General features: G+C 34.2%; 7 protein-coding genes, 1 long non-coding RNA gene and 1 pseudogene across 9 annotated transcripts in view; 7 read left to right on the top strand and 2 right to left on the bottom strand.

Annotated features, from left to right (window-relative positions):
* The window catches only part of LOC145556418 (uncharacterized), a 9,585-nt gene extending 1,401 nt beyond the window's left edge, over positions 1-8,184 (top strand). The window contains exon 4 of the mRNA XM_081618073.1: positions 7,739-8,184. Coding sequence (XP_081474199.1) covers positions 7,739-7,979 — 241 coding nt within the window. The 3' untranslated portion in view covers positions 7,980-8,184. The remainder of the gene's footprint in view (positions 1-7,738) is intronic.
* A 22,359-nt stretch (positions 8,185-30,543) lies between these two features.
* LOC145556417 (dehydration-responsive element-binding protein 3 pseudogene) lies at positions 30,544-31,593 on the top strand (annotated as a pseudogene).
* A 41,934-nt stretch (positions 31,594-73,527) lies between these two features.
* On the bottom strand, positions 73,528-80,075 carry LOC145642127 (indole-3-glycerol phosphate synthase, chloroplastic-like). Its single transcript, XM_081693217.1, has 11 exons — positions 79,941-80,075; positions 78,320-78,475; positions 77,882-78,154; positions 77,586-77,762; positions 75,719-75,793; positions 75,583-75,627; positions 75,318-75,482; positions 74,678-74,756; positions 74,464-74,546; positions 74,247-74,315; positions 73,528-73,816 (listed from the first exon to the last, which is right to left on the bottom strand). Exons 2-11 carry the CDS (start codon positions 78,464-78,466, stop codon positions 73,733-73,735), a joined length of 1,197 nt encoding a protein of 398 aa, XP_081549343.1. The 5' UTR covers positions 78,467-78,475; positions 79,941-80,075; the 3' UTR covers positions 73,528-73,732.
* A 4,733-nt stretch (positions 80,076-84,808) lies between these two features.
* Positions 84,809-89,930, top strand: LOC145555430 (uncharacterized). The gene is made up of 2 exons (XM_081617174.1): positions 84,809-87,453; positions 89,552-89,930. Exons 1-2 carry the CDS (start codon positions 84,809-84,811, stop codon positions 89,928-89,930), a joined length of 3,024 nt encoding a protein of 1,007 aa, XP_081473300.1.
* A 15,190-nt stretch (positions 89,931-105,120) lies between these two features.
* Positions 105,121-116,477, top strand: LOC145555429 (carotenoid cleavage dioxygenase 8 homolog B, chloroplastic-like). Its single transcript, XM_081617173.1, has 9 exons — positions 105,121-105,328; positions 105,441-105,574; positions 111,051-111,392; positions 112,155-112,443; positions 112,905-113,362; positions 114,050-114,243; positions 114,741-114,930; positions 115,519-115,621; positions 116,001-116,477. Exons 1-9 carry the CDS (start codon positions 105,121-105,123, stop codon positions 116,144-116,146), a joined length of 2,064 nt encoding a protein of 687 aa, XP_081473299.1. The 3' UTR covers positions 116,147-116,477.
* Positions 116,478-117,186: 709 nt separating this feature from the next.
* On the bottom strand, positions 117,187-124,595 carry LOC145556416 (putative transcriptional regulatory protein At2g25830). The gene is made up of 7 exons (XM_081618072.1): positions 124,142-124,595; positions 123,876-124,045; positions 123,155-123,216; positions 122,143-122,299; positions 121,756-122,033; positions 121,417-121,537; positions 117,187-117,661 (listed from the first exon to the last, which is right to left on the bottom strand). Exons 1-7 carry the CDS (start codon positions 124,236-124,238, stop codon positions 117,569-117,571), a joined length of 978 nt encoding a protein of 325 aa, XP_081474198.1. The 5' UTR covers positions 124,239-124,595; the 3' UTR covers positions 117,187-117,568.
* A 3,474-nt stretch (positions 124,596-128,069) lies between these two features.
* On the top strand, positions 128,070-129,004 carry LOC145642126 (uncharacterized). The gene is made up of 3 exons (XR_014115643.1): positions 128,070-128,184; positions 128,363-128,514; positions 128,943-129,004. It is a non-coding gene; the product is annotated as an uncharacterized LOC145642126 (long non-coding RNA).
* A 7-nt stretch (positions 129,005-129,011) lies between these two features.
* Positions 129,012-135,617, top strand: LOC145642125 (putative disease resistance protein RGA1). 2 transcript variants are annotated; one of them, XM_081693216.1, is made up of 4 exons: positions 129,012-132,430; positions 133,733-133,862; positions 133,992-134,081; positions 134,618-135,617. In XM_081693216.1, the coding sequence occupies exons 1-2, from the start codon at positions 129,033-129,035 to the stop codon at positions 133,749-133,751; spliced, it is 3,417 nt and encodes a 1,138-aa protein (XP_081549342.1). In that variant the 5' UTR covers positions 129,012-129,032; the 3' UTR covers positions 133,752-133,862; positions 133,992-134,081; positions 134,618-135,617. The 2 variants fall into 2 exon arrangements, with proteins under 2 accessions (XP_081549342.1, XP_081549341.1); XM_081693215.1 differs by having other exon boundaries at positions 133,992-135,617.
* Positions 135,618-136,487: 870 nt separating this feature from the next.
* Positions 136,488-137,771, top strand: LOC145555427 (uncharacterized). The gene has a single exon (XM_081617172.1). The coding sequence runs from the start codon at positions 136,488-136,490 to the stop codon at positions 137,769-137,771; it is 1,284 nt and encodes a 427-aa protein (XP_081473298.1).
* The last annotated feature ends 6,408 nt before the right edge of the window (positions 137,772-144,179 follow it).

Below are 144,179 nucleotides of genomic sequence, written 5' to 3'. Positions count from 1 at the left end.
AAAAATTATCATACAGCTTGCTTCTTTTTTCTTTCTTCCTTCATAAATGACCAACCATGTCTTCTCAGCATCAAAGTACATCAGAGGCCTTAAAATGTTGAGCAAAAGTAAGACTTGTTGAACTACTGTCTGGTTTCCTTAGCATAACAGCTGGTGAAAAATAAAAGATGATCACAGATTCAACTTCTCTCTAGGCAAAGAGGATAACTGTTGATTTGCTATTGTTTAAACTGTCTTTAGATGCAATTCTATTCTGAATTATGAACCATGTAACCTAAATTCTCTTTGGGTTACATATATTTCTCTTCCAAGCTACCTTAGAGCAAAATTCCGTGCACTTCTGTTATTACAACAGGCTATGGATTTTGTTTCACTTGGGCTTTGGGGAAGAGAAATGCTTTACATGATATGGTATATAATGACATAACATGATTAGAAGCTGATTATAGACATGGGTTGAGATGAAGTTATACAATTTCAACCTCAAGATTCTTATGGCTGCATGATCAGGATTTGTCATTGGTATATCAGAGTTTTGATACGAGTAATAATTTACTGCCATATAGCATCAGGTAACTCAGGTCATTGTCATTTATTAGAATGCTGACCTTGGAAGCTAAGTAGATGTTTGGCTCATGTGACACAGTGACACACATACTACATCTAGGGAAATTGGGAATTATTTAAAATCAAAAGTGATGATATACACATTATATAATAAAATATCCAAAATGGAATTAAGGTTGTGGCAAGGGAGGAAAACTAAGATGTAGCTGCACAATTAGATGTACCATTGATTTATCTAATTAAAATCATTAACAGTACAAAATTCTATCATTTTAAGCTCACCTCTTTCACTTATTGATTCATTATTAGAAAATGTGAAGGTTCCAATTGAATTCAGCGGTTTAATCAGAGTTGAAAATGAAGGAGAAAATATTGTGAACAGAATATAATTAATTGAGAGATTGAATTTGAAGGTACAAGGAATAAGGACTAAATGAGGAATGGATGTTGAACATTGAAGTCTTAAAGGTCAAAGGTGAATGGGAAGAAGCGACATTTGTCCCTAAAGGTTTGTGATTTTAAAAATTTGGTATACATATGACTTATGGAGATTGAAAATAGACAGACAGAAAGTCAGTTAGTGCAATTCCTTGGACTTCACCATAAATTAATCTTGAAACAAATCTACTGTGTTATGAGTATGGAGATACATATATGTAAAAGACTTGCCTTAAGGGGAGGGGCACTTTAGTTAAGGAAAATCAATTGAAGGAGGAAGGCTACTAGTGGTATATATATAGGATAGATTAATTAGAGAAAAGGAAGCAGAAATTTTTGAGAGAGTATCATTTAATTTCCAAGCGAAGATCTGAGGTTGTAATCTTAGTGGTGATTTAATTGGACTGCTAAACCAATCAAGAAACAGGGAAGGCTTTTAGCTGGCTGGGGAAACTAACTGTCAAATTTACCCTAATTTTTCTTCTTCCTCATTTCTACAAATCTGATTTTTCATATCTATAACAACTTGGGTGAATAAAATTTGTCCAAAACTTTAAAGGACTTTGTCAATGGCTGATCCTCTCTCCCCCTCTATTGGATTTTATATTTTAGGCTCAGAACTTTAGTTGAAGTTGTGCCTAGTTGCCTACTGTGGTGATTTCACAAATCTTTCAGGGTTTGGAGATTAGATGCCCCCCACCCCCCACCCCAAATTGTGTAGAATACTTTTAGTTTCCATTGGTTGAAGAAAAATACCCAGCTAAAATGACCAAAACTTAGGTGTCAAATGAAGTTTTAGTGGGTGGAGTTTTTATATGATGTTGTCATAGGGATAGGAAAAAATATATTAAAGAGTCCTGAGTTGAAGATCGGAACATGGACATATAAATAGGCAGGCTGGATAGAGGCTTTGGTTTCCAAGCTTTATTTATTTATTTATTTTTATCACAGCAATGGAAACATAAACAAAAGTGCTAAATTGACCACCAAGAAGAAGAAGACCCACAAAGGTTGAAGGAAGAACTACATCCCAAAACCCAAGAAATCAGTTAGGACTCCAAATTTGAAACCTCGCCAACTCTAATTAGTACGTACTGCTGAAGGTTATTCTTGTTAGGTCTGTAGAATAAATTAGAGTATGATTAGAGAAGAGGAGATGAAAGATGATGAATTGCTCATAAAATGAGAGATTGACATTAGTGAAGGTTAAAGAGTTAGGTCTATTAGTCTACATATTACTAAGTACATCCTTCATTTCTTAATTGCAACACTTTGTTTGTTGTTCTATACATATCCCAATTTGTCCACATTTTAGTAAAAAAATTGATTTCCTTGAAATTTCCAACAATTGTCAAAAGGAGATGTTTCCAAAAAAATTACAACACTTCTAAATTTGGTTAGTTTTACTAATAAAAATACTAAAAATGACCTTACTTTGTGGAGTGAATGGGGACGAAAGGGGTTAGATTAGGTTATTTGGGTAATAAGGAGTAGGTGAAGCCTTGCCTCTATTTCTTTCCTTAAAAATGTGTCATTCTCTAAGTAATGTAATTTTATCGAAATAGGGATGTATTATGTAAAAATTTTGGGTTAGCCAATGTATAACTGTAAAATAGTAAGTTTTTGTAGTAGGAGATTTTAGAGGATATTGAGAGATTTCTTATAACCTTGAGTAGATTAATAGAAGGGAGATCTTCTTGTTAGAGAAAATGCAATGGTAGGTTTAAGGAAGAAGCTTGTATTTTGGTAGGTTGGTATCTAAAAGCATTTCTTAAGTGGGATAATAGTTGAGGTGTTGCATGAATTTGGTTCTCTTTGGCATGGAGGAAATGAGTGATTCAAAGTGCGTATGATCTTCTAAGCAATGGTTTGGATGTGTTAACTAGGACTAGTGTTCACTGTACTAGCCTGTGGGAGTTTATCATCACTCGCCTTTTTCTTGGTCAAATACAAGGTAAATAATGAAGATAATATCATTTTGTGGGAACTTCTCTAGTATCCCTTTGTCTTGCCTCTGTTTGTTTTCAATTACCCATCAAACTTAATAAAATTTTTTGGGGAGGAATGGTTTTAACTCTTGTTGGAACTTTTGTTTTGAATAGCCCTTTATGATTGGGAGTTTGGAGAGCTGACTAAATTGTGGGGCATTCTTGATTCTATAGTATAATTTTTTTACATAAACTCTAAGTTCATCATCTTTACCTCTTACTATTATTCTTTGGAAGGCTAAGGCTCTGAGCTGGGTGAAATTGTGTGGGTTTTTAGTTTGAGAAACTCAGTACTGTTGAAAGTCTGCCTGTAGGTGAAACACATTATCATCTCTTCATGTGTGCCTTTTCTTTCCTGTTTTGGGGAGACTTGTGAATACCCTGTTTTTGGGTTGTTAGGTGCACTGACTTACCTATGGAAGAGGCTTTGTAGTTTGGTAGGGAGTTAATGGGTTTTCCTATTAAATGCATTGGATCATTTATGCTCCTGTGAAGTTTGGTAGCCTAAAGTGGCGAACAGCTTTGCGGTGGGTTTGCTAATATATGGGTGCTTGGGTTTGAGAGGAATGTTTTGGATAGTCTTCTTGGCTTTGTTATGCGATCTGGTGTTCTAATTAGCTAAACTACAGTCAAATTCTCATGAGCATTTCTTTGGCATTTCTCCTTTCAGTGTAATGAGTTCTGATTCCCCCCCTTGATTTGCTTCCTTATTTGTAGAATTGTAGCTCTTGATATCCTTCTGAATGGATATTCTTTTCTTCCTAAAAAAACCCTGTTATCCTGTATGCGACATAATATCCAGTGAAGATGTAATTCTCTTGTAAAAACAATTCAGAGAAGAATGGATTGACTTGACCATCCGACCCACTTGTATGGTGTTCCCTGGGCTTAGTAAAAGGACGTTCAGAAAAGATGAGTTATTGTTTGATTACCATGAAAGCAGATCTCTCTAGAGACAATAACTTTATATTAATATTTGACTCCTTTCAGGTAGCACCAAAACCTCATCTCACCAGTCATTCGCTGGAAACCTTCTTATTTACAATAGTATAATTGTGTTTTAGAAAGATACATGTCTGATTATATGTTTAATGAATTGTCTGCTTTCTTTCTCATAAACTTATTCTTTTTTTTTTTTTTTTTTTTTTTTTTTTTTTTCTCATGCAATTATTGTCTTTCATCAAGTCTTGCCATTTTGAGGAAGACATCAATGTATCGTGCAAACTTAAAATGAGTACATTAAACATTTAGTTGTTTTTGTATTCCACTTTGACTTCTTGTATCTAAACCCTGATTAGTGCTTCCTCTGTTTTCTTGAGTTCTTAATCCAAAATTTAGTTTATGAACTAGTATGAAGTGGATATATCCATTTCAGGAGTATATATGTATATTTTTTTCAATGAAAGTAGACCTTTCTTAGAATACCTGGTGCCTGTGTATAGTGGCTGTAGCTATAAGCTCATATGGGATGACTGGAAGTCAGTATGCCTATGCTCTGTTCCACTCATCAAAAAGTGTTGATGAGCCATACCTCCCCGATGCACTTAAATTTGCACAGCCTCCCATACTAGACATATATAGTTGGACTTGAGATCCCTATATGTTTCTTTAGTAGTTCCATTACAAGAGTTATTAACACTTGGTTCACTGTAGTTGCTTAGGCACCATTTGCACCAGCAAACTGTCTTGTAAGCTGGTGAGTGATGATAAGCTTATTTATTGGTGGTCTGGATTATGGAGACGTACCCTGTGGACAAAATTGTAATGCCATATATTGGGTGTAGACTAGTGCATTCAGGAGCATGCTCATGGTGGTTGGTCTTTCTATTGGTATTATGAGTTTATATAGCATGATTCTTTCGGTTCCGTGACGCTGACATTCAAGGGAATGGAACTCTGTAATGGTATTGCTATATATGTTTCTGACAATCCACTCAGCACCAATTATTTCTCAAATGACAATGCTCAGTTGTATAATAATGTCCCATGACGTGCTGAGGCCACATTAGAGAAGCTCCTCAAAATAAGTTTTCATGCCTAATAGCTAATATTTTATAATACCATTATGCAGTGTAATGAGTATTCAGAGTGAATACCTTATGACCTTTTTTGTGTAATGATTGCCTCCTTTGAACAACAACAAAACCTAGTATGAATCTGTCTGTTGTGCTTGGAAGGTTATGATTGGGATAAGCTATTTTGTTTACTGATAGACCTTCAGAGATTAAGCTACTCTACCATCTAGGTATCCAAATTTGTCTAGTTAGATCTCTCTATTACTCTTCACACTCAGGTTAAGAACGACAATTGACTACTCATTGGTGAATCTGGTCCTTTGTTTGTCAGTCAGGACATTTCTAGTTGGGAATTTCTTTGCTAGCTTGTAGAGTTTGTCTTCATTTGATTTGATTCTCTGTGTTTTAGTTAAGTTTGCTTCATTCCAAATTATTTGATTAATACCGTGAAATTTAACCTATCAACTACTACAAGAACTGGCAGAGCCCACTCGATTAATTACCTGACCTCCTTTATTTTATCCGATTAGGAGCAACATCTTAATAGTTATTGAATGTGCTTGCTCAACTGCTTAATTGTTTGCTACTTATTTACTTGTCCAAATCATAATACTCGCAGCCTCAGAGGTTTTGGATAATAATGGAGACAATCATGAAAGCTTTTGCTTGAATAGTTGACAAGGACTCTTTTGATTCAACAGTAGAATATACAACTGTGGCGTGGACCTTCCACTATCATATCCTTTGCTTTATTCATAATCAGCTGAACTTCTTTTGGTGTTGGTTGAGTTGTCGTGATGTTGAAGTTTCTATCTTTTTGCATGTTTAAATTGTGTTAGTCCTCGAAGTCTTTGTTAAAGCAGAGATCTGTATTAAGTATTTGACCTAGTGGGGCGTGTTGCAGCTATTGCTCACACGGTACGTTGTATGTCACATTGTCACCCATGCTAACAAAATGTTATATGGGAAATTCTGAGGTGACTCTGCATTCTTTAAAGTTTCGTATGGTGGAAATTTTAAAAATTTGATTTTCTGAAATGATCCTTGTTATCGTTTAACAAACTTTAGTGACTTTAAAATGCAAATTAATGAAAATATCTGTTAAATTAAAAAAAATAAAAATAAAAACCATTAATTACTCTCAGTCCCACCCCCTTCATGGCAGCTAACAAGCTCCAATGTTACCTCTTCCTTATCCATTCCCCACCAATAAAGCTTCCACCTTTGCCAGTAATTCTTTCAAATTTTGAATTAATATTCACTTCACAGTTGAACTCTATGCTCAAGGCCTCAAGCTATCAAATTCCTTCCATATTATCAGCCCAGCCATTAAAACATCTGGGATACCCTGAAATGAAAATAAGGTGATTGCAGTGAATGAGGGAATTTGAAAGGCCGCGTGCCTTCCACATTGATTGTTTCATGACCGGATTATCAAGCCTTTATTTATTCTCCACCGTATTAAAGTTTACAGAACACAGATTTATGACCATTATCATATGGAATTTCCCAGATGATAACGATGTTGAGGGGGAGTTATTTCTCTTGTTTCAACTTTTAAAAAATTCTATGTGATTTCTCCTATCTTTTCACATACTCTGATATTCATTCCAATGATATGTCCTGATGATGTTTCTGAATGCCTTGTGGATGTGTTTGATTATGATTAGACGTTACCGTTGCAAACACCACATGCACTTCTGCTCTTTTGATACTACCCATAGCACAACTTGTCCTTGAGCTAGTTTTCTTTTGGGAGCTAAAAATCATTTGTTAGATCTCTAGAGAATTACCTAGGCTCCACTGCCGTACTGATAATGTCAAATGACCTGCTTCTACAGATTCATTTTTAATTTTCTAGGCTTTCAACTAGTCTTGTCTGTAGCAAAACTTGGTATAAAAATAATTGAATCATAAAGTTGTTTTCTCTGCATAAATATTCACATAATTAAAATCCACCGTAAATCTCAGGCTGGCTTTCTGCATTAAATTTTGCTGTTTGGATGTTAGCTATGCGTCATAATGGAATAAAGGTTGCATAAATGCCTTCTCTTATGTAATAAACGATATTACACTCGTGCTGAAAATTGGATGGTTTTATCCATGCCTTAGCTTAGATGTCAATTTTAAACGTCAGTCTTCACTTTATATGTAGCTAGATTTATTTGAGAACGGAAAATTTACTTAGTGGGCTTCAGCATTTCCTGATTAGACTAATGTGGACCTGAATTTAGAAGTGGACAAACAACAAATTTCCCCCCTTCTTTGATTATGAAGAATGAAGTATGAGTGAGTCAATATTATTCTCCGACAATTTCTAAGGAATTAGGATTGTTGGTTTTGCATTTCAAAGTTCTATTGTTGTAAGTTGGAGCTTTTTTAGCTAAATGATGATTAGCTTTTGACAATTTGATTTTTTTATTACGGAGTATGTTCTCTTGCGGTATTCAAGTTGATCTACAGCTTGGAATTAGCTGGCCAAATAATGTTATTTCATAGCTTGGGACTCTTTCAGTTAGGGATTTTCTGGAGTTATTTTGCTCAATTTTCTGGGAAAATTTCTTGAATATATTTTGACGTGCTCACTGTTGCAGATATCTGGAGGAAAAAAAAAATGTGTTTTTTGTTTGTTAGTTATGAATTGATTTCCATATAGGAATCAATTATGTGACTTGGACTAAATAATCTGATAATTGTGATATGAAGGCAATAACAAGGGCTGTTTTGCAGGTTGATGGAACATGGTTTATTGTCTCCTGAAAGAGCTAAAAAGGCCTTTGAGAGGAAACAGCGAAAGCAGAAACAACTTAAGATGGGAACTCCTATAAAATCGACGCCTGCACCTAGTAGACCAGAAAGTTCAAATAGACAAAAGCTTGTATCTAAGAACGGTGATATGAAGGCCAAGAAAAGAATTGTTGAAGACAGTGATGACGAAGTCATTGGGAATGCTAAAAGAAGGAGAGCATAAAGTATGGTACCTTCGCACTCCATAGCAAAAAGTATTTGTAGAACATTCCACAAGGTTAGTTTCCTTATCATTCAAATTCTGAACAATACCATAGCAAAAGTCCATTGTAACAATCTTATAGGGTATAAGTTGAAGTCCTTTTTTCACTGATATACATTGTCAGATTCGAGAATAAAGGAATAAAATACAAGTTTTCTTTTATACAGCTCAACTGTGTTATTGATTCCAGTGGTTCTACACTTCTACTTATCTGACTGCTAGTTTCTCTTCAGAATTATCTGACGCATCTTCTTTGTGCTTAATCTCAAAACATCTTTCTTGTTGAGATTTAATATCAAAGTTTCATTTAGCAGCATACTGTATACTTGTATTTTTTAAAAAACTCTTACCTGTAGTTGGTTATTGAATGCTCATGGGCCATCTGAATGCATGGTTATAACGAGCGGTTCCCGGTATATTTTTAACTATATCAGTCTTTAATTCACCCACAGACCCAAAAAATTAAAAATCAGAAGAGGAGAAACCTAGCAATTCCATGTGCATTTGCATTTATAATAAGGTCAGTAAAATGTCTCCGTGATGGTCCCTGTATGGGCCTTTTTAAGGGAAAAACATGACTCCTGTGCCCTACAATGCCTTAATTTAGATGGGTGGTTTCCATTATCAGTTTTTCAGAAAAATTCTTGAAAATCAACTCTTCTCTTTTACTTTTTTTATTAATTGTCCTACCATTGATGTGTACTTATGTCACATGATCATCATGTGGACTGATCAGCGAGGATCGCGAAAACAATGAAAAATATCTGTCTCAGGTGGTGATTATTTATGAGTTGAGATGATTTATTGATGCACTGTTATATTCCATCCATGGCAGCAAAGTTTATGAACAATTTTTTAGTCATGTGGTTTAATTGCAGCCATTCAGGAGGAACAGGAAGTCTTAGATGATTGTGACATTTAAGATTTTGTCCAAGTTAAAAATATATGGATTTTGACTACTGTTACCTTGTTTGTTAAAAGCTGCAATTTGTGCTTTTGACAAAATGATTTTTTTTTTTAGTTTTTTTCACCTAGTTATAACAAAATTATATGTTCAGATGAATAAAGGTTACTCAAGTTCAATTCACAGCTGAATAGGCTCTGATAAGTGTGTGTTCGTTGGAAAAAATAAAGGGTGTATGTTTGTATCAGTCACAATACTTCCTTCGTTATCAACGAATTGTTACTTCCGTGTTATACACCAAAAGCCTCATGGAGTAGCCGAGTAGGTGCTGCTATGCTGGTGGTTCCATTGTTGTGCACTGTTTGTTGCGTTGCATGTGACAATCCCATGGAAAAAATAATTCGTATCAAGTTATGCATTTTCTTTTCTGCATCTTTAAGGTCGTGGAAGCCCAGGTTCATTTATGGCTAAAAGAAGGCGGTATATTGCATGAGTGTATCAAATGCTGACATCTTTCTTTTGTTATTCTTTTTATTTTGTGTACGTATCGAGTCATCAAGAGTTATAAGTTATTGTTTGTTGTAGACGAGATTTGATTCAAATCTTGGTACGAGTACCACTTTTTAAAAACTAAATGCACCTTGGTACTAGAAGAATTTGCTACCTCTTATTGTTGTGTCATCTGACCTGTGTAAGGTTTTTACTCAACTCAACACTTTGGCTGAAAGCCTGAAACACTGTAATTCTAGAATTTTCTATTACTTTGACTTTGGTTTACAAACTTTTTTCACCATAAAGTCCAGTAACTTTGATGTACCTTTTCTCATAAATGTTCATAATGATCCTAAAAAAAAACTTGACAGATTACTCCTATTGGAAGTATTTGTGGTTTTCTGTACTGTTAGTGAATTTGCTGGACACAAAATTCATGTGATGAAATATTTGGTAAGGTGTTCGAAAACAGGATGGTTTGTGAACCACTCCATAACTAGCATGTTCGCGAACAAAATTTGAACAGGCCTAAACAAGCCAAAGGTTTAGAAAGCTAAGCTCGATTAGCTACCGCGAACTCGAACACTAACAATTCTTTATCAAGTTCGCCTTCAAATTAAAGAATACAACCTAGCTCAACTCAGCTCGTTTGCAACTTTGTTGCTTGGTAAAAAACATTAACACATGACTACTAATAAAATGAATGTTGACTTGTTTTAAGAATATGAAAGATCTCAAATAAAAAACTAAGTGTGGCCTATGTATTAATGAGGAGAGTATTTATTCAATTCAATTTTTGTAACTTTTGATTTATAATTCGTATTTTTTTAAGAAAAGCTCTATCAGGAAAACTAGGAAGTGCAAAAAAAATTATGAGATTTTTAATTTTTATTAGACAAAAGCTAATGAACGTTACGGGGGCTTGGATAAGATAACTAAAAGTAGAAATAATAACTTGAAATAAACATTGATTATGCTGATTGACGTGTAATTTTGGCATGCATTCCCAAACTATTACTACCTCTATTTTTATTTAGTTGATACCATTTTATTATCATGTTTGCCAACACATTTTTTTAACGATTAATATCTCTAATTTTCGACATTGTAAAATTATAATAAGTCGATATTAATAAAATATACATTAAGAAGATTTAAACAAGATCTCACCTGGCTTGTTTTATCATAGCTTATAAATCACAAAAGGTGGTCAAAGTGTAATTTAGAAACTATTTTAAAGAGTTATCTAACGGACGTTCGTTAACAAGATCCTTTATTATAACTGGAAATTAATTTGCACACTTCAAACAATAAATTAAGAAAGGAATTTAAGTGACCAAAAACTTTGAAAAATAATGAATTTGTGTATGTGAATTATTGAACCAACATAATCACAGCAAAGTGGGCGATAGACAGTACTAAGATTTAATTGTTGGCTGATCCACTTTTGGTCCCAAGTCATAATCATATATAAATGATGTGATTAGTGAAAGGCTATGAATGCTATTGTTGCCTTTTTACATCTTATTTTTCCAACGTCCAACACATTTTTTTAAATATAAAACTTCATGAAAATGAAATGTCGAGAATTTTTGAGCTCTTTCTCTACGTACCCTTAACTAAGGCAAAGCTACCTACGCGTTGCCCACGCTGAGTATCATCAAATTAAATCAATTCATTTGTACTGTCTTTTTCACTCCAAGTGTCCGAATTTTATTCCTCGACTTAATATACTCTTTCCGTCTTAGTCCTTATATACGTTATTGATGTATGGAAAGAGTTGTCACCTTTTAAAAAATTGTTCGTTACATTTCTGTTTAGTATTCATATCAAGAGATAAATACAAAATAATTGTACTTATGAGAAGTTAGTTTATAAAACATATATCTTGACTGATTTGGATCATAGAACAAGTGTGATGTACTAATTCATGGACTGCCTATTTTCAGGTAGCAATTTATTCAACATCAATGAAGCAATGTGGCAAATTTTGGTATGATTTTGGAATGGTGCCAAGGTTGATTTTAGCATTATTTGTGGAGAAGAATATACTCATACTTTGTAATTGATAAAGCTTGGTTCATGGAGGCGGATGCACGATCCGCATGGTGCATCCGCTTCAAAGTACAAAAAGGCGGAATGAACATGCAGGTATATACTAATGTACATGGTCATATAAAAGAACATAGTGTTCAATTATAATGTACATGGACATATACATAAAAGAACATAGTGTTCATTTATAATGTACATCAGATTTTTGTGCAACAATTTTGTATATTATTTTTGTATAATAATATAATTAATTTTTTTGTATAATGAAATAGATAAATAGTACTATAATTACTTTTTTTTACCATACATTAATTACAAATCATTTCAATATTTTTTTTTACCAAAAGTTCACTTTCTCTCTCCAAACAAAACTTCAAACCCATTTAAATTCCTCAAATCTCAAGCAAAATTTCAAGAAATTCGAAATTTTGAGTCCAAAGTTGTTCAAGATGACAAATAAAAACGAAATGTAAGACCAAATTCAACATTTATACTTGTTTATTTGACATTCATACTTGTTTATTTTGAGTTTGAGTGTTTGTTTTTTATAAATTTGATTGAAAATTGTAATATTTGATTTTATTGGGAATTAATTGAGATTTTGATGTTATTTTGTTGTTGCAATGAGAAATAAAATGAAGTTCTTGAAGAAGATCTTCCGATTAATCCATTTTTGAAGAAAAAAGCAAGCAAATAGACAATTTTAGAAAAAGTTGTAGATTCAAATAATACAATGTACATTAAAATACAGTAAAATGTTTTTTTTCATATACTTACATGATGCAAATAATACAATGCACATTAAATATGTAACCAACATTATAACATATATGTTCATTAGAATATAATACAATGTACATTATAATACAATAAAATGTACTTTTTTATATGCATACATGGTCATTTATACCAAATGTACATTTATTATATGAATAATGTTCTTTAATGTTATCATGTTCTTTACTAATAGGAAAAATTGCGGAAAATAATACAACCTTAGGCCCGTTCTTTTTTAATAATACAACCTTTTGATTAATTCTTAATAATATAACCTTTGGGGGGTGTCAATTTTAAACAAGACAAAAAACTTGTAACCTTTAAAACCGGTTTCCCATGACTCGTGTCATCAAGTAATTGGTCTAAATATTAAATTAAATTTTTTTAATTAAATAATTAATTTTAGATTAAAAAAAAAAGAGGAAAAAAAAAAGGCAACCACCTCTGCCTTGCCGCACCCTCCCCCTTTCTCTCTCCTCCATTGCACTCTACTCTCACTCCTCCATTGAAGCACCTTATGAGCTTTCTACCCTCCATTGAACCAAGCAACATCCATGACAACGACCAACTCCTCCGCCGCCGACCAACCCAATTACCTCCTAACCCCGACCTCCCCTTTCCCCCTTTCGATTTCCCCTTTCCCAACCACCACCAAAACGCGAACGACACAATAGGGGAACTTGAGGGGGGCGGTTTTCGAGCAACGAAACGGAAGGGAGGTGGTTATCGGGATCTGGGAAAGGGAAAGGGTGATTTTTGTGGTGTTTGGGGGGGGGGGGGGTTTGTGGTGGCGGCTGCGTGGATTAGGGTGGTTTTTATGGTGGTTTGGAAGGAAAGGGGGTTAAGGGGGAAGTGGTCTGCGTGCCGACGGTGAGGATGTGGCTGGGTGGTGGTGGTTGGGTGGTTTGGGGTTAAGGGGAAGGTCGGGGTTAAGGGTGAGGGGAGAGGAGGTGGCTGGGTGGTGGTGGTTGGGTGGTTTGGGGTTAAGGGGGAAAGTCGGGGTTAAGGGGGAGGGGAGAGGAGAGGAGGTGGTTGGGTGGTTGGGGTTTTTTTATTTTTTTATTTTTTATTTCTTTAATAATTAAAATTATTTAATTTATTAATTATATTGAAAAACCAATAAAACATTGACACGTGTCACGGTTACCTTCAAAAATAGGTTACCAATGTTGGGGTTTGGTGAGTCCGACTCACCGCGAAAACAACCCCGGCCCAAGGAACCACTCGCAATTAATAAAACCATAAAGCATAAATAAATAATCACAAGAAAGGAAGAACGAATCTTACCCTCGAAGCGAGCTTCGCCCTTACAAAAACGGGCTCTTACTTGAAAGCTTCGAGCACCGCAAGCGTCGTGCCTCCAACGGTATCCACCCACAAAGGACGAACACAACTTTAAGGTCCGCTACCTTGGAGTTAGCAAGGTCCGACCAAAACCCGAGTGTTATTAGAGTTTAAGAGTTTTCCCAAAAATATGGAATGCTCTTTCTAACTCCCACTCAAGCAAAGAATTCTCAAGCCATGCCATGACTATTTATAAGGAAGTATGCCTTGTGAATTTCACTCATCTTTCAATGTGGGACTTTTCACAAAAAGATCCCACATGGAAAGATTGGTGAATTCAACCCTTAGTTAAATAAACAAAGGAACAAGTAACAAGTGTCACATGGTTAGGTGTGGACCACTTTCTCACTTGGTCCCCAAGGCATTTCACATGCAATGTGAACTAACCATGTGTCACCCAACCTTGAGCCCCAAGTTGGGTTCGGTTGGCCCATTTTATTTTGGCCCGTGTCCATGACCCATCAACCCGGGTCCACGGCCATTGCCACATGTGTCGCCACCATGGCGCTGCCACTTAGTGGCTGCCAATGTGGCGGCTACCAACGTGGCTGCTGCCACTTGGCGGCTGCCAACGTGGCGGACACGTGTGCTGCCACATGGCGTTTTTCCATGTGTGCTGCCACGTGGCATGCTCATATTGGGCATGCATTCCTAGCCTTTTGCGTGGCTAGGATTTTACTTGTTACTTGATGCATTTTCCCGTCTCGCCAAATCCTAAATTTTGGCTCGACATTTGAGATTCTCCGACGCTCGGTTTCGACGCTCCAAGCTCGAATTTCCGACGTCTAAATGTTTAACACTCGGGCGACGAATTAATTTCTTCCGAATTAATTCGTCGAGTCAGTTCGTATATTTTGCTTGGGTGTGACCCGAAGGGTTCAGTCAAGATTAAGCTGTAATATTAATTATATTAATATTACTGATCGGAAGCGGCCTCCACCCAGGCATTCCGATCACTTGACCTTGCTGAATATATTAGCTTTCTAATAATTCTGAACCCGCTATCAGAATAATACACTTGTTCGAAGGACACCATTCCTTTCAATCTCCCACTTGTCCTTCCGGACAAGTGTGCATTTAGTGTATAGCCCCTTTCCTATGTCTCTTCATGTCTCTTCATGAACTACAGAGTAAGATTACTCGTCATCTCTGTTATGTCCAAAAGTGTTTCTCGAAATCCGAGTTTGACTGTCGATAAGCAGATGATTTCTAAAATCCATCTGAGCACGGCCATGCATTTTCACAGTCTCGCTCTTTGAGAGGCCTTGTAAACAACAAGACATGTTCCCTATTGTTAGTAGGGGGACATTTCCAGTCTTGTAATGTAGCTTCTCTTACTAAGAGGACTCACCCGCCTGATATCTGTCTTTATAATCCCCAGTTACGGCAGACGTTTGGCGGATACCAAAGCGGACCAGTACTCAAACAAGAGATCTCCCACTACTCATGGTCAAAGGAAAAGAGTTCCGATAGTAATAATGAGAAAATACTTATGACGATTTTTTTAAAATCTCTTAAAGTATCCTCATAGGTCGATCCAGTATGGTTCTAAACCAATACCTGTGCAAATGATTTATATCCTCATAGCACAAGAAACGGTGCTATAAATCATACTACACACTAATCTCTGATGGTCATCAATCGTCCACAAAATATGACCTTGATTAGGGATAATTTTCGATTAAAATATTCAATTTTCACTTAATAGGTGTTTCTTTATCCAAGCCATTGACTTGATACCCTATTTTGAATATTTATTAAAATCGAATGGAATCATTATTTAATTCTAAACCACAATTAAATAGTTTTGTGGAATATTTAGAAATATTTTATTCCACTATGAAACTTCACAATGTTTCATCTTATGATAAATGGTTTTTCCCAAATGTTTTAAGAGTAGTACTCTTCATAAAACATTCATAAAAATCACACTCATATTTGATATGCTTGATTTCTTTCATGCAATTATGAATGTTGTCGTTCACTTATTGCATAGGTTTAGTTATAATTAATTTGCAAACCTTAGCATCTTCATTATCCACCATTTCCATAATAAGATGATAAAATTTTGAGAGTGTTAATGGATTACATGTGATTCAGGATTTATTGTCCAAGCAATGGCTCCCACTCATTTTTATTGTCCAAGCAATGACAACCTACAATCATCAACGTTCAACAACGAACTTTTCCATTTAACATCTTTCCTTATTATTGCCTTTAAGGCAACAATATTCTCAACCTATATTTTAGTAGACTCCCTGATGATGCCTTGCTTGGGTTTCATTCCAAGCGACTCACAACGATTTGGGATACCCTAATCACTTGTGAGCATGGAAATTTTCCTTAAATTCCCGCACATTATACATGGATGCACATCCATGTTACCATTCTCAAGCCACGACACTGCTTGCCTCGTGCTTATAAATGGCTTCCTTGCTAAGGATCTAATCCTTGTTAAGGTTTGTGCTTGCAACATCAAAACTCAAATTATATTTGTTTCCATGCGTCAAGAACTCATCCAACTACTTATCTAAGTTCTTTGGATGTTCTTGACTATAATCTAATGATCTAATACTTAGATTAATGTCGATTGGTATTATATACGTACTTCACATGCTCTAAGCATTTAAGTCATCTGACGATTCCATATCATAGCTTTACATGATGGATTTAATTCTAGAATTATTCTCAATTTTATTCCGTCCATGTAACATTTAGCTCATACAGTTACACTGAGTCTTGCCAAATTGTTCGCTATATGATGTGGTTGAAAGTCTCCTACTAGAGTCTTTCTCGTTTGACTTAGTACTTAGCCTAGCTTATACATAGGTCAAACATTTAATTAGCTTCATACATATGGGTCGAAAGCCTTTCAAAGTCCTTCATGTTTAACATGGTAATTTCTTTTACTCATTTAAACATTTAATTAAGTCTATACCATAGAACTTAATTCCCAACATGTACTAAGTATCGTCTTTAGCTCGGTCCATTGTCGAAAATACTTTCAAATCTAAACATTTAGCATTTGATGGTTGTTTCACAATAGAGTTCGTAAACTTCTTGTTGAACCATTACTTTTGCTCCCACTAAACTTCTTGTTCATCAGAATTTCTATGTTTCTCCATAAGTCAATCCTCTTATTAACTTTATGAGAAAACACGTTCCAATTCCTTCATGCAATGCTTCCTTTAATCCTATGACGGATTCCATGTGCTTGCTTTCAAATCTAGCATTATTTAGATTTTCAAAACCCTTAGACTATTCCATAGTCACTTCCAAAATCCTATTTTGGGTAGGCAGTTTTTGTATCTATTTTGCCATATTTCATATGAGCAATTTTTCTAGATCAATCACGAAAAGACTTGAGCATTCCGATTGGTGAATGGGATTTTATTAAAATCAACTCCTTGATATTAATTATATCCTTTACAACCAATCTAGCTATGTATGCATATACATTTCCACATTTGTTAGTTTTCTCCTTGAAAACTTATTTGCAATCGATGGGTCTTTCACCTTTCATGCAAATTAATCAAGTTTCAAACATGATTTTCAAACATGGAGTCTATTTTGGATTTTCATGGTGTTTAACCATTATTCGGAATTTGGATTTGTCGTAGATATCTTACAAGACATTATTCCTTTACTATCTGATAGTAAATAATATGCTTGTAAGTCTTAGGTTTGTTTCTAACTTAATAGAAAATTTATAGGATTCAATCCAAGCCTTTGGTGAATTCTATACCTATACGGGGCAATTGCATCAAACACTGAGTTTTAAGGCGCTTTCAAAGCCCTTTTATTATGTTGATCTTACTCCAACATTTTTAATGTTTTGTGAGTAATGAATTCTCTTTTAAGGCACTTGTAAAGTCCTTTTGAGTATTCTTGATCAAGCATTCTCATGAAGTCTTTTAAGGTCTTCCGAGATTCTCAGTTCTAGTTTGTTGCTAAGTTCGATGGTCATCGAGTTCATTTGTCTCCCACTTGTCATTTTTGAAACGTGTTACTTTCCAGGATGACACTACTTAGAGCAACAAACAATTTTTGTTCTCAATTAGGATGTGGAGGTAATACCCGTAGTCTCACTTGAATGCTTACAAAGAGACATGTATATTGTCTTTGGGTAAAAGTTCGTTGTGAAACAAACAGTTAGCTCTTACTTGAGCTATCTTAGTCTTTATTGAGCCATTCAGCTCCCACTGAGTCACCTAGCTCCCACTGAGCCACTTTGCTCCCACTGAGCTAGTGAACTCCCACTGAGACTAAGAGCCTTAGACATATATTTGAAAAGACTTTTAGAAGTTATTTCTATCCATAACTGAATATGGCGTCCTTTCTTAGCTTCGACACATTGTTTAGTGTAACATTAGTCATTTGTGCAAATCTTTAAGAACTTTATAGGAAGGGTTGTGAACCATCATTGTTCGAGTCATTTTCAAATGACACCGAGGTCTCCATGAAGACACACTATGTTCTTTGTGGAGTTATTTATGAAAATTTCCATTCATAACTTTGAGATAGTCACGCTTGGCTCAAGCAAACATCGCTCGATCTAATCTAGACGTTTTGATATCTTGCCAAGTCGATTATGTACTTCACTGAACTCTTGAGCTACTCAAGTAAAGTTTGTTCACATTTGATGAATATATCCATATCCTTTCAAATTCTTTGTGAAATGTTGAAGTAATTGAATCCTCTTTAGCCTTTGGAGTCAACTATCTATACCAAGAACAATAGCTCTCTGTTTTGTCGGTTTCAACAAGTAAGACTTGCTTGTCTTAGAACGATTCCAAATCGAGCAACTATCAAGAGTCTATCTAATAGAGCCTTTGAGTACGTTCTTGTCTATGTGACATTGCTAAAGATGTTCGGAATGCAAATCAAGCCCATGACTTGAACTTAGTGAGTTTATCATGTTTAGGGAAATGTTTGTTTATAATCAGGCATTCTTGACTCGATGCTTGGATAACCATGCCATTCAAATAAATCTCGCAACTATTGCTCATTACTTTGAATGTGAGTCTTTCCGTGTGTAAACGGATCAATTGCTGATTATGGGACATAATAACCATTACTTGTTCCAGCCTTTGGCTTAAAAGGTCTTTAAACAAAACATACGACCTTACAACTGATGTAGCTCTTCTTGCTTCATTCTAAGCTTTTAAGTCGATAACTTAGCTTAAGTTCAATAGTTTGAGGTCACTATCATAGTGGAACACTCAAGCTGTATCCGATACTTGTGAAGATAACGAATTGCTAGGTTAACTACAATAACATGAACTCATGAGTTGAAATGAAATCTAATTCCTTTTCTTCGTTCCTTCTTTCCTATATTTCTTATCATACAATATCTCATAATCATACTTTAAGAATCATTTCTTTAAGTACCTTGACTCTTATACTTTGTTAGGCATAATCAAGCACCTAGTGCGCCGTAAAACAAAGTTCCATCTTTTCCATTAATTCTTACTCGAATTATTACATCAATGAGTCCTACTCAATTATGTATGATGCGAAAGGATACATTGGTTGTCAATCTTGAGATTGCAACTCAATTCCTCATGTTTTATCAAAACTACCTAGTATTTTGAATACATGATGTCCAACCGTCCTTTCGGACTTAGTTATAAAAGTCATTTATGAGAATTGTATTTTAGAAATGCTTTTCCTGTCTTTGAGATCTATTCTCAAGGATTTCCTTTACCAATCATGGAAACAATATTATTTGATTTAGAATACTATAAGTATAAGTGCTAAGTATAACCATTTATCAAGAACATAATAAGTTTGAAATTTAATAGCATTCATGCAAACTTCAATCTTATTAAACGTCTTATTTACGCATAATAATTGTCCCTATTTGGCGAAAATAAGGCGATTCCAAGATCCGAAGAAACAAAGAGTGGTTAAGCATGCTTTGGCTTGTCTTAAACACTCAATCTTCTAGGGTAAGCATTGCCTTGCTAATGGCTCTAAGCCACTCTTGGTTAGACAATCGTCGCATCTAATGCATCTTTGACGATGTATCTCTTTTGCCACGGTATGTGAGGACTCCTCACTCATACCGATGAGTTAAACCAAAACCAACGTGCACACCCGGTGTGCCTTATGCCCCTTGGAGAAGTGATGACACCTCGCTTTGGCGTAGCCTACCATCACCATCGTCCGGTTAGTAAGTGTTGTTTTGGAAAGGAAAGTTTGACTCAATATTATTAGGGACCTAAGATTTCTATGTTGGTTGATTTAAGTGAACTTAACTAATCATCGCAACATCAAGAAAACCTAAACATGCATCTAACGAATAATTCACACACACATATATATAAGCATAAAATATAGAGCAAAATTATAGATGCATATTGGCAACTAGCATGACCCCTTGAAATCTTCATATCTTCAAAAGGTCTTCATTTGCAATTCAAGGCTTTGTCTTCCAAGATACGCCGTCTTCAAGACTTAACCAAACTATGCAAAAACTAGTGTCTACAACTAGGAATAATCTAAATATTAAAGTACAAAAATACTTAACGGTGCGTAGACCGTATTTAGATTTACAAAAATACATAACGGCACGTAGTCCGTATTTTCTATCCTAGTCGGGTCCCACTAGTTGCCATTTCATAAAACCTGTGAGAGAGAATATATATATTTCATTCATCCATTCACTATTTGTGAATGGCCCATGCAATTTACAAATTTAAAACAAAGTAAAAATGCATTTAAACAACGCGCGCACTAGTAACTAATCTAGGTGGTTAATCCGATTAACACGCCTAATTAAAACTAGTCAAAGTTGTTTAACCGATTATATAATTTACGTCATTAATAATTGAAGCTCCCACTAAATTCCGCATTTCCTTAATTAATCTAATTAATTAAGTCGGTAGCACCCAAACTTGTCAAAATGAAATTTTGCCAATGCCGCTCAAAACCGAGGCCTAGCCTCCCAAAATTTTAATTAAAATAAACCAAATTAATTAAAATAAATAAAACGGCAAAATAAGCAATATTACGGCTAGTCACCTCACCGCACCAAGCATACGCACACACCCAAAAAACCGCACACACGGCCCACGGCACGCGGCCACATGCTGCTGCCACGGCACGCCCGCGCGTGGCTGCTGCAGCCCGTGTGCTGCTGCCGCGCGTGTGGCCGCACGCAAGGCGGGGCAGCCGCCTTGGCAGCCACATGCGGGCTGCTGTGCAACCCGGCTCGCCAAGGTGGTTATTTGCCTCGTTTTGCGTGCCATGGCCTCGGGATTTGATCCCTTTTCGCGAGACAAAATTAATTAATTCTAAATTAATTTTAGAACTAATTTAATGAGTAAAATAAAAAAAATTTAAACAAGTCTAACTTAATAAAATTTTCAAAGTGCAAATAACCAAAATAATTCCAAGAACCATTCTTAATTAAATTGGTTTAGCTTGGTGCAAAATTAAATTGAGGCAATTTCTCACTTTCAATTTAATCAATTTAAATTAAACTTGAGAATTTGACAAAGTAAGGGGAAGTTGGAAAAATATGAACTTTAATGTTCAAATGAAAATTCCAACATCTAAATTTTTGTGAATCCTTGAAAATTATATCTTCCAACATGATAACCAAATTTCTATCACAAAAATCGAAACTTTATGTTTCCAATCAACTCAAAATGATTAAAACAACAAAGTTTAACACAAAATAACATGGAATTTAGTGGTTTTTAAAGTTTCAATCACTTATCACAAATAAAGATTGAATCTTTAACACTTAGGAAGCCTCAAAAATAAAACTTTCACACTAAAAAGCAATTAGTTTGCAATTATGTGAAAATAAATCAACCTTTAAGCATCAAATACTACCAAGTAAGTGTGCTTTAAGGGGACATAAAAATGCTGAAAATAATGCAAATAATCAACCATATAATCAACAATTTATGCCATTAATTTCAAGGTTAGAAAAGACTTAAAATTTTTCGTCAAAAACGAAAAACCCCTCGAAAAAAGCATTTCTGGTCAGAATTTGGCTAAAATCACAGATCCCTTGGGGGTAAAAACCTTTCCAGAACACATTTTCCACCCAAAATTCACTAGTCTTGGGCGAAAATCTGAGTTCTGGGCCAAACTCGACATTAAAAACGGGATTAAAAAAAATAAAACCGAGCTACTAATCTAATTAGCAACTTAAACCAGAAAATTAAGCCAAAATAAACCTTGAAAAACATGATTATAAAAATAAACGAGCGGGGCTCCGATACCGCTGTTGGGGTTTGGTGAGTCCGACTCACCGCGGAAACAACCCCGACCCAAGGAACCACTCGCAATTAATAAAACCATAAAGCATAAATAATCACAAGAAAGGAAGAACGAATCTTACCCTCGAAGCGAGCTTCGCCCTTACAAAAACGGGCTCTTACTTGAAAGCTTCGAGCACCGCAAGCGCCGTGCCTCCAACGGTATCCACCCACAAAGGACGAACACGACTTTAAGGTCCGCTACCTTGGAGTTAGCAAGGTCCGACCAAAACCCGAGTGTTATTAGAGTTTAAGAGTTTTCCCAAAAATATGGAATGCTCTTTCTAACTCCCACTCAAGCAAAGAATTCTCAAGCCATGCCATGACTATTTATAAGGAAGTATGCCTTGTGAATTTCACTCATCTTTCAATGTGGGACTTTTCACAAAAAGATCCCACATGGAAAGATTGGTGAATTCAACCCTTAGTTAAATAAACAAAGGAACAAGTAACAAGTGTCACATGGTTAGGTGTGGACCACTTTCTCACTTGGTCCCCAAGGCATTTCACATGCAATGTGAACTAACCATGTGTCACCCAACCTTGAGCCCCAAGTTGGGTTCGGTTGGCCCATTTTATTTTGGCCCGTGTCCATGACCCATCAACCCGGGTCCACGGCCATTGCCACATGTGTCGCCACCGTGGCGCGCCGCCACCATGGCGCTGCCACGTGGCATGCTGCTACGTGGCACGCTGCCACTAGGTGGCTGCCAATGTGGCGGCTACTAACGTGGCTGCTGCCACTTGGCGACTGCCAACGTGGCGGCCACGTGTGCTGCCACATGGCGTTTTGCCATGTGTGCTGCCACGTGGCATGCTCCTATTAGGCATGCATTCCTAGCCTTTTGCGTGGCTAGGATTTTACTTGTTACTTGATGCATTTTCCCGTCTCGCAAAATCCTAAATTTTGGCTCGACATTTGAGATTCTCCGACGCTCAGTTTCGACGCTCCAAGCTCGAATTTCCGACGTCTAAATGTTTAACACTCGGGCGACGAATTAATTTCTTCCGAATTAATTCGTCGAGTCAGTTCGTATATTTTGCTTGGGTGTGACCCGAAGGGTTCAGTCAATATTAAGCTGTAATATTAATTATATTAATATTACTGATCGGAAGCGGCCTCCACCCAGGCATTCCGATCACTTGACCTTGCTGAATATATTAGCTTTCTAATAATTCTGAACCCGCTATCAGAATAATACACTTGTTCGAAGGACACAATTCCTTTCAAACAGGTAATGTCTTGTTTAAAATTGACACCCCCTAAAGGTTGTATTATTAAGAATTAATCAAAAGGTTGTATTATTTAAAAAGAACGGGTTAAAGGTTGTATTATTTTCCGCAATTTTTCTTTAGATTTACAAATATATATATATAACTAGATGTTCTTTATAAAATAGCTATATGTTCTTTATAAAACAACTATATGTTCTTTACTGAACAACTAAATATTCATTCCGCCTTTTTTTAAAAGAAAACCGGATGATGGTGCATCCGCCTCCACAGAAAAAATTTCATGTAATTGATGCTACAGTTTGTGAAAATAATGTAGGTTATGGTGCTTTCTAGTTTGTCCGTTAATTAAATTAGTTATTGTAGTTGTCAACTATTCTACTGATTAAAATTTTGAAAGCTAAAAGACGTATAACACTTAACACTACATGCATGTTAGATAAAATTTGTCACGATCAATCTTTGAAATACGATCATAAGAGTAATAAAATATTAAAATTGTTAGTAAATAAATTAATAAGTTTAGCCGTAATGTTGCATTTTTTTGGCAATTAGTTGTCTGATTGATTTTAATTTGTTTGTAAACTAAGTGGAGATTGATTAGTCCTTTTTAATCTTAATTTCTTGGCGTGGACCCTAAGTTCTTAACTAGCTAGCTAGCTTAGCTAAGGTTAACACAATATACACGAATTGACTCATTAAAGTGGTTCACACGCTGTTGGTACGCGCGATTATCCCCCACTCAACTATCAACATGCTAATCTTTACTGCTAAATCCTAATTGGCTACTTCAAAGCTTAATTAATTATACTTAGCCTCCTAATTTAATTAATTTACATCAGATTGTAAAAGATTATTTTTTTGTAAGCCATATAATAATTAAAGTTAATATTTGTAACAAGTTTTTTGTTACATAAGTTTTTAATCATTATATGTGCATAAACATACTACTCAATCAAGCAGGGTTAGGAATTTACCTTGTAATCTTGTCGAATTCTTCCAATTGTGATACTTGAGGTCTTGAGGTGGGGGTGGGAGCAGAGGGTAAGAACGTTATTCTTTCCCCTCACTTCTATGTGGCTGGTCCTATGCTATCCACAAATATTGAACCAAAAAACCCTTGAGGGTTATCAAGGACATCCTATTTACCTCAAAGAAAGTATGACAAGAAGATCATAGGTTTATATTTCGTCTACCCCTCCTTTCTAAAGTGGAATATTTAAAGTTCAGCGTGTATTGTGTGCTGCTAGCCACACCATATGGTCGTTTGTAAATAACCAAATTAACCCTTATAACAATGACCGAGTAACCCCTAAAATATTGACCGAGTAACTCCTATAAAAATGACGAAGTAACCCCTGTAACATTGACAAAGTAATCCCTATAACATTAATTAAGTCACCCCATGATGATTGGCCACACCGAGTGACCAGTCACATATGAAAGTTTGTGTTTAAAATTGAGTTTAAGGAGGTTCAGCTCAATGGCTAGTAAAATTGATGATGGGGTTTCACCCATCAACTTAGGCTTTTGATCAAGGTAGTCCTATGAGTCTATATCACACTCTATTTTTAACTTAATACATGAAATTTTGGAAATAGATGACGCAAACAATTTGGCCGATTAAATTAAGGAAAATTTGTAAATTGCAGCAACTTAAAATTTGTATTTTGCAAATTGCAGCCATTTAAATTTTTTTTTTGCAAATTGCAGCCCAAAAGTTCGTATAAATTGTAAATTGCAGCCCAATTCAACTTTTTCATCGGTTAACATGTCAAAAAATCTTCGTTTAAGGTTTTAGGGGCCATTTTATTCCTTAAGGTTCCGAATTGAGCTCGGAATTAGCAAAAAAATAATGTAAGTGTCTCATTTTTATAGTTTCCCACAAATCGATATATTTTTGTTACACAAAACAAGACACTTATGTGTTTTTTTTGCTAATTTCTAGCTCAATTTGGACTCTTAAGGACTAAAATGGACCCTAAAACCTTAACCGATGATTTTTCGACATGTAAATTGATGTAAAAATTGAATTGGGCTGCAATTTACAATTTATACGAACTTTTGGGATGCAATTTGCAAAAAAAAATTTAAATGGATGCAATTTACAAAATATGAACTTTAAATGACTGCAATTTGCAAATTTTCCTTAAATTAATGTAGGAAAACCCATGAAATAACTCATCAATAAATCATTTTCGGCAAATTAAAATTGATCATAACATGTATAGAAATAATAATAATACTCCCAATCGAATAAAGAATAATTCTCCACACATCATGACAAGGTATATGTATCCATAAGTAGAAAAAACAATCAAACCATCATGAAATTGATCTTTGTAAGTTCCGTAAAGTAACATAATTGAACGTGTTTGCACGAGGGCATCCTTATGGTCCCTATTTAAGTTTAAGGTGCCTTTTGATAAAATCTCTAAATTTGTCTTGGTGTTTTTATAAATGTAAGCATCAATCTTTGGAATCCTTAAGTTTTGAGACATGGTGACATTATTTACCACTGCCTGAATATATATCAACGACTTTTGTTTTTTAGGTTAGGAAAAGGCGTCCTATCGAATTAACCTCTTACAGATTAAATCGCCTGAATTAGCGAGTAAGGTCCATTGTAGGGAAGATGGGTAAAGGAATCCCCATTCTAAATATAACCTCTAGCGGATAGTGATCCCATATCTTCAAGAATGTAATTGGGTACAGTGAATGGTTATGTCTAATACGTAAACTTATACGAAAAAAAAATGAAAAATTACGCGTACCTATCAGATGTATATATCCAATAGCTTCCAAGGGTAATATGATAATATCAAATGTTGAGGGTCCATTTTGAATAAATATGTGTATTTATTCGCATAAAAGTTGTTGCCTTAATCAGCTTAGGGTTTAAAGTTGTAAATCAATGTTGTTCTTATTAGTGCTAAAATTATTAATTAACTTCTACTCCGTGTATGTCTAGCTAGCTTAGGTTGATTTATTAATTAATGGCCAATATGATGCGACAATGGACAAAAACAACAGTGAACAGTGGCTCAAAGAGGGTTACTAATATAATGGAAAAGATATGAAACAATAATACTCACTAAATTAATGATTATTGAATACTTTGTATTTGTAAAAATATGTTTAAACAACATGTCTTGTGTGCGGCTGACCACATTGCGTGGACTTGTAAAAAAACAAAATAATCTCATAAAACACTGATCGAATAACCCCTATGTCTTTAATAGAGTAATTCATGTAAAACAAACGAATTAACCCCTAATACTGACCGGATAACCCCTATAACACACTAACGAAATAACTCCAATGATGGTTGACCACACAGTGTGTGTGACCAGCCTCCCAGCCACATATAAAAATTGTGATGTTTAAATTGTTGGAATTATGTGATACAAATGGATTCAATACTCAAATACGGAGTAGAATTAAAGATCGTGAGACATAATTGATCAATGACGTTAATTTATTAGGTGGTTACACATTTTTGATAGGAATTAATGATAACTTATAGGTTTAACTAAGTTAAAAAGCCTGCTATTATTATACTTGTACAATGTATCTACAAGGTCACGTAAACACCAAGTAAGTAGAATCGATCATTAATTGATTGGCTTCAGCTGCTTTACTAAATTAAAGCCTAATATAAATACCGGAAGCATGTTATAGAATTAATTCCTCTCCAAAATAAGTTAATATTTTTTCGTGTTCTACTCGGTTCACTCGTTATGTTAATTTAGATTTGGGGTTCAATTTTGAGGATTAGGTTCCAACCCCCTTCCAATTATTGTTGTTGGGGATCGAACATGTAGTCCTATTTACCAAGTACAGTCTCAAATCTCCCAATCATCACCGCACCAACAATCAACTGGTCTAAATAAATTAATATGAGGCAGGAAACACTTATATATCCAGCGCGCATACACACACAAAGAGAGCGATAGACAGAGATCGAGGAGCATGTAGACGGTCTATACACCAATAAAAGTGCATGTGACATTTGAAGCAACTATTCTCATACTCTCATTCTAGTACTCGTATTAAAATTCACAATTTAAATGTATGGTTCAATCCTTAAAATAAATACTTATGACACAAAATTAATAATGAATGTACCATTATAGTGTATTTTATTTTGATTGGGCCATATATAGGAAGTCTCAACACCCTCTATAATTTAGAAATTAAGTTTGGTAAAGAATTAAACTATTGATTATATTATCTACTTTCGAAAACACAAGTTAATTTAATACATATATAGAGATGTAAGAATGAGTTGAATTTTTATTTTTTATTAAAATCAAACTATTGGCTTCCTATTCTCATTTTGATCTATAGTAAGGTAGTTTTTTTTTTTTTTTTTTTTTTTTTGGACAATAGTAACTAACAAACCTAAAAACAAACCAAAACAAAGCAAACTAAAAGGACCAAAACAAAACCCTACGCTGCCTAGCATGCCGGGCTAACCATTGAGCCGGGGCAACCCAGAACCGAGGCACCTTAGAAATTCGGCAAACTGAAAGGCTATCGAGAAGGCGTCGAATATCACACAATAACCAAAAGCAAGAGACCTCTGAAGCTCGATCTTGGAGAAGACAGAAAACCATATCAGAGCTATCCTTGTAAATTAAGATACGGGTGAACTCCCTGTGAATAGCTGCCTGAAGGCCCCAAACATAAGCCTGAAGTTCGGCCTGAAAAGCGGACACAGCCCGACAAGTCCTAGAACCACCCCCTAAAACCTGATCAGAATCTGAATTACGAAAAATCCAACCCGCTTGCCGAACAATTCGTGGCGGACCACGCCTCATCCAAAATTAAGCTAACTGGTGCCCGATCAATCTGTATACCTCGTAGACAAGCAGAAGGACGACAAACAGCATAGGCAACATGATCGTGCTGAACAAACGAGAGCTGGAGAGAAAACAAGCCAACCTGATCGCCCCGGGTGATCCAATCATCAGCAATGGCAAAAAAAGTGGACGGGGAATACAGAGCATGCCTGAAGATGAACTGATTCTGCGACACCCAAATGGCCCAAAGGAGACATAAAAAGGACCGTAGATCCCTTCATTGCTTCCGAGAACTAAATCCCGTGATCAGATCCGAGAACCAAACCTCTAAGGGACGATCTGAAAGGCATGGGTCGGACCACAAAGGAAACCTGAAAGTGATAATGTGGCGAGTAAAGGAGCAATCTCGAAAAATATGAGAAGACGATTCAGAAGCTTCCCTACAGAAGATGCAAAGTGGGTTGACCGGAACTCCCCTCAAACTCAGAGAAGCCAACATAGGTAAGGCATTATGAAGCATTTTCCAAAAAAAGATCTTCAACTTGGGAAGAATAGGCATTCCCCACAACTTTTTACACCACACCTCCGGAACAGGCTTACTTACAATATTCTCCATTGAGGCGTAAACTAGCAAGGAATAGACAGACTTAGTGGAGAATCTACCGTCCCTTGTGAACTTCCAATAAACAAAATTAACCATGAGCTGCTGAGGACACTCCGCTGACAAAATACGGGACGCCGTAGGAGAATCAAAGAACCTATGAACCAAAGATGGTTCCCACGCGTAATAACGCGGATTAATGATAGAAGACACATGAATCGAGGCATCCGACCCACCAACAACCGATTTAAATTGAACAGGGCCACCCGGGGCCCAATCATCCTCTGACATACGCACTTTAGTACCCATACCGACATTCTAGGCAACCCCCTTGTGAAACTGTTTGCATACCCGCCCAAAGCCAGACCCTGGCTACCCCAAGATCGACAACCGAGCCTCCCTTGAGGCAAAGACAAGATAGAAGGATATTTTGCAGACAAGAGCTTGGAAATAAGAAGCTGGGGATGATGACGGAGCCGCCAACACAAAGCTGTGCTCGACACTACGAAGGCCCAAACCTCCCATTCCCTTAGGGGGATGCAACAAGGAAGTCGACTGAAAGGCAATTCCCCGTGAGGACACCGAGGAACTCCCCCAAAAAGTCTATATAGTCTTTCAAACCCTTTTCCCCCTTCAATTCCAATCCATTACCCCTAACAATATGCCCTAGTCTAACTTTCAATTGAATATTTCTTCTCCAACATGCATTTAGAAGATTACGAGTAATTATTACACTGTGAGTCAAAAAGTTATTCTAATGGATGACAAATTATCAACAAATCTTTCATGCTTTCTAATTCAGAAGAGCGGATTGGAGTATATGTATGAGAGAGTGATCGATTTTGCTATAAAGTATCACTTTCTAACTCCAAACAATATATGAATACAGTGAGACGAAATAATTGCAAAAATCTTCTATACTGAGTATATGTTTCGTAATAAACAAACAAGTGTTATGTAACAAATTACTTATCTTTATCAATTATCACGCCAGTTAATACAGATATATAGGTATATGATTTTTTTTTTTTTTTTGAGGCAAGATATATAGATATATGAGAGCGAGAGAAAAGATTTTCATTTTAAAATCACCTTTCCGGCTCCGATCCCAATGAGGGAAAAAAAACTTACATTATCCTAAATAGTTTTTCCCTTGGCTTGCATTTCCAACCTCATTAAGGCAGCACACAGTAGTACATCAAATATGGAAGAAAACAGGAGGAAATCAAGACCAAAGAGGTGGAAGGTAGTAGTAGTGGTCATTGTCATAGGGGCATGTGTACCAATTTAATGTCGTCTCAAGCTAAGATTGTAGATTATATACCCACTAGTACATCCTGCTACTATTGTCTACTGTTTCCATTCCCTTTGTTTCTAATTGTTCGCCTTACTAGCTAAGTTTCGATTAATTATACATTAAAGAGAAATTTCGAGAGACAAAAAATAACACGGAGTGTATGTAACACTAAAATTGTAATCTCATGTTTACATACACGTTCAATTCAGTTGAGTTCAATCTACGAGAACAGGACCCTAGACGAAAAAATGAAATATGCATATATGAATAAAAGTTTAAGGAAACTCTACTACTAGCAGTCTAGCAGTAAAGAAGAGCAGCAGAGAAGAGGAGGATAATTCAATAGTACAACCAACGGCAAAATATGCAGCGACAGATTAAAATAAAATTAAAAATCATAGAAAAACATAATATTGAAGTCACTATTCATTTTTTCTGAATGACAGTGTTTATAATTGGAGAGGTTGCGTGGTTCTCTATTTGAGGAAACCTTACCCTACTACTCTGGCCCCACTTTTCTTTTTCCTTGGGTCCCACTCTTTCTCTCTCCTCCCCCTACCCCCTTATAATATAACTCTTCCTCAATTTATTTTAGTCATTGCCAAATTAAATGGTCTTGGTATTCCACTTAAAATCTTTCCTTTCTCATTTTTCTTAGCTTGCTCAAAAAAAAAAAAAAAAAAAAAAAAAAAAAAACCATAAATTTCCTTCATTATTTCCTAATTGGGAAGATCATAAACACCGAAAATAGTACTGAAAGTGGGTTAAAATTGAGTAAAAGGCGAAAAAATGATGGAAATTCAGATACCTATTAATAGTAACATTAACAATAATAGAAGTGATAGTAGTACCAGAGATGATACTACTACCACTTCTATTCCGAATTCGGACCCCGCGAAGACGCCGAAGCGAGCCCGAGACTCCGGCGGGAAACACCCAGTATACCGCGGGGTCCGAATGCGGACATGGGGCAAATGGGTGTCCGAAATTCGGGAACCCAGGAAAAAGTCCCGCATTTGGCTCGGGACTTTTCCTAACCCCGAAATGGCAGCCCGAGCACACGACGTAGCTGCTCTTAGCATCAAGGGTGAATCCGCTATCCTTAACTTCCCGGAACTCGCCGGGCTATTACCCCGGCCCGTGTCACAAAGCCCGCGTGACGTACAAGCTGCTGCAGCTAAAGCAGCAGCTATGGAAAATATCCACTGTATTACTAACAACAACGATAACAATAATAATTCGTCATCATCTTCATCTTCCAGCTCATTGTCTTTTTCGTCATCGTTGTCCTCGTGCTCGTCCCTATCATCCATGGTGTCAGCAATGGAGATAGGGAACTCGGACGAGTTGAGCGAGATCGTGGAATTGCCGAGCCTCGGGCCGGTAGGAAACTCAGGGGAGATGATGGGAAGGGAATTAGTGTATGATTTTGATAGTGGGGATAATAATGGGTGGATATATCATAATCCACCATGGATGATGCAGTGTATGGAGGATTTTGCAGTGGTGCCTGAAAATGTTATTTCAACCACTTTTGAAGGTTTGTTGTGGGATTATATGTGAGTGTTACCTAGTTTTTTTGTATTTTATTTCTTTTGTAAGTGTGAATTTTGTGTGTATAATTCTCTCTCTCTCTTTTTAAAACTCTTGTTTTTCTTTTCTTTTCTTTTCATTTGTTTGTGAATTAGTAAAAAAAATTAGTTCTCCCCTTTTTGTTTGGAGAGTTAATTTAGAACTTTTCTTTTGTTTTCAATTTTTTTTCCTTTTACTCCCCCCCCCCCCCTTTTTTTTATTAATTTGGTTCTCCTCCCAAAATTCTCAATAAATTAGACGTTCGTTCATGGAAGTTTTAATTTAAATTTTTTTTTTTTTTGGAGAATTGAAGATTATACTAGTACATACACAAATTTTAAGTCTGCAAAGTACGGAATTAAATACTCCGTATAATTAAATGTGAAAGATGAAATTAGGTATCAGTTGCGAATAATATTTGGTGAATTAGTCTAATTTTGAGTTTTACATATTATATTTAACGGAACTTTATCCACTCGTAAAAATAATTTGATTGTCATATGAAAGTATATGTATTCAACTTGCCTATTTTGAAGAGTGATCAAAATCAATTTATTTTCAGTTAAAGGTAAGAATTGAAATAATTTAGTACCCCGTTTTTCATGTCTCACTCTCATCAAGATTGTTTGTTTCTAATTTCCAAACCTTGACCCTACTCAGTTGGACCAAATAATAAAAACATGAAATAAATCTTCTTAATACATATTCTTTTAAGACTATACTTAAGCACCAAAAAAATATATATATATTTTTTATTTATATATTACGGAGTACCATCTTTGTTTTCTTAATTTATTTTAAAGTATAGATTACATATTAGTAAATTACATAATTTGTTTTAAAATACAATTTCTTCATCATAATTTTTCATTTCTTTCAAAATAATTACTACAAATATACTACCTTTGTTATGTGTAATTTTTAAATATTATTGTATTTGTTAGATATAAAATATTTTTAAATTTCATATACTACCTCCGTTACAGGTTATGTGTAATAATTTGACATAAAGCAGAGAGGAAAAATGTCTTATCATTGCACATAACCTGTAACGGAGGTAGTAATATAAAACGAGGACACATAGCAATATTTACTTTTTACAGCACTTTTTTCATGGAGAATTTCTGTAGTAACTTTAGACTGTAGTCAATGATAATTTGACAAAATGTCCACTCTTGATAAAAATTCAAACGGCTGCAAACAGACAGAGAGAATAATTGCAGTAAATTTGTTACTATTCCTAAAAGCTTTTAATCAATTACCATGATTACGTTTGATGAGGTACAAAAATTGGTACATGCTACTCGTAATGTCTTAAATAATTGCTACATCCTCGCGAATACTCTTCAAAAAAAAAAAAAAAAAAAAAAAAAAACCTCATGAATAAATCTCGGCAATTACGTCATCATTGCGTATTTGTCATTAGCTAAGTATTATGCTGAAATTGATTTGGCACACTTTGAAGGCTTGAATTGATATGAAAAAAAGCATAGAAAATTATGTTCATACACACTACCTCCGTTACATATTATTTGCAACGATTTGACATAAAGTAGAGAGGAAAAATGTCTAATCGTTGCACATAATATGTAACGGAGGTAGTACAAAAGTGTGTTAAAATCAAATTTGGGTATGTCAAAATCAATTTCAGTACTTCGATTATGCTAGCTAGCATCTCGTATTAGCTAATTTTTAACCTTAGTAATTACGGAGTATTCTTGGTTTTTTTTTTTTTTTTTTTTTTTTTTTTTGTGTGTGTGTAGTAATAATCTTTGTAGTAAGTCTTGTTAATAATGATTTACTAATATGTTTTAAAATACTTATTTATTACAAAGTGATAAATTCAACTTAAATTACGTTAAAATATACTAAGTATATAATAGCGAATTTGTTTTATTGTGTTATTTTAGGTGGTGCTCATGCAATTGCATGCATGCCATCTCTCAATGTATACAAGCTCTTGAGCTAGCAATTATACAAGTTAAATAACCTAAATAATGTGGTAAGGGATGCAACAAAGTAAAGATTATTGAAGATAAAAAAAAATAAAAATAAAAATAAAAATATAGAACACATACACACAAATCGACAAATATACTAATACTCTGTCACTTTTACAAACAATAACTACGACATTGGGCTAGGTTAATAATAGTCTTAAGACCTAGCGAGATCCTTTGTTGCGCTGTTCACAGGAAATAAATTGATTCAATACATATTCTAATACAATAATACAAATAACCATATTCTACTCCATGATATGAGTTTCTAGTTGTGTTTTGCTTTTGTCAAAAAAAAAAAAAAAAAAAAAAAAAAAAAAAAAAAAAAAAAAAAAAAAAAAAAAGAGAGAAGATATGAGTTTCTAGTTAGCGCGTGAGTACAGTTACATATGATGTTGTTATCCAATCACTAAGTGGCCACTCTTATATGCAGTGATTAATCTTAGCAGTATATGAAAAGAGAATCAACAACAAATTCAGGACAAAAATTATATATATAAAAAAAAAAAGCTAATTATTATTTAACTTTAAGATTGTCCTTTTTGTTGTCAAAAGTGATATTATATGTACAATTTACAGTAATAAGCATAAATTACTGCATTAATGTGATTGAGCATTGTATATGCTAAAGTTTATTTTAGTCTACAAAACATGAATCACGACGTACCATTTTTCTTTTAAAAAATTGAAAAAAACAAATCAAACAATTTGATTAACCAAAGAAATTAGAGAGGCTTTACTTTATATTGTGTTGGGGAATCTAATTAGACACATTTTGTTTTTAATATTAATGCAAAGTTATGGATATTTTAGATTGTGTAGGTAATTTGTTGTCTAGCTCAACGTATGCCATTGTAGATTTGTGGTTCCAGAAGTGACAACTTTTCTAACTTTTTTTTTCCTTTTTTTTTTTTTTCATGATGCAAACAAAATTATCTTTTCATATCTGTCCACTAATATGCTCAACTTCAAATCTTCAATCCCATCAATTAATACAAAATAATAATGTTAAAACCTAGAAATTTTATGCAAATTATGTTACATAGTCAACTAATTAATAGTGTTATAAGATTAGTGAACCTATTTAGAATGAAGTTAATTGTGATGGATCATTATGTGAGCTTTTGTATTGTCCAAAATTCTAATCGTTTTAACAAATTGGTACCTCTTATAATTGCGTGGAGTGCTTTAAAAGTCATCGAGTATTGGACTAATTACAAAAATCACGAAAAAAAAAACGTTTAAAGTATGACATACATAAATTAGAAAGGAAGTATCTAGCTTAACTTGCAAATAATTGTAAGTGAAACAAAATCAATTAACCACAACTATCAATGAATAGTGTGATAAAATAATTATGAAAGTTTTACATAGTAATTGATAGTGATTGCCTTGTCTAAATCATGTATCTTATTCCAAATCTTGATTATTCTTGAGCATAATTATGAGTAATCACATATCTTGGTTACTTTATTGGCCTCAGTTCCTACATTTACAATCTCAAACGAACATTTTTTTTATTATTACACACACACACACATAGGGGTTGGGTACAATATTTTGGTGGTGGGAATTGAAAAAGTGAGAGAGGTAAAAATACAAAATTACCCATGTGACATATTGATAGACTAAAAAGTACTGTAATTGTAAACAAACAAGGGTGTATTGGGTATTTGTAGTGTGAACACATATAATTTTTTTCCTAAAGAGGAAACGGTACAATATTTGTAAAACTTCCTAAAAAGGCAAGTAGTGCAATAATAACACAAAGTTTTATATGCGGCCGGCCGCACAGTACAGCAAGTCACATTTTTTTTTTTAATATTTTCTCTCTCCTCTACCTTCCTCCATTTTCTCTTCCTAACTTTCTCTCTCTAACCATCAATGGCCGAGCTAGGTCTTCCGCCGCCGTCAGGTTCATCGTCTCCGTCCAGATCTCCTCGAAGCTCCAAGCCAGATCGTCGCCACCGTCTTCGTTTCGTCGTCGTCGAAGCTCCTCGAACTCCAAACCAACCCAAACATTCGTCGTCGTCTTCATATTTGCCGGCAAAATCAGCCAAAGACCTCCACCTCCGTCGTCGTCCTGTTAGTTGATGCTGGTGGAGTCGAGCAATTGCAAAATCTCAGTTAATTGCTCTTATCTACTGTAAATTGATTCATTCTACTGTATTTTGTTAATTGATTCATTCTATTGTATTTTGTTAATTGATTTTCATTCAAACCAACGATTGCTTCCTTTATCATCTGCAACATTTCTTATATAAATTTATTTTATGCAAAATTGATACTTGAAAGTTTTGTTATTTTGGTTTGATTTGGATGAATTAGGGGTCCCTGTTTTGATGTTATGGATGTTTATTTCAGGGGTTACTAGGTCGGGGTTACTTAAGCAGTTACTAAGGGTTACTAGGTCGGTTAAGGGTTACTAGGTTGGTTAGGGGTTACTAGGTTAGGGGTTTCTTGGGGTTACTAGGTTAGGGGTTACTAGGTCGGTTAGGGGTTACTTGGGGTTACTAGGTTAGGGATTACTAAGTCGGTTAGGGGTTACTTGGGGTTACTAGGTTAGGGGTTACTTGGGGTTACTATGTTAGGGGTTACTAGGTCGGTCAGGGGTTACTAGGTCGGGGGTTACTAGGGGTTACCAGGTCAGCCAGGGGTTACTTGGTCAGGGGTTACTAAGTCAGTCAGGGGTTACTTTGCCTGGGGAGTTACTAGAGGGGTTACTGATATAGCACATTGCCGCACCAGAAACGCGCTGAATAAAGAATAGAGGAAGTATATATATATATATATATATATATATATATATATATATATATATATATATATATATATAGTTGAAAGATAATTTGTCCTATCTATGTAGATTTTCCTCCTGCTATTTTGGATCTTTTACCAAAACGGCTAATTTAACAAAAGTATTTACCAAAACGACTAATTGTAAAATTTTAATTCCCAAACTAGCTAATTTATTAACTTGGAAGGAATTTATCTATTTCTTATTTTCTTTGAACCGGTTTGGTTCACCTTTTATTTTATTTTAACTTTGTTTTTTTGGTTTTATTTTTATTTACTTAAAGATTTTTTTAAGTTGGAAAATTTAAGCAATATACAAAACTACAAACAACTAACGTAAATAGTCGCAGACTCGCAAAACCCTAATTTCGATAAAAAAAATAAAATTAAAAGCACTAATTTTTCATCTATATCAATCACAAAAATTTGGAATTTCAAGTAGTGTTGTTCTCTAAAACTACTGCAAATTTATACGACGATAAGAGATTTTAAGGTATTGTTCATCTTTTTCATGTATATTAATTGTATACTCTTTGTTAATGTCGGCTAGTATGAATATTTTTTTTGTTTAATGTGTATGATAAATGAAACTTACATATATTTATTTCTATCTTTATGTGTTAAAAAAATAGTTGTATTTTTTTTTCTCTTGTTGATTGGAAGTTTTGATTATTTTTTGAGTGGTTGTTTATTTTGTGTAACTTTTTTAAAAACTAAGAATTGCTGCATAGATATTATGTTGATTGTTATTGTTCAAATTAATGGGATATGTTAAACTATGGCCTTAGAAATTAAATAAAACCAAAATTTAAAAAAAAAAACTAATTCTTTTTTAATAAAACAAAAAAAAAAAAACCATAAACAAAATTGAACGGGTTCAAAGGAATATAAAAAATAAGGGTCTATTCATATTTACGGAACTGAGCTGAACTGAACTGAACTGATTGAAGCTGAACTGAACTGATTGGAGCTGAACTGAACTAAACTGAACTGAAAAATTAAAATGCATAAAAATATATGAAAATGTTTATGAAAATTAATGATAATATATGTAGTGGATTGTGAAAAATATAAAAGTGTTTTAAAAATAACTCGGTATTTTAAATTATTATATTTTAAATTATTAAATTTTTGTGTATTATATTTTAAAGGAAAATTTTTAAATTACCACCCAAAAATGTAACCACTTTCGAACTAACCACCCGTTTAATTTTTTATTTTAAATTACCACCCCTTAAATTAAATAAATGCTCAGATTACCACCCGTTTCAAAAATCTGATGGATTTTCAGTCTGTGGGCCCGACCTAACGCTTATTTTGATCCTTTTGACTGATTTTTTCCCCGATTTTTTTCTTTAAAAACGTTCTTCTAACTTCAATTCACATTTTTCTCTTTAAAATTTGATAGAATTTGGTGAAGGAAATGTGAATGAAAGTTTAGAGAGCATTTTTAAACTAGAAAAATCGGGGAAAAAAATCAGTCAAAAGGGACTAAAAAAGTGTTAGGTAGGGCCTACAGACGGAAACTCAACTGGATTTTTGAAATGGGTGATAATCTAAGCATTTATTTAATTTAAGGGGTGGTAATTTAAAATAAAAAATTAAACGGGTGGTTAGTTCAAAAATGATTATATTTTTGGGTAGTAATTTAAAAATTAACCTATTTTAAATATATATATATATATATATATATATATATATATATATATATATATATATATAAAGTATTCTTCAATATTTTACTGTAGTCAATCGTTGCTTGTTGTACTCTACACAATTTTGTTCGTTTACATGAACTAGGGATTCCATTCACGCACCAAGTTGAAGTCATGAGACTAACAGAAGATCATACTATGTACGATGATAACAGAAAAACAGTTATGGATATTGTACGAAACCAAATAACTGATCAGATATGGGAGTCAATTCAGAGGAATGCCGAGGTAATGGAGCAACTTAATGAAGAAGAAGAAGACGAAGAACTAACCAATTATGAAAGCTAGTAACTGTTGTGTAGTACTCTCATTTTGTCAATGAGTTCAACTATAAAAAAAACATGTGACCATTTTGAACGACGAATATAATTTAAAATAATAATAATAATAATAATAATAATAATAATAATAATAATAATTATTATTATTATTATTTTTATTATTTTTTTTTATTATTTTATTATTATTATTATTTTATTATTATTATTATTGTTATTATTATTATTGTTATTATTATTATTGTTATTATTACTATTATTATTATTATTATTATTATTATTATTATTATTATTATTATTATTATTATTATTATTATTATTATTATTATTATTATTATTATTATTATTATTATTATTATTATTATTATTATTATTATTATTATCGTTGTTGTAATATGCTAAAATATCTAAAACAAAAAAATTAACAAATGAGCTGAACTGAACTGAACTGAACAAAACTTATTAGAGTTGAACTGAACTGAACTGAACTGAACTGATTAGAGCTGAACTGAACTGAACTGAACTGATTGGAGCTGAACTGAACTGAAAATAAGTAAATATGAACAGGCCCTAAATAATATCCTTTCAAATCAATAAATTTAGCTATTTTGGGAATTAAATTTTATAATTAGTCGTTTTGGTAAATACTTTTGTCAAATTAGCTATTTTGGTAAAATATCCTGCTATTTTTAAATAATTCAACAAGTTTTGTTTCCAAGTTAATTATTGAGTAACTTATATTATCTCGATCTCAATATATGTTTGTTCTTGTTTCATTTAACTGTAATGGTTGAGATTTGATTAGAGTATTTTTCATTATCATTAAAAAAATCTACCTTTGATTGATAAGATTTAAACCCCAAATCTGTAGGTATTGTTTTATGGAGTAAAATAAAAACCATATTGAGTGAGTCAAAATATTACTTGATAATTTGATATGGCCTACTCCCTAAACTAATTGCAATTTATATCAAGGGAAAAATAAAAACTCAATTTGTTTTAAGAAAATAAATATTCCTTCAATTAGTCATAATTAGAGCTAAGACAAACAACAAAGTACACAAATCCTAACTTAGGATTTTATACCCTGACAAAAACAATCAAAGTGGCCAAATATTAGTGGATGCTAACATTTCCCTTCTCTGAATTTCATAGATAATTAAGAGTGGTACACCACAACTAAATTAAAGTAGCAGACAGAACATTGCTTTTGAGGGGTCCTCCATTGCATGAATTATGAATATGACTTGAATTTTTTTGCCTTTTAACATTATGCCATATTTTTTTTAATAGATGCCAATCATGCCACAAATTCATAATTTCGTCTTTTTATTAAAAAAACAAAAAACGAGTATCTTTAAACAAAATTGACATTAAATTGTTTCAAACTTTTAAGACAGGACAAAAAATCAAGATACGTATCCTCTACTATATACGTACTTCGTATTGACAATGCATACTCTTTCGGTAAATTATACTCCATATACAAGGAAAATCTTACGTATACATGTGACTATGTGAGGTTCAAATTATTTTTTTTATTTTATTTTTTTGACAAAAGATACTATTAATGAAAAACAGAATTACAACCTAAAATAGAACACTAAACAACCTAAAAGAAGCACACTAATAACTAGAGCTGTCAATTCGGGTAAATGGGTCGGGTTTGAGTCGGGTTAGTGTGGGTCGGGTCATCTCGGGTCGGGTCAGTACGGGTTAATGTCGGGACCTATGCGGGTCGGGTTCGGGTTGGGTCATGCTTGAGTCGGGTCACATCGGGTCATACATCTTATCGGGTTTGGGTCGGGTTTAGGTCAGGTCAATAAATGGTCGGGTTACATTCGGGTCGGGTGAAAAACAGGCCGGGTTACATTCGGGTTTTTACGGGTTTAAACGAGTTAGGGTCCTGTTCGGGTTCGAGTCGGGTTCGGTTCAAGTCAATTATTTGCGGATTATAATCAGGTCGGGTCATTATCGGGTTCGGTTCAAGTCAATAATTTGCGGGTTATAATCACGTCGGGTCATTTCCTAGTCGGGTCATTCTCGGGTTCGAGTCGGGTTCGGTTCAAGTCAATAATTTTTTTTTAAAAGCTCCAAATCAAATTGCATAATTTTAAAAAATATTAAAATAAACAAGTGAATACTAAAATTTGAAAAAAAGGATCAATAAAAGGATTATAAGTAGTTATATGGAAGTTTATTTTGAAGATAAATTTAGAAAAAAAATAAAATCATTTGGCTGATTTAATTAGACAAAATCACTATCATCGATTCACCTCACTCACCTCATATAGCCTCAAATACGTTTAAATTCGGTTTAGTAATAGGTCGAGTTTAAATTCGGGTCGGGGCAATAACAAGTCGGGTTGAATTTGGGTCGGATCAATAACAAGTCGGGTTGATTTCAGGTCGGGTTTGTAACAGGTCGGGTTTAAATTCGAGTCGGGTTAGGAACGGGTCGGGTTATTAACAGGTCGGGTTGAATTCGGGTTTTGACGGGTTAAATCGGGTTTGGGTCATTCTCGGGTTCGAGTCGGGTTCGGTTCAGGTCAATAATTTACAGGTCACATTCGGGTCGGGTCCTCTCTAGTTCGGGTTATGGTCGGGTTCGGGTGTTAAATTCTCGGGTCAACTCGGGTCTAGGGTTGGTTTCAGGTCGGGTTCGGGTCACCATTTTTTTCGGGTTCAGACGGGTTAGGGTTAGGGTCGGTATTTCGGGTCGGGTCAGCTTTTGACAGCTCTACTAATAACCATACCCATTACAAGAAGAACGAAGAAAACAACACATTGAAAGAGTCTTGCAGCAAACCAATAGCTGCTGAGCCCGGACAACCAAAAAACCCGAACCACATCCCTACCACTACTAGAAAACGGGTCATTTTTTACGGAACCGTTCCGACGGATTAAAATTCCGTTGGAAGTTTGCGACGGATTTTAACCCCCTTATTAAACGGCGCCCCTACCCTTCCCCTTTCATTTTCACATTCCGCCTCTCTCATCTCCTCTCTTCCTCTTCTCCTCTCTTTCTCTCTCCTCTCCTCCTCCTCCTCCTTCTCTTCTCACGCAATCACACCCTTCTCTTCTCACCTAGTCACGCCCCTTCTCTTCTCTTTGAACTTGGCGTGCTTCCACTAACAAAATGAAAAGAAGCAACAAGCTCTCCTCTCCTCTCTTACTCTCCTCTTCTACCTATTTATGGTGATGCTTTCAGGTCAAATTCGACCATGAAAATCCTAGATCTAGGGTTTTCGTGGTCGAATTTGGCCTTATTAAACCAAGTTTGAGGTGAATTTCGAAGCTTTTTTTATCTTTATGGTACGTTTTAGTGTTTTTATTTTTAGGGAAATTCTCAACGGTAACCCCTAAGTTTTTCTACGCACCAATGGTAACCTCCCCTTTTTTTTATTATACAAAATGACCTTAGTTAAAAAATTCATCTCACTCATAACCTAATTTCATTAAATATTAACTATAGTTAGATTTATATAAAAAAAAAAAAAATTAAAAAAAATAACCCTAACAACCAAAAATCGGCCACCAACTGCCTAGCCACCACCTGCCCATCCACCATCTGCCAACCACCATCTCCCTTCTGGCATACCATCCCAAGTCCTTCGATCTCCGGCGATGCTACCCACCCAGACTCCCCCGATCGCCACTGATGATGCGCCAACTCCACCTCAAACACCGCCACAACCCTTCTTCCCTCTCCTCCTTCTCACCGTCACCACCACTAGATCGCCGATCTCGGAAGCCCGACCACCCCCAGACCGATGAACCCACACACGAATTAGATTTTGTAGATCAAACAAGGAGTGATCGCTTCAATGGAATGAGCGCTTGGAAGGGTCTTGCGGTGGCTCTGCTGTGAACTGAGTGCGACAGTGGCTGTCGTGGTCGAATTGGAGGTGCTGGTGGTTAATTTGGCGGTTAACGGTGGTTGTCTCGTGGGAATCGACTGTTGGTTGGTTGCGGGCTGCTGTGTGAAGGAGTTATTGCGCTGGGGTTGTGCGGTGATGGGTTGAAGGTGGAGGTAGGGAGGTAGTTGGTTGCAGGCTGCTGTGCGAGGGAGTTGTTGCGCTGGGGTTCGGCGGTTTAGGTGTGAGGTCGGTGTTTCAAATGAGGGGGTTGGGTGGGAGGTGGCTCTGATGAGGGTGGAGGTGGTGCTGGCTAGATCTTGTGGGGATGAGGGTGGAGGTGGTGGTTGGGTTGGTGGTTTTTCTTTTTAGTTTTTTTTTTATTAATCAACTTTTATTAATGTCATAAGTGAGATAAGTTTTTTAATTAGGGTCATTTTGTATAATAAAAAAAAAGGGGAGGTTACCATTGGTGCGTAGCAAAAGTTGGGGGTTACCGTTGAGAATTTCCCTTATTTTTATTTTTGATTTTTTTATTTAATATTTGGGTGATTTTCGGTGGTGGTGGATCTAAGTTTGGGTTCGATGGTGGTGGTGGTCTATCGTGTTGAGGGTTTACGGTGGGCGGGTATGAGTGAGGGTTCAGTCAGGGTTGGGTGTTTTGGGTGGGTAGATCTGGGTTTGGTGATGGTGTAGGTATTTGGGGGTGGTTCGGTCAGGGTCTAGGTGTTTGGGGTTGGTTCGGTCAGGGTTAGGTGGGGTTCGGTTATGGTGAAGGTGTTCGGGGTGGTTCAGTTAGGTTATGGGGGTGGTTCAGTCAGGTTATGGGGGTGGTTTGATCAGGTTTGGGATAGGTGGGTCTGGGTTTGGGTTAGGTGGGTCTGGGTTTTGGGTGTTTAGGGTGGGGTTCAGTTAGGGTGTAGGTGTTCGGGGGTGGTTCGGTTAGGGTATGGCGGTGGTTAGGGTTAATTGAGGTTGTTGTGGGCGGCTCGTTGGTGGTTTTAGGGTCTTTTTGGGTGGTTGGAGGTGGTGATACGCCGTGCCGGTGGTGGCACGGCGTATTTTTTTTTTAATATCCCGAAAATATTTTCTAACGGAATTTCCGACGGAATTTGTCGGTGCCGAAATTTGTCTCACGACGGAAAATTCCGTTGGAATAGTGTTGAAAATGTGGTTTTTCCTACCGAGGCGTTTCTGACAACCATTTCTGACGGAAACACCTTTTCCGACAGATTTCAAGGTGTTTTTGACGGAATTTTTTTCGTCGAAAATGGGTTGTTTTCTAGTAGTGTATTATGGATCAAGAGAAACCAAAATAATTGAAACAATCGAGATAGACCAATAGCGCGAATCATAAACATTGAAGAGAACCCGAAATATGCATCCTGTCGTTGAAGAACGAACCTATAACACCATTCCTCTTCTAGAGATTGAAAAGCATATTTGCATCCTAGGAGTCTGGGAACACAACCTATAGAGTCATTTTCTTTAACGACTCTATGAGAAACCATGCATCCAAATGCAGGTTATCTTCTTGCAACTCTACCAATACAGGATGCAAAAAAATGGAGGACTTTGCTTGACCCAAACATCAAAGATGGGTAGCCTCCTTCAAGATATGGATTAACAGCAATGACTGACCTTGTCGTCAGCCAAACTAACAAAGGGATGATAGCAATTTTATGAATGCCCATATCATCCCATAACCAAGCAACAAGACCTGCAATCCAAACTCTTCCCTCAAAACCACACTCCTCCTGCAAACTCCATATGTTGGGAAATCTATCCATCTGCGCTAATAACTTCACTCCCTGGAAATTGTACTAACCACCAAGGCAACATAATCACACCCCGACAAGGCCGGCTACTAGAAGGGACACCAACCCAACCAACAAGGGATTGTGTAAGTTTACAACCCCTAACACCGGCCAACACGGCTCAAAGGACCACGATAACACTTCGTTAACTTCCAGAACTAGAACTACTAAATGAAACTCTAACTCATGACCAAGAAGAGAGAGAGGATTATTTAAACACAAGAACTCAAACAACCAAACAAACAACTTATACAAGAACAACATAATAAAATTAAAGCAAACCAAAACAAATCAACGAAACAAATGCAAGCTAAAAAAAAACCACCGTGAAAAACAAGGGAAGGCTACAAGAGCCTTACAAACCTCACCGGCAACAACCAAAACTAACACCATGAAATCGTTAACGGCCACAGAGCAAAAATCCGTAGTTGAACCTAACCTTGGTCATACGAGGAAACCCTAGCCTTAACTTCACCTCTACCGTCGGGAAATTCATTAACGAAAATCCTTTCGACGGCGGCATTAAGAGTAGCCTTTGGTTCCTAAGTCGTTGAAATTAGCCGGAAAACACTTGACAAAATACCAAAAACCACGAACCACCAAAGAAGACGCTCGATGTTCCCCTGAAATTTACACCTACGGACCCTAAAAGGCAAAAACCACTAGAGAAGGGAGCTGAGGACAAACTAGGCTCGCCGGCGACGGCTAGGCAAAACTCACTACAAAAAAAGAGCTTATTTTCGATGGCTTAAATCCATCGGAAATTGCTCAAAATCCATCGGAAATATGATTTCCGATGGTTTTCCGTCGGAAAATGGTTATCGGAAAGTCCTTTGTTGGAAATTTGCACATTTTCGATGGAAAAGCCATCGGAAAACTGATTTCCAATGGTTTTTAATGGCCATCAGAAATTTCCGATGAAAAATTCCATCGGAAATTTCTGATGGCCAAGCCGTCGGAAATTTCGGATGGTCAGGCCATCGGAAATGACTAAAGAAAAAAATAAAAAATAAAATTGCCGCCGCCTCCTATTCCTCCACCGTAACCACCCAACCACCCATCTCCCTACCCCAAATTTGCAACCTAGAACAAACTAAACCCACTCACCATAAACCACCACACTAACCCTACCACACCAACCACATTTTGAACCGTACCCGGCCACCTCAGCCCACCCTCACGCGAACCCTACTAACCCACCGTAACAGTACAACCACCACAACAACCATGCCCAACAACATTATACCGACATTAATGCAACAACCACCCGAGAATTCACCAACCAGAATAGAAAAAATTCACAAAAAAAAGGAAAAGAAACTCAAAAGCAATTAACATTAGAAGAAAGAAATTTACAAAAATAAACATTTACAAAAATAAACATTTACCTTCTAATTTCACCTCAAATTTGGTTTAATGAGGGCAATTTTAACTTAAAAATAACGCTACACCTTGCAATTGGTTCATGACAATAGCAGCTTGTGGTTGAGGAGAGAAAGGGATGAGGAAAGGAGGAGGGGAAATGAGAAGAAAAAGAGAGAAGATTGAGATGAGAGTGAAGATGAAGCCATGGAGGGGAATAGAGAAGAGGAGAGGAGAGAGAATTGAGAAGATGAGAATTAACAAGGGGAAATGAGAAAAAAATGAAAGGAACGGCGGTAAGTAGTAAGGGTGTATAGGGTTAGCCGGTTAGTTTTTTTTTTTTTTTTAATTATTATTAAATTAGATTCCGATGGTTTATTTCATTAAAGCCATCGGAAATTTTCGATGGCTTTTAAAACCGTCGGAAAGTTTGTATTTTCCGATGGTTTATTCCCATCGAAAATTTTCTATGGCTTTTAAAGCCATCATAAATTTCCTATGGCTTTTAAAGCCATCGAAAATTTCCTATGGCTTTAAAGACCATCGGAAATTATAGGCTTAAGCCATAGGAAAAACCATCGGAAATACGTTTTTCGATGCTTACTACAGCCGTTGGAAATTTCCAACAGCTTCGTTCATCCATCGGAATTTTTTAAAAACCATCGAAAATTTCCGATGGCTTTTAAATCCATCGGAAATTACATATTTTCCGACGGTTTCAGGTGGCCCGGAAGGAACCCATAGAAAATAGCGTGTTTTCTTGTAGTGACTAGCCCAGTCGTCGCCGAGCTGGGAATGAGCAAAAGGGGGGCGGTGGAAGCGGTGGAGATAAGGATGGGGGTTTAGAGAGAGAAAGGGTCGAAAGCAAAATGATCGGTGAAATTATTTATGTACGGTTCAATTTGATTTGCCTAGATGGGCAAGATGTGTATGTAATTTATTCGCATTGTTTTTTTTTTAAAAAAAAATACAAACGAACTACAAAATACTTAATAAAACGTGGCAAAGCCACACCTATAAGTTCGTATATATGGGTATAAGACTAAATATAAGTTCAAATAAGTTTAGATAAAACTAGAGAATAAATTAAAACTTAATAACTACGAAATATAATGCTAATTTTACATTAAACATACAAGGACATTTTGTCAAAAACTACCTTATAAAGCACTTTTTTTTATTTTGCGAGAAACTACCAAATAAAAAAATTGTTGTAAAAAATTACCATATATAAGGGTAAATGTTGTAAGAGACTACTCTTGGTCGAAAAGTCATCGTTTACTTTTATTTTTCAGCGTTGACCATGTCACGTGCCAATCTATAGTAATATATAAAGTGAAAGGGGGTTTTGGGTGATAAATTTCACTTTCCCAAAATACCCCTTTCATCTTTTATAATTTTCAAAAGAAAACTACCATAATTTTAAAAATATAACTACAAAAAAACAAAAAAAAAAAAAAACTACCACCCTTTAATTTATTTATTTTATTAATTTTTTTTTGCGGAAAATCATATTTTGCATGAACATTATAATGTACTCATATCTTACTTTTAACCTCTATGATTTCATCAATTTATAAACCCATTAATATTATTTTTAAGAATATATTTTAGGAAAAAAAAAAAAGAATCGAGTCATGCATAGTAATTTCTTATGTTGCACACGCAATTTGCGTGTGTCTCAGAGCTTGTTAAGATAAAAGGAGAGAAAGGGTGAATTAAAAGTAATGTGATGTGGTCAACTTCGAAAAATAAAAGTCAACGGTGACTTTCCGACCAATGGTAGTTTCTTACAACATTTTTTTATTAGATAATTTATCGCAAAAAAAAAAAAGTGTTTTATAAGGTATTTTTTTTACAAAATGTCCAACATACCAGTAACAAGTGCTATTATTATATTCAACCTTCCAAAAAAAAGAAAAAAATATTATGATGACCAATTGATAGGGGAAACTTTCGCTTTTGATTTAATCCTTTAGCACTCCTAAATTGGCCAAGAAATTGAATTGAATTGAATTGAATTGAATTGAACTGAACTGAATTTAATTTATTAGAGCTGAACAGAGAGGGCCATACTCCATTATCCACAAGACAATATACTAAGAGTACATGCTAAACAAGGTACTATACGTGTGTAGTAGTTACTCTGTATAGGGTATAGTACCTTGTTTTTAAACATCTAACTAAATTTTCTCAAAAGATCATTGATGTTGCTGCCTGTTGGTCCACTTTTAAGTTTTAACCTAACACTTATTTTTAATTTATTCATTTTGATAAAGTATATAAATTGATCTTGGAATTCAAGCATCAGTTTCACTTTTTTAGTTGAGTAATTAATCCTTTAACATAGTATTAGAGTCAGCGTGACAAAATGGTCACATATTCTGATATTCAAATTTCATCTAGTCAATATTGGTATTCTGATATTCAAATTTCATCTAGTCAATATTGGTATTTTATTGAATATCATTGTATTAATACTATACTTGTAAGAATACAAAATTTGAGGGAAAAAAAAAGGCAAGTCGGGTCAGATCAGATCAGCACATTCATGATCAACTCTTGCTTCGTTAATCACTGCATGACATGCTAATCAGTTTTCAACTGTACTGTCTGCTGTCTCTTATTCTGTCTAGCCTAAATAATAAATGCTTAATATTTCTCCATGCATTATGGTCACATTTGTCCACGTAAAATATGCAAATATCCTAATTTATATTTTTTTGGAAACAAATATCCTAATTTAATTAAGCATTTAAGCAGATCTAAATCTAAACAATTATAATAGTCAAATCAATATATGCATAACTAACTAAAGTAGCCCTATTTGTATGTCGATCATACATATTCTTTCTCAACTAGCTTAGTGAAGACAATTCATGAAATGTTTAATGTCAACTTTCAACGCATACAAATATAATTATGTTTGCTAATAATTGATATATAATTAATAAACCGTTATTTATCTACGGAAAATTTGCAAATTGCAGTCATTTAAAATTAGTATTTTGCAAATTATAGCCATATAAAAAAAATTGCAAATTGCAGCTCAAAAGTTGTTATAAATTGTAAATTGCAACATAATTCAATTTTTTCATCGGTTTGTGTGTCGAAAAATGTTCGTTTAAGGTTTTAGGGCCATTTAAATTATTAAGGGACCGAATTGAGCTCGGAATTGGCAAAAAAAAAAAAAACGACGTAAGTGCCTTGTTTTGCGTAACAAAGATGTATCGAATTGTGGGCAACTATTTTTTTTTTTTTTTTTTTTGTAAAAACGAGACATTTACGTTAATTTTTTGCCAATTCCATGATCAATTTGGATCCTTAGAGCTAAAATGGCCGCTAAAACCTTGACCAAACATTATTCGACACAAAAACCGATGAAAAAATTAAGTTGAGTTGCAATTTATGATTTATAACAACTTTTGGTTGCAATTTGCTTTTTTCTAAATGGCTGTAGCAATTTACAAAATACAAGTTTTAAATGGTTCAATTTGCAAATTTTCCTTTATCTACTAATCAACTTACATAATGAGTCATATAGATGAGCACATGTTAGGACTTTAAAGAGAACAATTATGTTGCTAAGATCATCATCTCACTAAATTATTGTCATTTTTTTTTTGACAAAGGGATTATTGTCGTTTGGTGCAGTGCTTAATAAGTTCTGGAAAACTAATCATATATCTTGTGAGGTTTTTCCATATGCTTTTTTGGATAATTGTCTATTGAACAATAAAAATACACTAATTTTATGCCTCAATAAAATCAACTTAATTATAAATTATATTACTACTTGGACTTCCTGTATTTATAATTTTTAGAGGTTTAGTATTCAAATTGTCTGTATCCATAAAAACAAGACCATTGTTTGGTGGCAAACATATAAACAATTGACGAGTTGCTTTCTTAATTATTGCATAATTTGTGGACTATAAAAAAATATTGTACTTATAGAATTTTGGAGATAAAGAACTGCAATCAAATCTAGAAAATTAAAGGCACTTGGGGTTAGGGGCAATACCTAACACCAATAAGAAAATTATTGACCCCCAAAAATCTTCAATTGTTAAACAAATATCCATATAATTTTTAGGGATCACAAAAAAAAAAAGGCCATTTCCACTTTGATCTTAGTGATGTTTCTATTTCTATATGTAGTAATTTTGTTTTTCTTCAAATTATTGTAATTCATAATTATTATTCTTTTTATTAATTAATGCTTTAGAAAGAATATTTGTCTCTTCGGTTGGTAGATCATTGCCATCATTCTAATCTTAATTAACTTATATCCAAATGACGGCTACATTGTTTTATTAGAGATATGCATATAGCTTTATATATGGAAATAAAGATACACATATAGATATTTATAGTAATGGCCTTTTAGATTATTCAATACCTATTTAGAGAAAACTTACTATTTACTATGCAACTATAAGTGCAGATCAAAGATCATATTTTTATTAAAGACAGATCAAAGATCAAAGATTATATTTTAAAATTATAAGGGATTTACATACGAGCCTAGCAAATGAAGATGAAGAGAAATGTGGTTATCGGAATTGTTAATTAAATTTGGGTTAGACTAGCGGAAAGTGAGATGGAGGAAAGAGAACCGTGGGAAAAAAATGGTGATCCTATCTTTGGGTCACTTACAATACCCTTGTGTTGAGTACGTATTCTCGATCTATATATCTTTTATGTACGGAGTATATTTATGAAGAATTTCTTCTTAATTAAGAGATAATAATAAAATTAATTTTCCATACAGACAACATTTGGTATTACGTGTTGAAAAGGATTATATATCTTGGCCTGGGTCAAGATGTTTAGCTCAATCTTGGGTTGAGAACTACGAGTAATAAGCAAACCATAATAACAGGAATTTGGGGTTTTGGTTAACTTAACATATTAAAGAGCATTGTGTATGTATCTATGTATGTCATACATATTATTTGTAAATTGTAACACCTGAATCATACATCCAATTGTTAGTTAGGCGGTAATTATAGATAGATCATCGTGTCCATGAGTTTAATTAGTAAGTTTTTCATCGAATTAGTCTAGCTCATGATTGTCTTTATAATATGTTTATTCTATGTGTGTTTCTTCATATTAATTATTAGTTATTTTATCTTGTAATAATGGAAATTTGTACGTGCTATATGTAACATGGAGGATTGAAACTTGGAGGTAGAGTTATATAGTTACATCCCCACGGAATTGATATGGCTAGGATGTATAAAAAGATACATGTTTCTTATTATGATGTATCAATATCACCATTTATTATTGTCAAACGTCAACCAAACATGTAGAGTGAGATCGACTACAAAGCAATTAGAAGAATATATGTACCTGTTAAATTAAAATTAAAACGGATTCTTTAAATATATTTCACAATAAAATACAAGTATATATTTTGCATATTTAATCATAGTAAAAGAAGAAACAACCCTTTTGGGTTTATAGGAGAATAGTTTCATGATATGTGGTGTATATATTATATTCAATTAAACCTAGGGAAAATCATTATAAGAATGGAGATATTTATGAATGTAAAAGTAACCAAAAATGTCAAAATTATGGAAACAAATCATGCAACTATGCACCTCGTGACGTATATATGACCCCGATAGGCCAATATCCAACTACTACGGAGTAGTATTTTTGATATAATTTGTTTTTTTTCAACATTATATAGGTTTTTACGTGGAAAAATATATACCACTTTTATTTTTAAATAGTATGAATTTTCTATTTAATGAAGCATACAATAATAATTTTGTCTACACCTACGTTACAAAGCAAGTTGATGCTCTAGAAATGTCATATCAAATAACAACAGATAAATCAAATCTCGTGGTCCTATCTTCAATATTATCAACTTTTAGCAATACAAACATAAATAATTGACGACCCAAAATTGATAATTGAAAAGGCTCAAAAGAGAACTTTATAGTGTTGCATAATGCTTCATACATTTTCTATGATTTATGTGTATTTTATCAAAATTTCAACATATAGTTCCAAAATTTTGTTTAAAGTTCCCTATCTCTTCAAACTTATTAGTCATGTCAAAAATCTATCAAAGGATTCAATACCCTATTTCTCTTTCTAACCCAAATCTATTCAATCTTGTCATACTTGTTTTATATTTAAATTGTGGGGTTCATGAGTTCATCTTTAACAAAATTAAGGAACTTTTAATCAGATGCCTTACAAAGATTTTTATTTTTTTATTTTTTTATTTTTATATGTATAATAAATCGTCCTCCACTCTTTAAAGTAGTTAGCTCTTCAATCTATTATGATTTATTTGATTAAAATATCTACTAGTATATTGATTTGAATTTTTTTTGACTAATTTTGTAAGATGATTGTGTGTCTGTTTTTTTTTTTTTTTTTTTTTGGGGTTGTTGGAAACACAGTAGTAAGTAGTTAATCAAATGACTATATATTGATAGTTTAACCTAAAAGAGTCATATGTATGAGTTTCATTTCCAACACGTATTGGTCCATTGTAAAAAAAACTACTACATACCATAGAAAGCATACATGGTATAGAATTTTCATCCTTATCAAGTAGCAATTAAATACCCAGTTTAGAAGAGACCCACAACCTGGGCTCTGATACCATGTTAAATTTTTTAAACAATATGAAATGGGCCTGGGCAACTAACCCGAACAAGGAGGAAGAAAGTTTGCTCTACCAACAAGGCTTTGGAGCTTCCATACTAAAACCAATTGGCAATAGTAGGAGTAACTCCTCTACCTTATAAAGAAGAACCACCTCTCCTCTTTCTCCAATGCGGGACACTCACTAGTGGGTTATAATGGGTTTCAACAATAAGAAAAATCCTATGCATGCACTCTTTTAAAATGATATTAATTAATAATAGTCAAATAATTATACAATGTCAAGTATTTTGTTATACATATAATCATAAAATTTCTACTGAACATTTGTTCTACTATAGGTGTGTTTAGTTCAACTTATTTTCATTTACTTCTGGATAATAAGTTTTGATAAGTTCAATTCAGAAATAAGTTCTGATAAGAGTTATACAAGTTCAAATTACAACTAAAATAAAAGTTATAATTAGGTCCTTTTTTTTTTTTTTTTTTTTTGGAGGGGAATAATTAGGTCCAATTCAATAAGTTTAAATAAGTGAAAATCAGGTGAATAGAACAATCCCTAACAATTGATGTGATAATAGTAATTGAATTGAATAATGAAAGTTGTTTTGTTTTGTTTAAAAAAAAAATAGTTTTATATTATTCAAAATTGAAAAAACTTCAGTTACATAAAAAGGGATGGACCAGGTTGTCATTATTGATAGTTGAATAACGACAAATAAGTTCTTCTTGAGGTGACACTAAAATTATATACTACCTTCAATTTTTTTTGTTGCAACTTTGGAACATTTTATATCTCATAATTAATACCCTAAAATTGCAACAAAAAAAAAAAAATCAAAGGTAGTATATATTTCCTCTGTTTTATTTTAGTTCATGCTTGCCAACACATGTTTTTGTGCTTAATAACTTCAATTATCAACAGTGTAAAATTATAAAAAATGAATATTAATCAAATATACATATATAGATGATTCAAACAAGATCTCACATGTCTATATTTTACTGTTTATATAAATCATAAAAGCGAGTCCAAGTGTAGTCTATGAATAGTGTAAAAGTCAAATGACGTCAATTAAAAAAACGGAGGAAGTAGTACATAATAAAATGATTTAGGTGTTAGTTTCTTAGATTATTCACTCCAATTGTTAAATAATATTTTTTTTAATAACTAATGTTAATGGAGAGAGACCTATAAGTTAATTTTTAATTAAGGCTAACTACATGGAAATAAACAATTTTAGTGATTTTTTATGGTGTAAACCTTTTTATTTTAGTTGCTAATGCATGGTGTGTTAATTATGCTTCACTATGCATAATATAAAAGGATAATTTTCCCAAATTAGTAAACACAAACAATCATCAACCATCTATAGGTGTGACCAGTCAAGCCCAAAAAGGAAGGTGGTGGGAAAAAAAAGGGCTAAAAGAAAAAGTAAACGGCCGTGCAATTATTGTGCTAACAATTGGTCATGAAATTTGATTAATTAAATGATTAAGAAAATCTATTAAAAAAAAGGGGGTTGATTCCAAAGAGGAAACAATGGGCTAGAATCTTAATTATACAATGATAGAAAAGTCACATTCATACATAATTTGCTTATTAAATTTAGAAAAGGTGATAATTTTATACTTGTTTTGAAGGATTTTATGATGTCACAAGATACAATGCATATTGCTAATTGTCTCCTAACAAAAAGAAAGGAAAATGAGACTTGTAAAGTTGAAAATGAAAGTGTTGGTTCCCCCACATTAAAGTTAATTTAAGAGGAAACTTGGTCAATTAATCAACTTATTATTATGATGTGGGTTGGTTCCTTTATTTTAATCCTCCTTTTCTTTTGTAGATAATGTACAATATAATCATACTAAAGTTGGAAAGTGGAAACAATGATGCCTATATTTCTAGGAGTTCTATGGTGATGGTAGACATGGTAAAAATTTGACAGGACCTAATAGTTTACTAAAATATATTGACACAAAAATAATGTTGTAATTAATGGTAAGTAGGTATGATTTAGTGCAATCTTGCTTTGCATTATATTGTATTAGTTGAAATGGGTATAGATATGACTTCAGTGGATAGGAAGTGAGGGAGCCATGCATTAAAGGTCTCAATTATGGACTCGACTCTATTGTCAAGATAAATACGGTCCTGGGCCGCACCCATCACGTAAAAAAGAGTACTTTATAAGTCTAAGAAAATTACATCCTAAAATTATATGACAATATAAGAAGTATTCACTTAATTAGTCTATAAAAGTACTTATACTCTCTTCTTTAATCAATGTGAGATACTTACATGTAATGTGTTGTTTGAAAGGTTATACCTCAAATCCACAATCAACATTGTGAGTACTCAAAATCTAGCGTGGTAGTAGGTTGTAGTTTGAGGGTACAGTATTGAATGTCCACTTGGGTGTAGACTTGGCTTTATACTGGCCTAAGCTACTAGGTAAGTATGGATCGGAAGTCGAATTTGTACAATTAATGGGAAGTGAACCATCAAATTCACTTGAATATCTTCCTGGCCTATTCGGTAAAAATTGTAATGAGTGCTAACTTAAGACCTTATTTAAGAAGATACTTCATGCTCCGTAATAATTTAGTTGGTAATTAATTTTGGGAAATAGGAAATTATTCTTTAGTTCGTAACACTCTATATATACACCAAAAATAATCTGCGTATTGTGTTAGGGATGGTGGGAACAATACATTAGTTGAGTCTTGAGTGTAATAACCTCATGTTTAGGATATTAATTTGGAATGTTAGGGTCTCTTCTGATATACAGAACTGAATATTTTATGAGGGAAGAAAATTAAAACTGAACTGAACTGAAAATAAGCTGAAGAGAACAGACCCTTAATCTACAAAAGTACAAATCATGTTAAGGCTTTATCCGAAGTAGGATATAATTACTAATTACCCCGATTAATTCTAAATACATGTTTTCTTTGTTATGTAGTACGTCTCCGATAGCTTATTGGCTCAAATTACTGTTTCAATATGTATAGTCAATTGAAACAAAAATAACATACTTCGTACGATATAGTTATATATATATGGAATAATAAGTTTAAAACGTGAACTATGCAAAATAAATCAAATCAAATTCATTATCATTTATACAAGTATAATGTTTATATGATGAGCTAAGGAAGAAAAAAAAAACTAATGTAGGCCCTGTTTAGTTCACCTGATTTTAGTTGATCTGGTCTGGTCTGGTCTGATCTGATCTTATCTTATCTTATCTTATATGATCTAATCTGAACTTATATTTTCTGATCTGATATGATCTGAACTTATTTTTTCTGATCTGATCTGAACTGAATTTATTTTTTCTGATCTGATCTGATCTGAACTTATCTTTTCTGATCTGAACTTATTTTTTCTGATTTGAACTTATTTTAATTATTTCAATATTCTACTTTTATTTTAATCAATATTAATGTTTTTTTTAAAACATATTAATGTTTTATTATTATTATTATTATTATTATTATTATTATTATTATTATTATTATTATTATTATTATTATTATTATTATTATTATTATTATTATTATTATTATTATTATTATTATTATTATTATTATTATTACTTCCTCCGTTCTATTAATATTGCAACAATGGACTTTTTGCACTATTCATCACTCTTGTTTGACCATATAATATGAGGTATATGTTAAGCAAAATATAGTCAAATGGGATCTTGTTGGATTTGTCTCATTTAATACTTTCACAATATCAACTTTTTATAATTTTTACTCTTACACAATTATAGATATTTAGCATATAAAATGTGTTTTGGGATGCGTAATTTCCTCCTTGTTGCAATATTAACAAAACGGAGGAAGTATTATTGTTAGGAAAATTATTATTATTATTATAAAATATTTTAGATCCCTTACAAATATTTTAAAAGAAACCTAAAAGTATTAATATTATCAGATAGTACAAGGTAATATACTTGTAATATTTGATAATTTTATTATTTACAATATCCAACATCATAAATGAATTTGTTTATAAGAAATTATTAAAATGGGATCCTAAAAAACCTAAATTGCAGATTAAATTTGTCATAGCTTTATAGGGAATTTTACAAATTTTTTGGTAATGTAAATGGTTGACTAAATTGAATTGAAAATTATCATTTCATATTTCAATATTCCGAACAACTATGGGTAACACCTCTATTTTCCTATTTAAAACAACATCTTAGTGTCATAATTTTCACACTCTAAATCAATCTCCTAAAATATTTTTCTATTCATTTGTTCAATAGGTTGTTTGTCTTTTATCTCCATCATAGGTAAATACTTCAACACTCTATGTCATTAATTTTATCATTTGTCTATTGTTTTTTTATAATGTAGGAAAATATACATTTATTTGATTTCATGAATTTTACATTTGACCTAATGCAAGTAATATCAATGAAAATGTAAAGCACAATTAATATTTAATCTTCAGTTCAATTCATTTATTTCAAAAGAATCCTTTTGATTATAATCCTGGTGCCAATTCAACATTAATGTCTATAATTTATGCATGAAATATTGATTCCAAAGTGCTCTTTATCATAGTGTAATGGCTGGTAGGGTAGCATGGTCTGAAGAATGTACGGAGATATTGTTGGACATATGCTTGGAGATGAAAGAATTTGGATATTAAAGCTTTATTGGGATAGAATAGTGAGTACTTTGATCGTAAAATGTGGAAAGCAATTCAATATCAAACTAGTAACAAATCATTGGAATGATTTGAGATGTTTTGGACAATTCAAATCTCAATGGAAAATACTTACAATGATGCCAAATATAGACACTAAACATCAATTGGCGATTATAGTTGCTGCATTCACACTTCACAATTTTATTCGATTACATGAGTTGGATATACCCATTGATAGTGGTATAGAAATCGAACCAAGAGCAGATTATGATTTGTTTAACGAGAATCGTAAGGCTGTAATGAACGAAGTACAACTTCTTATGATGAAAATTATATTTGTAAACGTTTATAATTTGGAGCTTATAATGAAAATTTAATTATTATCGTTTATTGTTTGAACAACAACAACAACAACAACAACAACAACAACAACAATAATAATAATTATTATAGTAATAATAATAATAATAATAATAATAATAATAATAATAATAATAATAATAATAATAATAATAATAATAATAATAATAATAATAATGTATTTAATTTGAACTTAACTGATCTGATCTGAACTTATTTTTTCTGATCTGATCTGATCTGAACTTATTTTTTCTGATATGATCTGATCTGAACTTATTTTTTCTGATCTGACCTGATCTGAACTTATTTTTCCTGATCTGATCTGATCTGAACTTATTTTTTCTGATCTGATTTGATCTGAACTTATTTTTTCTGAAATAAGTAAAATAAGGTGAACTAAACAAGGCCGTAGTGTTAGGTTTGTATGCATGTTATTTGATATCCAAATATTAATTATAACAAGTTGGTATTTTTATTGAGATAGATAGTTGTATAATAAATTGAAAAAAGACAAATAAATGTATAAATATTAGGGAAATGTATAATTTTTTTTTTTGTATTTTGTACGAGAGGGAAATGTATAATAAATTAGTGATCCATCAAAAAAAAAAAAAAAGCTTTTTTTCTAAATAAGGAAAAGAAAAAAAAAAAAAAAAAACTAATGTAGTGTTAGGTTTGTATGCATGTTATTTGATATCCAAATATTAATTATAACAAGTTGGTATTTTTATTGAGATAGATAGTTGTATAATAAATTGAAAAAAGACAAATAAATGTATAAATATTAGGGAAATGTATAATTTTTTTTTTGTATTTTGTACGAGAGGGAAATGTATAATAAATTAGTGGTCCATAAAAAAAAAAAAATAATAAAAAAAAAACCCTCCCACTTTGTAACATACACAGACCCTCGTTATTCATGAAAATAAATCCTTCTAAAATTGGTCCCCAAATTAGAGTCCCAAGTAATTCTAAAAAAAGTCATTGTATCTTTAGAAAAAGTTTGAGGAAATATGCATAATGGAACATGTAACAAAATAGTTATGAAAATGATAGAACATGAACTGTATTTAAAACAATGGTCTAAAAAGACAAATTTTGGAGGCGTATACTTTTATGAGGACATAATTTTAGCAATATTGAGATAATTAAATTAAAATCTTATAAAAGATGCTTATGATCGCCTCGGAGAAAAGTGTTGAAATCCATTATAACCCACTTATGAGTGTCCCACATTGGAGAAAGAGGAAAGATGATTTCACTTTATAAGGTAGAGGAGTACCTCTTACTATTGTCAATTGGTTTTAGTATGGAAGCTCCAAACCCTTGTTTGTGGACCAAACTCTCATCCTCCTTGATCGGGTTGCCCAGGCCCATTTCACTTTGTTTCAAAATTTTTAATTACTTAATAATAAGTTAAGCTGATCATAAATAGTTCACATGAGGCTTCAATCTATCAATTAAGGAGGTCCAATCTCTATATTGAAATAAATTTTACATTATTATTCTCTCCCTTTACTAATGTTACGGTACCTTTTTTACTTGTTCCATTATTGTTAATTTGTTTTAGTATGTCCCAATTTACTGACCTTGTTCTTTTAATTTAATGAAAGTTTTTCTCAATCCCTACTTTCTTTTAATTTTTTGGTAGGGTCTTAGACTTTCACCCTCTGTGATCACTTGCTTAATTAAACCTTAGCACATTGAGTGAATAAGGGCACGAGAAACTTACATACAAGTCATTACGTTCATAACTCATAAGGGATCCAATAAATTATCTGATCAATGGAAAACCTAGGCCTTTTTTTTATCAATGGAAAACCTAGGCTTATTAAGCTTTAACATTTCTATCACTTTTCTTTGTACATACTTTGATACAAGTCTCAAAAACTAATAGGTGGCACAACTGAAAGTCTGAAAGTTTGTGTCTTTTTTATTCCCTAATCGATGCAAGCAAGTGAAGCAATCACTGGCTTAATTTATTAGTTTTAATTATTAAAGGAAAAATGGAAATAAAAAATCCAACCTTTGCACTTTCTTCTAAAAAAAATCCAACCTCATTCCTAAAAAATTCAACCTTTATACCCCTTCATCTAAAAGTCCATTACCTGTTGATGACCGTTTTTTAAGTTAGAGGTCACGTGTCAGCTATTAAAAGGTTAATTATTTTTTTAATTATTAAAAAAAAATTAAAAAAAAAAAAAAACAAAAAATATCAGAAAACCCAGCCCACCTTTCTTCCCTGACCACCCCATCCCCACCACTCATCGAAAAACCCACCCTCTTCCTCTAAACTATCCAGCATCCCCAAAAATTTTCGGCAGCCACCTCTTCCCCTCCCCCATCTGACTAGCCCCACCCCATTATATCTTACTTAAAATTTCCGGCAATCTCCATGTTTTTTTTTCTCAATTTTCTCCATCCTCCATTAAATCCGGCCACCATTCCTCACCATCTCCTTTTATTTCCGACCATCCTCCCCTTACCCTCCTTTTCCAGCCACCCTGATTTTTTGACCACAATTCAACCCAGCTCGCACCACCGCCCAACTCCGTTTCCACCCTCTATTTCAGCAGCCCTGCAAAACGCAACCACCGACTCCAAATTGCCCAGCCACCAACAATCACAGCCAGCCAACAATAGCAGCTCGGCCAATTAGGCCGCCGCCGCAGGCGCCCAACAATCCACACTAGCCCACACACATCTCTCCCCCTGCAAAACCCACACGCATCACCTCCACCAACTTCCAGCCAACACCGCTGCCTCGGCAATCCGGTGCGCCACTCCATCACACGCACAATAACCACAATTGCAGCGACCGCCAATCATAGGCCCTGCTCAACCCCCAAAATCGCACAATTATCACCACCCCCTCCATAACCACCACCTCATCAACACCACCACATACACCACCACCTAATTAACCTAATTTAACTTGTTTATTAGGTCACAAGTAAAATGGATCCGTTGGAGAAGGTGGGGGTATAAAGGTTGGATTTTTGTGAGATAAAATAAATGTTAGATTTTTAGGAGAAGAAAATGTAAAGGTTGGATTTTTAATTCCATTTTTCCATTTTTAAAAGCACCAATTTCATGATCATTAAATCTGAAAAGATCTTAGCACTATTTATTTTATAGAATTTTTAACTTTGGTTTTATTCTATATACCATGCATGAACATTGCATCCAATTCAACTAGATATTTTTCTCTGTACAACATATAATAATAAGACCCTGTTTTATTCATCTTAATTTTGCTGAACTGAAATTATTTTTACTGAACTGAACTTATTTTTACTGAACTGAACTTAATTCTACTTAACTGAAATTATTTTTACTGGACTTAAATTATTTTTACTGAACTTAAATTATTTTTACTGATTTTCTATTATAATTCTTCTTTAAGAAAACTGAATTTTACTGAACTAAACTTATTTTTACTGAACTGAAATTATTTTTACTGAACTGAAATTAATTTTACTAAACTGAAATTATTTTTACTTAATATTATTTTTGTAAGGCGAAGAGAACAGAGCCTAACACTACCTATTAATCATTCATGCATGTCAATTTTCGGTGAATAACATGACCAAATGATACAGGTTCATTCACTGCTATTGTACATTTGTACTAGAGTAAACTAATCTCCTACAAGGCCACCATTATGGCTCAAATATTGTATGTTATATTAACATTATTAACAACATTTTCAGTGATAAAAAAATTTATGTAAGACCTCAATGAGATCTACTTTTATGTCCAAATAAATCCATCTTTTAAAATTGAAATACAAGTAATAGTACTGCAAAATGTACGTGTATTTCACATTGATAAAATCAGAAAATTGTGTCCACTTTAATTTATAAGTCTAAGGGCCTGTTCCGATTGACTGAACTCAGCTGAACTGAACTGAACTGAACTAAGCTGAACTGAACTGAGCTGAACTGAACTGAACTTATTAATTAGTGATTTTTAACTACGGATTAGTGATCTTTGATTATTTATTGATTATTTATTACTATACATATGTGTATATACAATTGTACATATATTTATTATTAATATTATTATTATTATTATTATTATTATTATTATTATTATTATTATTATTAATTATTGATTATTATTATTATTATTTATTATTTATTGATTATTATTATTATTATTTATTGATGATTATTATTATTATTTATTGATTATTATTATTAGTATTATTATTTCAATTATTATTGTTGTTATTATTATTATTATTATTATTATTATTATTATTATTATTATTATTATTATTATTATTATTATTATTATTGTTATTATTGTTGTTGTTGTTGTTGTTGTTGTTGTTGTTGTTGTTCGTCGTCGTCGTTGTAATAAGAGCTTAAAAGAATGAAATTTGGCTTTATATCATTAGCAATATCATTAGACGTAAATTAAGAGCTGAACTGAACTGAATTGAAATGAACTGAACTGAACTGAGCTGAACTGAGCTGAACTGAACTGAATTTCAACGGAAGAGAACAGGCCTTAAGAGATTACTCAGCTCCTTCCATTGTCATATAATTTTGAAGTGGAACCACTTTTGAATCTATAAAGTATTAAAGTGGATAATCGTGACGGTGTAGCTGATACTCGTTTATCATTTTGGTTATATTATAAGATCCAATTAGTTCTTATTAGTCAGGGAGAATTGAGATTTTTTTTTTTCGTTATTTGCGGCTATTCGTCATGAATATTGCAAACTGAATTGTGTTACGTTGTCGATTTGGTAATAAATGTGGGGGGTCTATTATGGATATTGCTTGTAATAATATTTATATTTTAATCTAAGGCAATAAATTTGATAAATAACTTGTTAGAAAGGTTACCTAACAAGGTGTTAGTCCAATACTTAACATCTAAATATATGATTAAATTTATTTCGTGGGCCTAACTTTCTTAAGTAGACTTTAGAGATACATGTCGACGATCTTCTCTGGCACTTATTCTAATTTATTCTTTCTAATTACTTTACAAAAAAACTAATCATTTTTCATCTTGATTTAGAGTACCAGTTACTTTAAGTACCAAATCTATATATGTCCCCATATTTCTTGAAATCTTGGTTCTTCCATATTATATTCACTCTTTAACTTTAAATTTTTTATTAGAAACAATTATTTGTATAATGAGATATATACCAATTGACTTATTGAGTTTAATTCAAGTTATATTCAAATGATAGAATGTACATTCAAGTTTAGGATCTAATCAAATCTTATTCAAGCCATAATGAATCAGTTTTGACATAATTTGTCGATATAAATAATCATCTCCTTAAAGATTTTAAGTTATTTGAAATTGAATAGTCGAATTTGGGTAAGTTTTGTCAAGTCTAGTAAGTCGAAATATTGTTAATTTGTTACAAGGAGGTCTTAATTAATGTGAATGCGCAGTATTTGTCAATTGTGAGCTAGAAATAATAATGGCTAATAAAGTCAAAACGAAAAAAGAGCAAAATAAGTGGATGGAGCTAATTAAGTTTAGTAAATTCGGAGTAGTGGACTGTGAACCTTTATACTGAAAATGACTGTCGGCGTGTTAACTATGAGCCACGTGTCCACTTGTATCTATGACTCCGTAGAACAAATCTTACAAGTTACAAAACCATAATCTATTGCTCAAATGAAATTTTCTGTATGAAGGCGATGGTACATCCGGATTTTAAATAAAAAGCGGAATGAATATATAATTTTATTTTATTTTTTTGTTTTTTTTTTAAAATAACGTATAACTGTTTTACTAAAAACAAAAAAACAAAAAAAGCGGAATGAAGAAAAAGAATATATAATTTTTTATTTTTTATTTTTTTTAAATAAAGAGCGGAATGAATATATAATTATTTTGTAAAGAACGTTTAACTGTTTTACAAAAAAACATACAGTTTTATGTTATTTTTGTATATCTAATAAGCAACCATAATATTAATATTTTTTTTTGAATAGTCCATAATATTAATATAGAACATGATAAAATTATGTAATAGACATTATTTATATTCACCCACCATAATCTAATTTAAAGACAAAATTTAAACTCAAGAAAATATCGGAGAAAACGGCTTGGCCTTCGTATTGATATTAAACACACATATATACACAGTACAATACCTTAGGAAACCTAATTAGCCTAAAACTCCGAAAAGATAAACTTTCCAAAATATACAATAATAACATAAATAACAAACCAAACTCCAATACATTTCCCTATAAACAATGAATATTATGTCACGAATAAAATACATTACACAATAACACGGAGATAAAGAATATTATTTAATAGTGGGTTCTCTATAAAATAGTGTCATGTACATTGTTATTAATAGCTTTGTGTTCTTTTTTTTTTTTATATCTCTTATGTTCTTTTATCACGTTCATTACATGTTAACAATAAGTTCTTTTCACTTTAAATATATGTTCTTTAAGATTCTATATCATGTTCATTTCACTTTAACTAAGGGTCTGTTATCATACATTTATTTTCAGTTCAGTTCAGCTCAACTTAGTTCAGTTCAGTTCAGCTCAGCTCAGTTTAGTTCAGTTCAGCTCAGCTCAGTTTAGTTCAATTCATTTCAGCTCCTAATTTCCTTCTCTTATAAAATATACATTTTAGTTCAATTCATTTCAGCTGAGTTCAGTCTATGAGAATAGGCCCTAAATGTTTTTTACATTTCTATACAATATTATTTCCGTTTTTTTTTTTTTTTGAACGCATGTACCATCCACATGGTACATCCGCCTCCATGAACCAGTGATTGTTGCTCAAAATTTAGAATCCATAAAAACAATGGGATATAACTATATAGTTAACTCTTAGCGCATATCTGCTATTTGTTTAGCAAATATATAGGATAAAAAATGTACCACTACATGTGTAATAGGTGATCGGTGATAAATATTTTGGGGGAAAATATTCAACATATAGGATGGTAATAAAGAGTACTACTATGTATGCATAATAGTACACAAAAAGTACTATTAAGACAATTTATACTTTAATGGTACATTATACATGCATAATGATACATTATAATGTACCACTGTAGAGTAGGTTTTTTTTTTTCCAAAAGCTTGCCAAATTTACATTTCTACCCTCCTATATTCTTTGTAAATGCATAGCAGCTATGGGCTGTGCACTCTAACTGTATAAGAGGCGTAAGTGAATGTAATTAAGAAATGATGTGATTGATCTAAAGCGTTCAAAAGTTCTTAAACGAACATAAACAGATCGCAAATGTGAAGAACTTTAAAAACGACTGTAGTAAATTACAGTATTATGTCAAGGTTATAGGATTGCGGAAAAAACCAAATCAATAGGAGGTGAATATATGTGGAATTGTTTCATTGATAAAAATATGAATTTGCACTATTAGGAAGTTGTTTTAGTACTTCGTACTACTTAGCTTCTAAGAAAAGAATGCTAATTATTTATTTATTTATTTATTTATTTATTTTTGGAGAAAAAGAAAGCTATTTTAAGTGGAAATGCTGTAGTAATATCTCGCGAAAAAATAAATATAAGGAATATATTTATATTGAAATGTCAAAAAAGAGTGAAAAAAGGGGATAGAGAGATAAATGGAAGTTGGAAAATGAATTTAATTTTTACCCAAAACAAACTCAGTTATAAATTATAGGTTTTTTTAGATTTTAACACCTGCTAAAAACCCGAAAATGGTTTTTAACACCTCCAAAAAAAAAAAAGGCGTATTAACACCATACAAATTTCCAAAAATTTAGTATTACCACCACTTAACGATTTCCGTTAAAAAAATCCGTTAAGTGTGGTCCATAGTGACACGTGTCACTATTTTATTTGTTTAAAAAAAATAAAATTAAAAACCTAAAACTACCCCCAGCCACCCCAGCCCCACCACCGTCGTCCCCAAACCCACCCCCTGCCGGCGTCCGGCGTCCCAGAGAATCGCCCGGCGCCGGCGACCCCACCCCCACCCCCCTTTCCTCCACCTACAAACCCCACCCCTTCCCTTTCCCCATTTTTGTTTCCCGACCCACAACCCCGAAACCACCTTAAACGAGTTTTAGGGTTTCCTTTGGGGTGGTAGGGAATCGATTAAGGGAGGGGGAAAGGAGAGGGAGGGTGTTTTCGGGGGAGGAGGAAGGGGAGGAGGGGCGTTTTCCAGGGGAGGGGGCGTTTAGGGTGGTGGGTCGGGAAACGAAAATGGGGAAAGGGAAGGGTGGGGTGCATAGGTGGAGGAAAGGGGGGTGGGGTCGCCGGCGCCGGGTGATTCTCTAGGACGCCGGCAATGGGTGGGTTGGGGGACGATGCTGGTGGCGCGGTGGTGGGGCTGGGGTAGGTTTAGGTTTTTTTATTTTTTTTATTTTTTAATTTTTTATTATTTTTTTGGCTAATAATAATGCGACACGTGTTTGTATGGCCCTACTTAACGGATTTGTAAACGGAATCAGTTATGTGGTGGTAATACCCAATTTTTTGAAATTTGGGTGGTGTTAAAATCATTTTTTTTTTTAGGAGATGTTAAAAACCATTTTCGGAATTTTAGCAGGTGTTAAAATCTAAAATAACCTAAATTATATTACAGGTAAAATAATCTAACATAACATTTTACAGATAACCAAATTCAAAGGAGGCCAAGAGTCCAAGACCCACTTCAATCCCTGGTTCCACTCTTGCATGGTGTGGGCCGTGGGGGGATGTAGGTATGAGTGTATGACATGACATGTACGTAGCATCAACTTTCAAGCAACTCTCGCATCTAGGCTAGGGCAACCTAGGATGGCTTGAATACTATAATTAACCATATAATTTATACAAGTTTGACAGTTCGGTTCGGTTTGAAACCGGTTCGTTATTAAATCGAATCGGTTTAAGTGTCTCGTGGGTCGATTTCAGTTCGATTTAAATAGTTATCGGTTTGATTCGGTTTCGATTTATTCTTGAGCGGTTTTAATTCGGTTCGGGTCGTAAACAGTCCAGGTAGTAAACGGTTCGGTGCAGACAAGTTGCGGTTTCTTAACGGTTTGGTGTAAACGGTTTTTATCCCGGTTCAAACAGTTTCTGGTTGGAAACGGTTTCGGGTTAGAAACATTTCGGTTTTTTTTTCGGTTCAGTTTATAACTAATTCGCTTTTTTTTTCGGTTCAATTCATAACTGGTTCGGTTCTTTTTCGGTTCATTTTATAACTGGTTCGGTTCTTCTACGGTTTAACGTTATTTGGATCGGTTCCATTTCGAGTTTACTAAATTATGGTTCGAGTCGGAAGATATTTTATACTATGATAATAATTTGCCAGGAAGATATTTTATACTATGATAAATTTTTAATTAATATTAATTTGCCAGGAAGAATTTTTGTACTATGATAAATTTTCAATTCTTAATGGTTCTCTGTATTATCAATAGTAAGATGATTTTGCTTAATCCATATAATTACATTAAAAAAAAGTTGGGAAAAATAATAATGTTCGATCCGTAGTAAACATGTGTGTATAATTATACTCCCTTTGTTTTTAAATACTTGTTCCATTTCTATTTTTGACACTATTTATTTGTCCTACTTTGACTAATGTTTGTGATTTATACATAAGAAAAAATATATATAGTCTTGTGGATACTTGTTGAAATCATCTCAATGAATAGATTATTAATTTTCAATTGTTAGAATTTATACTTATTGACAATTAAAGATATTAGTGATCAAAGATTAGCATCGGCATGCGTGTCCAAGAGAAATGTAGCAAATATTTAAAAACGAAGGGAGTATTTCATTTAAAACACCTTTTAATTCTTGAGTTTAATATTCTCTTTATAGTAAGCAGATTCGTTTATAAGCTGTCCGGTTCATAAACGATTCGGTTTGCAAGCGGTTCGGTTTATATACAATTCGGAGCAAATAGGTTGCGGGTTGTTAGCGGTTCGGTGTAAACGGTTTTATCTCGGTTCAAAGGGTTTCGGGTTGAAAGCGGTTTCGGGAAATAGTTCGGTTTTATTTCAGTTCGGTTTAAAACTGGTTCGGTTCATTAACAGATTCGGTTCTTATATGGTATAATGTTATTCGGTTCGGTTCGGTTTCGGGTTCATTTACATATGGTTCGGGTCGATTTTCGGTTTATAAAAAAACGGTTTTTTAATCGGCTCAGTTCTCATTTGGATCGATTTGTTTCGGGCATTTAAACGGTTTCGGTTTAACTTTTGACAGTACTAAGTGCAAGGTGTCATTCTCAAGACAGATACAAAACCAGCTGGCGCAGGTCCTGAATCTAAATTCTAAAGCGAAAACAATGTTGGATGTCGTTGAATCATTAATTCATAAATGACCCATACTATACTATAGTATTAATTACTACTTAATAATTATGATTAACAATCTTAAGTCACATCAACGTAATATCCGTCACCCGTACCTTTAATTTTGATATTGACCCGAGTCTTACGACCGTACTGTATGGGCCAACCAACAATAACAGCCACACATTTGCGGCGTCAGTAGTCTTCCAAGAGACCACTATCTTGTCGATTTTAGGTGCGAGTATTTGAAGTATGATGATGCGACTCTATATATTGTCCGAAAACTTTAAACAACTAACATGTTTTGATATATATTAAGTGTGTTTAGTGAACCTATTAAGATTGTGTTTGGAATGATTAGGGTACGAAATAAGTGTTATGTACGATTAGATATGAGTGAAAATAATCATGTCTGGATCGATGCGGATAAAACGTGTTAGATATTTAGCGAACTTTATTTATTAATATTGTATTGTCGTATTTAACTTGGATTTTGTTCATATGATCATTTCACATAAAATTTGACCTATTTGGAACTAATCAAAATTTAATAGCCATGAATTGAAATTTATCGACGTTATAATTAAATACACTCAATATTGTACTTCGTATATAGTAATTTCTCAGTTTTTCATGTAGACCTTATTTTAGCTTTAGGGCTACATTACTCGCATAACTTACTTTGACTTATTTTGTGATTTATTTTTATATATTATGAAATATTAAGAGTTAGTATGAGTGTGTGCCCATAAGAAAATCACTATGCATTTCAAAACTTTTTTTAAGGATACAAGAACAAAGAAAGAGTTATGTATCAATGAATGAATAAGGAAAAAGCTATCATATAGCTAAATGTTAGAAACTGTAATAATTTATGGTAAGATATACTTCGTATATATTTGTAATTATACAAAATTTCCTCCTCCAATTCAATGTAATGCTTCCATTTGATTTAAATTTAGTATTGAGTGTAGATTATATCTGTTTAAGTTTATTGCTAAGGTAACAAGAAAAGTACTCATATAAGCTAAGGGCCTATTCTCTTCAGCTTAATTTCGATCAGTTTAATTTAGTTCAGTTCAGCTCAGCTCCAATCAGTTCAGTTCAGTTTAGTTCCTAATTTCCTTCTTTCTTAAAATATTCATTTCAACTTAATTCAATCCACTTCAACTCAGTTCAGTAAATCAGAACAGACCCGTAGTATTGTAAAAGTATATAAACTTTATTATCGTTTCTTGAAATAAATCAATAATGGAAAAAAAAAAAAGACTAAATGATTGATATGACTCCAAAAGGATTGGTAAAGAATTGGTCAGTCATAATCTATCCAAAAGGATATCTCTTTTGCAGAAAATAACTAGGGTGTAGAAAAAATGGGAGAGAAGAGCATATAGACTAGACGGCATGTAATTCATGCACATACATTTTCTAGTTGGACGACAATGACACACGTAACGTTCATTCTTAATGGTATGGTTTTGGACCTTATAATCTTATATCATGTAACTTCGGATTCCCTAAAAGAGAATTGTAATCTACAAAGTCGGTATTAAATAAAATCTGTGATCTTGATATCTATCACAAGTTAAACCTTCTGTCAAATTAATCACAACACAAAAACATACTTACCATCGACAATATAGTACAACGTGAGAAGGACACGTCTACCACGAGTCAATTTTGCATCAAAAAGGTGACATTACTATCGAAAGAAACACTCTTAATTGGATATTTACCTCCAAAGTGAACTAAAAAATTAATGAGTAAATGAATGACATGAAATGGTTCAAAACTGCAAATCAGTGTCAAGTACAAAATACAGAGGGGCTTAAAATAGACCCCTTTAATCTTGCTACCCCTTCTAAAAACACAACGTACGAGCCGGATTAATGGCTATTAGGACAAAGGCAACAAAGCTGATTCGACTACATTATTAACCTAGAATCAAAATTGGATATACACAATTTATGTTAAGAGGATAAACTTATTTTTAATATCATAGAGGTTTGATATGGATTAGTAATCCGATTCTATATATTGATATGTTTTTCAAATCAGTCCGTCTTGTGTGCGGCCGGTCACACCGTATGACCACTTAAAGTAACCCCTATAACATTGATTAAGTAACCCCTATAACACTGAACGAGTAACTCTATAACAATGAGTCAATGACGAAGTAACCCTTTAACACTGACCAATTAACCCCTATTATATTAGCAAAGTAACCTCTATAGTGGTTGACCACATGGTGTGGCCAGAAACATATAAGACTTTGTGTTTTTCAAATACTATCATATTCTGTATTCATATTGTGGTCGACGCATGCAGTATACAAAGAAACTTAGAGATTATTATGTATTTCCTTAATTTATAATCCAATTACGACATTTAAGCTTGATTATCCCGACCCTAACTAGTATAGTCATACTATTTTTTGGAGATTGTTTACACTACATATAATTATTCTAGAACAAGCTAAGCAAAGTCTTAGGGCCTGTTCTCATACGATTATTTTCAGTTTAATTCAGTTCAGTTCAATTCTAATAAGTTCAGTTCAATTCAGTTCAGTTCAACTCTAATAAGTTCAGTTCAATTCAGTTCAATCAACGAGAACAAGCCCTTAGATTAGATGAGCTCACAAAGTCTAGGTCATTTGGACATCAAAACCTTGTAATTACTTATTGGATGACCACCTCATACAGAATTTTAGTAGCACAACTATATTATATCATCAAAATATCCAATTACATTAAACATTGCCAAAGGAATCACAATCATATCACCTTTTGACTTAAGAATAGGAAAATTCTTCTGATTCTAACAATTACTATTAAACTATATGATTTAACAACTTGAACAAAGAATTTTTTTTCCCCTAGCTAGTAAGGTCTTAATCTACTTTTGCAAGTTCCGAGTATGCAATTATATAATTCGTCGGCATTATAATTGTTATCATGACTTTATTATAAATTATGTACATATAAATATGAAATAAATCAATCTAATAATTTTCATTTGATTTTAATGGACCGTGTGGAATAACTGTATATTGATATAAAATTTTGATGGGTGCCAGTTTGCATGAAAAGCCAGTAATAATAATAAGAGAATAAAAACAAAAACAATCTTTGAAATTTGAAACCATGCATTGTGTAGTACGAACTAAGGAAAATAAATAAGGTGAGATCAATAATAGGTGAGATAGCTAGATATATAGGATTCAAAAATTAATATTGGATAGAATTACTGTATATCTTATTATGAATAGTCAATATATATATATATATATATATATATACTAGACACTATTAATTGTAAAGAAGAAAAATCACTTATTTGAGAATTATCAATAAGAGCCAAAGAAAATAATTAAGGAATGAAACATAAAAAAGCCAAGTACATTCTTGTCTACATACATACGACGTATAACTTATAGTTTTGACAAAAATAAAATAAAGAAAAATGTAGTCACAATGGTTTTGTATAATTCAACTATTTTGCGTTTTAAAAATTATTTAAATTAGATATGTTCTTTTCACCTAATTTTATTGTACTGTACGATTAAAGAAAACTTTTTCTCGAACATCTGAACTTTGCACATGTGACTATTAATCTATTAAAGAGTACTTTAAAACATTACTGAAAATAGCATATTGTTTAGGTAAGAAAAATTTCTGAAATAGTACCGAGTACTTCTACTTCGAATTTCTAGCACCTTACAAATATGGAAATATATGTGTTACATTATTATATACTCATCTCTCATTCTCTCCCCATGAAACTTCCTACCAATTTGTACAATTTCCAGAGAATTCAGTTTCTGAATTGCACCAAATTCCCACATGTTTATCAAGATTTCCAGAATCATATACTAGAAATTTTATTTGTCAGTTATAGCTTATAGCTTTGTTACATTTTGCTCAATTTATTTTTACCCAAAAAAAAAAAAAAACAGTATAAAATGGTAAATTTTGTGACAGTTTGATGGTAAGTAAGTGGTGATCTGATCAGAGTTATAAAGGTACAATACAAAAACATTTGTCATACTACGTATGACATTATTTATGGTCAGGTGTTAAGGACAAATGTATACGGATTCACCCTGCTCTTTTCTTTTTTCTATCCATTCTTTTTAAACAATGGACCCAGTAAAAAACACTTGCCAAGTCCCATGATTGAGGGTAATAATAAATTTTTGTGTTTAGAGAGCCGTAAAGACGAATGATGAAAATCGATTTTAGAATTTCTAAGGATGCTCTAATCACCCGAGGGCCTGAATTATCCCTATATACATCAAACAGCTATTTTCACACCTCCCAAAGATCAAACCATTAGCCAGTAGAATACCGGAAGCTAATAACCATAGCTAGTTTTGTGGAATAGAAGTCGTACTCTCAAAATCACAATAATTTCGTACTATCTTCTCAATAATGTTTTTTCCAACATAATGCAGGGCAAATGACCCTTACTACTTCATCCTAGGCCACACTATATAATAAACTCTATAATTCAAAATATTTACTATATGGTCAGATATACAAAATGTGGTTCTTACTTCTTAACCTTCATTCATATTCATATGTAAGACCAAAGACAACCCAATTGAACCATATGACAATGACTCGATATGTGAATATGTCCCTCCAACATAAGGCTTGAATTCGGGTGTACCTATGATTTTTTTGTCTTAGTCTGTTAGTCAGTCGAGCAAAGAGCTGTTTGATAAGGAGAGTTGTTGGTTGTACCTTTTTTTTTTTTAATTTTTTTTGTGTGTGTGTGTGTGTTACATAAGTTATTGGGGATGATTTTTCAAAGTAGGGGACTATAAGCTTGCTATTGATACGGAGTAGCACCGGCGCAACATTGTGGTTATGGTAATAAATTTGCATTTGATTCTATAATATATTGGTCGGTAAAGCAATTATAATTTCAGTTATGCGCTTTTTTATAAAAATCTATTACCAGATTTACCACGCGTTACCAATTTAGATGGTATTGTGAGAACATTTTTTTTCAAAGAAAATTTTGTTGACAATAGATGTTTACATACATGAGACAACCCTTACAAAGTTGCACATAAATTAAAATGAGTTGATAAAATACATAGTTTGTAGGTTTTAACCAAAAAAATTGGACTCTCAAAAGTAGTTCTTTGCTTAGCAACTTTAATTCCTAAGATTCTCAGGGTTGCAAAATCTATATCTATATCTATCTATCTATACTTAGTATTTAAAAACACAAACCACAACTTTTTCAAATAACACGTGGCATCATAAGTCACTCATTACCCCATATGCCACATGTCACATCCCTTAATATTTATATTTAACTCTTTATGCATTCTACAACTTGCAAATTCAATTAAGAAAGTGAGGTGTTTCATTTCCACCATAATAAAATAAAGTTCAATTAATTAGTACACAACTACACATTACATCTATTCAAAAAAAAAAAAAAAAATAAATAAATAAATAAAATAAACTACACATTACATGAATTATAATAAAAATTGTCCTTTCATCTCATAGACTTTAAAATACTACCTCCGGTTACAGGTTATGTGCAACGATTAGACATTTTCCCTCTCTTCTTTATGTCAAATCGTTGCACATAACCTGTAACGGAGGTAGTATAATCTTTATGTATATATATATCTAACTAAATTCCTTCATCTTCTTTCACAGTTCTATCCTCACTCTTTTTTTGTTTTCCTTTTAAGTTACAGAAATAAAGCATACCTACATATGAAAATAATTAACCCAAGTAACAACCAATGCATTGAACGGGCTAAAAAGCTAGTTGAATATAAACCGACTTAATCTAATTACTAACATTATATCATTGCTTAACTAAGCTTTTTTCCCTATATGTTCGAGGGTGTCCATCCTACACCCGATGTTATCGTGTGGAAGGGGAAAATACGAGTGTAAAATATCACACTCGGGTGTACAACTGATTATACATACTCGCTTTACTACATTAGATTCAGCACCCTAATTAATGGGCTTGCCTTTTTACACTCTAGTCTCACAAAGCATCTCCAGACTCCAGTCCTATATATTATGGCAAAGTGTTTGGATTGGCGCCATTTGCCCAAGAGTTATTCTGTCCCATTTTAAACCCACACACTCAAGTACTCAACTATTGCAAACGACGCTTTAATCTAAGATGCCGGTTTGGTAGCACTTTTATCATGCGCGGATGCACCTAGTGAAGCTTCTTATATTGCTCTGCTTATACCCTCAGCTTCAATCTGGTTTTGTTTGCTTTGACACAATCTGAGAAGAAAAGGCATGACAAAAAAATATGATGCAGACCGAAGACAGTTTTGGCAATGCATCAGTCTGTTCCTTTTAAACATGTGAAACTGATATAGAACTGCACACATACAAATTGTTATGTTTGTGATGTCCAAGTTACAACAAGAGTGCCTGGCACCTATTCGCGACAAAAGACAGCACCAGCTTAGTAACAAAAAGTTTGTATTACTATGAATTTACAGAACCTACACCTTTGCTTTATGTCCAAAATTGGTGCTCCATAATTTGTGGCTCATACAGAAATATCTTTACCAAAAAGATTAGCGATCCCCAGTGCAGGATCTGGTTGTTTCACAAGGGATTCGCCAACCAAAACCTGCATATAAATTAATTTCATCAATTTTGAGTATATAAATACACAATCATGCATCACATATGCAAGTAGTTCTAAAAATGTGAGGTGTAGTGACAAGTTTCTACTTAGTAGCCAAGGATTTCCATTTTGTGCTCCAAATTTTACTAGAATCTGCTAATTGTCCAAGTATTATGGTCACCTGGAGCCACTTACAAATTATGATGAATTAGGCATTTAGACACTTCATTTAGTTCAAAATTATGTAAAATTTTCAAAAAATAACAGAGTTGGCCACTAGGACATGTACCCGTGGCGGACATGCATGGGTACCCGATGAGTAACATAACTCATCCATGTATAAGAATTTGCGTTCATGCAAACCAATAACAGCTAACAGAATGATGCTCGCGTTAATAGAACTCCAAAGTTAATGATAATTTGTGAAACTCACAGCTTCAACTCCAGCCTCTTGTACATAAGCAATATCAGCAGGAGTGAAAAGTCCAGACTCACCAACCACCTGATAATCAAGAAAATGCTTAGAATGATGGAAGAAAAAGGCTTTGATTTGATAAAATGATTGCCCTTGTAACAAATGAAAACTTTACATTTCATACCCCAAAGGAAAGGGAATTCAAGTCCATATAATAGATAGAAAATAAACTCACAATAATGCCCTTTTCACGAATAATTTCTGTACGTCTTGCATCGAGAAGATTCCTTGTATTACTAATATCAACAGTAAATGTCTCTGTAGATGAGCAATGTAATGTTAACCTCTTGATAACTCGTGTCAAATCCAAACAAAGAACTGATTAAACAAAAAAGAACTGTTCATGCAGCCATATAGGTCTGTATTCTGAGAGGTCTAAAAAATCTTACCAAGATTCCTATTGTTGATTCCCAGCAATTTAATCCCATCTATTCCCAGCACACGATCCATTTCCCTTTCATTATGCACCTGATACGAAAAACATATTTAATCCCGAGTGATACCTAATAGTCCAAATACTAGCAATTAAGAACATCCTATTCCTATCACAATATAATCAAATAAATAAGTTATTTCCTTTTCCTTCAGATTTAACTCCTACATAGCATAAATCAATCTGCATTGTGCTACTTGAACAGCTGAACCTGACTTGTCATCTAGGGTTCTATTGTAGGCAATTTGTAGCTCAATAACAAAAAAAAAAAAAAAAAACAAAAAAAAAAAATCTCCATACTCCAGAAGAAAATTAGTACCAATGACCTAAGAAAATACTAATCCTGATGAAAACAGTACTTCAATCTGATTGATTCATTCTTGGACTAGTAAACAAATTAAAGAATCTATAGAGGTACCACATGTATGAATCAAGTTGCATAAGTTTTTACGGAGTTGCAAAAATTATCATGATCAGTATTTTAATATTCAGCCAACTATATAGGATAGCTTAAACTATCATTTAACACATGAATAGTGTAATGCGCAATTAATTCAACCACCAAAAAAAAAGGTATAAAAAAAACGTAAATTTACCTCAACTAGTGCTGCTAGTCCCAATATCTTGCATATCTTGATCATGTACTTAATATCTAGATCTGTCAGAACAGCAGCAATCAAGAGAACTGCATCTGCTCCTTTAGTCCTGGCATAGAATAATTGCCAAGCTTCCACTATGAATTCTTTGCACAACAAAGGACACTGCATTACAGAAATTCCATTACACCAATTTATTGCAGACTTTTTAAATAAAAGATAACTTCATATCAAGAAAGAAACAGACAATCCCAAAAGCTAAGACCTTGATTCCAGCATTGCGTATAGCCGCCAGATTCTCATAGCTTCCCTATATTCATGAATTCATGAAAAAAGGTGTTGGCATCATTATGGTGCATAACAAGGTAAATATTGGAAAAATAATTGAGTCGTGATATTACCTGAAAAAACTTCTCATCTGTCAGAACACTCAGACATGCAGCTCCACCTTTCTCATAAGCTTTTGCTATTTCAACCTATATAAAAGAAAGTAACGCTTTGAACCTAACAATCTGTATTTGTATATATAAGCGATTATGTCACTCACAAGCTACTTGGAAAATCATTTAGGGCTTTAGGCAATGCAATGAATTATCATAGCTTGAGCATCATAAATGTCAGAAAGGAAGGTGATGATGGTTTTTGATTAATAAACTGAATTACAGCACTTTTGTATAATAGTTCCACTATCGAGAGGTACATTCTCTCCCAATCTAGAATTCTAAAGCTAACCCAACACATTCAACAATATTCAACATTTATCTCTGTCTAATTAGCTCTTTTTATTGAGCATTTCTCTAACAAACTAACTTCTCCTTCAAGCTACTCCTAAACTCAACATTAGAAGTTGGAATTAATCATTAACCAAAGTATGTGCTTAAACTAATAAAAACATTGATATAAAGACCTCTAAAAAAATAACAGGTACCTATATTAGAGGTAACCATTCTCTAAAAAACAGCACTCAACACTTTAACATGCAACAGAGACAATATTAACCTTTTCATTTTGTATAAAAATTCAATTGTCTCTATTAATCAAAGCCTTAATCCCATAAGTGGGGTCAGCTACATGAACCAAAAGTGATTATTCCGTGCATTTATCGACAAAAATCTTCCTCCTCCATCTCTTACGATCCAATGCCTCATCCTCATGCAAATCCATATACTTCATATCCTTCCTAACTCCTTCCAACCAAGTCATTTTTGGTCTCCCTCTCCCTCATTTAACCCCTCCATGGTCCCACTCTTCCACTCTTTGTACCGGTGTACCCTCGGGTCTCCATCTTACATGCCCAAACCAACGCAAGTGATTTTCTCTTAGTTGTCTCTATGGCACATTATATAAGGTTTCACTACAATGATGATAATATTGCATTATATACATGCTTTTTATATTCATTTAATCCAACTCAATTTAAGATAATATCATGCCTACACAATAAAAACTTTTATGAAATAAATTCCAAGGTAATAATTTGTAGTTGTTATAGTGGTGTATGGCATTATGGCCTCCTTTATTTTCAGATTAAGGCCTTGTTTGGCAAATGACTGTTGGCGGTTGCTGTTGGCTGGTTCACTTGGCTTGTTTGACTAGCTGGAATGTTTGGCTGTTTATAATGGCTTTTGAAATTGGTTGTTTAAGCTGATTGTTTATAAAAGTGTTTGGTAAATTAATTGTTGGTTGTTGGCTGTTTATTAGATAATTTGTGGGCCAACAAGCCAAAAGCCAACAAAAAAGCTACTCAAAGCAGCTTTTTCATTTTGGCTTAAAAGCCAGCTTTTTCGCTGACTAAAAAGCCAATTACCAAACACATTTTTTGGCTGTTTGACCACCTAAAAAAGCCAAAAGCTAACCAAAAAGCCATTAAAAAGCCAATTACTAAACATGGCCTAAGTCTTCTGTTACTATTTAGTAGGGCCCTAGGCATATACCTTAACTTCGTAAGGATTTAAATGACCTTATGCAGGTCCTCCCGATTGACTTTTACAGTCTACTTGCTATCGCCAAAACAAATAAACAAGAAAAGCATAATCCAACCTTCTAAAATCTAAACTAATATTGCACATCACTGCTCACTAGCTGCTCTAGCTGAATCAGAAATCACCCAGCAGATAGGCAGAATAAAAAACATTTATACAAATTGTGAAGACAACAATCATCATGTAAAATAATAATCCTCACAAAAAGACATTACGACAGCAAAAGTGGATGACTAAAAACGAATTCAGGATTCAATACTATATTAGGGAAACTAGGAAAAAGTACCGGATCAAAGTCTTCTCTCAAAACACCTCTACTTGGTGAAGCTTTTTTTACTTCGGCAATCAAACCAGGCAATCCCGTTCTCTGTTGAGCTGCTCTCAGAGCACCAATAAAATCCCTCGTTGGAGGAGCAGCACCAAGAGCCTTCTTCAAAGAAACAAGGGGCTTTTTCTCTTTCCACTATGGAGAATTGAAAAAAAAAAAAAAAAAAAAAAGCTAGTAAAGAGTAAAGGTAAGATAGCAGCAGAAAAGGGGGAACTGGGGAAGGGTGTCAATAATTTAGGACTATCCTAGTTTACCTGTGCGAGTTCAACGTCCTTGTGCCATACAATTTCTTCCAAAATATTTCGTGGCGTATTGCCTTCACTTTGTATCCGAAACTCAAAAGGGCCTACATAGTGCATAGGGGGCCCTGTTGGCGGTCGTCTCCTGATTGTTATTCCTTGGGTAGCAGCTACTTCCTCTTTTAACCTTCCCACCTCCCATTCTTTCAATTTAAGGGCATTGTCTTGGGAATCACTCACAGGTGGCGGAGGTGGCGGAGCTGTAGCAGATGCTTCCCTGGAGTCAAGCTACAAAAACAAACTCATTACAACTTTGGTTGCTTGTAGCATAAAAACTTGTAGCACGGTAAACACGTGAGATACTCTAAGCTCAAACTTATGCAAAGAATTCTAAAATCAACCATGAAGGCCACAATATAATTAGGTCCATTTCTAAGATATGCAAAAGGGTACCTGTTGAGCTCGAATCAAACAAACATCACGTTTACTAAAATTTGTTGATATATATGGAGAAGATCTTCTGGCAGAGATTCGAGGTAATACAACTCCAGGCTTGGTTGATACAGGCACTGACCGCATCAGTGCTATAACACCCTCCATTAGTTAGCACTGCGATGTTTTCATAGTCAGTTAATCTTTATAACATTGAGTAAACCAATGTATAGATAAATAAAACACTGGATTTACATGCCTAAGGTGCACAAAAAGGAACACTACTGCTTTAATGTTTGTAGCCTGTTTTTACCCAAAAAAAAAAAAAAAAAAAAAAAAAAAAAAAAAAAAAAACACTACATTTTAAAATTGCACCTCATGGCTATGCAAAACCTAGGAATACACAAGTCAAGTGGGTGTGGGGTTCCATCCTACAACCATATGTCAATTGGAAGAGTAGCCCACACCTCACGTCCACGCAAGACCCATGAATACACAAGTCAAGTGGGGTTCCCTCCTAAATCCATATGTCAATAAGAAGAGTAGCCTACAAACTTTGTATCTTAGTCACTTCCCTACCAAGCTTCTAATGTGGGACAACATACACACATGGGCAACAACCTCCGCTTCACAATTCACAATTCACATGTTTGTTCCATGCTCGGCACAACTCCTCCTTAATTAGACACCTTTACTCTCAAGTCACAAAATCAGTAGCACCACTCCACATGAACTCTAACTTCGAGTCACATTAATCAACCATGATGCCCCACGATTGCATTTGTTCTTATAGCCTAGCTCTGATACAATTTGATGAGGAGAGGCCACCAATACGTCAATACCCAACATGGTTCCGTCCTAAAACCATATGCCCATACGAGGAGTAACCCACAAACCATACATGCCAGTACCTTCTACCTATCTTCAGATGTGGGAAATTTTTCTCCACACAAATGGGATATATGTCATATATCCTAACATCCACAAGCTCTAGCCTCTAGGAACCCAGTTGTCTTAATACATCTTCAGTCTTTTTAAACACTGATTATGACCTAATGCCTACTAATCTGGAAAATAGCAAGCACTTATAATATCCACTCTGAAATTTTCCCAACACAAAACCAAGAAGCAAGAGAAATCCAACCCATGTATTATAAACCTTAGAAACCGCAACACCCAAACAAAATTTCACTTATTCAACCCATTTTATGACCTTAATTATAGTATAGAACAACATGAGAATTTAATTATTTTCACATTTTAAAATTATTATAAAAAAATAATAACTGCATAAGCATATTTCTAAGACATCAACATACACTAAACCAAGCATGATCAACCATAACATTCTCGAGAAATTTAAGTATAAGTAAACAAAAATCAAAATTTGGGAAAAGGAAAAACTTGCATGTTCTTATATTGCCAATGATTTTCAATTAAAATTGTCAAAATCACAACTTAATTCTGAATTATAAAACCCATAATTAAAATCTTTCAATTTTTCGAGATAAGATTTTAGATTACCCATTGAAATAGCGAAGATAAATCATAAGCATAATTTGTCGACAGTTACAGAAATAATAATAATAACAATAACCTAATGTAATTGAAAATGAAGAATGTAAAAATTATGAGGACGAACCTGAGTGGAAGTGGCCGTTTGGTTGGAGGTTGAGATTCTGAAAATAAAAAGCTCCTCCAGAAATTGATTTTGCGATTCTATTTTGTAAATATGATATGATATGAAATGCTTGTATGCTCCTGGCTTCCTTTCACCCTTACAAATAAAATAAAATAAAATAAAATAAATTTTTTTTTTAAAATAAAAAAACAATAATATACTTCCTCCGTTTTTTATTACTTGACCCGTTTTTACTTTTACACTATTCACCACCCCTTCTTTCACCGTTTTTTGTGAATAATATGTAAGGAAAAATATATTCATTATGATCTTTTTGGATTCGTCGGGAGAAATTTAAGTTATTGATCGTTAAGTTTTGCATTGGCAAACGTGATAAAAAAAAACAGGTCAAGTAAAAAAGAACAGAGGAAGTATTATTAGTAAAAAAAATATTTTTTTTAATGCTCTAAATTTATAATCAAGCAAAAATAATATCAATCAATCAATATCAAACATCAATACTATATACTAAAAGACACATCAGCGATAACACGTGTCATCTCCTGGTTTGTCCTTAGTTATTTTTTTTATTTTTTAAAAAAAGTATTTTAATTAAGGAAACAAATCATTTGCAAAAATCACATTATTTTTTTTTTGTACATATTCCCTACTGACATGTAATAATTATTATATTTAAAATAAAAGATTTATTCACAAATCTTTCTAAAAAATATTGGGCAATATATACCAAAAATAAATATTTTTAAATAATTATTGACCTATTTTACAATTAAAAAAAAAAAAATTGCTCAGATTTTTTTGCCTACTTTGTTTTAGTTGTGTATTGGAAGCTACAATTAAAATTGCAAATATCAAATTAACCTATCACATACTTTTATTGTTTCTTGACTAATTTATAATTATAATATTTCTCAATCAATAATATATAACTATATATAAAGATCACCGTGCATGACATGGGAGGGATCTAACCTAGTTTGGAAGTAAAATGCTCAATATTTGAAATTTGTTATATACACCTAGTTGCGCTGTAAATCCAACTAGCCCGAGGTTAGTATTTGTTCTTTATTTGATGATTAGATGAAAAAACAATTATATTCTTTATTTGATAGTTAAATGAAAAAACAATTATATTCTTTATTTGATAGTTAAATGAAAAAACAACTATCTTCTTCTTCTTCTTCAAAAAAAAAAAAAAAAAAAAAAAAAACAACTATCAAAATGAAAATAAAACAATCTCTCGTGAATATCCCCCTCTCTAAAATAAAAAATAAATAAATAAATAAAAAACAAAACAAAAACAAAAACAAAAAAAACAACATTTTTCTATAAGTGATAGGAAAAAAAAAGGGATAACTTTCCTTTTTTTTTTTGGAAAAATTGCTAAAAATAATACAACCTTTAGAGGGTGTTCATTTTAAACAAGACAAGATAAAATCAAATTTTCGGTAGACTTTGAGGTTAGGAAAGGGGAAAGATGATTTTTTGGTGGTGGGGCTGAGGAAGGGTGTAATATCCCCTTCCCTTCTCCCACCTCAAAACTCGATGAAATTTCGATTTAATCTTGTTTAAAATGAACAACCCCTAAAGGTTGTATTATTATAAAATAACCAAAAGGTTGTATTATTAAAAAAGAATGAGACAAAGGTTGTATTATTATTAGCAATTTTTAAGTGCTCGGTTTGAATTCGTCGATAATTGTACGGGTATTAAAATTTTGTTTACCAATCAAAAGGAAAAAAATTTCTAATTTTTAATCTCAATCACTAGATTTGAATACTTGTGTGCCATGCTTCAATTCCAATACTTTATCCTAAAATCACCATAAACGGAATATAATACATCAATATTTTTTTTTAGAGCTTGAATTTCTTATACAAAGTAGATTTTTAAACATACTAAAGGAAGAGTAAAATATCTGATAAGGGTTTATATATGTTTTTCAAAATCACTAAGATTATACAGAAATGTTATCAAAACATCAAGTGAGTCAAGCCTTAATTGATTATTTGTTTGAGTGCACAAATAGATAGTTTTATAGGTGAAAATGATATAAAAAACAAAATTTGAGCTATACTCTCATTCAATACTTAAGCTAAGGGATTTAACTCAAGTAAGATCAAATTATATAACTTCAAACATAATTATGAGTGTTTTTTAAGTGTAAAATTTACGGTAAAATAATGTTATAGTGTTATACTACGTAAAGATAAATGTAAATACTTATAAGTAATTGTTACATGTTTTACAACAAAATTTGTGTTTTTAAAATCTTCCAAAACATTGCAAATTTGCAACCATTTGCTAATCATTAATGTAGAGTTAGGCATATAGGTCATGTTTGGTAATTGGCTTTCTAATGGCTTTTTGGTTAGTTTTTGGCTTTTTTAGGTGGTCAAACAGCCAAAAAATATGTTTGGTAATTGGCTTTTTAGTCAGCGAAAAAGCTGGCTTTTAAGCCAAAATGAAAAAGCTGCTTTGATTAGCTTTTTTGTTGACTTTTGGCTTGTTGGCCCACAAATTATCTAATAAACAGCCAACAACTAACAATTAATTTACCAAACACTTTTATAAACAACCAATTTCAAAAGTCATTATAAACAGCCAAACATTTCAGTTGGTCAAACAAGCCAAGTGAACCAGCCAACGGCCAACCGCCAATAGCCATTTGCCAAACAAGACCATAGTGATTACTTAAACTTCTTCGAACTCCACTCTAATTAGCTAGGGCCTAAGAGATTTTTGCCACTACAATGTATAGGAACTAAGTCCAAAAATTAAGTTGGGCTTGAGAAGGTATTGGCCCAGCATGAATTACTGCAACATGAAATTAAATACGAAGTAGGACATTGAATTGAGCTCTCGTTTGGTTTGATAAAAATTAATTTCAATAAGAAAATAATTTAAAACTAATTTTAATTTATTAAAAATATTTTTCTTATGAGATACATAATAAATGAACATTCGACATAAAGTTTCAAGCTCCAAGCACTATTCATAAAAATTGACTAGACAACATCAGTACTAATTACGGAGTAGATTTTATTATTTGGTTCCTTACAAGAAATGTTGGGAAGGAAAAGGAATATGAATATGAATGTGAGAGGGAGAGGGAGAGGGAGAGGATACATGAGAGGAAGTGGTTAGAGACTAAAGAGGGAAATATGGCTCACAATCTTTACAAAATGAGTAATTTTTACACCCGACCCCTATGAATATGATTTTATTAATCCTTGGAAGTTGTTTTTAATCTTTCATAAATTAAACGGAAAAAAATTGGAAAAAAAAAAAAAAAAAAAAAAAAAAAAAAAAAAAAAAAAAAACCATATTAAGGGTCTGTTCTCATTGACTGAACTCAGCTGAACACTGAACTGGACTGAATTGAGCTGAACTGAACTGAACTGAACTAAGCTGAACTGAATTGAAATGAATATTTTATAAGAGAAGGAAATTAGGAGCTGAGCTGAATTGAACTGAACTGGACTGAACTGAGCTGAACTGAACTGAACTGAATTTCAACGTAAGAGAACAGACCCTAAGAGTATTATGAAAATGTATTATGAAAATGATTTATTGATTACAAGATTTTATACTTTTTTCCTTTTCTTTTCTTTTTTTTTTTAAAAAAAAATCATTTTTTTCTTTTTGAAACAAACAAGATTTAGTACTTAATTGCTTAATGCTTATGACTCCCCTATGTCCCTTGAAAGAATGACCCTTTTGGCCAAATTTTAATCCTAAAATGCTCTTCCCATTTACACTAATAAAAGACCCTTCAATTTACAATAATATTTATTCAAAATTAGCTTCCCCATGTAAATTTTGTTTTTTCTATGTACTTTTACTACTATCTCTCTATTTTTTTGCAAATCCCAAATATATTTACCTTTTTAATGTACTTTTATTAGCTTTCTATACACTTGGATTTCCCATTTAAATTTCTTAATACCGGTGAAAATTCCCCAAAAAGATCGTTCTTTTAGGGACGGAGGGAGTACTTATTAGTTGTTACAGCTTAGAACACATGTGTCATTCTTTTGGTGAAGATTATTGATTGTGGCCTTCTGTTCTTCAACTTATTTTTTTGAAGGTTTTTCTTCCAACTTAAACTAAACATTAAAAAAAAAAAAAAAAAAACTAGTTTTAATCAACAAAAATCAATTTTGATAGGTTAATATTTATTAGTTTTTTTATAGGAGTAATAAGTTTAAAATAGTACTAATAGTTTTTACTACATGCCTATTGTATGGGGAAATATCTACATAACGGAAATCATTATAGGCCGATATGGTATGACAGACCGACATACTATTTGAATTCGATCCATCAATAGCTTTTGTTAATATCGGCATTTCTGTATAAAGCATACATATCGGCATGTAAGTAGCTGCTACGTGTCGTGCTCGCGTTTGACACGTGGCAGAAATTATATTACTTGTTAAACTGCCATCCGTCACTTAGTAAACCTATAAATAATCTGATTTTACTTCATAAAGAAGGTAGCATTTATTACACTCTTTCTCTCACTACTCTCTTTCTTTCTCATTACTTTCTCTCTCTAAATCATCTTTCTTCCATAAACACTTGCTGACTTAATCTTTGGAGTGGTTCTCCCCGGATTCACCCCGGGGCTAGCTAATCTCTTCTTTTTGTGTAGGTTCTTACTTGGCCGATAGGAGCAGAACGGGTTATATACTCGAGCTTCGGATCTTGGATTCGGGTTATTGGATTCCTGCAGAAATAGTTGGCGCTAGAAGGAGGGGAGCTACTTAATAGCTTCTATCGCCTGAAAGAGCCTCTTACTTTCTGATAAAAAAGTAAAAAAAAAAAAGGAAAAAAAAAAAAAAAAAAAAAGAAGAAAAGAAAAAATGCCTGATCCAGAAATTCAGATTGAGGATGAAACTCATACTTTGGAGGGTAATGAATTCCATATGCCGTCAACCCCTGAAGGGCAGACTGGGGCAGGTATAGACCCTATGGCAGGGTTTACATCAAAAGAGCTGGAGACAGCTGCAAGAGTAATGACCGCTATGAGCAAGAAAAGAAAAGAAATAGGGGCAACCCAAGATGGAGGAGGGATGCCTTTTACAGCTCATGACAATCAATTTAACCAGACCGGAAGTTCGCAAAGACGCCGGCATGAGGAGTCACCGATAAGATCCCAGCAAACCCCTAGAGAATCAGAGGTTCGATCCTCAGGTCAAGATGAAAGTATGGGAACTTATCAGCAAGGAGCGGTGCGAAGAGTAGTTCAGTTGAGGGCATCACCATTTGCACAAAGCATCCTTGATCAACCAATGGAGAAAATCAAAATGCCGACTTGTCGGTATGATGGAAGGGGAGATCCAGGTAGATACATGACCTCATATGAGGGTCACATGATTTTATACACCAATTCTGATGCCGTTTGGTGTAAAGTATTTCCCACTACTCTGGTTGGAGCAGCAGCCGATTGGTTCAATAATCTTGAAAATGGAGCAATTCACAGTTTCCAGCAGTTAGCCGAAATGTTCGTGGGGCAGTATGTCAGCAATAGTGTTCGGCAGAGAACTTCTGGAGAGTTAATGGCTGTTACTCAAAAGGCAGATGAATCTTTAAGGGATTATATAAGGAGGTTTAATAATGAAGCCAATACAATTCCAAGATTGCAGCAGGAGATAGCAGTCATGGCACTAATGAATGGTCTGAATGATTCAGAATTTAAGAGATACTTAACCCGAAAAAATCAGCCAGCATTAGCTGCAGCTTTTAACAAAGCTCATGATTATATTAAGAGTGAGGAATTGATGAAAATGAGCAGCCGAGTAAGTTCTACTGATAGAATTCACCCTATGTCTGAAGGGGGATCTTCGGGAGTTGTAAGGTCGAGGAATCCAGCTGCAGCAAGAGGAGGAAGCCGCCAAGAGGTCAGAGGAACCAAAGCACCAATGCGATATAATTCGTATACACCTTTAAATGCACCAAGGGCTGCAATATACTCTATAAATCAAAACCGAGAAGGATGGGTGAGGCCTATGCCGATGAAAGCGAAAGGAAGGGATACCAAGAAGTATTGTATGTTCCACCGAGATGTGGGGCATTACACTGAGGACTGTGTGCAGTTGAAGGATAATATCGAAGAATTAATAAGAAAGGGGCATCTTACTCAATATCGGTTACACTCTGGGGAAAGTCAGCAACAACAATATCGACAGCCAGAACGCCAGCAGGTAGATTACCGGCCAGAAAGACAAGGTCAGGTGAACCGACAAGGTGAAGGCAGGCAGCCACCGTCGTCCACTGGAAAAAGAGTTGATGTAATAACCGGTGGACCAGTTCACGGAGGAACCATAAGTGGAGCACGGAAGCACCTATCGGAATATCGGCACATTGTTAATGCATTAGATGTTGTTGATCGCCCACAACCATCTGAAATTCCGAATGTAACCTTTACCAAAGAAGATGCAAAAGGAATAGTGTTTCCTCATGATGATCCCCTTGTATTAATAACAAAGATCAATGGAGCCGATGTGAAAAGAGTTCTAGTTGATGGAGGAAGTTCAGCAAATGTTCTGTTTATGCAAGCCTTTAATGAATTGATGATAGGTCGACAATATTTAACGCCGGTATCATATCCGGTGATTGGGTTTAACGGTTCGACGGTAAGGCCAGAAGGGAGTATAGTTCTCCCTATTAGGCTTGGAGATGGTATAACAGCAAGAGATGCGATGGCTGAATTTTTGGTAGTGGATGTACCATCGGCGTATAATGGAATTGTGGGAAGGCCGATAATTCACGACATACAGGCAGTAGTATCAACTTACCATCTAACTATTGCTTATGTGTCGAATAGAGTGGTTGTGGAAAAGGTACATGGCGGACAGGTGATGGCAAAGTTATGCTATGTCACGGCGCTAAAAAATCCGGGGCAGAAAGGAGAAGTACCAAACAACCTGAAACGAGCAAGAGAGCCAACAGTGCGAGATTTGTCAATGGAGAATTTTGATTCTAGGCCAGAAACTGCGCCGAGGCCGTCACCAGGAGGTGAGACAGTGCAGGTGGAGCTCCGACCAGGGAACCCAAATCAGACAGTTAAGGTTGGGGCCGATATGGACGTTGAAATGAGGTGTAATAAGATCAACCTATTGAGAGATAATGCGGATGTGTTTGCCTTTTCGGCAAGCGATATGCCGGGAATACACCCAGAGGTGATGGAGCATAAGCTCAATGTGGATCGAAGGTTTAGACCGGTAAGGCAGAACAAGCGCAACTTCTCAACAGAGAAAATTGAAGCCATTCAAGCAGAAGTCAACAAGCTGTTAACGGCAGGGTTTATAGAACCATGTACTTATCCAGAATGGTTGGCAAATGTTGTAATGGTTAGAAAGCCGACTGGGAAATGGCGGATGTGCGTGGACTTTACAGATCTGAATAAAGCTTGCCCAAAGGACTGTTATCCGTTACCTCGGATAGACAGGTTGGTAGATTCGACTTCTGGCCATGAAATGTTAAGCTTCTTAGATGCATTCTCCGGGTATTGTAGACACCCATTTGTGTCTCCCCAAAACCAAACCCAGTGATGAATACCTTTCACGTCGAACCATAATCGAATGAGGTGAAAGTGTGAAAAGTCTAGTGTTGCGGTTAGTTTTTGTTAAAATTCTTTCTTTCTGTTTTCGAAAACCCACTCTATTTTATGAAAACGTCCATTCCAGTTTAGTTTGGTCCATGACAAGGGTCCAATAATGGTGTAGTTGGATGGGGCTTGAAAAGACCTTTCCAACGATATATTATAAGCCCGATTCCGATGAATATTGAGGAAGTTATGGCCAACATACTAAACTGGGCCCAAACCGGATTTTACCTACGACCCAATGATCATGAGGAGGGTCCAAAGGTTTAATCCTATTCCTAAACTAATTAGGATTGATTAGAATCTTCTATAAGTTTCTAAAATATCTTAATTATCCTTTTTTGAAAAGATAAGATTAAGGAATTTGATTTAAATATAAACTTTCCTTTTTTATAAAACTTTCCTTTTTTAAAGTCCTAATTTTATTCGAATTTAAACATGTTCAAAGACAGTCAGATATTATTTTCGTGCCTCATATTTTTTATCCAAATTTTATATGTTTGGATAGATCTTCAAATTATATTTCCAATGATATATTATAATATTAAATCCGAGCTATGACGAAAAAGATATGAATAAGATATCAAACTCTATCCAAAACTGACACCGTTTCACTATTTCGTTCATATCTTTTATTCTACAACATATTTTAATCTGATTCCAATTGGGTTAGAAAGTAGACTTCAAGATCTTTCCAACGACATCTTATTCATCTTATTCCGATTCCTGGATCAAAAGATATGATAAAAACAAAATCCGCAAAAACTGCTGTCTACGAGTTTTATTTCGATTCGAATTTGTGTGCTTTTCTTTATTCTTCTACCCTCTTTTTCCCTATAAATAGAGGTCATATCTCCCCTTTTTCAATCACCAACTCTCATCAAGATTTTCTTGATTATTCTCTCTCTCTCTTTTTCTAAACTAGCCTTTTCTCAAATACAAAATTCTGCATTCACAAGATCTAGAAACACCTAGCCATATTCGAAGTTGCCTTCGCCCTAGACGTGAAAGGTTTTAATTTATGAGGGTTTGGTCCCAAATCTCTCTTTCAATTATTTAATTTAATTGTTTGATTATTATTTTCCTTGAAGTTACTAACGCGTGTATTTTGTTATTAGAAAGAGGTACGAGGCATCCAAGTAAGTACTTTAATGGTTTAATTGATATTATGATGTAGAAATCATGCTTAGATTGTTATTTTGAATCCTAGTATCATGTCTAGGTTAAATTTAATATCAAGTATGATTAAAAGTACGATGCTTCCTATGTTCTTCCTAATATTAATTCATGTTAGTATCATGTTAGGGCTAAAGATTTGATTTTTATTGCTTAGTGACATGCTAGGGCTTGTTATTAATCTTGTTAGTATCATGCCTAGGATCTTGCTATGCTTTAACATGATTATGATTATGATGATGATTATGATATGATTATTATTATTTACGATGTTGATTATTTATTATGTTGCTTGATATATATTTTATATTATTTATTGCTTGATCACCTTTTATGCATGTTTAAAGGGAATTGGTACTTGTAATCACGCTTAATAAGATAATTAATAATCTTGTTAGGTTAATTGTGATTATAATTCAAGTGATCGCCAATAATAGTTTATTTGTGCATTAATATTCAACCAACATAGATTAAACAGGTTTAGGGTTAATCCTATTGATTGTATGTTAGTCAGAAAGCGCACATGAATACGAGCAGAATAAAGTAGAGGCCTATTATTAGGGCAGGTTCAATCTCTTTTAGGTTGGATTTGTACCTTCATCCCCGAACCCTTATTTGGTTCATGACCTTATGGAGTTGACGATCTCTTGGATCGTTAAGGGGTGTAACCTTCACCTCGTGATGGTTTACAAGTTCCTTAAAAACTTGTTGGCGACTCTTTTGCTCTATCTTCTTCCCTTTTGGACGCCACCGTACTTTAGTGTATGATCACAGTGGGGTTCAAGCTAGTGGGATTTTAAAGGCTTGAAACTATTCCCTACAGGTATCATCAGGTTAGTCTTCATGAAGCTGATAGGCCTAAAACGGCTTTCATAACAGATGCCATGGTATACTGTTACAAGGCAATGTCGTTTGGGCTGAAGAACGCTGGTGCGACATATCAAAAGCTGGTTGATAAAATTTTTGCAAATCAGAAGGGTCGTAATGTTGAAGTATATGTAGATGATACAATAGTAAAAAGCAAGATGAAAAAAGATCACATAGAGGATTTGAAAGAAACTTTTGCAACTTTGCGGCAATATCAGATGAAGCTCAATCCAGAAAAATGTGTTTTCGGAGTTCGATCTGGAAAGTTTTTAGGATTTATGGTTAGTGAACGGGGCAATGATGCAAATCCTGATAAGGTTAATGCTCTTCTTTAAATGAAACAACCTAAATCAATTCGAGACATTCAGAGATTAACAGGAAGAATGGCAGCCTTAACGCGCTTCATTAGCAAATCGGCAGATAAAGCGCTCCCGTTTTTGTGGTTCTACGACAAAACAAATCATTTGAATGGGGAAAAGATCAAGCTGATGCTTTAGAGATGGTAAGAAACCATTTGAAGTCTCTCCCGACAGTAGCACGACCTGAGCCGGGAGAATACTTACAGTTATATATATCGGCGTCACCAAAAACAGTGGCCTCAGTCCTAATAGTTGAGAGGGCCAAACGACAAATGCCGATATACTTTGTCAGCCATGTCCTTAATGCTGCTGAGCGACAATATCCAGTGATAGAAAAAATGGCCTTTGCTGTCGTAATTGCTGCTAGAAAATTACGACCTTATTTTGATGCACATCCGATAGAAGTCCTTACGAATCATCCATTGGAAAAATCATTGCAAAAATTGTATACATCAGGAAGGTTATTGAAGTGGGCTGTTGAGTTATCGGAGTATGAGCTGTATTACAAACCCAGGGTGTCAATAAAAGCACATGCTCTATCAGATTTTGTTGTAGAAACCTCCTACAATGATGAGGAGGAAGAATTGGGGACATGGCATGTATCAGTAGATGGTTCAGCAACCTTAATGGGATCTGGAGCCGGTATTGTGATAACAGCCCCGAATGGAGAAGTTTTTGAATATGCCTTGAAGTTCAAATTCAAAGCAACAAATAATGAAGCTGAATACGAGGCAGCAATTGCGGGCATTCAGCTTTCTATAGCGGCAGATGCAAAAAGTTTAGTTCTCAAAACTGACTCATAATTGGTTTCCAGTCAGTTTCGTGGGGAATATGAAGCAAGAGAACTGGCGATGATAAAATATCTGGAAAAAATAAATGAGCTTACAGCCCAACTGCAGTATTTCGAAGTTTAATTAGTGCCGAGAGCACAAAATTCGCAGGCTGATGCTCTAGTAAGGCTAGCCAGTTCAAGTTTAAATGACTTGGAGAGAACTGTTATGGTAGAGGTTCTGAAGCAGAGAAGCATAGACGAGTCGGCAAAGGCCATTCATTGCATTCAGCTAGGGGAGCAATGGTATGACAAAATCCTAACATACTTGCTGTCAGGGGCTTTGCCGATAGAGAAAGAAGAAGCTCGAAAAATAAAAAAAGATAGCGTATGGTTCATACTGTACCAGGGCCAGCTTTATAAAAGAGGGTTCTCGTTCCCATTACAAAGGTGTATAACGGCAGAAGAATCTACAAGGTTAATAGAAGAGATTCATGAAGGAACTTGCGGAAATCACCTAGGGGCGCGAGCTCTTTCAAGAGAAATAATGAGAAGAGGATATTATTGGCCAGCAATGAATGAAGATGCTTCTTCTTATGTTAAAAAGTGTGAAAAATGTCAAAAGTTCGCACCTATTCTGAACCGGCCACCAAATGATTTAACGCCAATATTGAATCCAGTACCGTTTGCACAATGGGGGATGGATATAGTTGGTCCCTTTCCGTCGGCAACTGGAAATCGAAAATTCCTACTGGTGGGTGTAGATTACTTCACCAAATGGATCGAAGCAGAACCAGTAACTACAATATCGGCAGCAGAAATCAGAAAGTTCATTTGGAAAAATATCTTTACAAGATTTGGCCTTCCGAGAGCAATGGTTTTTGACCATGGATCACAGTTTGACTGTAAGCCTGTAAAAACTTTGCTGACAATTTACAAAGTCAAATTTGCATATGTAGCAGTTTGCCATCCGCAATCAAACGGCCAGGCAGAAGCAGCTAATAAGCAGATAGTAATGGCAATAAAGAAAAAGATCGAAGATGCTAAAGGGTTATGGGCAGATTTAATTCCAGAGATCTTATGGGCGAACAGAACAACAGTTAAAGAAGCAACAGGAGAATCCCCTTTCCATTTGGTTTTTGGAACAGAAGCTGTTATACCCGCCGAGGTCGGTCTGCCGACATTCAGAATACAACACTACTGCGAAGAGAAAAATGATCTATTGTTGCGACACAGTTGGATTTTTTACCAGAAGTAAGGGAAAAAGCGGCAGTTAAATCGGCCGCATACAAAAACAGAATGTCAAGGGCCTATAATAAGAGAGTTAATCACCGACCACTAGTTGTCGGAGATTTAGTATTAAGAAGAACATCGGCAACAGGAAAGGGGAATGAAGATGGAAAGTTAACAGCTACCTGGGAAGGTCCATATCGAATAAGAGACATGGTAATGCAAGGATCATATTATCTGGAATCTGAAGACGGAAAGCCACTGAAGAATCCTAGAATACCACAGTTCTTAAAAAATACTATGTATAATGTAAAAGTTGAGTTAAAGCATTTTGTATGATAGTGATGATAAGTAAAATCAGATGCAATGATCTACTCTACAATTTGTGTATAAAGAAATCCTACAGTTAACAGACCACCGTTAATTGGGATGGACAGCCAAAAACCACTTCCGTGACGATAACGCTCTTACAACCTGATCAGTTGTATTCGTTAAATCACGAGGTTGTTGGTTTAATATAATATCCCGGCCAAATCATTATACAGTATGAGCCGACATGAGGCGCAACTAAAACATGATCGCCGATAAGGGTACTTGCGAAACTATTATATAGTTGCACAAGTGACCAATGAGTTACAAAATATAAACTATCGTCGTATACAAAAAGATGTAAGTACATACATCATGAAAATGATGTCTGCATTAAGCGGGGAAGAATAAGGGGCTATACTACGCCCGATATTACAGTCTTAATAAGGGGCTATATCGATATCCTTATGCTTATAAGTACAACGTACGAATTTGTCGATATCCTTATGCTTATTAGTATAACGTACGAATTGTGTAAAGTAAATCGATTCTAAGGTAATTGTGTAAAGTAAATCGATTCTAAGGTGAATAATTAAAACCGATAAAATTTAAAACCGGGACAGTTATAGTATTTAAAAGAACTGCATAAAAACGTAAATACATTAAAGATATACAAACATAGTGTTATGAAAGAAACGATGTTTTGGCAAAGCTAAAACAAGATCGACAGACATCACCACAAAAGGGTATATGCCGATAAAACAGCATTGTCAAAAGCAAGTTTTCTAAAAGTACATAACCAAAATAGAAACTACAGTGAGTAAGGCCCCATAACACAAGAGCCGCAAGATGATGATGGTGATGGCTGCCCGCCCCTTTAAGCCGATTTGTTTTCAGGTTCAGGAGAATCCAAAATCTTAGGGTCGGAAACGCCGATATCATCAGGAGGAGCAAGATTAAAGATATTTGCATCTGAGAACTCCTGTTGCTCAAATCCAGAAGGTGTCTTGTGAGCATCATTATTAAATGTTGTTTCAATCTTAGCCCAGTCTTCTTGTTTTAGGCCGATAGCATGAGCAGCACACCTCTGAGCAGCAGTCCACCCACCATCAAAACGGTCTTGTAGTTTACTGCAAAATTCTGCCGATGACAAATAAAGGCTAACCGCCCTTTGCCGTACCCCAGATTTATCGGCTTCCATTTTTTGCAACTGGCCTTCTAAGTTGCCGATTGTTGCCTTAGCCTTAGAAAGATCACTCTGTGCAGTAGAAAGTTGATTCTTCACGACGTTCTTATCTTCAAGCTGAGATTTAAGATCCTTTATCTCCTCTTCAAGATTTTTCATTTTTTTAACTTTCTCGCGCAGAGATGACAATTCGGCATCATCTTTCGCTTTTATCAGCTTAATTCCATCAAGAGCCTTTCTGGCATTCTTCAAAGCTGTCTCCAGAGATTGTTGGTTAGACATGTTCTGATGATACTTATCCTGATAGAATCTATACATCTCAACCAACTCTGTTCCAGAAGCAACCGCCTATAAACAAGTGAAATATGAAAGATATAAGCCATGTGTCTTAATGTAAAAAAAAAAAATGGATACATAGTAAATTATAACTACATACCCTCATCAGATCATGCATATGTTGGGCTGCAACTGGGCCGATAAGTCCAGACGACCTATCAACTGGAGTTGAAACATTTCGTAGCAGCCGATATCCCAGATTTCCACCCCGAAGAGGGTCATCAGTGAAAATGGATTCATTACGGAAGACGTCCATTTCAGGCCGCCATTGATCGCGAGAACGGCCCTCAGGAGCCCTTACTCTGTTCAGAACCTCATCTGGAATCTTTCCTTCAACGTGTTCAATCCACTGTCCACCCCGATAAGTAATACCGGGAATACTTGTTTTGGAATTGACAGGACCAACCTGTTGAGGTTCAGCAGAAATGGGGACAGTTTCCTAATAGAAAATAAGTTAGTAAAAAATAATAAAAACAATAATAACGATATAATAAAAATTTTCTTTTCGGCCATTATCACAAGTTTATTACCTGTTGAGGAACAGGAGACACAATAAGATCTTCAAACACCTTATCGGCATTTTCATTGGTTGTTGCCATTGCCGAAACTGTTTTGTCGGGAGCAGAATTTTTAGGTGGCGATGGAGCCTTTGGCTGTTCAGTGTCGGTCTTTGACCGCTTTAATGCCGGCTCATCTTCTTTTCTTGTAGAAACGGTAGGAACACTACCACCGCGTCTGTTAGCCAATGAGGTCAGACGCCGATTTCTTCTCACATTCTCATCAGCCATCTCTTCTGCTTTTCTTTTAGGATTACGTGTAGGGGCACGTGAGCAGAAAGAAGTGAAAGTCTCTAATGCCAGTCTTGGAGATGGGGGACAACGGGACACCACTCTCTTGCCGTCAAGTGATAAGCCGAGGGCTGCCTTGTCCAACTTCTATGGGCCTACATGTCAAAGATTATTAATAAGTATAAACTGTTAAAAACCATATCTGTATAAATAATACCAACAAAAGTATCATATTAATGCGTAAGTACTAACAACGTAAAGGATAACAATAATTTATAAGGTTAATACCATAAGCGTTAGTCCGACATAAACCGATATAAGATAGTGGTGTGTTGTTCAAAATGTACTTTACATTTGGCAACCACACTTTCGGAACAACACGAGTTTTTCCACCGATATTGGCCCTAACGACGTCAAAGTAATCACAGGCCTTCTGTTCTTGAGGGCCAAGCTCTCTCTCGGCAATATGGCCGAAACGAGGATGAGGCCGAAAGAAAGTTCTCCTGATAGGAAAATCTTCCGGAACACTCATGAAAAAGAACTTATCCTGCCAACCTTTACAACTTGACAACTTAGGGTTTACAGTGAACTTGTGAGAGGCCGTATACAACGAAAACCTCTTTCAGACTCAGAGCTAGAAGAGCTTATAACTTGTGCTTGGCCAGGCCTTTTGCTTGGTTCAGGCCTAGAGCTTGGTTCAGCCTCAACATCAGCACACTACAAGAAAACAGGTCATTTCCGACGGAACCGTTCCGACGGACAAGAAAATCCGTCGGAAAGATCCGTCGGAAATGGTATAATTTACGACGAATTAAAAATCCGTCGTAAATTTACGACGGAATTAAATTCCGTCGGAAATTTGCGACGGATTATAACCTGGTTCCGACAGAATTTAATTTAAAAAAAAAAAAGAAAAGAAAAAACCCCAAAACCCTAATATTAAAACGGCGCCCCAACCCCCCTCATTCACAATCCGCCTCTCTCCTCCCTTTCTCTCTCCTCACGCTCTCTGTCTCCTCCTCCTCCTTCTCTTCTCACGCTTTCTCTCTCCTCTCCTCCTCCTCCTTACTCTCTTCTCAAGCAAGCTCTCCTCCTTTTATGTCGTTTATGGTGATGTTAGTCAAATTAATGGTTTTTAAGGTCAAATTCGACCATGAAAATCCTAGATCTAGGGTTTTCGTGGTCGAATTTGGCCTTGTTAAACCAAGTTCGTGGTTGATTTCGAAGTTTTTTTTATCTTAAGGTACGTTCTAATTTTTAATTTTGATTTTTTATTTAATTTTTGGATGATTTTCGGTGGTGGTGGATCTAAATTTGGGTGATTTTCGGTGGTGGCTGTGGTCTGGGTCGTATTATGGTGATTTTCGTGGTGGTTGTGGCTTGGTTAGTGTATTCGGTCAGGGTGGTGTGGGTTTTGGTGGGGATTTGTTAGGGGTGGGTAGTGTGGGCTCGGTTAGGGGTGGCTGGGTTTTGGGTAATTAGGTGGTGTGGGTTTGGTGGGGTGGCTGGGTTTTGGGTAATTGGGTGGTGTGGGTTTGGTTGGGTGGCTGGGTTTTGGGTAATTAGGTGGTGTAGGTTTGGTGGGGTGGCTGGGTTTTGGGTAATTGGGTGGTGTTGGTTTGGTTGGGTGGCTGGGTTTTGGGTTGGGTGGTGTGGGTTTGGTGGGGTTCGATCAGGGATGGGTATGGGTATGGTGGGGTTCGGTCAGGGGTGGCTGTGGGTTGGGGTTTTGGTGTGTGTTTCGGTTAAGGTGGGTGGGTTGTGGTGTGGTTGAGAGGGGCGTCTTGGGTGGTTGGAGGTGGTGATACGTCGTGCCGGTGGTGGCACGGCGTATTTTTTTTTAATTTCCTGAAATTATTTTCCGATGGAATTTCCGTCGGCAATTTCCGACGAATTTTAAATTCCGTCGGAAATTTCCGACGGATTATGCCGGTACCGGAAAATCACTAACGACGGAAAATTCCGTCGGAAAAGTGTTTCCGACGGAATTTTCGTCGGAAAAGGTCATTTTTCCTACAAACACTTTTCCGACGACGACTTCCGACGGAATTCCGTCGGAAATAAGTTTTCCGACGGAATTAAGGGTGTTTGCGACAGATTTTTTCCGTCGGAAATGGACGAAATTCTAGTAGTGGCAGTCTGAGATGGGTTGTCAGTCGGCTTAGATCTCGGCATACTGGAGGTTCTGATATGAATATTTCCGACGTTAGTTCCGTATTGATCAAAATCAGGTTTGTCGGAAAAACTCCGCAAATGATACCGGATGCTAACAGGTTCAATTTCAAGAACCTCAACGTCCTCAGGAATGTTAGGGTTTGTAGGGCGTCGTGCCTTTTCACAATCCGCTAGTATTTTATGACGGTAAAAAGCCTCCTTTTGCTCTTTCTCTGATAACGGCTGAAAAGGGTCGTCAATATTATCAGACAAAGATGAAACCCCACTTTTGTTATGGCCGAGATCTTTTCCCAAAGACTGCCTAATAAGACGCCGCCTAACAGTATTAAGGGTGGGTTGTTCTTCTTCAATATTATTATTGGACATTTAATAAACCAACTAAAAACTAAAAAATGGGCAAACAACGAATGTATTCCAACGCATGCAAATTGAAATTGAAATTTTTAAAATACCTTAAACTACTCGATGGCAGCGACGACGCAAAGAAGAATATTTGATGCTTCAATAATGCGATAAGTCCAGCAAGACCCAATTGCGGTTATCCCAAACAAAGATCGCAGCTTTCTCTGATAAAATTCGCAATTTTTTGTGAAGGAGATGATAAAATGTGAAAAGTAAAAAAAAAAAAAAAAAGAGAAAAGAGAAGTTAAAAAGGAAGTTGAAAAGGTGACGTTTGATATGACACCTAGTCAGAAATCTAACGGTTAGAACAAAATGTTAATTTAAAAAAAAAATCATTAGATCGTCGACACGTGTCCTCTACTTATACAATTTTCCCGCCTAAAATTTAAAGCCACCATGCATAAATATAATTAAAGTAAACCTTGTTTGCTAACGGCAGACAAGGTTACTTGGGGGGAAAAACAAAGTTTTTCGCTCCCAGCCTAAATATAATTAAAGTAAACCTTGTTTGCTAACGACAAACAAGGTTACTTGGGGAGAAAAACGAAGTTTTTCGCTCCCAGCCTAAATATAATTAAAGTAAACCTTGTTTGCTAACGGCAAACAAGGTTACTTGGGGGGAAAAACGAAGTTTTTCGCTCCCAGCCTAGATATAATTACGGTAAACCTTGTTTGCCGGTCACATCCTCACATTATAAATCAAATCGAATCAAATGACAATACTAACAACAAGTGACAACGTTAGATCATTTGATCAAACGTCCTCACACGGGGGGCTAGTTGTATGGGGAAATATCTACATAACGGAAATCATAATAGGCCGATATGGTATGACAGACCGACATACTATTTGAATTCGATCCATCAATAGCTTTTGCTAATATCGGCATTTCTGTATAAAGCATACATATCGGCATGTAAGTAGCTGCTACGTGTCGTGCTCGCGTTTGACACGTGGCAGAAATTATATTACTTGTTAAACTGCCATCTGTCACTTAGTAAACCTATAAATAATCTGATTTTACTTTATAAAGAAGGTAGCATTTATTACACTCTTTCTCTCACTACTCTCTTTCATTCTCATTACTTTCTCTCTCTAAATCATCTTTCTTCCATAAACACTTGCTGACTTAATCTTTGGAGTGGTTCTCCCCGGATTCACCCCGGGGCTAGCTAATCTCTTCTTTTTGTGTAGGTTCTTACTTGGCCGATAGGAGCAGAACGAGTTATATACTCGAGCTTCGGATCTTGGATTTGGGTTATCGGATTCATGCAGAAACACCTATATATTATTAGTAAACAAAAATATTGCATATGTTGCAATATGGTAAATCAAATTAAATAAGCTGCTAATTAGTTATAAATTAAACTTCCTCAAATCAAAATTCAAATATTATTATACGGAGTAAAGCCAGGCTTACGTAATTGTATTTTTGAAGTGCTTTCACTCAATTACCAATCTAATTACACCTTGAATAAATTTCAAACACGTCATTAAAGAGAATTTACATATAAAAATAAAAAAATGCTAGTTTGACCTAGTTAATTAATCACGAATTAATTAAGTTTAAGGAATAAATTTGACACAACTAATTTTGATTCCAGTTCCTATTTTGACACGTTAGTGCGCATTAATACCACCCTACAATATTAATTGAGTAAAATGTACATGGTTATTGGCCCCCTCCACTAATTAGATTTTTATAAAAACTATAGAATATTGATATTACCAAATTGTATCATAAGGTTTTTATTATATGTATTATTATGTAATGTAGCATTACCAATATAATGTTGCAATTTTGTTGGAAAACTTTGATTTTGTCTGCCACTTTAAGGTAATTTTATCAACCAACGATTGTCATTTGTGGGAATCAACAAGGGCATGAAGGGACATAAGCAATAACCAAAGTGTCCTTGTTTTAGCTCAGTATATTTTGCAACTAGTAGTCTCCCAATTTATACGTGACTTTTTAATGCATGCACTTTAGTTAGGTGTGATATATGTAATATATAAAATTTCATCATTATTTTAGTATTTCTTTTAGTCATGTCTAGTTCTTTTTCAAATGCAAATTGTTGTATAATACTGTAAGTTTAATAATAAATTAAGTGCGTCTTAGTGGGTCTGTATACAAGTCAACATTGAAAGAGACTCATACCACATACAAAGTCAACATAAAATCATAAAAATAATTGGTGTATAGAATTATTTCTTAGAGGATTTGTTTGATATTTTTATATGTTTGTCATCTTCCTCTTTGTATTCTTCATCGCAAGACAAAACTTGTTATTACTCACTTGTAGATTCTAGCTCAACAATGAATGTTTTGTTAAAACACTGTTAACTGAGTATTTATTACATTGATATATTATATAATGAATCACTGATATCTAAATTGTATATAATATATATATTGATAAAGGGGAGTAAATACGAGAAAATGGCATCAAAAGGTAGTTATATATATACAGGTGTGCATTACACACAAGGTGCTTTTTGCTTATTTTGATGATTAAATATTAAAAGTGCTCATTTAATCATCAAATGAACAAAAAATAATAATTGGTGCATCTTGCCTCCGGTTGTATATTAAAATTTTCATATACATCAAACTGATGTCGTATATGTTCCCTCTCTCTCTTGTTAACTTTATTATGCAAATACTCAATACAGAGTATATCTTTAATGATGTTTTTTTGTTTTTAAAAATTTCATACGGAGTAGTTTACAATGATTTTAATTTTTTTTTTCTTGGGGAAATACAATGGTTTTAATTTGTTGGTAATTCACATAGATTTTGGTGGTCCCTATGTCATTTTACGCACTTTCTTAAATTCTATGTGTTTTTCACCATATTGTAAAACATATGTAGAACAAAGAAAGTATGTTTCTATTGTTGACTATATCATATCGGTCATCAATAAAACTAACAAGTATCATTTCATTGGTAATGCTTAAATAAACATGCAATATTTTATATGACATATCTATCATTTGACCCATATAATTTGAGCCATTAATATTTGGGTTTTATGACGAAGAAGCTCACAAATGAAAATTCCACTGGTATGATATAAGTAGTGGATGCTCAAATAAGCATATAGGAAGGGAAGAAAAAAAATAGTGCATGATGAGTTGAGATTTTCTTTGTTACAATCATAGAAATGATCGTGTTATTCGTGTACAATGATAACGGTTTGTATGCCCCATATCATGTCCCATTGCATTATTATTAGAGCATACCCACCGGTGATCAATTTTTTGTGCGTAAGCCGTGAGGGCAAATAATGCAATAAAAATTAAAAAAAAAAAAGAAAAGAAAAAAGCAATCTAATATATATATATAGGGGAGTTTTTTCCCGAGTTTTTAGAGAGCCACGTAGGATCTAATTTTCTCAGCGCACCATGTATGATTATAAATCTTAGTAGTAGCCAATTAAATAAGAGATTATTAATTTCTTTTAGAATTAAATAATTCAAATGCCACGTAAGCAAAATTGGCGAATGAGATTTTTAAGTTTAAATTAATTAAATATTAAATATTATCTTTTAATATTAGGAATTTTATGTAAATATATAACAAATATTAGCTCATAAATACAACAAAAAAAAAAAAGTGCATCGCACGGGTTAAGATTTTGAATTACTATGCCATCCCCTTTTTATTTTGCTAAATCCCAATACCAATTTTTTTAAACCCCTTTTTAAAAGAATTTCGTTAATAAGGGGTATGAAACTTAAGTGAAATTGATACTTCAACATTTTTTTTTCTTGAAATTGTTATTTCATTAAAAGGGTTGATAAAAAAAATGAAAAACAAACTAAATTATGTAAATATATGATGATATGATACTTTCATACAAAATTTTAAAACTTATAATGCAAGAAAAAAATTAAGAGATCACCAAAAAAATATTTATGTACAAGATGTATATAAAAATTCGTGCATCGCACGCCACATAAGCAAAAGTAATATTTCGACCAATGAAAAATTAGATTGATATATTAATTTAGAATTTTAATTTTCAGTCGCCATTTAAGAAAAAAATAACAAATGAAATTTGAGAATTGAAAAAAAAAATAGAAATTTATGATTTAAATTATGAAAAAAAAAACAAAAATTATCTTTTATATTATCTTTTACATTAGGATTTATATTATTTCAAAAAATAATTAATTAGAAATTAAAAAATATATTTTGATTTCATGATTTTATCTAACTATCCGATGAATGAGATAATATTTATTTCAATTTATAAATTCAAGTTCTATATAAGTAAAATTTGAATAAGAATAATTTAAAACTTAACAAAATATTTTACCTTAAACTAATGTTAAAATGATATAATAGAAAATAAAAACAAAAAATATTAAGAAATTACAAAAAAATATACAAAATGAAATATTTAAAAACCGTGCATCGCACGGGCTTACATCTAGTAATAAAAATATAGAGAAGACTTGAAGACTTTACTTGTGTGTCGCAAACCTCAAATCATAGAAGTTGTTTTTTACATGCGACAAAATAATACTTTCTCCGTTTCTATATACTTGCAACATGCACTTTTTTTATGGTATTCAAGAAAAGTGGAGCTCATATGATTTAATACACTTTAAATGAGGGTGAGAGACGGTTAGGAGTATATAGTGCGCCATGAGATTAAAATAAAGAAAATAATACAACTTTTACCAAAAAAAAAATAAATCTAATTATAGTGTATTGCAAATATTATGACATTTTCATTTTAGAGAAGCGTTACAAGTATAAAGAAATAGAGTAAGTATTAGTATTATTAAGAGTGAAATAAAGTTGTAGATTGGTTACTAAATTAGGGCGTTAGGGAAATGGCAAAAATAATGGAAATGATTCTGTTAGATATCATTCAGGGAATAATATATTTAGGTTTATTATATGTTAAGATATTGTTTAGTGAATATATCATTAGGATATATGGTATATCTTTTGGGAAGATTGTTTCCTATCTTATAAATACTCAACCTATTGATGAATAATAATCAAGCAATACAAAAGCCATTCTATTCTCTTCTCCCTAATTTGTCATGGTATCAAGAGCAGGTTAAATTTTGGGACCGCTCACAAAATTTTCCCCCCTGTCGGTGGGTTAGAAAGTTAAACCCACTGGTGGGATTCAAAATTTTGCTTCCGCTATGCAATATTAATACTCTTTAATTTTTTTTTTTTTTTTGGGTTGGTACACGTTAATCATATGTGTATGTGAATTTTTTTTTTGGGAGAATTTTTTTTTGTGGGAGTATGTGGGTGGACTTCCTCCACTATAACACATCTTTGGAGATGAAGACATTAAATAGCGTTATGCTTGACGCAATATTAAAAAAAAAATCGGCTCTCTTGTGTCGTGAGACAAGACATATTTGGTTCTCCTTGTGCCGTGAGACAAGGTTTGTGAGTTGATTCGAGCATGATTTTGCTCATTTGGATATGAGAGTGTGGTTTACTCTGAAAAACCAATAAAAGATTTGAGTGTGGTTTACTCTGGAAAAACCAATATTTGATTGGAGCTCGGTTTTGCTCTGGAAAAACAAAAAATTGTTATTTGCAGGTTCGAAAAGAATGACGTTCCTGTTTGATTGATGACTAATGAGTTCGAAAAGATGAACATTCTCATAGTTGAAAAAGAAGAAACAAAAAATTGAAGGCGACATCACAAGAGTGCATCTCAATCGCAACGTTCGTGTTACTGCCGTTACGATTGCGGGAGGGTGTTAGATATCATTCAGGGAATAATATATTTAGGTTTATTATATGTTAAGATATTGTTTAGTGAATATATCATTAGGATATATGGTATATCTTTTGGGAAGATTGTTTCCTATCTTATGAGCATAGGTTTTGTATAAATACTCAACCTATTGATGAATAAACAATACAAAAGCCATTCTATTCTATTCTCTTCTCCCTAATTTGTCAGATTCCATTCCCATCCAATTCTAGTGCAAGAAAATTGGAAATGATTCAACCTATATTGCCACGTTTTTTTTTTTTTGGGGGGGGGGGTGTTAGAGAGCCACAACGGCGAGTGATGAGAATCGATCCCAAGATTTTCTGGAATCGAGAGAGAAGCTCTAACCACTTGAGCTATATCTCGCTATCATAGCCAGCTCTTTGTGTGATTAAAGATTGAGTTGAACATGGGTCAAATTGACACAAACAAAATAATTATTAGTTGGTGCAAACGACTAACAAATGAGAGTGGGGATTTAAACATGTGAACTATTAGGTTACTAATCTACCATACACAATCATAGTAAACACTAGGCAATTGACACAAACTATGGATTAAAAAAATAAGTTAAAAGGCAAAATACTTAATTTTTACCAATAGTACGCTCAAATAATTCCAAATTTTTGGAGTACGATTGAGTAAATTTAATAATTATTAAAACTTTTTAAAAACCTGAAAAAAGTTACTGTAATATTTAATTAATAAAGTTTCCTAAAAGAAATCATTAAAGTGCTCCATTTGGTAATTCCAATGTGGGTTTTTCTTAGGAGGTGTTATAATAAGCCAACAACGCCATCACTAAAATGGGTGCTTACCTTCAACATGTCACAATGAATAACCCGTACGATATATAATTATATATTATATATATAAATTATAGAGTAATTAACTTCATTAGTCGATCTTTCTCCTATATCTCTAGCTTTTAATCATGAAAATTTCCGAATGCATTTAATAGGTAGTTTACAGAGGAATCAAATGGGTTTACAGCTCATGTTTGCGCAATGTTAATGATTCATTTTGTCACCAATTTTGAAAATTATATTTGAAAGTCATAAATCAATAATTTATGCATTATTTAGCATAATACTTAATAATTATATACAAGTATATTACGAAAATTCTATTAAATAAATATACAACGCGTTTTCTGTGCAGCTGACCACATTGCATTGTGCGGCCGCTTGTAAAAGAAAGGTGTATGTAACCCCTAATATAGAGATGAAACAACTCTTTAATTCTTTATTATACTTATTGAAGAATCCTTAAATAACAAAGTAACCCCTACAATAATTGAGTAAACCCTATATTACTAAGTAATCATTATAATTTTAACAAAATACTTCTACAACACTAACAAATAACCCTGTATAGCCAATCACATATAAAAGTTACTGATAAAATATGGATACATTTTTTATTAGACACGGAAAAACAAATTTTTCCCAATTGACCCAAATCTAAATTTTAGCTCGAAAGTCAAACTTTTGGAAAAATAAATTCTCTCAAATTACTTGACCCAAATCTAATATTTACCTCAAAAGTCAAAATATTATGACCTGAATTTGATATGATTATATGAAGATTTTTATACTCTCTCAGCCCATAAGATTATAGTTTATTTTGTTTGTAATTTACAATTACAACTACATACAATTTGATAATAATAATAATAATAATAATAATAATAATAATAATAATAATAATAATAATAATAATAATAATAATAATAATAATAATAATAATAATAATAATAATAATAATAATAATAATAATAATAATAATAATAATAATAATAATAATAATAATAATAATAATAATAATAATAATAATAATAATAATAATAATAATAATAATAATAATAATTGTCACTAGGGTAGGCTTTGCTATAGCTAGAGGAGTGGGGGTCCAGATTGTATCTCGGCTTCCCACTAATTTATTGTAGGTTGTATGACTTTTGTTTTTGAGATATAATAATAATAATAATTGTCACTAGGGTAGGCTTTGCTATAGTTAGAGGAGTGGGGGCCCAGATTGTATCTCGGCTTCCCACTAATTTATTGTAGGTTCTAAACTCTACTTTGTTTTACATACTTGTCCTCCTAGTACTTTTGAGGTGGCTCAGCGCACTTTTGACGAGGCTCTCCGATCTTCATTGGAGCGTATCGTTACTGCTTCGGGGCTTGGGTTTGGCGATTGGCAATGGAGACTTGCCACCTTACCATCTGCGTTGGCGGACTTGGAGTTTATTCCGCAGGCGATGTTTGTCATTATGCCTTTCTTGCTTTTCGGTTGCAGACTGCTGGGTTGCAGACGAAGCTTCTGCGTCGTACTGGTATTGTCGGTCTTGGTCACGCTTTTGAGGATGCGTTGAGTCTGTTTAATGGAACGGTGGAGTATGATATTTTAGGTAATCCTTGTGAGGTCGCTGCCCCTAAACTCATGAAGAAATTGGCATATATATATATTTCACAAAGGTTACCGATTCTGCATAATCCACCTTTTCTTTGTCTCCTCGTCAGTCGGCATTGTGGAAGTCGCAGCAGGGAGACCACACCTCTGCTTGGCTTCATGCAGTACCTATTTCTGGGTTGGGTCAGACGATGAACGCAAAGACATACCGATGTGTGCTGTGTTACCGGCTGGGTATTCCATTGTTCTCTGTCTCGACGTCGTGCTCTGCTTGCTCTCGGGTTTTTACTGGGGATATTTTCGACGACCACGCGGTGTCGTGTGCTGGTATTGTAGGTATTAAACATCGGCATAATGTTGTTCGAGATACACTTGTTGATATTTGCTACAAATCTGGGATTTCAGCGAGAAAGGAGGTTGACATAGGGTTGTGTGGAGGGAATGACGGGGCTCTCAGACCTGCTGATGTGTTACTTTATTCATGGACTCGTGGTCGTGATGTATGTATCGACTTCACTGGGTCTTCTCCTTTGACACAGACAGGGCTATCTGACTTTTTTCCTGGACGGGTTGTGGCTGATGCGGCTCATCAGAAGCGGGTTAAGTATGAAACTCGTTGTCGGGCGATTGGCTATGGATTCATTCCCTTCTCCTTGCTTGAGGAATTAGAGAAGGAAGTTGTTGCGTTGCTGAAGCGGATTCAAAGGTTCTCGACGACGCAAGACATTGGGGCTCGTGCTGCAGCTCATATCTTCACTAGGTCGGGTAGGCTTTGCTATAGCTAGAGGATTGGGGGCCCAGATTGTATCTCGGCTTCCCACTGTTTTTGAGATATAATAATAATAATAATAATAATAATAATAATAATAATAATAATAATAATAATAATAATAATAATAATAATAATAATAATAATAATAATGTAGGGTGTTGTTTAGAATCTTTGGATTATTTGTCTTAATAAATGCTTTAAGATTATTATAACACAATAATTAAAGTTATTAACGATAAAAAATTTACATTGCTAAACTTGTACCATCAAAGATTCAAAGCATGAAATTTTATTGAGACGAAGGAAATATCATAAATTCATAAAGACATTTTAGGCCCAAATAGGTAAAGGAAAGACTTAATATATTTGTATATTTAAAATAAATAAAAAAAAAAAAAAAAAAGGAAAGACTTTACTCAGTTTTTTTTTTCTAAATCTAAATAAAAAGGCTATATTTTATATATATCCCTTACATTATTGATCAATCTCTATTTTATTGTTTTCTAAAATTTTCTTTTTAAGTTCTATATAGATGATGAGCTGTTGTTGTGAAAATCTCCTGGCATTGTTTATTCGATTATCTCTAAGCTTTCATTCACTCACTAATTCACTATATGATCTACATCAGATCATCTCATTTAGACAGTTGTCAACCTCATTTTCTAAGTCATTTGACTATCTGGAAAGCAATTTAATTTCTTTCTAAATCAAACCTTGGCTTCTAGAAGGTGAGGCTTTGTTACCTCTTTAACATTTGGTAATTTTTGAAACTATAATATTAATTAATGAAAATTTTATAATAATCATTTGAAATATGAGTATCATAATGTTTTTATGATTATATAGTTAATAATAATTGACATATTTTCTCCAAATATTTTATGTAATTTTATTCTTGGTATAAAATAGTATTATTAACAATTTTTTATTTATTAAATTTATAGTTTCATTTATGTAATTTTTATTAGTATTCTATTGTTTCTCGAAAATAATTCTTTTGTGTTGGATTCAATTTTCAAAAATTATAATGTTTGCATTGTAGATATTAGGAGACTAATTATGTCCATCTCATAATGTAAAAAAAAAATAAACCGATTATATTGTTTATCATTGAAATAATATGGTAGTTAGGCTATAAATAGTGATTTTGCCCCATGCTTAGAAAATTATTTTAGGAACCTAAGCTTATTAGGAGGTAAACTTTTATGAGGCGCCTTAAGGCCTGCTCACATTTACTGAACTGAGGCTAAGCTGAACTGAACTGAACTGAATGAGTTGGAATGAATATTTTATGAGAGAAGAAAATTATGAGCTGAAATGAACTGAACTGAGTATTGGAGCTAAATGAACTGAACTGAACTGAAATTAAGTTGAAGTGAATAAACCCTTACATACAAATAGAAGTACAATTTTAGCTTTACTTATAAAATTATTGAAATTGAGACGTAATTTTGAGTATTGTCTCAAATTATATAAGGCGTGAAGTTATTTTATTTACTTGTATATGTCTCGTTGGAGCCTTTACCCTTTTTTTTCTTTTTTTCTTTTTTTATTTTTTAGTTGAAGATTTTTGTGTTAAAACCTTTTTATTTTATTTTATTTTATTTTATTTTAACAACTAATAGTACTACACTACTATTGAATAGCTCATACTCTGAATACATGATACAATAATTTAGATATTCTATTTAATTTGACCCTAAATTGAACTTAACAAATTGTATGAACTACTAGTACTAGCAAAATTAAGTTTTTTACAACTACCTTCTTACATACTTTGTATGAACGAAGCAAGTGAAAATAAGGACTAATAGTAAATAGGGTTGAGCACATATCAAAAATCCAGTTTTATGAACTTTTAGATTGAATACACGGAATATCCAAATTAAAACTTATTAATTTGAAGATTTATTTATTTATTTATTTTAATTTTTTTAATGACTAAAATATCCAAAAGTTTGGATATTTGTACTAGATATCCGATATTTAATTATTTTTGAATATTGAATATCTGAAAATTTTGAATCAGATATCAATTCTAATTTTAATATCGGATTGATTAGTTTTGATAAGTTGAAACTCAAGTCCTTTTTTTTTTTTTGAGAAATTAGAGTCCGATTTAGAAATATACGAAGTACTCCATATAACATATGTAATATATAGTAAGAAGAGTGATGAAGGAAGAATTATTAGGAAACCATTGAAAATACTTGGCTCCCCAGCCCATTGGATTGGATTCTCATTCCAATAATATTCTGATTTCAAGAATGATGAGAAAATTGACATGAGTCAAAATAATAGTAGGTTTGATGAAAAACATTTTGACATCTTCACATGAAAATTGAACTAGGTGGCAAACATGTGGCCCAAGTTAAAACATTTTTAATCAATGTGTATTTAATTAGTAGTTATTAATCATACTATAGCTTATTATTATAGCAAATATAGGAAATTTTAAGGGGAACCCACTTTCCCAAAGGGGTATAAACTACAAATAAACTAAGAGGGAAATAAATTTAAAGAAATTAAAAGGGGGCCAATCAATAAAATAATTGAATAGTATATAGTATAATTAAAGGGTGTAATTATTTGGGGAACCACCATCTATCACAAATTTCACAATATTTCTCAATGTTGTGATGGCCCAATGTTTTTATATATACAATATGGTTTTTATGTTATTTTTCATATTATTTGTGCTCTAACACCACTATGAACGGCTCCCAAGCTAAAAGTACATGACCACCGCCCTAATCAACGTCTCTAATTGCAAGAACTAACCCAACTACTCTTCAATTCTTACACATGTTTCCCTAATGTTTCCACATTATAGCTAAGCTAACCTTAGTGATTTAGGAGTTAGTTGATTATAGGTAACAAGTTTTGCTCATAATCATAAACAGGATGCGTGTGACAATTTAACATTTGACTTCTTGACATTCTCTACATTCACTTATAATAGGCCATACTTAACTTTGATTTTGTTTCTTTAGAAAGTTTAATTCTCGAATATAATTTAATATATTAGTATGGTGTAAAATATAGATACATGTATGTTTTGTTTTTATCTTTCATTCCTCATTAATTAATTTAGTGTACATGATGGGTTCATGTCTTTAGCTAGCTTCAAACTATTTCAATAGCCAGCTAGTTAAGTAATAATATAACTTGATTTTTAATAGTTTAGGTGTCCCTATTTTATTTTTTTATTTTTTTTATTCACTTAGGTGTCCTTATTTTATAAAAATGGGTTGTCATTGTAACAAGACAAGTACATATTGACATATTTAAATTTCAATTGCGGAGTATAATAATTATTAAAACAATACCCCAAATATAGTTATATGATCGATATGGGCCATATGTCAAAGCATATAATCGTGTATGAAATATCTTCTTTGACATTATTATCTTTAATTTCAATTATTTTTAAAAATTTAAATTATTAGTCTAATACATTACTTATAAATTAAAATAATCAAGAGCAAGTGCATGTGTAGAACTATGCTGAAATATGTTACTCTTTGTTTACTCACAAGTCAAAAGTTTCGTCAAACCTCTAACCTCTTACTTCTATTTACATGCTATAAACACTAGCTATAGATTACAATTTCCTCCAAAACCAAATATTGTTTTTCCCCCCTTTCTTATTATAATTTGATTTTTAATTCATACTAAATAATGTTCAATGTAAAATAACTAATGTTTTCTCTTATGTGTTTTTAAATTTTCTTGTCTAAAACTTCGTATAGAATTAACTCGCGTATAGAATGGGTCAATAATAAATGTTAAAAATACCGTGTAAGTCCTAATTGTCGAAATTATATATAGAGGAACTAGGCATTCGGTTATTATTAGTGTTAGTAGGTGTGCGTATTTTACACCTAAAATGGTATTAATTATGTAATGCATGTCAAAATCACGCATCGATTAATGTTATTGATATTTATATCTATTTAATATTTCTAATTCTAGCTTTCATATCCGACGCCTCCAAGGCATTCATTTGCTTTTTCCCTCAAAATATTAGCTAAATTATGAGCACTAAAATTATGAACATTGAGCCATTCTCAATTTTTGAAAAACAAACAATAAATATGAAAAAATGTATATTTAGAAGACATTAAAAATTTTATTTGACTATATTTTAATGTCTTATAAATACTTATAATTAAATACACCAAATAAGCAATACTCTCTCGGTCCCTTTATTAGATGCTTGTTTCTAGTATTTATTACTCACATAATAAAGAGAAGTAGGCATCTAATTAAGGGACGGAGGGAGTAAATTTCAATGTAAATCACATTTATATTTGGTGTAGCTTAATGTCCCCCCCTGTGTAGCTTAATGTCATAATGTGTTTAGGAGGTGAATCCGTTTAGTTCTTTGTATCATAAAATTGACACTTGTATACAATTTCAACCTCGAAGTTAGTTTTACTAAGTTATACTTGAAATTTCGAGCTCTAAAATTGAATTGAACTCAATTGTAAGTGATACAATTTGAAAAGTGCATCAGTAAACTCATACTCAACTCAGCTCATCTTTAAACCATTTAAAATAATATAGAGTAATAATAAAAAGAAAAAAAAAAAAAAAACAATAACAACAACAAGAAAAAGAAAAAAAATAATAAATCAAACAATAATAAAATTAAACCTTGGCTTCTAGTTCTAGTGCAAAGCGCCGAAGAGAATTTCCCACTCGTCAAAGATGTCAACATAACATGATTCCCTAGTATGATTATTCCCCTCATTTCCCACCATCATAAGATCTCCCTTCTAAGATGCATATATATTGAAATAGTAACATTACACCTCTATAAATACTCCTAATATCAACCTCCTAATTACTTACATAACTAATAACATCTCTTAATTACACACAACTTGCTTAGTTTCTCAAAAATCTCAAATACTATTATCTTTCTTTTATCACTTTATTATAGATCATGTCTTCATCCCTTTCATTTCATGCACCAACTAATAATCATGGTTTTCCTAGCTCATCAATTGCATCAAAATCTTCTATAAAATGTGATTCAAATAATCGAAACTCATTGTCCTTTGGTACTAGCCAAAGTTTAAGCACTAGCAAAGGCGATAATAACATCAACTTGGTGGCCACTCATGTGGCCACTAGATTGCCTCCTGTTGTTGCTCCTCCTCCTCCACCTACGCCGAAAAAAGAAGAAACAAAGAGTGGTGGCAAACTAACTGCTTGGACAAGCATTAGACAAGAAAGATGGGAAGGAGAGCTTCTTGTTGAAGGTGAAATACCCTCATGGCTGGTATGTACAAACTATTAATATAAGCTTAATTAAAACTTCTACATCATTTCTTATTTGAATTTATTAAGTGTTCATTTATATCATCATGATCATATGGACGACTATATTTAACACTATTGCATTGCAAAGTATAACTTGTATATGTACAAATGGCCAAATATTTATTATCATCATTTCAATATGCTAGGTTAACTTAAATCATTTTTTACTTTTAAGCAATTTGCTTAACTTGTAGCTTAAGAGAAAATGATCGATAACCACATAGAAATTTAAGATTCCGTCTCAAAATCAATTGAATAGAATTGAAATCACTCATTTAACTTATACTCTGTACTTTTTATATATACACCTTTCAATTGTTCTTTTATCGCTAAATATACCACTTTTTTTACACATACAACTATAAAAGTAGGGAATGAAATTCCCACCACTTTAGGTTTACGAATGAAATGTCACTTTTTTAATACAGCCGTCAACCTAATCATTATGCCTGCTATTTAGATGAAAGTTGTCTACTAAATCCCATTGAAACAACCATAATTAAAGTTACATATATACTACATCTATTTCATATTATTTATAACTTTGAGGTATTATTTGTGAGATATAAAATATTTTAAAGTCGCAAATAATATGAAACGGAGGTATTATATTTTAATTATACTCTTAATACATATTCAATTGCACCTTAATGAAAATTCATATATATGTACATATATCAAATTAAAAACCAATAATAATAATAATGCATGTTGAATGCAGCGTGGAACATATCTAAGGAATGGTCCTGGCTTATGGCATATGGGAGACCACCAATTCCGGCACCTCTTCGACGGCTATGCCACCCTTGTTAAACTTCACTTCGAGAATGGAAGGCTGGTTGCTGGTCACCGGCAACTCGAATCAGAGGCATATAAGGCAGCAAGGAAGAACAATAAAATTTGTTATAGGGAATTTTCTGAAACTCCTAAACCTAAAAATTTTCTTGCTTACATTGGTGAATTAGCCAATCTATTCTCTGGTGCTTCACTTACTGATAATGCTAATACAGGTAATTTTTTTTTTTTGATTAAATATAACCCCTCATAATTACATGTCCTTTTAATGGAAAACACTACATATTATACTTAAGCAAAGTCTACTTAATATTAAAAACTAGTCATGTTCTTACTATATTAATATATGTATGCATCAATATGATTTACGTATTATATGGTGGTATGTTACTAATGACCTAAATTTGGTCATCAAGGTATAATACATTTTTTGTTGACAAGTGCCAAAATCAAACTTTAAGTGAAAATCAATTCTCATAAAATATTAATATAAACTAATTTTTTGATTCATTTAGTTATTTGATTTAGTAAAACTAATAAGAAAGTAATGAAACAAAGCATACAAATATACATCAGATAAAACGTTACAATTGACATACATAATGTGAGAATTACGAAATATATAAATATAATCATGTCGTAAAGTTTTCTTATATATATACATGTGTATTTGTAGGAGTGATAAGACTCGGAGATGGACGAGTAGTTTGCCTAACAGAGACACAAAAAGGGTCAATAATAATTGACCCTAACACATTGGAAACGTTGGGGAAATTAGAGTTTGATGACCCCTTTCAAAGGCTACTTTTACATTCAGCTCATCCTATTGTAACAAAAGATGAGATGTTGACTTTGCTCCCAGATTTGGTCAACCCTGGTTATCTAGCGGTCAGGATGAAAGCAGGATCAAATGGACGGCGAGTGATTGGGAGAATCAATTGTCGCGGCGGGCCCACCCCGGGGTGGGTCCACTCTTTCCCGGTCACTGAAAATTACATAATTGTGCCGGAGATGCCCTTAAGATACTGTGTAAAGAACTTGTTAAGGGCTGAGCCTACCCCACTTTACAAGTTTGAGTGGCACCCTCAATCTAAAGCATTTGTGCATGTTATGTGTAGATTCAGCGGAAGCTTGGTATGTACTAACATAAACTACTCTCCTCTTATACTATTTTACGACCATTTTTATTTATTTTTTCTTAATTGGTAAGGAGGATCGTAATCAGACCTCAACCCTCACGGTTTTTTAGTCTAATATTTGTGGGTCAGACACTTAATTGGGAATAGAGTGGAGGGTAGAGAAATCCCTACACCCAAGTACCCTCACTTGGTAGGGTTTAAACCCTACACTCCTAAAATCTCTTACCAAATGAGCCAACATTTTGTTAGCATTTCACGATCAAATTGGCTTGTATAAGTTTATGTATTCTAGTAAAAAAATCATATGCCGCCATAAAATACTCCATAGTTACATAAATCGTAGCATTATACATTAAAAAAAATATTACAGCTAATGAAGTTTAACTTTCAAAATCAAAATTGCACGACGAGTGGTTTATCAGTATAGCTGATTTTCACATGTCTAAACCTTGCAACCACACATACTACTACTACAGTACTACTGTCTTTATGGCTCTCTATATCGTAAAAAAATTAAAAATAAATAAATATATAAATAAATATAAATAAAAAAACTTATTCTTTCTTTGCCTTTGTAGTTAATACTTCATTTGTATATAGTTAAATGTATATTAAACAACAAATGATGATAATTATTAGGAATAAACTCATTCTTATTAGTATTGTACATGATATTTTGTAGGTGGCTACTGTTGAAGTGCCCTTGTTCTTGACATTTCATTTCATAAACGCATATGAAGAAACAGACGAAGAAGGCAATGTAACCGCAATCGTTGCAGACTGTTGTGAACACAATGCAGATACTTCTATCCTTGACAAGCTAAGGCTCAAGAATTTACGCTCCTTCCTAGGTGAAGATGTACTTCCAAGTGCAAGGTATGTATATTACATTAGACAATAGTCTAATATTACATTATATAAACGCACACATATATTACATTGCATTGTAGTAATTGTAATATGAGGGCTACAAATTACATTATCTATAGTTTCATGTTTAAACACTAAACAACCTTATAGTTTCTTACCAACTTTAATTTAAGCGTTTGTAGATAAATTTACTAATTAGCTTAGACTTTAAATTTGTTAGACTCACAGAAAAATCTAATGTTGAGTAATTAGGTTTTGATGATTATCTACTTTAAGCGTTCGTAGATAAATTTACTAATTAGCTTAGACTTTAAATTTGTTAGATTCACAAAAAAAAAAACTAATATCAAATTTTTACTATTACAATATACTATATGTATTCGATTTTTATACAACTTGAATTTTTATTGTTTCTTAGATATTAAACATAAGATGACTTATAATATGTTATATAGAATATCGATCTTGTCATATAAATATAATGATGATAATTACGGGTGCAGAGTTGGTCGTTTCACAATTCCAATGAATGGGATGCCATATGGGAAGCTAGAGGCAGCATTGGACCCAAAGGAGCATGGTCGAGGCATGGATATGTGTAGTATTAACCCTTCTTACTTGGGCAAAAAATATCGTTATGCTTACGCTTGTGGAGCTCGTCGCCCTTGTAACTTCCCCAACACTCTAACTAAGGTACCAAATCTACATATACTACATGCATTAATTATATGCAAGTATCAATTCGTGCACTACATGTACAATATGTGAGTTTTATGGTGGCAAGAGCATACACTATCAAATATACGAAATGAAGTGTAATTATATTTAGCTAGATGAAGCCTAGTCACCAATTTATTATTTGACTATAGTGATTTAAATAATTGTTGGACCATGTATGACAATTGTCAATCATGTCACTATTGATTTTCATCAATAATAAAACAAATTAATAAACCTAATTCAATAAAACACAATCAAATCTTATTAAGAAAAAGTGCTAATTTTATAAAAACTTTTTGTTACTTTTATATAAAAATTAATAGATGACAGGATATGACTTGAATATAACCATTTAATATTTGCAAGTGTAGTAAACGTAAGCCTAAAAATAATTTGTGTAGATATGGGTCGGCCAATCACAATTTCTTTAATGGTTTTAATTAATTTGTTTATAAGTCAACGGATGAATTGTTTTTAGCTATTGTATTATGCTTCTAACTTTATTTCCATGTGTTAGTCACATTTTATATAGCCTAACGAATTTGATCTATAATGGTGCAGATTGATTTGGTTGAGAAGAAGGCAAAAAATTGGTATGAAGAGGGTGCTGTGCCTTCTGAACCTTACTTCGTGCCTCGCCCCGGGGCAACCAAAGAAGATGATGGTAATTTTATTTATCCTTCCTATACAAAAAGATTAGTGGATATCAACTACCAAGTATATGACATTTTAACTAGCTAGTAAAATTTTATTATTGGAACTCTAGAAGATAAGATTAAATTGTGTCACGTTACTATTTTTACAAGTTTGGGATCCTTATGAATCTAAAATGATCCATGATAACTGAAATTTCATAGTATCAGCCGAATCATTGTTTATATTTTCTGATAAATAGAACTTATATTTAAAACGTATAGCTTTATATATATACCCATCCAAATGACTTTACGAGTGATTTTGTATAATAATGTAGTAAGCCTTTAAAGTTTATTAATTAAACTTGAAATTCAGCATAAATTGATAATATGGGTGAATTTTTTTAGGAGTGGTGATATCAGTGGTTAGTGGAAAAAATGGAGAAGGATATGCATTGGTTCTAGATGGGTCGACCTTTGAAGAGATTGCACGAGCCAAATTTCCTTATGGTCTTCCTTATGGTTTGCATGGATGTTGGATTCCTATGGATTAGTTTTCCTTTTGAACATATTCTAGATGGCTAGCTACAAGCCACGTACTCGCCTCGAAGCTTAGGAACAACAACAACAACAAAGACTGTATGTTATGGTAAGAGCTTGAGCCTATCACCACAACAAATATCCCTCCAATATAATTCTATCATTTGCCTCGCGCTAGGAGGCCAATCAACGATATGGAGTTCGTTGCACCTTATAATTATCTCTAATGTCACTTTGTGGAATTGAAGTTAGCCTTCAACTATATACATGTTTGTACAATAATGTACATATGTTTACATGTAAATAAGTTATATAGTGTATGGTATAGTGTAATACCAGCAAAAAAAAAATTATGTACGAAGTATAAGGTAGTAGCTTCATGCATATAGTTTATCCTTCTGTATGTTACTTTGGTACTTAATCTATAATTTTGTGCTTACACTTCATAGGTTTTTGGGGTATGTTTTAATCTAAATACCTGTTAAGTATATATAGACTGCCTCCTGTATTTGTATCTGTTGAGTTTTCATATGAACTTATGTTGTTTATTATCAAATATAAAAGAGCCAATTAGAGTGATATCTATTTGATTTTGAGCCCCAAAATCATGATTGAATATTTAAATCCCTTCTTCCTCCACGGTGGTGTGCTATATGTAAAGCCGTGTGATGAATCAGGTCAACATAGTTCTACCCATCCTCAAGGAGTCAAGGAGCGTCTTCATTTTAAGCACATGAGCAAAGATACAACCTTGGTTATACCATGTACAAAATACTAGTAGTACATACAAAATTACCGTCCTCAGGATGAACTTATCAGTGAGTGATGATCAATATCAAGAGACGAGTGTTATTACAGATTGCCAGCCCTTAAAAATGGCGTTTTCCCATTCAGTGCTTTGAATATCAGTGACAGAACTGGTTTATACTTGTATTGTATATACATTCTCAGACCTAAGTTCTAGGTAATAATACCCTTTATAAAGTTGTGAAATGCTAAACACCACCCATCACCATACATTTGATAAAGGAAACAAATCTTTTTGATTATCATAAAAAAATGTACGAAGTACGGAGTATTCAATATATCAACGAATGTATTCAAAATGTTTCCTGTCTATCTTTCAAAAAAAAATAAATTGTTTCCTGACTACTATACAAAATTGAGTAGTTCAAAATTGTGGGATTAATACATTGGCATTTTGCCAAAAACAAAGAGGGGTTAATTCCTCAAATCCTATCTTTCTTGAATCAGGAATGTAAAAGCCATAGATGGCAAAGTTTGGCAGCCAATATATATGTCAACTCCGCAGACGAAACGAGTGTATCAAGGAGGCTACTTCTCCAGCCAATAGTTTATTTGCGAGAAATGATTATTTTCTCTGGTAACTCGATGATGGATCGTCTAATTAATGACTTCAGAGAGAATCTTGATCCTTATTTCTGGTCGGTATATACAGCATCAACGTCATCAAGTTCGAGCAATTTAGACATCAGCTCCTTGTTCAATTCCATAGCTTCATCATCTGCCTGCTCACAGAAACATACATATGAGATAAGGGGTTACCGAAAATTGCTTCCTGAATATGACAAGATATCATGATTGAAAATCTCACTACATTCACTCATTTTCTACTTCGGGCCATCACAAGAAGAGTAAAAGAATGAGAGAAACAATCATGCTTACAGAGCAGAATGAGGAAGTGCCTTTCTGATCATACTGTGATAAAGTTGACTTCACCCATATGAAAGCATCTAATTTACTGAGGAATTCTTACTTCTTAGGTATGTGCTATCATCGGCTTAATGATGATAATAGTAAAAAGCAATGAAGATGTTGGTGAGAGAGAACTTTGTTAGCACAGAGTCTTAGACTCAAGTTCACATGAAACTTCAGAAAGATTGAGCTCCCTGAACCAGCTTTCAGCCTTTCAATACTCTAGAAATAGCTATAAGAGATTGTATACTTTGTATATATCCTAATGATTCAACCCCAGAATAATTAGAAAATTATCTAAATGATCCTTATCGTTTTCTGTGGCAGACATCAGTGCTTGCAGCTGAAATCTTCCATTGAAAAGTACAACTCGTCAATAAATTTCAATACTGAAGTAAATTACTCTGTATTAATTGCCAAAATTGTACAGAGAAACTATAGGTGAAAAGAGACACCTAGGATAAACTATGCTCCTCCAAATTAGCTTACTTTCCAATTCCAGCACCATATGAATTGGAGACATACATCACTAGCTCCCTTTCAAATTCTTCTTACCAATTATCCATAGACTAATAGGCATAAACTTAGGCATTACTTGGATACATTGTACGTAACCATCTTCACAATGGGTGATTCCACTGAAAGCATCACTTCAGTTGGCCTCCAGCATATGCAGTCTGTTACGCAACAAGTTTCTTATAACAAAAATATCTACCTTCAATTACAGACATCTTAAGTGTTACAGTCTTTTCAGCGTGAACAGCCTTATTTGTCCAACATACACTACATTATTAACAGAAGAGAACAGAGCCACCTGGCCAAATATTCTTAGTGAATTAGTGAAGACAGTTCTGGACAAGTGAGAAAGAATAGTGTGAAGCAATGTATAAAAAAGCTAAGGCGCACTAAAGCGAGAGGGTTCTGCTGCGCGAGGCGCTTCTCTTTGAAGTGAGGCGCACTATATGGGCAGTTACAAAATTTTGGCTGAAGTGCGCCTTGGGTGTGCCTAGGGCGCTTTTTGTGCGCCTAACCAAAACGCCTTGCCAGACCAAAATAAGTGCTCACCCTGATCGCCTTGCGCCTTAGGCGCGCTTTTTCAAACACTGGTACTGTGAAGATTAATATTCCAGTACACAACTAAAAATAACTAAACATAGAGTTTTTCTGGTCACATCCCAATTTGTAGAGTGATAATATCAAAAAGGAGCCTGTCTTCCTAAAGGTCCTCGTTAGGTTCATTTTCTTCCAATTCTATAAGCCTTGATTGCAAAACTAGGATAGCATTTCCAAGGTCGAAACAGTTGCTCCGACAGGCTTGACTACTTAGACTTATAGTCCTTATAATCCTATTGACCTCGCCAGACCCTCATTATTCTTAAATGGGATTATGTCATAAGTAATTAATAAATGATTAGATAAATAAGAAAGGTTGGAGATGAAAGATTAACAAAGAAGGCAGGTGCCCACACTGAATTGAAAAGGTTTCCCTTCAGGATAATGGGGGGAACAACAGATGCCTCCTCTGCTTCACAGACAACCACAAAAGGAGAATTCTTAGATCACAGCTTCCAATTAGTTAAATTAGGGAAGGTATAAATAGCAGGGTCCTACTCATATGTAGCACATTCATCCCGACCCCTAGCCAAACAATACAATATAAAGGCCTCCTTCCCTGCTTGCAAATGTTAGAACCACAGCAAACAAAGAAATGGGTTATTCTGCTTCTTACCAACCAATTCTAACCAACTTGAAGGCCACCTTTCCTTTCCTGCCATTTACAAGGTTGTCCAGGCCACTTCCTTATCAATAGAACAGACCTTTAACACACACATAGCCATTGGACTACATTAATTTACCATTGGCATGCATATACCTGATGCAGTCTAGTGGGGGGCAGAAAATGATCTGTCTTTGGCTAGCAGCCAATATGGAGTTCTTGAATTATGCCATATCTAAAAGCATGAGTTAATGTCCCTTTCATTTCTAATCATCACAAAGGAGCTGCCTGAATCTTATATATTAATAGGTCCAAATACACAAGTCACGGCTGATAAGAGAGGTTCTTGAATCACCTACATTCATTGGCCTATCAAAGCTCCTATAAGTGCTTCAAACAGTAAGATTTAGTGAGCAGAAGTCAAACACAAGAAGAAAGGAGTTCCTAAAAATTACACATTTTTGCAATGACACTTTCTTTTGATACATCTATATGAAGCATTCTAATCCCACACTCTAGTTAACAATGCATATCATATAGATACAGATCTAGAGTACTGAGGCTACACCCTCAAATGATTCAGGATTATATCATGGCTAAGTCAATTTTTCCAGGGGCTGATGAGTAAAAAATTGCATTTTCCACACCAATATTTCTATTTACAGCAAAACAGCATTAAGATTTGGAAAACTGGCATCCTTACAAATATTCCTAATCAGAAATCAGAGCAGAGTAACGAACAGTGTAAGAAGCACCTCAATCCAACACCATATCTAAGCAGATGGGTGGATCATGGTAATTATTTATACGCGTAGATACAGATCCATAGTCTTGTGTAATAGACTGAATACTGTTAAATTACTCAAACAAAATAACAGGAAAATATAGAGAAAAAGATTGATTCTTTGATTAAAAAAAAAAAGATTGACTTTTACAAACTACAATAGCAACTTTAGGTTGCAAATCTCCAAGGTAGCTTGAGGTTACTACTCTCCTAATAATGACTTGAGCTCACAACTCTCAAAAGTCAAAATGATTCATTCCAAATTCTGCCTGTCTTTTCCTTTCCCCTCTCTTTGTATTTATACTAGGCTAAAGACTATTAATCTAACAATACTAGACTACCCATATTGCTCCTCCTTAGGCTAGTTTATTGAAGCAACACCCTCAAACAATTCTGTGTGGACAGTCTTCAATGCAAGTTGTGCATGATTGGCTAATCGATTTTGTACAAGGGATGTGTGAAGAAATAAACCAAGTGTTTACCATAATCTTGGGCCTTAACCATAAGTGAGTGATAGAGTATATAACAGAAACCAAGTGTTTACCATAATCTTGGGCCTCAACACAATTTCTAATTTCAACAAAACAAATTTGAGATAAGTGATAGAGTATAGAACATAATCTTGAGCCTAACATAATCTTGGTCCTAAATGGATCGCAAGAATGGTTATTGGTGGTCACTGGACAGCAAATTTATTGCATTTACAGAAGTTGATTCTTCTGAGATTCCGCCATTTAGAATTATGCACCAAGGTAAGTAAAAGTTTATTTGGTCTATTAACATAGTATCAAGAGCCAGCGTGAGTGCGTGACACAAAGGTCACGGGTTTGAATCTCATCCACCCCTCCTTTCAAAGTGGAATATTTTGCACAAGGTATGCGGAGGGTTCACATGTGAGGGGGCGTGATCAAGTATATAACATAATCCTGGGCCTCAACCTTCAGCTTAACCTTTTGGTTGATTTGGCCCTTTACCAATAAGAATCACAATCATAAGATCACGGAGACTTAATTTAACAAAAAAATGCTATTAAAATGGCATTAACTTACTATAAACTAATATCGTACCTCAATAGGGGAAACTGGAAGTAGCTCGTATCCATTATCGGGCTCGAAACTTATTCCTTCATCACGAAGCTTTAAGAGTATAGAAGAGTAATTTTCCGCTGAACATACAATTTTATAGTACCTGCTCTTGGGAAGAAAATTAAAGAACAGGAACTCAGAAGAGCGGAAATAGCAAACTGTGAGGAGGCATAAGGAAATAGCACAAATTGCACATCCAAAATGCACCAAACTAGTTCCCTGCTTAGAATGAATCGAAAACATTATAATACAAGGAATTTCACAAGACAAATTTAACTTTCTAATAACAAACAATCCATAGAGAAATAATTTTTACACTACCTCTCTGCCTGATCTTCTTCTGAGTCGTCTTCATTGTCTGGAGGTTCAATCACATCCTCAGCACCAGCATCCAAGGCAATTCCGAGAAGCTGGTCTTTGTCAGCATCACTAATTTTCACATTTACAACACGAGCACGTTTGAACCTAAATACGACAGAACCAGAATCAGCCATCTTGCCACCACAGTCCCTCACCACCTCCCTAACAGCAGCCACTGATCTGTTTACCTTGTCAGTTGAAACCTCGACAACAAAGCCAACCCCACCATATCCGTACACCTGATATAAGTGGATCAATTAAAGTTCAGCAACAAGTTCAATGATAACCAAAATGTAAAAGGAGAATTTGAACAAACGCATTTTCGGATATAAGCATATGAACCAAAACCTCATAGACTTTCTCAATAAAGGCCTCCTGTCCCTTCTCAGAAGCTTTCTTAATGTTGCGCTCAACAATCTCCTTTGGGACATCAAGCTCCTTGGCCTTTTCAAACACAGCAGCCAAAGCTGTATTGGATGCAGGATTTGGACCTCCTTTCTTCACACTACAAAATTTGTCAACTTATTACAATTACTCTTTCACAATATGCTATATGCCGCTAACAGAAAACATTAAAGACAGAATGGAAATAAAAGACTTCATAATCAAGACATGGAAAAAGGTGACATTACAAAAGCATGCATCATTTTAGAGCAAATAGTTTATCGTCCCAAAATAAGCTAGCTTCACACTCACTAAGGCTATGTTTAGTTCACCTTATTTCATTACCTTATACTTATTTCATATAACATCATAGGGGAAAAAAAAAGTTCAGATCCAACCTTAACATTTTATTTGCGGTTTTTTATCGTTGAATATCTTTAGTTTCGTACAAGAACAATTATGAAATTCCATATTTGGAAAATACACATTAATACAAATCTAGTAAGACCTCATTTGATGTACTTTTTCCTAATGGTTTAGTGTACATACTAAGTCAAAGTTTAGTCAAATCATATTAACGTCAAACTTTTAAATAAATCGGATGTACAATAAAATATTGTACATGCGTTATAAAGTTATCCTAAAATGAGCATAAGTTACCCTAATATGAATAAAAGTTACCCTAACATAAATAAAAGTTACAAAGTATTTATGCTTTATTGATAAAAGTTACCCAAAAAATTGTAAAAGTGACCCTAAATTTAATAAACATGACCCTGATGTACAGTAAATTACTGTACACCAGATGTATACAAAAACTATTCATTAAACAAATTCATTTAGATCAAATCAGACGAGCAATTATAAGGTGAACTAGACATAGGCTAAGTGATACCTATTCACTTAACAAAAGTGATCAAGATACCTTCTTATTACAGCTACCAATAAACATGGGTGAGGATTGTGGATCACTTACGCAGATACAACTTCTTTGCCGATCTTTGCATACAGCTTTGCCTTCTTTAGATCTTGAGCACCCTGCAAAACATCCACTACTACACTTAAGAAGAATAGAAGATAACAGAATAATACTTTTCAAGCTCCAGCCACACTAAGGATGTTAACAAAGTAGAATTTTCTTTACAAACCAACAATTAAAGATCCCGTGGGGTTAATTTAGTCAGTGAATTCGAATCAACGCTCTAATTCAGTGAAAAGCTGAAAATGAATGCATAATCCAAAGCTAATAAACCAAAATGGTTCCAAATTTGATCTAGTTAAACCTAACATTTAAGTGAAAAAACCATGATGTTTCCACCTCATACCCATCTTATTTTACTTATCTATTTCTTCTTAAATCCATAAGAGTACCATAGCCCAAATCAATTCAAAAATTAATTCAAATATTAGAAGCCTATTAAACTCCATGGCTTTGGAATGTAATGGAATCTCAGACCCAGATCTCTGCCAAGCATTTCATCGAACAACTGGTGTGCAACCACATCAAAGTCTAAACGCAACACCATATGTCAATCAAATAAGCACATTGATAAGAAATTCACATAACCATGTACTAAAATGCAAAACCCAATTAAGATTTTGATCATATTTCAACAAAAAACACAAACTCACAATAATCAACCATAAAAAATCAAAATTGAGTAATTGCAACTACTAAAGATTAGCAAAGTAAATACCTTTCTAGTAGCAATTTTGGACGAGCGTCTACCCATGCAAAGAGGAGAAGATGTCCAAATCGTTCTGACAGAAGCACTAGGATAATCACATTGACGAGATAAATCGTGGGGTAGTAATTGTGAACCCCATAAACTTGATGATGAAAAAGTTCTCCATATCTTGCAATTCCCTGAAAATTTTGAAGAGAGAGAAAACAAGATTAATCAATCGAGTTTTAGAGGGGTTAAATCATAGCAATTAGAGAGATGAAAGATGAGAGACATACAGTGGAGAGAAGAGGAGGAGAGAGAATGGGATTTTAATGGAGAAATTCTTTGAAGAACAGCGCCAAATGCTCGAATTGAAGAAGATGAAGTGCTCATTTGAACGGGTTGAGTTGCTTGCTGGTTTCCGACGCTTTGTTTCTGCAAATCTGTCTCTATTTCTACTGCTGCACTCTGCCGGAAGAAGATGAAGTGGTCGTTTAAATTGTCACTCTGTAGTTTTACACGAAGGTACTCCTACTCCAGTTTGTTTGTTTAGAGGGATAGAGTCCTAGTCTCCTACTCCTACTCTGTGAGTCTGTGACAAATAAAAAGTATAAAACCGCTACTGCCGGGCCGCCCCACAGGCAGCATGGGCACGGCACAAGCCCGCTAGCGGCACGACACGAGGGGTGGGCCGTGAGCGGTAGGGTGTGCCGTGAACAAAAAATGAAAAATCAGCATGAACCCCAAATTCCCCGATGGCGAATCTAGAAATATAATCAAGTGTGGTCAAAATATATTTGTTGAAATTCTTTAGGATCAAATAATCAAATTTTTATAGAAAATATGACAAATTCCAAAATTTTACACACACTAGAAAATTTCTATTTAGCAAATTCAAGTGTGGTCAAAGGACCACTTAACACAATGTGGCTCCGCCACTAACAACACGCGGGCGGCACGAACTTTTAGCACGCCAGCACGACCTATAATAACAAAAAGAAATATAATAAATTAATTATTAAATAAAAAATATAATAATAAAAAGAACCCCATAATATAAAGAACTATAAATAATAAAAATATTAAAATTATTTAATTAATAATAAAAAATAATGTGTTGGCATGTGGCCCCCGGCATGACCCGTACCGTGGGCTGGGGTGTGATATTTGGTGGCCCGACACGGCACGCCAACACCTAGGCTTGGCACGGCACGGCACGGCACGGCACGACCTACCTCTTGGCATGGCGAGGCACGGCTCGTAGCGGCCCGACACGACATGAGTACATGACACGATTCTAAGCTTTACTACGGAGTAAGGAAGTTCTACTTAAGATGAGCAATAAATGAGTGTAATACTGTGCCCTCCTGATTAGAAATCGGACCTTGTTACAATTGGGTCCAATTCAGATTAACATATTCTCAATTTTTTAGATTCGCAACCTATAAGGTAGTCTAAAACTAGATAAATTTATCACTTAATCCCATATTATACTTCAATTCGAGTCTAATTTTTAATAAATTAAAATAATATAGTTATACATAAATATATGTATTCAATTTGCTAAACAATTATTTTTTATTTGTTGTATTTGCAAGTTGTAAAAGTTATAAATTTTCGACCCTTCAATTTTTATTGAAATATCTTTACAAAAAAAAGTACAAAATATATAAATGTGGAATTGGAATCCGCAGGTTCTGATTAAAAATCCCATTTCTAATCATTTTGAGGAGCCAGATTTTTGGATTAGAAACCATAATCTTTCGTAGACAAAATAATGTTTTAACTATTAGGTTGCTGGTAAGCTTTAACACTATATTACACTTTGTATTCTATTTAAATGGATATTTAGTTATTTACTATTTTATTCAAAATCTGGTAGGGCATTGAGCCTGCCGAAACACGAAGTGGCTCTGCCATTGCCTATGCATACGGGTAGGATATGGGTCTAGGTAGGGGTGAGCATGGGACGGGTATCCGTACCGTTAGTACTAACGGTTCGGGTACCCGATAACTAAAATCACTAAGGGGCCGTTTGGTTCACACAAGGGAATCGGAATGGAATGAACAAAGGGAAAGGAGAAGAATGGAATGAAAATACCCTTTTTTTGCTTTGTTGTTTGTTTTTAAAACAAGGGAATCAATCCCACCACCACAGCCACCACACCACCACACAATTCATATGGTTTTCATCATTCCCAGCCACGAAACCCCTCGCCGGCCCTCCCCCCGCCGCCCTTCGCAAACTCTCCCCCACCACTCGCTGGGCCCAAAACGACGAATCTCACCCTCGAAAAACCTCCCTTAGGGTTTTCGAAGGTTTTTCGAGGTAGGGGAGGGGTTTTTGGGCTGCGAGGGGAGGGGGTTTTGAGCGGCGCGCGTTTATCGGTGGGCGGCGAGGGGAGGGGAGGGGGCGGCTAGGGTTTTGCGGGTGGTGGGAGAGAGATCGAGGCTAGGGGTTTTGCGGGGCTAGGGGTGGTTTTTGCGTGGGAGGGGAGGGCGGCAAGCCTTGGGGGAGGGGCGGCGGTGGTCGGGGTAGGGGCGGTGGTGGTCAGGCTGGTTTTCCGATAGTGTTGGTAGGTGTGAAGGTGGTGATGGGGTAGTGTGAAGGTGAGTAGGGAAAGGGAATGGGAAAGTCTAGGGGGTGGGGAATGGAGTTGGAAGGATTTGGGGTAATGGGGAGGGTAATGGGAATGATTAAAAGTGCTAAACAAACATCAACAAAGGGAATGGGGCCAGTTGATTCCCATTCCCTTTCCTGATTACCCCCAACCAAACGACCCCTAAAAGTAATACCTATAACTGGAACCGATAAGTTTGGGTACCCGGATTTTCGGATCGGTTATCGGGTACCCAATAAGATATCCAATAATGATAATTAAACTTAATTATACAGTTATTATGATATAATTTACAACTAATTAAAAAAATACCATATGATCTTGACCAAATTATCAATAAAAATACTAATCATTGATATTATAAAGTGATTATGAAGTAAAAAAAAGTTTAGATTTATATTAATAGATTTAAGTAGGGATAAAAAGCAAAAAAAATGTTTATCGGATCGGATCGGGTAACCATTAATTTTAAAATGATACCCATAATTATACCCGATAACAAATTATCGGAACGGGTACCCGAACTGTTATAGACTTATGGTTATCGACTTATCAAAACGGGTACCCTAATTTTCGGAACGGTTACGGATCGGTTTTTCGGGTTTTCGGTTTTTTGGGTAGTTATGCTCAGCCCTAGGTCTAGGTATCATTAGGTAAGGTAAGGTTTAGATATAATGTTTCAGACCCCAAGCTCTACCCACAAACCCTTAAGACCCATATTCTACTTAATCCATACATAGACACATACAATATATTAACTTTAAAAAAAAGTTTTCTTCATGTTCTCGAGCATCCCACAATAAATTATCCTTGGTTGTGTTGGTAAATAGCTTATTTGAGCAAAATTACCTTATTTAATTGACTACGAAGTACTGTATTAAATAAGCTAATATAAGGTGTTTAGTGAAAAGCTTATTTAAAGAGCTTTTTCCACTAAATAGCTCTTTTTCAAAAAGCTCCTTATAAAAGCCTTTTCAATTAGGTTATTGAATTATTATGGTAAAATGACAGTTATACCCCCATTTAATTTAAAATACTATATAGGTCCTGTTTGGCAAAAGTAGCGGTAGCGGGTAGCTGTTAAAGTAGCGAGTAACGGTCAATTAGTAGTGGGTAGAGGTTAGCTATCAAAGTAACGGTTGATAACATGAATGTTTGGCAAAGTAGCGGTTGCAATATTGAAATATATCAAAATTCATATAAACATTGTTTAAAAAGTAATAAAAAATTGTCAAATGCTACTCACTACTCTAAATGCTAATATTTTTAACGTTTGAAAAAAGCTACCTAAATGCTACATGTATTGATAACCGCTACTAGAACCGTTACATTGCCAAACCCTCTCAATTGTTTTCTTGTAATGTTTTGACTGGTCAAAACGCTAACTGCTACCTCAAACGCTACCACCAAACAGTATAATAAACTATCTACCCCCATAATTAACTTATTGGTCATTTCACATGAATCAGCTTTAACAATTACGAGTAGCTATTTACCAAACCGTTTTATACAATCAACTAGCATACCCAAAAAAGAGTAAAAAAAACCCATCTCTTCGTTTACCTTTCACCAAAATATAAGTGGTCACAAACAGCGTCCCACATTAATCTCACTTTTAAGAAGAGGATGATTAAATTATTTTTATCTGGAGTCGCCATTTTACTTGTTCATTTGGGCAAACTACTTGATTCGGCAACTAATCTACTATCAATCCTCTGGTAATTTCTGCTGTCTTTATTTGTTACAATTCACCCTTTTCCCATACATAGTATGTATTCAATTCTCATCTGCTCAAATATAATAAATTAAAATTGTGAATTCGATTCAATCAAAGTTTTCTATATAATCCAGAAAACTTTAGTAAAAAGAGATCATTCATCATTCACTATTTTGCAGCACTATGCATACTACGGAGTACATTATGTTCAATTGTACTAAGGTTTACAAAAGGAAAATTGAATCGCAGCAAGTGTATGTTCATATCTAGAGAATGCACGCAAGGTGTTTGATGAAATGCCAACAAGAAATCTACTTCACTTTTTATAAAGGTTAGCATATCTGTGATTAACTCCTTTAAAAGATAGACTATATTCGTATCTAGATATTCATTCCTTTAGTATTACTCCCCCTGTCCCTATTTGTTTACTCGTATTCGATAGACAAAATGTCAACCAAAAAAAATTGTAAGTAGATGGTTTACTACTTTTATGAGTATACAAGTGGTATTAAAAAAAATGGGAAATGCTTCTGTATTAATAAAAAATTGATTAATTCCTTTGAAAAAAAAAAAAAAATCTTCCTATGGTGTTATATAATATATTTCCTTATATATTCATCAAATATATTACTGTTAGTTACTCAAAATGTAAAAAAGAGAGAAATGTTAATTATTAGTCAATCATAGTGTGGAGAAAAAAATCATTGGTTTCACACTACTTTTACATAAAAGCTTATCCATTAATGAAAGTCCATGTAGTTCATCCTTCGTCATCATTGACAAGAATTGCAAGGCAGAGAGAAACGGGGTGAAACACCAACAAATAATTCTTAAAAAAAAAACAAGAAAATGGCAGAGGGAGTTCTTTTTGAGTTGGCTGGAACAGTGTTGGAAGGCTTGGGTAAAGCAGCCATAAAAGAGGCTGCATCCTGGTGGGGTGCACGAGACGATTTGAAAAAGCTTGAGAAAACCATCAACTTGATTCAAGCTCGAGTTCGCGATGCTGAGAGGCACCGGGAAGAGGATGGCAGTGATGCCATCAAAGAGTGGCTTCGGAGGCTGAGGATGGTGCTTTACCAAGTTGATGACTTGTTTGATCTTGTCCTTACCGTTGATCTCCAGAAACAACAAATGGAGGTTAACAAGCAGGTTTGTGTTTCTTTCTCGAGATCTGGCACTCTTTGTTTTAACTGGAAAATATCTCGAGAAATCAAGTCTATTCGACAACAACTTGATGAAATCAATTCAGATATTGCTGGCTTGAACTTGAATTCCTATACTGATCATAAAGATGAACCACAACCACAAAGAGCTCGTTTCATGAGGAATAGGGAAACATGCTCTTTTGTGAAAACAGAAGATGTCATTGGTAGGGAAACTGATAAAAACATTATAATTGGGATGCTCTTTGATCCCAATTATGATGATGGGAAAAAGATTACTGTCATTCCAATTGTGGGGTTTGGGGGTCTTGGAAAAACCACTCTTGCTCAACTGGTTTTTAATGATGAGAATGTTCGAAAACATTTTGATCTTGCTACATGGGCCTGTGTACCTGAGGTAGGTGATCAAAGCATTGTAATGAGGCGAGTTTACCAATCCTTAACCGGTGACACAGATTCTTATAGTCCATTAGTTGGTCAGATTAAATCAGGCATCCAAGATTCGATTAAGGATAAGAAGTATCTTCTTGTCTTAGATGACATATGGGATGATAGTCGGGATAGTTGGTTGGATCTCCTTAAATTGCTAGAATGCGGTGCAAGTGGGAGTAGAGTAATTGTAACAACACGCTCCGTGAATGTTGCAAAAGCGGTTGGGACAACAAAAGCCCACAATCTAGGACTCCTAGCTGAAGAGGATTCTTGGAATCTTTTCAAAAATATTGCATTCCAGTCAAAACAAGAACAAAATAATCCTGTTTTGACTCAGCTTGGGAAGGAAATTGTGGATAGCTGTGGACATGTTCCCCTTGCTATCAGGGTTGTTGGAAGCCTTCTCTACACTAAAAATGAGAAAGGCTGGCGACGAATTAGAAATGCTAGACTCTCAGAGGCAAAAGGGAAGGAAGACAATAACATCATGCAGGTGTTGAAGTTGAGTTATAATTACTTGCCACCGACATTAAAGCAATGCTTTGCTTACTGTTCATTGTTCCCAAAGGACTATGAATATAGTAAAGATGATTTGGTTAAATTGTGGATGGCGCAAGGATATTTTGATCCGTCAGACACGGATACTGGAGAACGATATTTTCTGGAATTGTTAGGGAGGAATTTATTTCAAGATCCAAATGAAGATGATGAAGGGAACGTCAAAAGGTGCAAAATGCACGATTTAGTGCATGACTTGGCTCTAGATATAGCTGGTGAAGAGATGAAACATATTGAGCATTTAGACCAAATCTCTTCTCCAGGTGGACTTATGCATGTGAGAATTGAAGTTAAAAAGCCAGAAGATGATGGATGGGAAGTTCCAGTGTCATTGCTTGCTGCTAGGAAGATGCGGTCATTGCTACTGTCTGGATCTGAGTATGTATGTACTACTATAAAAGCATCATCTCTGAAGTTGGTGATTTTGAAATATCAGTCTTTGCGTGTCTTGAACTTAGAGAGTATGGAAATCTCCGTGGTCCCAAATTCTGTAGGGAAGTTGAGACATCTAAGGTACCTTAATCTTGCAAGAAATATTGGTATTAAATGTCTTCCTGATGACATAACAAGATTACAAAACCTGCAAACACTGAAGCTTGTCAGCTGTTCCTCTCTTAAAGAGTTGCCTAGAGATTTTTGTAAATTGGACCACCTGAGGCACTTGGAAATTGCTTGGAGTGGTTTGCGTGATTTGCCATTAGGATTTGGGAAAATGAAATCTTTGAAAGAGTTGGATCAATTTGTAGTTGGGAAAAGCTGTGGTATAGATTCATTGCCACCCTTGAATATTTGTGAGTTGCTTATTAATTTTAGGATGTGGCGAAGTGATGCTGTTGTGGAAGCACAGAGGGCAAATTTGAAGGATAATCAGCTATTGACTAGTCTTGAGTTAAATTTTCATCCCATGGAAGTTACTCCTGATTTAAGTGAACTGGATAAAATGTTAATGTTCTTGCAACTGCCTCCAAATCTTAAAGACGTTAAAGTTGATGACTACGAAGGAGTTGAGTTTCCACGTAGATGGTTAGATGGGTTATCTAAGCTTGTTTCCATTCGTATTGATGATTGCAGTAATTGCAGAATTCTTCCTTATATGAGTCGCCTGCCTTATCTCAATGAACTTTCTTTATATAAGCTTGATGCCTTGGAGTTTGTAGAAGATGAAGACGACATCTGGGTAAGTGGAGGTGAATTGTGTGGTTCTGGAGCCCAAAATGGTTACTTCCCATCCTTAACGACCTTGACAATCTGGGATTTAAGGTCTCTAAAGGGGTGGACAAGACCAGCAACGGATGATGATGGTGAGCCAAGGCAATTGTTGTTTCCTCGTCTTCAGCGAATGAGATTATTTGAGTGCCTCAAGTTGACATCAATGCCTCTTGCACCAAAGTTGGAGTTTTTGGAGGTGCAAGAAATAAATTGGAAGGTGTTAGAATCGAATCTGATGTCAATTGATGATGAAATAGCATCATCATCATCTTTATCTTCATCAAAACTTTTCACCTCTTTGAAAGATGTGAGTATTTCTGCAATTGAAGATGGACCAACTTATCTGACAATCAGTAGTATGCTTTCTAATCTACAAAATTTAAGGATAAGCGGATGCAATGAACTGACAAGTTTGACGATAGAATCTTCAAGTTCCATTCAACGTCTCTCAATTCATTTTTGCGATAACTTGGAAAATATAACAGTGGGGAATCTCTCTGTCCTCGAAAAACTTGAATTGTCAAATCTCAAGAAGTTGACACAACTCCCAGAAGAGATGGGCAACCTCTCCTTGCTTTATATTGAAAATTGTCCAGAATTGGCATCACTTCCACAGTCATTAGTAGGCCTTACCTCTATTCAGGAACTTGATTTTTCACGTCTCGAGAAGTTGACACAACTCCCAGAAGAGATGGGCAACCTCTCCTTGCTTCGTAAGCTTAAAATTAAAAAATGTCCAGAATTGGCATCACTTCCACAGTCATTACTAGGCCTTACCTCTTTACATAAACTTTCTATCAAGGATTGTCCCAATCTGAAAGAAAGATATGAGAAGCCGAATGGCCAAGATTGGCACCTTCTCCAACATATCCCCGAGGTTATCATGTGAGTTTCTCAACTGGATTTGTATTCTTTTATTATATGTGATGACATTTGTTGTCAAGGAAATAAAAGTTTTCCTTCGTTACAAAACAAATACGATAGGTTTAGTAACACATTCGACAAAAAAATACAAGTTTTACAATTAATATCTTGTTTTTTGGATGAAAAATTAATATCTTTATTATAAGTTGATTTGTTGAAACTATATATTATTATGAATCTAAAAAAAAACCTATTATGCTAGGATTTATTTTTCTATATTGGTAAAAAGTTATGGTTTAAGTGAGGCATAATAAAAGTACAAAGATCTATTGATGCATTTAATTGGGAATAGAGAGAATAAAAATGAACTTCAATTGCATTTGATGGATTGTAGTATAAAATTTGTTCAACTTGCTACTTGTTTTTTTCTTGTAATTCTTTTGATTTTTTATACTATATTTCTTAAACAAGAAGTTTTGATAGTGGAATGTAAGTTGTGCTTGAAAATTTGAATGTCAAACTTATAGTCTTATACGATCCGCAAATAATCTTTGTGCATCACATGTTCACAAACAATCTTATAGTATTATGTTGTTTTTTTTCGACTAGCTATCTTTCTCTTACACTCTCTCTTCATACTCTATATACTCACTATTTTTTTTTTCCTAGGTTCCCAAAAAAAAAAAAAAAAAAAAAAAAAATCTACCCAACTTACTCAATTGTGTGGTCAAATGACTTATATCTTAAAAAAAGATTATTTCAGGCTAAAAGGAGTATTTGTTATTTCAATTTGTTCCTTTCTTATTATTTAAAGGGGGTGAAATGGTAATCATCCCATAAATTGAAATAGAATAAGGCAAAAGAGAATAAAAATACTCCTACATCTTAATGGATGGCTTATTAGTCAGCTCACCGCTCACATGTGGGCCATTTTGTTCTTAAAAGGGTGTTTCGTAAAAAAGATGGGAATATTTACAAAAGTACTTCTCCAGAAACTGGTTGATGCACAATGTGTATCCTAAACACAAATTATACTATTTGTACAAATGTCAGACTTGCTTGTATGTTATGCATTTCAACTGTTTCCCATGTTTATTGTTTTGATGAGTTTGTGTGGTATATAATCAAGTAATCATTAAGGAATTCATCTGGCATATATAGCTTCAGTATATACAATTAACTTGGTCCAGTTTACGTGATGTATGGGCTTCAAATGGAGCTGCATGAAAAAACACGTTACAAATCTGGCTCTCTGTTAGTTATAAGCATTGTGTTTTTTGTTAAGGATCAACGATTTCTAATTTTATCTTCACAATTGGACAGCAAAAGCTTCTTGACTTAGCCAAATCAAGTCTGCCTCCTTTATCTGATCTGTTAAATTACCAGAATGGATGAATAATGTTACAACAATTCCGTGACAGACAATTCCATGCTGCTGTAAGCTTCTCATCAGGTACTTCCAAGCAGGAGTTATCATTATCATTACCCTATGTAGCTATATTGCATTATTTCCCTACTCATTTTGTCATTTGGCTTTTTGTGTAGATTTGTTTCCTGAAATTAATGCTATTGTTTATTGCAGATCTTCCTTTATGTTGGTCACAGCAGGTTACTACTTTAAATTGTAGCCTCACATCAGAGGAAAACTAATCCATGCTATCATCTCACTCAGGTGATCCTGTTAGCTTAAATTATCTAAAATTATAGCCTACTACCTTTTATGAACTGAATTCTAAGAGTATTGATTAATTTTCTGAGTTTCTACTTTAACTTGTACAATAGATTACTTTTCTCTAAGTTGTTTATCTAAGTGAGAAATTAAGAGCTATTATAGAAACAAAAACCCCTCTATTTTTAGTAAAGTAAAGTCAGTAATTTGAATATGTAATTACCTTAGCTTCTTCTCTGCACATGTATCCTTGTGCCACACTAAGTCAGATTTTGTGCATGTAGAATTATAAATTTTGTGTTTTATTCTCATGACATTGTACATACAAAATATTTCAAGTATCCTACTATAGATTTTTGAAATTGTTGTAATGTTGTCTAATTATGAAGCATGTATCCAGCTTCAACTTGTTTACAGCTTCAGAGCTCCTTAATAAGTGCTATGCACATCTTACTACTCGTCCTTCTTGATACATCAGAATTTGTTATTATTCAATCCTTTCATAGGATGTGAGTATTGATTGGGATGAATGTAATCAGACTGAGGGAAGGAAGCTTTTACCAGACTTTGCTAGGAATTAAGGAAGGAGGTTTGCTTTTGAGATGTAGTGCAGGAATGCTGAACTCAAGCAAAGGTATTGACTATTTCAATGCTCTTCAGAGATGCCAGGCTATGTGCATCATTGATGCAACCGGAGATACACTAAGCATGAAACAAGTGAAAAGAAATTGAGGACCTTGTTTTACATTTATAAATTCGGGTAGTTTAATTGGATTGGCCTGAGCATATGATTGGTGGAGCTTTTCAACCCTTCCTAGAAGGTGGGGAAAGCTTACACAGTGATGCTAATCACAGGCTAACCCGCTTTAATTTGGTGATTCTAAAGGAAGGTTTGGAAAGTGTTTTGTGGTACCTAAATTTCAACTCACAAAACAAACGGAGGAGAGGATTTTAATGGTACTGAAAAAGTGAAAATTGTTTCTGCTATTGTGGTTTGATTGATGGTTAATCGTGGTTTAATGGTTCTAAAAATTGTTTCTGTTATTGTGGTTCGATTGATGGGTAATCGTGGCTTAATGGTGCTGAAAATTGTTTAGATTGCTGGGGTCATGTGGAGCTTCAGTAAGGCTAGTGTAATAATAGATACAAGCTCTGGTTGGAAAATTCAGCTGAGCAGAACTCTGTTATCTGGTGACATTTTCCATCTTTGTCCATAAAATGTTGTTATCTTATGTATGAAGTTGCTGTAAACCTTTGTGAAACATGTTTTTAGGTTTGTTACCATCAACAAATCATAGTAAGAGAAGAAAGGGTGCACTCCTTTCAAGTCCCGTAGTTTTAACTCTTCAAATTGAAGAGTTTTTCCGTGTTGTAAAAATTGCTTATGTTGTTTTTTCTTAATTCTACGTTGTTATTTATTTATTTAGTTTTTTCTTTTTCATACTCGTAGTTTATCAGAGTTTAGAACAAGGCAACATATATTATTGAATGTATGATACATTGTGAAAATTTTAAGATCTAACCATTGATTTTATGAAAGATACAGCAATAAGTAGATCAAATTGTCCAGTTTACAGGTCAGAGATATAAAATTTCTCCTCTTAATTTCTTCCTTGTATTCTTTTCGCTTACTTTGAGCACATTGTATTTGTTTTGTTAAAAAGTCTGCTGGCCCTGCATTTCTTTGCTTCTCAGAATTTTTATGTTGTACTGAAAGGAGAGATGTAGCTTGATTTTATTTTATACTACCTCCGGTCCACTTTACCCGCAACTTTGAGGGGGTTTGCGGAGGCCGAGGCAAAACTTTTAAGGGGGGATTTAGAAAAAGTAAGGGTATGTAATTAGGAGTTAAAATTGGAGGGAAGTATTGTGGTCCCCTTGTATTGACTTTTTTAATGGGTTGTACTTTAGTGAAAAGAGTGGGAAATTCCCACCTTTTTTTTTCCTGGCAGCTAAGTAAGGGGCGAAATTTTTTTGGGAAGGTTTTTCCCTCCCAAATTTTTCCCAAAATTCAAATGTCTACACAAATTCCCCCAAATTTCAAATTTTACCATTAAATTCAAACAAAAGGCCCTATATAAAACCAGGGCTTCCCTTCCAATTCTCCATTTTCAAAAGGCAAGTTTTAGGAGAATTGGGGAGGGGGGAGAGGGGAAGCATAATTCAAGTATCACCAACACAGAAATTAGTTAAAGTAGTACAAAATACAGGCAGCCCTAACAAATTACAAGCCATCTAAACTTAGATTAGTTTAATCCTAAATCCTAGAGCAACGTTAGTAGATGCAGCTTCAATAATAGGCTCCGTTGACTACCGTCCAAACTAGTTTTCGCCACTTCATCACCAAAAAGCAGTCCTGAAATTTTTTCAAAAGAGAAGGGACTCATGGGAGAGTTCGTACACGAACTTATGGATGAGTTAATTCAACAAGACCAGCTCATGGAAGATGAGTTAATCGAACAACAATTCAACCAAGAAGAGTATGAAGGGACTTCTGATTCAGAGCATGAACAACAGCAAAATGATGAAGGCAATGATGCTGATGGGTATGATGCAGATGATGATGCAAATCAAGAAGAGTTACAACACAATTGCAGAGCAACAAGAGAGATGACAGTGGAGCAGAAAAAAGCCATTGTTGAGGAGATTATGTTGCACATGGAGGGGGACTCACTGCCAAGAGGCTTTTTAGCCAATTTGGCAAGAAAACATTCAGTGCACAAATCTACAACAACAAGATGGTTTCAGGTAATTAAACAATCTCTAGCTGAAGATATTGTTGTTGATGTTAATACCAAAAAATTAGGCAGGACAGAGCGCAAAGCAAAACAATACACAGATAAATTTCTTACATCTGTACCATTGTACAAAAGAACAACTGAAAGGGGATATGCTGGAGCATTGAAAATACCCAAAACAGCATTGCATAGGCTAAGGCAGCAAGGCAGGCTAAGAACACACACAAGCACAAATCATCCAGCATTGACAGAAAAGCACAAAGTGGCAAGACTTAAATGGGTTTTAAGTCTAATTAATCCTGTTCCAGCAATTGGGGACCCAACATTTAGTGATATGCAGCAATGGATACATTTAGATGAGAAATGGTTCTACATCAATCCAGAAACAAGAACCTTCTACCTACTTCCAACAGAAGATGATCCATACAGGGCTCAACAATCAAGGAGGTTCAAAATCAAAGCTATGTTTATGGGAATGATAGGTAAACCATTGTTTGATGCTGAAAACAACATGATACATGATGGAAAGTATGGCCTTTTTCCTTTTGTAAAATATGAAAGGGCCAAAAAGAAAAGCAAGAACAGAGATGCAGGGACTTTAGAGACAAAGGCAATTCAAAGTGTCACAAAAGAATGCATAAGGGAAATGCTGCTAACACATGTTATCCCAACAATCTATGCAAAATGGCCAGAGCAGTTACCAAAGGACATAATCATCCAATGGGATAATGTCAGGCCTCATCAGGTACCAAAGGATGAAGAATTTCAAGCAGCTTGTCATGCAAATGGATTCAACATTCAATTCATATTCCAACCAGCTCAGTCACCAGAAACAAATGTTTTAGATTTAGGGTTGTTTAGTGTCATTCAATCATTACAATACCAATCTTTTCCAAGGAATCTAGATGACTCAAGGAAGTGGCAACATCATTTCAAGAATTTGATCCTACACTAAACAAGTACACATGGATCACACTTCAGTCCTGCCTTATTAAGATTCTGGAAAAGCAAGGGGGTAATAACTTCTCCCCCCCACACATGAAGAAGAGAAGCTTGGACAGCCAAGGACTACTACCTCAACTACTTCATGTAGACAGGGAGCTAATAGGTCAAGTTGTTCATTTTTTGGACACAGTCACAATTAAAGGAGATGATGAAGGGCACATGGAAGTAGATGCAGACTGATGATTGTGTCTTAGATTAGGAAGCCAACTGTTAAGGGACTCATAATTGACTGCCACATATAACCTTTTCCTATTCAAACAACTTTTTGTGTTAGATTATGTGTAGGTTATGTGTACTTTTGGTGGATACAACTTGTTTATTTTTTAGGCAGTCATGTAATTAGTCAAGTACAAATACTTTTATTAACAAAAAAATGACATGTTTCACTCTGTTTTTGTTTCAATTTATAGCCTATTATTTCCATCAAAAGGGTTAAGATTTCAGTCAAAGCTTTAGTGAGTGTTGGTACCTCAACACAAACCTTTTTGACAAGGTTTATGGAGCATCCAAACCACCCAAGTAGCTATCAGATGAGTCTCATCATCATATGGAAAACCAAAAGGGGTGTGCATTATCAAATTAGGGACTCAATGCATTAAAGCCAGAAGACAAGGGTCACAGCAGGGGACTCATTCTCAACAACCAAAAACAACCAAACAACTGTGGATTCATGCATCAACTAATGAACTAATCCAACAGCTGCAAAACGCATCAAATGTAGTGCTACCAAACAACATCCCATAACATAAATCAAATGGGTCCAAACAACAAACTTGCCCCAAAACACCAGTCTTTTAACAACCACATACAACCATCTATCAACCACCATCATCCCAAAACAGAGTTGCTAACATAATTACTAGACAATTACGCCAACATTCATGCATCAACTAATCATGTCAATCAAAGTACAGTGATTATCCGTAATTAACAACTCACACAATCATCAACAACAATCATCAAATCACAGTGATTATCCACAATTGCACATCAACAGCACAAACACAGAGAATCAGAAAACAATAAATTAGGGTTTATAGAGTATACGCTGCGCATTCAATTACGAGGGGGGTTGAACTGCGGGTAGTAGATCTGCAAATATGCCTCAATCACTTCCTTCCTCGACATGCCATCTGGAGGACCAGATTTGATGCGTTTTGCGCCAGAGGAAGGTCCGTCAGCACGCTCATGGGACTCCGGTGGCTGAGCCACCTCAGAAACCTCCAGATCTACAGGGTGGGACTTCCCTGTAGCAGATCCGGTGGCTGAAACCTCCACCTCAGTCACTGGAGACCCAGAACCCCCAGCAGAAACCACCGCAGCAACCACGGAACCCTCACCGGCAGGAACCACCACAGACGGTGGTTCATCACGGCCAATGGCCTCAGAAAACACCAGCTTAGGCGGCTCCTTGTCGCTGTCATAGTCAGCGAGTTTCGCACCACAAATCCGCCTCCTAGCAATGACTGAAGCGCGGCGAATGGGTTTCAGGACACCCGTTCCACGGCGAGGTTTGTAGGTGACGCTACTAGATCGGCGGCTGGTAGCACTAGTTTCAAGTGTTTCATGGCAAGTTAGATCTAGGTTTTTGTTAGTAGAGGAAGCCATTGAAAGAGGAACTCAGAGAAAACCATAAAAGGATTACAGAGATAGAGAGAGTGAGAGAGGAATCGAATCGGCGAGAGAAGAGAGAGAAAGTAAGAACTAGGGTTTAGGTGGGAGGGATTTATTCTGGAGAATTCTCCAGAATAAATGATCTCCAACCAATTCAGATCATCAGATGAATTGAATGAGGAGCATTCAATTGGGGCAGTTGGGGAGTTGATGAATTTGAAGGGTTGGGGTATAAAATTGGTGGGAATGATTAATTTAATTAATCAGTCTTTTTATTAATCAAATAAGGTTAGTAATATAACTAAGTTGATTAATTTAAAAAATAAGGGTAAAATGGTAATTTTATAGTATAAAGTTTACTAAAATAGGAAAGAAATGGGAAAGTTGCGAGTAATTTGGACCATCTCAAAAAGGAATTAGTTGCGAGTAAAGTGGACCGGAGGTAGTAATTATAATTAGGAAAATTTGATAAATACAACCATCTATTGTTGCCAAAATTGAAAATACCATCTCAAGTTTTTTTTTTTGATTTTTACCACCTAGTTTTTTCCTAAACTTTTGAAAATCCCACCTGTGTGTCCCACATATTCGTTTTCCCTCTCTTTCCCACGATTTCCCCTATTCTTCTACTCCATTCTTTCAATTTCATCTCTTAAATTTGATTTCAATTACACAAATTTCGCAAATTAGGTTATAATTTCTACAATCTAACCTACAACGAACTGAATTAAATAGTTTAATTAGGGTTTGGGTAATCAATTTGGGAATTTTGTTAAATTCGACAAATTAGGGTAATCAATTTGGGGGTTTTGCTAAATTGGACAAATTAGGGGTTTATTCATGGTAATTACTTGTTTAATTGTCCACTTATTCATTCAATTTTAACTTCATAAACCCTAATTTGTCCAATTTAGCAAAAACCCCAAATTAATTTCCCAAACCCTAATTAATCTAATCAATACACTTCGTTTTAGGTTAGATTGCATAAATTATAACCTAATTTGCGCAAATTTTTGTACATGCCGTCAAATTCCAAAAACGAAATTGGAAGAGAGGGGAGAAGAAGAACAAGAACAGGGGAAATCGAGGGAAGAGAGAGGGAAAGAGAGGGAAAGAGAGGGAAAATAAATATGTGGGACCCACAATGACGTCATCTGAGAAAGAGGTGGGATTTTTAAAAGTTTAGGAAAAAACTAGGTGGTAAAATTCAAAAAAAAAAAAAAAAACTTGAGGTGATATTTCCAATTTTGGCAACAATATATGGTGGTATTTATCAAATTTTCCTCATAATTATATTACCTTTTTAGCTATATTTTTTGCACATTGTGAGACTGTGAGTATGTTTAGTTTTACTATCAAGTTGTTTGTAACAAAAAGATTGTTTATATTCGTCTAGTCCTATGTCTTAGCAGTTTAATACTTCGTAATGATTGTGTGTGAGATTGAGTACCTGAGTGAATAAGAGGGGGTGATTTGTATACAATATTGAAGTATAAGAACAAAGCTTAAGTTGCAACTGTTACAACTTGCAAGTAGTCTTGCAAAAATGAGCACACTTTAATTGTATTTTTATTAGCTGGATGCTTTTACGGGGGGTGTGTATTGTATAAAAGACTAAAAGGAGTAAATTCGTAATGCATAGCCAGTTTATTTTTGGAATAAAAGATGGACAATTAAGTTTACATGATTATGTGCATTTTATAATTTATAACAATGTTTTTTTTTTTAAAAAAAATGAAAGTTAATGTGGACGTTGCTTGATTCAGAGATAAATCTACTGGTTTGGGTGGAGTTGTTCGCAATTATGTTGGTGATGTTATGTTATGTTATGTTATCTACTTGCTGGAGGTTGATGATGGTTTTGATGTTGATGTTGATGTTGTCATGTTGGTGAAGCCTTGGTTGCCAGACACTCCCTCACTGTTGCTCTTGATGCGAGGAACTAGAAATGAAGGAAAGTTAGGCATTTACAAATGCATAACAAGGGGTATTCATGTAATTATACATATGCACAAATGAATGCATATTCTGCTATCATTGGATGATCAAATGGTACTACTGAATACATAGTGATACTATATATGCACATAATGATATTATATATGCATTCAGTTGTACAAAATTTATGCATAAATAGTACCACTAAGGATTCAATGGTACCATATAAACTTTCAGTGGAACAATCAACATGTGGTCCCTCATCATGTGATATAATCCGACCAAAAAATAGGTGGGGTCCACCTACATACCTCTCTCTTCCTATCTCTCTCCTCTTTTCTCTCTCTATCATGTGTTTTAATAATATTTTTATCAATGTTATGCATTTATAAATGCCTAACTTTCCTCCCTTTAAAATTCCTCCTCTTGATGATGGGTTCTAAAGAGTAACGCTTGAAACTGATAGTCTGAAATTATTTCAGCACTTGAAGAGCTAAAAATGTCAGAGTTCTAGCTTTGCTCTTATAGTGAAGGACTGAAGGACAATCTATTCCTTACAAGGTCTTGTTTATTTTTTGATATCTCTCATGTGGATAAAATGGGAAATGAAGTTGCTCATAAGTTTAGCCCACATTAGTAAAGAGTATGCTGCAGTCAAAATAAGAGCCTGTTCTAATAGTAAAGAGTTGCTCATAAGTTTAGCCCACATTAGTAAAGAATTGCTCATAAGTTTAGCCCACATTAGTAAAGAGTCTGAGTGAGAAATTAAGAGCTATTGTAGGAAAGTTTACACTCTTATTACTAAATTAAGTAATTGGAATATGTACCTTAACTTTTCTGTAAGTTACTCTTGTGTCAAAATAAGAGCCTGTTCTAATAGACTGAAATCAACTGAACTGGACTGAATATTTTATAAGAGAAGAAAATTAGGAGCTGAACTGAACTGAACTAAGCTGAGCTGAGCTGAAATGAAATGAACTGAGCTGAACTGAAAATAAACGTATGATAACAGGCCCTAAGTCAGATTTTGTGAATATAGGATCGAAAATAAATCTTTATTACACCAAATTATACTACAGGAAATAATTTAAGGAAATTCTCAATGGTGACCCCCAACTTTTGCTACACACACGTGGTGATCCTCTTGAAAATTAATTATACAAAATGACTTTAGTTAAAAATTTCATCTCACTCATAACCTTATTTCATTAAATAGTTAATTAAAATTAACTAGGTTTAGATTTATATATGACCAAGGGACGAGGGTAAATCATTATATAAAATAGACATATCATATGGCACCACCCCTACTTGCCTGCCACCATCTCCTTTTCGGCGACACTACCCCAGGCTCCTTTGACCTCTGGCTACACTACCCAGGCTACCCCGACCGCCAGCGACATACTCTACCTCGACCACCGCCAAGTCAAATTCTCAAACCCCCGCCCACGACCCTCCTTCTCTCTTTTTCTTCTCACTATCACCACACACTAGATTGCCGAACTCAGAACCCTGACCACTGAACCTAAACCACGACCACCAAATTACCTAGAACCGACCATCGATCCTCCCTCTCCTCCGCTTCTTCGATCCCTGCCAGAATCAAAACCTCAAACACTAAACCCATCACCCCTCCTCAACCAAAACCAACCCCACGACGAAGCGGCGAGAATCGAAGGTTAGAGAAAGAATGGTCAGAGGAGAGAGAGTTGTGAGTTAAGGTTCGGGTTTAGGCGGAGGAAAGGGTGGAGGCCAGGCGATGGTTCGATGGTTTGGGTGTGAGGTTGGCATTTTAGATGAGGAGGTTCGGTAGCTTCAGTGAGGGTGGAGGTGGTGCTGGCTACGTCTGGTCGGGAATGGTGGTTTTTCTTTTTAGTTTATATTTTTTCAAAGCTAACCATAGTTAGTTTTTTTTTTAATTAAATAACACTCATTAATTTCATATGTAAGATAAATTTCTTAATCAGGGTCATTTTATATAATGAAAAAAAAGGGAGGTCACAATATGTGTGTTGCAAAAAGTTGGGGTCACCATTGAGAATTTATTTATTTTTTTAATGAAGAATTTCCTAATTTTTTATGTCCAATTAATTTCTTTTATTTCAATTTAAAATTAATAGATGAAGTACTAAAATAAGGCTAGAATAATTCCTAAAAAAAAAAAGGCTAGAATAAACATTTTCCGAGTTGGATTGAGTCAAACCGGGCCAAACAAAACCTCTAGCGACTATAACCAGGCAACCCTGGTCCAACAAATTTAGACCGCACCTAAAGACACAAATTTTTCAGGTTCACAAATGGCTACAAACGTTTATATGAAAACTTGAATCCCGAAACTATAAATGCTCAACCAACATCAACACCCCAATTTCAGCTTTTTTGAGAAATTTACAGCAACATTGTTAACTGGGTATATGAAATTTGGATAATTCTGGTTGATTCGCGGAGGATTGAAGTCAGTGTTGGTGGGTAACTGGGTATGAGGGATGACCTGTGCTGCTTGTTCTAATTCTGTTAAGTCAGCTCTTCTTGCCGTTAATGCCGTCTTCAATGTTTCCGTTGATTGGATCAAGGTTTGTCTTATTAATTGTTTTGATTCAGCTTTTTTATTAGTTTTTGGATCATGGATTTAACTTGTTGATTTAGGGATTAATAAAAGTTTGGTGGTTAGTGTAGGGTTGAGTAGGATTGCATCTTGATTCAGAATTTGGTGGTTAGAGCCGAAAATTGGAGTGAATTTCAACTGCATTTCATGTGCTTTTGGCTTTGGAAGGAACAGTCAACAGTGAATTTCACTCTTTACTTC

This window comes from Chenopodium album, chromosome 8 (genome assembly GCF_948465745.1).
Source record: "Chenopodium album chromosome 8, dcCheAlbu1.1, whole genome shotgun sequence".
NCBI lineage: Eukaryota > Viridiplantae > Streptophyta > Magnoliopsida > Caryophyllales > Amaranthaceae > Chenopodium > Chenopodium album.
This window is presented reverse-complemented; position numbering and strand designations above follow the sequence as displayed.

Excerpts from the sequence above, each read along its gene's own strand:
- LOC145642125 (XM_081693216.1), top strand. The coding sequence starts at position 129,033 with ATGGCAGAGGGAGTTCTTTTTGAGTTGGCTGGAACAGTGTTGGAAGGC.
- LOC145555430 (XM_081617174.1), top strand. The coding sequence starts at position 84,809 with ATGCCTGATCCAGAAATTCAGATTGAGGATGAAACTCATACTTTGGAG. Across the intron at positions 87,454-89,551 it reads TTCTTAGATGCATTCTCCGG|GTATCATCAGGTTAGTCTTC; the intron begins GTATTGTAGACA and ends TATTCCCTACAG.
- LOC145555429 (XM_081617173.1), top strand. The coding sequence starts at position 105,121 with ATGGAGACTTGCCACCTTACCATCTGCGTTGGCGGACTTGGAGTTTAT. Across the intron at positions 105,329-105,440 it reads GGTGGAGTATGATATTTTAG|TCGGCATTGTGGAAGTCGCA; the intron begins GTAATCCTTGTG and ends TCTCCTCGTCAG. Across the intron at positions 105,575-111,050 it reads TACCGGCTGGGTATTCCATT|ATCATGTCTTCATCCCTTTC; the intron begins GTTCTCTGTCTC and ends ACTTTATTATAG.
- LOC145555427 (XM_081617172.1), top strand. The coding sequence starts at position 136,488 with ATGGATGAGTTAATTCAACAAGACCAGCTCATGGAAGATGAGTTAATC.
- LOC145556416 (XM_081618072.1), bottom strand. The coding sequence starts at position 124,238 with ATGAGCACTTCATCTTCTTCAATTCGAGCATTTGGCGCTGTTCTTCAA. Across the intron at positions 123,217-123,875 it reads CCAAAATTGCTACTAGAAAG|GGTGCTCAAGATCTAAAGAA; the intron begins GTATTTACTTTG and ends GATGTTTTGCAG. Across the intron at positions 122,034-122,142 it reads TTATTGAGAAAGTCTATGAG|GTGTACGGATATGGTGGGGT; the intron begins GTTTTGGTTCAT and ends CACTTATATCAG.
- LOC145642127 (XM_081693217.1), bottom strand. The coding sequence starts at position 78,466 with ATGGAGGGTGTTATAGCACTGATGCGGTCAGTGCCTGTATCAACCAAG. Across the intron at positions 77,763-77,881 it reads AGGACGTTGAACTCGCACAG|TGGAAAGAGAAAAAGCCCCT; the intron begins GTAAACTAGGAT and ends AATTCTCCATAG. Across the intron at positions 75,483-75,582 it reads TACGCAATGCTGGAATCAAG|TGTCCTTTGTTGTGCAAAGA; the intron begins GTCTTAGCTTTT and ends TCTGTAATGCAG.